The sequence below is a fragment of the Canis aureus genome, chromosome 8 (assembly GCF_053574225.1).
Source record: "Canis aureus isolate CA01 chromosome 8, VMU_Caureus_v.1.0, whole genome shotgun sequence".
NCBI classification, from domain to species: Eukaryota; Metazoa; Chordata; class Mammalia; order Carnivora; family Canidae; genus Canis; species Canis aureus.
In genome coordinates, this window is record NC_135618.1 from 49,305,960 (window position 1) to 49,417,146 (window position 111,187).

Genomic DNA, 111,187 nt, shown 5'->3' on the forward strand with positions numbered 1-111,187 from the left:
AACTTCCAAAAATAGAAGTTCTTTTATATTTCTTCCCCATTTCCATCCTATGCTTCCATATTTCTGTATTTAGAATTTTTTTAAAAATTGGCTCAGGGGCACCTGGATGGTTCAGTGGTTGAGCATCTGCCTTTGACTAGGCATGATCCCAGGGTCCTGGGCTGAGTCTCACTGCAGGAAGCCTGCTTCTCCCTCTGCCTATGTCTTTGCCTCTTTCTCTGTGTCTCTCATAATAAATGGGTAAAATCTTAAAAACAATAAAAATAAAATAAAAATTAAAAAATTAGCTCAGAGTGGAAGACTATATGCATTGCAGCTATTTGGAACAAAGGATAATAGAAGAACATTGCGCTAAGTGAAGTAAGCCAGTCACAGCCAGACAAATACTGTATGGTTCCACTTATACGACATTTCTCATATGACAAAATCAAATTCCTAGAGGCAGAAAGTAGAGGGATGGCTGCCAGGGGCCGAGGCTGGGGGTGGGAATGGAGAGTTGTATAATGGGTATAGAGTTTCCAGTGAGGTACGACTGGGTGGCTAAATGGTTGAGCATCTGCCTTTGGCTCAGGGAGTGATCCCAGAGTCCCAGGATGCAGTCCCACATCAGGCTCCCTGAGGGGAGCCTGCTGACCCACCCACCCCTGCCCCCTCCCCCGCCTATGTCTCTGCTTCTATCTTAGGTCTTTCATGAATAAATAAAATCTTTAAGAAACAAAACCAAAAATAAGTTTCCAATGGAAGTTGTTCTGGAGATTGGTTGCACAACAGCACGAATGTACTTAACACCATACATTTAACCATACATTTAAAAACAGTCAAGATAGTATATTATGTGTATTTTACCACAATAAAAAAAAATGGATTAAACCGGCAGTTTATAAACCATCTGACATTTATAAATTTCTTTTTAGTGATACATATATGCAACAGTTGAGTTTTTATATATAAGATGCACCAGGCAAGCACAGTTATTTTAATATCTCAGGAAGCACAGTTAGGAAATTAGAGAAAAATCACTTTTAATGTACTACAGAACAAAGGACTAGATAATGTAGAGGGGGTGTGAGTGCAAGTGCACACATGCTCACAGAAGTCCACAGAAAATCTTTTTTTTTTTTTTTTTTTTTTTTTCAGAAAATCTTTAATACGACTGGACTTTGTCTTTGGTAAATAGAGGCAGTTCTTAAGAATTGTGATTTGTGGACCTCAGGAGCTACCACAGTGTCTAGGGGTGATGGTCGCCTTGAAAGAAAACTAGAAATGGTTTTTATTTTAAAAACACCAAACTCGGGGATCCCTGGGTGGCTCAGCAGTTTGGCGCTTGCCTTTGGCCCAGGGCGCGATCCTGAAGTCCTAGGATTGAGTCCCACATCGGGCTTCTGGCGTGGAGCCTGCTTCTCCCTCCTCCTGTGTCTCTGCCTCTCTGTGTGTGTGTGTGTGTGTGTCTATCATAAATAAATAAATAAATAGATAAATAAATAAATAAATAAATAATCTTTAAAATAAAAACACCAAACTCTCCTGGTTATTTCCCCTATTTTAAGATTTTATTTTTTAGTAATTTCTACACCCAATGTGGGGCTCCAAATAACCTAAGATCAAGAGTCACGTGCTCCACCAACTGAGTCAGCCAAGTCTCCCCTTTACCTACATTTTAAAAGAAATGTTCTGAGTGGCTCAGTCAGTTGAGCATTGGACTCTTGGTTTTGGCTCAGGTCATGATCCTGGGGCCCTGAGATGAAGGCCCATGTTGGGTTACCTGCCCAGCAAGAAGTCTGCTTGTCTTCCTCTCCCTCGGCCTCTCCCCTCACTCGTGCTCTCTCTCTCTCGAAAATAAATGAATAAATCTTTTAAAAAAATTTTTAGAAATGTTCTTACAGGATGAATGGATTTTTAAAATTTAAATCTTGACTATATATCATATAAAATTCAAAAAGCATAAAATGGTATATGGTGAAGTCTCCCTACAACCCTCAGCACAGTGCTACTGACAGACATTAAAGATGTTATTAACTGTAGGGGTGCCTGGTGGCTCAGTCAGTTGAACGTCCATCTCTTGATTTTGGCTCAGGCCGTGATCTCAGGGTCGTGAGGTCCAGCCCCATATGGGGGTCCATGCTGAGCATGGAGCCTGCTTAAGACTCTCTCTCTCTCTCTCTCTCTGCCTCTCTGCCCCCTCCCTGCTAATGCTCTTTCTCTTAAAAAATGTTATTGGGATGCCTGGGTGGCTCAGCGGTTGAGTGTCTGCCTTCAGCTCAGGGTGTGACCCTGGAATCCCGGGATCCAGTCCCACATCGAGCTCCCTGTGTGGAATCTGCTTCTCCCTCTGCCTGTGTCTCTGCCTCTCTCTCTCTGTCTCTGTCTCTGTCTCTCTCTCTCTGTGTCTCATTAATAAATAAAATCTTTTAAAAAGTTATTAGTTTCTTGTAAATCCTTTCTTTTAAATGTTGTATGTAGGGCAGCTCCGGTGGCCCAGCGGTTTAGTGCCGCCTTCAGCCCAGGGCCTGATCTTGGAGACCTGGGATCAAGTCCCGCGTTGGGCTCCCTGCATGGAGCCTGCTTCTCCCTCTGCCTGTGTCTATGCCTTTCTCTCTCTCTCTGTCATGAATAAATAAATAAAATCTTTAAATAAATAAGTAAATGTATATAAAGTGTTTACATATTCTAGTGTTTCTCTACATACTGTTCAGCACCTAACCTTTTTAACTTAATATACATCTTGAAGATCCTTCCAGTTATTCTTTTTATGAACAAACTATTTCAGTTAGTGGATATATCACAATTAAGTCATTTCCTACTTACAGACATTTTGGTTGTTTCTAGTCTAATGAATGCTTTTAAGTAATACAAAATTTGGACCTAATAAATAGATAGGGACCCATCTAATCTAGAGATTAATGTTTGACCACTGACTTTAAGAATCCCAAAGGCCATTTAGTGTGCTCCCTCCCATCTCCCCCCATGAAACATACACACAAATAGAAATTATAAAGAAAAATAAGTGACCTCCCTAAGATTTTGTAGGTAGTTTGTGGCAGAGTCTGGGCTAAAATCTGACAACCCTCAGTTTGCGTCCTCTTTCCAACAAATCCATATAACCAGCATTTTATTGCACTGATAATAGTCTCCTTTAAAAATTATATCATCTCGGGATCCCTCAGTGGCTCAGCGGTTTAGCACCTGCCTTTGGCCCAGGGCGTGATCCTGGGGTCCTGGGATCAAGTCCCACATCAGGCTCCCTGCTTGGAGCCTTCTTCTCCCTCTGCCTGTGTCTCTGCCTCTCTCTCTCCATGTCTCATGAATAAATAAAATCTTAAAAAATAAAAATAAAATAAAAATTATATCATCTCAGTGGTTTGAACATGAGTTCAAAAAGAATAATGAGGCATTTTACTTCACTGATCCCTCACCACCAGAACATTTTAAGAACATGGTTTAAAAAAGAAAAAGTGAGGGGCACCTGGATAGCTCAGTCGGTTGAGCATCTCACTCTTTATTTCAGCTCAGGTCATGATCTCGGGGTTAGCACTGCTCAGGCTCCTTACTCAACGGGGAGTCTGCTTGAGATTCTCTCCCTCACCCTTTGCCCCTCTGCTCATGTACATGCATGCAGGTATGTGCTCTCTCTCACTCTCTCTCGAAAGTAAATCTTTAAAATAGAAAAAGTGAAATTGTCTAAATAGCACTGAAGGCTCTATGTTGACAAGAAACTGTTCCTCCAACCCCTGGCCCCACAGTTGTCCATGGCCCTTGTCCAGAAACCATCACTATTATTAGTGTCTGGTGTCTGGTATACCTATTCAGAGAGTCTGTGCAAAACCCCACATGTGCACGTGTGTGTAACAAATAGGACACTATAGATCTTGTTCTATACCTTTCCTTTTTGGCCTCTTTGAATGTTTCTCTAAAGTTGTTAATAATGCAAGTTAAATCTGATTTTATAGGTTTATAAGTATTTTTTATAAGTTTTTTTTAAAGATTTTATTTATTTACTCATGAGAGACACACAGAGAGAGGCAGAGACACAGGCAGAGGGAGAAGGTGGCTCCATGCAGGGAGCCCGATGTGGGACTCCATCCCGGGTATCCAGAATCAGGCCCTGGAGTGAAGGTGGTGCTAAACCGCTGAGCCACCCAGGGATCCCCTAAATAAAATATTTTAAAAAATAATAATAAAGTCGTATTGACATCATTCTGCATAAGAATCAGAATCAGGGCTCAGCAGTTAAGTGCCTGCCTTTGGCTCAGGGTGTGATCCTGGATACCCTTGGATCGAGTCCCACGTCGTGTTCCCTACGTGGAGCCCGCCTCTCTCTCTGCCTGTGTCTCTGTCTCTGTCTCTGTCTCTCATGAATAAATAAATAAAATCTTAAAAAGAAAGAATCAGAATCAAAGTCCTATTCAACACTATTTGAATTTCAAACACTATTCCCAGTATTTGATGTAATGTCTCTGGCATAGTCAGAGCTCAGTTGTGAAAATCTCTGGCTAGAGATAGTGACAGTGAAAAATAAAATAACAGAGTTCAAAGAGTCTCATTTTTACCTTTTACCCAAGATTTCTAAAACTGGAGTTAGTAAAAAGTGATTAAATTGTTTGTTTTTTATTTAGTACCTACTAAGTGCTAGGTACCACATGGGACACAGAGATGATTCAGTCTCCACAGAAATAATTTCCTTTGTCTCCATTTGTACTATTGAGGGGCTGACTGGTCTAGAACTAGATAATCAGACTCAAAGTAATCAGGCATTGGCTGCAGTTTTCAAAATAGTTTAAAAAGCCATGGGAAACTATATTCTAAGTCATAAAATACAAAATATACAAGATATTACTACAGGGCAATTTATGAGTTATTTTCTTCTCCCCAATAATAAATCATCTATCTCATAGGTTAGTTTTCACCTGATTGTAACTATATAAAGAATCTCAATACATTTCATATTTACAGGAAAATAAGTGGGCCAATACTATTATTCACTAAGAACCTACCCTGTTCTGCTTCACTGTGCCATGTTTTGTGGTCTGTGCTTTATGTGCTCCAACATAATCCTTATACTAGCTCTAAAATAGCTCAAAAAGGGGCGCCTGGGTAGCTCAGTCAGCATCTACCTTCTGCTCCGGTCATGATTGTGGGGTCCTGGGATCAAGCCCCATGTTGAGCTCCCTGCTCAGCAGGGAGTCTGCTTCTCCCTCTTCCTCTGCCCCTTCCCCTGCTCATACTCTCTTGCTCAAATAAATAAATAAAATCTTTTTAAAATAGCTCAAAAAATTGTTATCCCCATCTTATAGACAAGGCAACTGGTGTTCTGAGAACATAAGTCAGTTGTCCAAAGTAATAGAGTAAATGACAAAGCTGTGCTTTTATTTATTTTTATTTTTTAAAGATTTTATTTATTTATTCATGAGAGACACACAGAGAGAGGCAGAGATACAGGCAGAGGGATAAGCAGGCTTCCTGTGGAGAAGCAAAATATATATATATATACATACACACACACATATATATATATATATACTATATAGTATATATTTATCATGCTATTTTAATCAATAGGAAAATGGATCATACAGCTAAACATGGTCCTAAGGCTTTCTTTATCCTCTATTATAGAAGTAAATTTTTAGATAATATACACTAGTATATATATACTAAAGATATACACAGCTGAGCCTTTGCATTAGTAGAAGGAGTTTTTAGAAAGATAATTGATTCATGAAATAATTGCTGACTCTTTCTGGAAAGGGGAAAGAAACAAATGGGATACATACTATTGGTTTTGCTAGTTAGAAATTGTTGATCTGGATCTTCCCTACCATTCAGCCATTTGGAAAACTTAAAAAAATATATTTGTTGAGCATTAATATTGACTCTCATCCACTGCAAATATTCATTGGAAGCCATTTGGTACGATATGACCTCACCTGTCTAGATTAAGTTAGAGAAGGGCACTTGACTCAGACTTGACCAACGAAAAATTCTATTCTTTGTTGCCTTAAGGTATCTTTGTATCCTTAGAAACAAATTCCCCTTCTGTGCTTAAGCTAGCTCCAGATAGTTTCTGTTACTTTCAAGCCAAGAAGTTTTAACCAACAGAATTACTCTGGGGATGATTGTAAAATTTATCTCTAGGGGAAGACTGCTCTTTTGAAAAACAGTTTAATGGGTCTTCTGGGTATATGAAAGTAAAGCAAAAATTCATTCTTAAATGAAGCAGCTCAGAACAATTATGAACAATTGCAATGCACAGTGATGTAAAAGAATGACTACATTGTGGGCAAGGCTGTCTTTGCAGGCTGTTGTGTTAATGTTTGTTTGCCTTTCTGTTATTTTTGGAGGAGAAGTCTTTCTTTTCCTTTTTTTTTTTTTTTGTACCTATGCTGCCAAAGCAAGCACTCCTCCCTCCTTTTAAAAAAATAATCTCTATGCCTAACATGGGGTTTGAACTCATGAGCCTGAGATCAACAGTCATAGGCTCTACTGATTGAGCCAGCCACGTGCCCCAGTCTTCACTTTCTTTGGTCAGAGCTGGCGACAAAAAGAGATGGGATTCTAGGGAAGGCAAGAGTGGATAAAGGAGGCTTTTATCCTGGCAAGATCAGTTGGCCCATGGAAGATAACCAAAGAACTCTAACAGTGAATTGTGCCATTTAGCTTTAAGATTTTCCTTGTATTATGCTAAGTCTTCCATTGAAAACAATTTTTAACATGGAAGCCTAGTCTTAACAGTGCTTTGGGAAAATAAGGAAGGAGCTGTGCTCAAGCTTAAGGAGAAGATATGTTGTATATATCTTCATGAGAAGTGTACATTGGCACAACCACTTTTGAAAACTCTTTCAACCATGACTTGTATACCCTCCAAGCCAACACTGCACCCTAGAAAAATGTTCACATACATGATTCAGGAGACTATACAAGCATATTCACAGCAATGTAAATAATAGTGGGGGTTTGAGGAGCCAAAAATAATATAAATGTTGGTGATAGGAAAATAGATATATAAATCATGGTATACTAATATAGTGGAATGCTTCATGGCAGAGAAACATAATTATATAGAGCAGGGATGGATTGAAAAGAGCAGAAGTATATTTTTTTATTTTATTATTATTTTTTGAGGTAGGGAGAGAACTTGGGAGGGTGGGTGGGGGGACAGAGGGAGAGAGAGAATCTTAAGCAGGCTCCACTCCCAGTGTGGGGCCTGACATGGGGCTTGATCTCACGACCCTGAGATCATGATCTAAGTGGAAATGGAAAGTCAGATACTTAACTTACTGAGCCACTCAGGTACCTGAAATCAGCAGAAGTATAATGCAGCCTGGAAACAGTTCTATCATGGAAAGATAAGCATAATTATACACATCGTTTAGGAATGTATACAGTAATTAATTATATAAAGAAAAATGGAAATGTTCTTATTTTTTAAGAGTTATTTATTTATTCATGAGAGACACACACAGAGAGAGGCAGAGACACAGGCAGAGGGAGAAGCAGGCTCCACGCAGTGAGCTTGATGTGGGACTCGATCCCAGATTCCGGGATCACGCCCTGAGCCGGAGGCAGACACTCAACCACTGAGCCACCCAGGTGTCCCAAGAAAAGCTGAAATGCTTTTAAAAAGTTAGGACAGCAATTACCTTTCAGAAGAAGCAGGGAGAAGGTGGGACTTGGGAGGAGCACACAGGAAGCCTCAAAAGGACAGGTTAACATTCTGTTTCATAAATTGGGTTGTATAATCATTTTATTATGTTGTATGACTTACATTAACATATTCTTTTGCACATGTGCTTTCCTTGCACACTCTTAACAATGAAAGAATAAATTAATTGTCAAATTGCTCCATGGCACAGAGTTAAATTTCTACTGATGGTGTATGAGAGTGCCGATGAATGTAGATTTAATTTTTTTCCCTCTGGTTTGGGGATAGAGACTCCTAACTCTGGGAAACGAACTAGGAGAAGAAATGTGTGTGGGAAATATCAGAAAGGGAGACAGAACATAGAGACTCCTAACTCTGGGAAACAAACGGAGGTGGGCGGGGGGTGGGGGTGAATGGGTGACGGGCACTGAGGGGGGCACTTGACGGGATGAGCACGGGGTGTTATCTGTATGTTGGTAAATTGAACACCAATAAAAAATAAATTTATTATATATATATAATAGAAATGCGTCCCTATGGCCTTGGCAGAAAGACAGTTACTGATGATACACTGTTGCAAAATAGAGCAGTGTTTTATTTCACAAGCTGCTGCAGCTGGTTCAATGTCCTTTTGATGGTTCTATACAGTTTCCAAAGGTTGCAACATGTTGCATTCCTAGAAACCAAGGGGCGGGTCACTCCCCCCTGCCCTCCTCCGCTTCCTACCCTCCCATCAGGCCTGGGCACCTGCCGTTCCCCATTCTGGAAGACCTTTCACTGCTTTGTTGGCCTGGCCGACTCCTGGACCTCCCTTCAATATTTAAGTCCGGGCATCCCGGGTGGCTCAGCGGTTGAGCATCTGCCTTCAGCCCAGGGAGTGATCCTGGGGTCCTGGGATCGAGTCCTGCGTCGGGCTCCCTGCATGGAGCCTGATTCTCTCTCTACCTGTGTCTCTGCCTCTCTCTCTGTGTCTCTCATGAATAAATAAAATCTTAAAAAAAAAAAATTTAAGTCCAAGGGCTAATGCCTCTTGCAAACTGCCCTCTCGCTCTTTGATGTCTCATCCCAGATCACCACCGCACCTGGGTGGTGATCGCTGGGTAAGTCGCTCCGTCACACCTCAGTTTCTGCAAAGATGCGATCAGCGGGGATGTCTGCGAGGGTGGTGCCAGAGGGCACAGAGCCCAGGATGCTGGGTGGTGGAGCGGCGCGGAGTTCGAATCCCCCGCCCCTCTCTCTGCGGGCTTGACGCTCAGTTTCTTTAGTGTGACTAAGGGATGCTCTGACTCCGTAAAGTTACTACTCGAGGAACCCGGCCACCGCTTAGCACCTCCGGGGGGGGCCCGCCCTTCCTTCAGGACCCCCGGGGCTGGTCCGGAGACTCCAAGGACCTCTCCTCTCCCAGTGCTGCATCCACTGCAAGCGCGGCCCGGCGTGCGGCGGGGAAAGTCCTCCACGTGGGAGGAGGGGCCTTGACGCAGGGCGCGGAGGAGACGACTCAGGAGGCGCTCTAGGCCGCCGGGCTCTCTGCGCTCACACGCGGGGCTCCTGATTGGCTGGAGGCCGCCGCGCGCGCGCGCGTCTTCCGGTCCAGAGGGCGGCCCCAAAGAGCACGACTTCCGGCAGGAGCTGCAGTCGTCGCTCGCGTCGGGCCCAATGGCGGCCCCGTTGCTCCACGCGCGGTTTCCCGGAGATGGGGCTGCCTCGAGCTCTGCAGTCAAGACTCTGGGCGCGTCGAGGACCGGGTGAGGAGACCCCGGGACGCTTCGCTCTGCGCCGTCTGGGACAGAATCCCAGGACCGGGGGTTAGGGCGGCGGATGTGAAAGGGCCTGGGGGCAGAGCTGATGGAGTCGGGGGAGCAACGGCTAGAGAGGGTCATCTCGGGTCCTCAGGAGTGAGCCCATGTCCCCGAAGCGGGTCGTAAAGATGGGAGAGGGGGCTGGGAGGGCGACTCTGTCCCCCGCACGGGCCTCCCCCACCGCCCCCCCGGGCCTGGGTACTAGCCTCTCCTTAACTCCTCCCTCCGGCGTCTTCGTCCAGACTTGGAAGGAGTTCCCTGGGCTCTTTGATTTATGGCGGGGGGTGTGGGGGGGGTGCTGTCCTTCATGGCACACGGTGTCGTAATTTTTTGTTTGAAATTTGTTAACGTGCACTTTTTTAAAGTATGTCTCAACTTTTTTTTTTTAAGATTTATTTATTTATTTGAGAGAGGGGGGGGGGACGCAAGCTGCGGGAGGGGCAGAGGGAGGCAGGGAGAATCTCACGCCGACTCCGCGTTGAGCTAGGGACTGCAGGTGGGGCTCCCATCTAAGACTCTGAGATCATGACCTCAGCCAAAACCAAGAGTCCCATGCTTAACAGACCGAGCCGCCCAGGCGCCCCTGTAGTCCTCAACCCTTAAAGCTCGTAACCCCCATGAAACATTTCAGGGTTTAACTTTTGAGAGTCATTATTAGTAGGATGCTGTTTTTCCGCCCTCCGTGTAGAGGAAGAAAACTTTGTGACACTTGGCAATTTTGTCATTCATAGTATTTAAGTGCCTATGCTTTCTTGTTTATTTATTTATTTTTAAAAAAGATTTTTATTTATTCATTCATGAGAGACACAGAGAGCAAGAGAGGCCGAGACACAGGCAGAGGGAGAAGCAGGGAGCCCGATGTGGGACTCGATCCCGGGACTCCAGGATCAGGCTCTGGGCTGAAGGCTGCGCTTAAACCGCTGAGCCACCCGGGCTGCCCTTCTTTCTTGTTTAGATGCTGAAGACAGGAGTTTATCAAAAGACAGTATTTCTGCTCTTAACAGAGCTTAGAGTCTAAGGAGGGAAAGGCAGTGGCCAGGCCAATAAATGAAGGAACAGTGTGGTTTCAGGTAGAGATAACCTGAAGAAATAAAACTGGGTGATGATGGGGGGAGAGGGAGAGGATGAGTACTTGAAGATCTCAGTCCCTCTAACATTTGACCTTCAGCTTGAATGAAGAGCAGAACCCAGTGAGTGAAGATCTGGAGCATGAGTGTTTCTGATAGAGGGAACAGCAAGAGAAATGGGAATCAGCTTGGCAAGTTTGAAGAATAGAAACCAACTGGCTACAGTACGTTAGGTTGGAGATGAGGTCAGAGAGGTAGGCCAGGGCCAGATTAATGTAGGACGTTGAAGATAAGCGACAGAGTTTGGGTTTGTATTCTAAGTGAGGTGGGAAACCTTTGGAGAACTTGACAGGAGAGTAGAGTAGCATGATCTGTCTTAAATTTTGGAAAGATCATTAGATCACTGAATGAAGAATGTTGGGAGGTTAGAGTGGAAGCAGGGAGGCCAGTTAGGCTTTAGCGGTAGTCCCAGTGAATGATGTTGGCTCAATAAATGTTGACTGTTACAATTTTCAACCTTCTCTGTTCTGCACTCAATAGTGTGGTAATCTCGGTTCTACAGGCTTTCAGATATGCTCACGTTAGAGAATGATTTCTTCAATTCTCCCCCAAGAAAAACTGTTCGGTTTGGTGGAACTGTGACAGAAGTCTTGCTGAAGTACAAAAAGGTAAGAGGAGATAATGTGATGTTTGGTGTCCTTTCCCCACCATGCTTTATTGAGATATAATTGATATGTGAAGATTTGGTTTTTGTTGGCTAGGATATAATTGTAGCCTTTATACTAAACACCAGTAGACATAGTAAAATGAATTTTAGACATCAATCTTGAAGTCAGTTATTTAATAACAACAGTATGATGCTATCAGCTGAAAATTAGTAATAGCCTCTTTGCTGAAGTTGTAGACCTTCAAATGCTTTATTTGCATAATATCTTTAAAAAACTATCAAATGCTAGGATAAAAAATCATTAGATCAGAGCATTTTCTTTCCCTTTTTAAAGACATTTTTTAGAGAGCAAGCACATGGGGGAGGGGCGAAGGGAGAGGGAGACAGACTCCCTACTGAGTGCAGACTCCATCTCACAACCTGGAAATGATGACCTGAGCTGAAACCAGGAGTCGAACTCTCAACTGTCTGAGCCACCCACGCACCCCAAGAGCATTTTATTTCTTTTTTTTTTTTTTAATTTTTTTAAACTTTTATTTATTTATGATAGGCACACAGTGAGAGAGAGAGAGAGGCAGAGACACAGGCAGAGGGAGAAGCAGGCTCCATGCACCGGGAGCCCGACGTGGGATTCGATCCCGAGTCTCCAGGACCGCGCCCTGGGCCAAAGGCAGGCGCCAAACCGCTGCGCCACCCAGGGATCCCGAGCATTTTATTTCTTAAGGAATTACCTAAGCATTGTTTTGGGACAATAAACCAACTCTATCAGTAGGGATTTGTTTTGTTTTTTGGTTAGGTTTTGTGTTAGTTTAGAAGTGATTCTACTAAATCTCAGTGATGGAAGAAAAATATGAATGTCTTTTTGTATGTATAAGCATTTTAAATCCATATATGTGAAAGGATGGTCTCTTCTGTCATCAGCTGTTGTATTCAGGTGTCAATAGGCACGTATACCTAGATGTGAACAACCTGTTCGTATTCATTTTCTTTTTTTCCAAGCCTCCTAGCTCCACTCACATGAGTTTTTAAATTTTTGTAGTTAGAATTTTACAATCCACTGATCTGTGAAAGTTATTTTATTTTATTTTTTAAAATTTTTATTTATTTATGATAGTCACACACACAGAGAGAGAGAGAGGTAGAGACATAGGCATAGGGAGAAGCAGGCTCCATGCACCGGGAGCCCGACGTGGGATTCGATCCCGGGTTTCTAGGATCGCGCCCTGGGCCAAAGGCAGGCGCCAAACCGCTGCGCCACCCAGGGTTCCCTGATCTGTGAAAGTTATGATGTTCCGTTTGTAATAGTAAAAAGTCCTGCTATTTGTTTTTTAACAGGAAATTGAAGCAAACTACTTTTTTCCCCCCCATTCTTGTTTAGGGTGAAACAAATGACTTTGAGTTGTTGAAGAACCAGCTATCAGATCCAGACATAAAGGTAACTAATTTACATTTGATCATGAGCAAAGTTGTTGCCACAGATTGAGTTTGCAATTTTGGCCCTATTCTGTTCTCAAGAACTTGCTCTCAGTATGATCCCCCACTTTAATGCGGTGGCTCTCAATCAGGGACACTTTTGCCCCCAGGACACATGCGGTGATGAACTGAAGACATTTTTGGTTGTCACATCTTGGGGAGGGAGGGCTTCTACTAGCATCTAGTGAGTGGATGATGGGTGCTGCTAAATGTCCAGCAAAGTACAGGGCAGCCCTCCATAGCAAAGAAGCATCAAGTCCAAGATGTGCTCAGGAGAATCCCTCCTTCATCTTTCCTTTTGGAACCTCTTTGGTCTGTGTTGCATGCAGCTCTCATGTCTTTCCACTGCTAAAACAAAAACACAAATTGACTTGTGTTTCAAGCTGCTACTACTACTACTACTCTTTTCAGCATTTTTGAAAATGTTTCAAGAGAAGTAGCTTTTAAGATATATACCTGTCACATAGTCATGACTCAGTAAATTTTGTTTCCCTTTTTTCTCCCAATTCCCAGTTTTGGAAAAAATAGTCTATTACCATGGTAATGGTAGATTGCCTGAGATCAAATCCTTACTCTGTTTCCCAGTGTGTGATCTTGGGCAACTTGTTTAACCTCTCTGCTTTTGTTTTTGTCTTTGTAAAACCTGAAAAACAAGAGTGGGCTTTTAAATTAGAGGTTTTAGAGGATCCAGTGAGTTAACATATGAGAGGTGCTAGGACAGTTCCTGACACAAGGGGCTTTGTAGTTTTTATCTGTTGTTTCTGCTGACAGTGCGTATTTTCTCATTTCCTGTACATGTTTAAATCCACTGTGAGTGGATGCTATGATAACTATGATAGAGATCTTTTATCTTTTTACATGTGCCTTTTGTGACTGCAAGAGGTCCTCTGCATCTACTTTATTTGCTACCTATTTGAGCATGGGCTCTGGCTACATGGGTTCCCTCCCTTACTGGCTTTGTTACTGGGTAAATATACTGCACTTCTAAGCCTCACTACCCCCCGCTATAAAATGGAAACCAGTGGTAGCACCTACCTCATGGGGTGGTTGTAAGGATTAAATGAGTTATTGTGTGTTAAAATTTTAGAACAGTGCCTGGCATGGTAATTACTATATTAGTGTTTACTATTATTATTACTTTACTGACAAAACTCCTGCTGTTTGAGATCCAGCTGAAGTATCTTTTTAAAATTTATTTTATATTTTAAAGGATTTTATTTATTAGAAAGTGGTTGTGAGAGAGAGCATGAGCAGGGAGAGCGGGAGAGGGGCAGAGGAGAGGGAGAAGCAGATTCCTGCTAAGCAGGAAGCCTGATGTGGGGCTTGATCCCAGGACCCCGGGATCATGACCTAAGCAGAAGGCAGACACTTAACTGACTGAGCCACTCAGGCCCCTCCGAAGTGGCCTCTTTATTTTTATTTTTTATTTTTTAAAAATATTTTATGTATGTATTCATGAGAGACACAGACAGAAGCAGAGACACAGGCAGAGGGAGAAGCAGCTCCATGCAGGGAGCCAGATGTGGAACTTGATCCGGGTCTCCAGGATCACACCCTGGGCCAAAGGGAGGCGCTCAACCACTGAACCACCCAGGCGTCCCGTGAAGTGTCCTCTTTAATTGAATATTCCTTGGTTCTCTATAAGTACATGGTGTTCATTCACTCTATTCTCCACCCTTCCAGCGGATCTTCCTAATCACAAATCTGTCCTACAAGGACTTCGGTAATTTATCTCTGCCCCTCTTTGATTCCCTGATTTATCAGTTGACCTGCTTCCCACATAGTCTAGCCATAACTGAACTACTTTTGATTTTCTGAATACATGCTTGTTACTCAGTGAGGGATGTAGCCCCCAGAGAACACCCAGTCTGTTTACAGACAGCAGAAGTGTAACTTCCTGTTTAAAACTTTCCTTGGCCCTCCAGCCCTCCAGTTCTTCTGTGAGTACAAAGAACCATTTTCCGTTATTGTTGTTTTTAAGTTTTTTTTGTTTTTTTTTTTGTTTTTTTTTTTTAAGTAATCTCTACAACCCAGCGTGGGGCTCAGACTCAACGACCCTGAGATCAAGGGTCATATGCCCCACTGACTGAGCCAGCCAGGCACCCCACTGTATTTTTTATCAGCACTTCTTGGTGGTGTCTTGACATACCCCGGCAGTTGCAGCAGTTGTGTCTGTGTTAGTTCAGAAAGTGTTGCAAGTGATTTGCTAATAATGGTTCAGTACTAAAGCATCAGCATTTGCGACTAGTTCACTTTAAAAAATGGAGCAGTTTACATGGTAGCCTTATAATTTTGTTGCACTGTTTTTTTTTTTTTTTTTTTTTTTTTTTTTTTTTTTTTTTTTTTTTTTTTTTTTTTTTTTTTTTTTTTTTTTTTTTTTTTTTTTGTTGCACTGTTTTTTAGTGGAAAAGGGACAGGATAGAGTTAATTCCGTTTTATTTGCACATAACTTAGCTTGTTTTCTCTGCTTCAGGCCTTGGTGAGACACCAGTAAAGCTACCTTTACTGATTGTGGACATTATGAAATTGCACCATAGTGCAAATGAGTTGTGATTTACTTGGTTTTACTGCCTGCTTACTTGGGGTTTTATCAGGAAAGAGTTGATCTCATTGAAATTTGTCACAGCACATGGCAAGCAGTCATGGTTGAATGAAGTTGAGAAAAAGGCAGTGGGCTCCTTCTCTGTGTGGAGCATGGCATTGTGGAAGAGTTGCAAGAACACAGGCTTTGACTCAGACAGGTTTGAACCTGGTTCTTTATTAGCTTCTCAAATGGGCAGGTTGAGCCATTCAGGTTCTTACCCTCAGTTTCCTCAGCTGTAAAATGGGAATAACAGCTCCATCGTCAACATGTTAGGATTAGTAAGAGATGCATATGCGTGGTATTGAGCATCATACTTGGTACCTGCTGTGTTCTCACTAAATAATACTCCCTATCAGTAGTCCATACCTGCAGGTACAAGGCTGGCTGGTAGTAGTCTCTCACGTAGGTACAATACTGTCTGTAATAATCTATCACTGGAAGCACACCACTGTTAATAGTCCCTTGTTATAGGTACAACATTGTATTGCTTTTATTTATATATGCCTTTCCCCTACGGAGTCTTAATTAGCATTAACCATTTCTTTCCAAATTGAGGGGGGGTTAGTTTGTTCTTACATACGTGGTACATGTGAGTTATTACAAACAGTATATATTTACCTGATAGCATATTTTATACATGACTTCTTTTAGTAGTTTTTCCGATGTCACTAAAAGTTATTAATTATGAACAGTAATTTTATTGCCTGAAAAATATTTCATGGAGTACTGGAGCCAAGATTTATATATTAAACCTTTTTTTTTTTTTTTGAGAGAGAGGGGGAGAGAGCATGGCATGAGCAGAGAGAAAGGGCAGAGAGAGGGAGAATCTTTAGCAGCCTCCACGCTCAGCATAGAGTCTGACGTAGGGCTCGATCTCAACAACCCTGAGATCATGACCTGAGCCAGAATTAAGAGTCAGACACTAAACTAACTGAGCCACCCAGGCACCCCTGTATATATAACACATCTTAATACATTTAGATCTAGTTACAGGTTGATTTGAGAAAAAGTTGTATGTATTGATGTCCCTAATTAATTAGCTTAGATTGAATGTTATCAACATGTTTCAACATCAGCATGAATAGAGAGGAAATAGAGGTAACTCTAGTCCTTGTGGTCTTTTTTTTTTTTTTTTTAAGGTTTTTTTATTTACTTATTCATGAGAGACAGAGAGAGAGAGAGAGAGAGAGAGAGAGAGGCAGAGACACAGGCAGAGGGAGAAGCAGGCTCCATGCAGGGAGCCTGACGTGGGACTCGATCCCAGGACTCCAGGATCACGCCCCGGGCCAAAGAAAGGCGTTAAACCGCTGCGCCACCCAGGGATCCCCTAGTCCTTGTGGTCTTATAGGGATTTGAATCTGCCATCCTGCGTTTGAAAAAGTGTCACATGTCAACATTTGAGATATTTCCACTTACTTAGGGCAAAGGAAGTGATCAGAATGAAGTATTCCATTTAATTCTTTTTTCTGTATGTCTGAATTACTAGTTGTAATGTAACATTATAACATCCTTCTGTTTTAATACAAACTAAGAAATTTTCATTCCAGTTTGGCTTCAGTGTAAGTTTGTAAGTTTTTTCTCCTAATTTAAGTATTACTGGTAGGTGCTTGGTGCACTATAGGTATCACCTTTTCAGTTAATGTAGAGGATTTGTGATTTTGAAAGCACTTTTCTTTGTTTGTCTTAAGGATGACCAGATGATAAACTGGCTGTTAGAATTCCGTTCTTCCATCATGTACTTAACTAAGGACTTTGAGCAGCTTATTAGTATTTTATTGGTAAGTTTACCATTTATTTCACTGGTATGTGCTTCAGTACTCTGAAAACAGAACATATTGTATCAGTAAAATGTTTCTTTTATGTTTCTCTTCCTCCCACCTCTAGAGATTGCAGTGGTTGAATAGAAGTCAGACAGTGGTGGAGGAGTATTTGGCTTTTCTTGGTAATCTTGTATCAGCACAGACTGTCTTCCTTAGACCATGTCTCAGCATGATTGTTTCTTATTTTGTACCTCGTAAGTGGTTCTTTGCTTTTTTTGCTTTTTCATTTTTAAAATCTCTGTATTTTATTTTTATTTTTTAAAAAGATTTTATTTATTCATGAGATACACAGAGAAAGAGGCAGAGACACAGGGAGAGGGAGAAGGAGGCTCCCTGTGGGGAGCCTGATGTGGGACTTGATCCCAGGACCCTGGGATCACAACCTCAGCCCAAGACAGACGCTCAACCACTGAGCCACCCAGGTGTTGCTTTAAATACCTCTTAATTGGGCAGCTGGTGGCTCAGCGGTTTAGCGCTGCCTTCAGCCCAGAGCCTGATTCTGGAAACCTGGGGTCGAGTCCCACGTCGGGTTCCCTGTATGGAGTCTGCTTCTCCCTCTGCCTATGTCTCTGTATCTGTCTCTTTCTCTGTGTCTCTCATGAGTAAAAAAATAAAATCTTTTAAAAAAGGAATACCTCTTTATTAAAATAAAGCGTACTTTCTAGGAACAGTGAGGGGATTGTGCCAACAAGGAAAATTCTGAGATGCATATTGGCAACAGTTTAGGTACATATCTATTCCTTATAATTTCTGTGGAAGCATCTAGATTTGTTACTGTGATTTTTTTTTTTTTAGGGTTATAATTCGCTTTAGTGAGATTTTCATGAAATGTTAAAATCAGTGATTTTTATCTTTAAAGTTATTTGAGTTTTTTTTTTTTTTTTTTTTTTAACCTGCACATTCAGTCATTGTACTATGTTTGGACAATGGAAAATCTCTTTTTTGTGTAGCAGTCGATTGTTTAGATTGGTGACAAAAAGAATAACATATCTTGTTTTTCCCTCAAAAGCCCGGGTGGTAATTAAGGAAGGTGACGTAGATGTTTCCGACTCTGATGATGAAGATGATAGTAAGTATAAAGAGAAATAGAAGAAAGTGCAAGGGATGCTTCCTGTGTCTGAGAGAATGCATATTGAATGATAAAATATAGGGCAATGCCAGGGTTTATTCTTATAGGTAGACTGTGACAGATGGCAACCTTTGATGGAATCTTTTTGTTACATTTAGCATTAACATGTAATCAGCTGCCTTTGATACATTACTTATGTAATTGATCATTTAGTCTCCTTTGATAGTTGGCTCTGGAGAAAAATGTTAAGTTTAATTTGTTGCTAATAAATGATTCAGTTATGTTTAGTGGGTGTTTTTAGCTTAAAATACATAATTCTTCAGTTTCCAATTTTATTTTTATGCTCATACTTAGTTTTCTCATTGTAGATCTTCCTGCCAATTTTGACACATGTCACAGAGCCTTGCAAATAATAGCAAGATATGTCCCATCGTGAGTATCCTTTTGTTGCTTATTTTGAATCATGGTCTTTAAGTCTCAAGAAAATTATAATCAATTAGTAGGAAATTATTATGTTCACAGCATCAAAACTCAAGTTGTATTCTACATGTTGGTTTTTATTTTTCCTTTTTTAAAGATTTTATTTATTCATGAGAGACAGAGAGAGAAAAAGAAAGAGAACGAGACATAGGCAGGGGGAGAAGCCTGCTCCACGCAGGGAGCCTGATGTGGGACTTGATCCTGGGACTCCAGGATCATGCCCTGTTCCAAAGGCAGACGCTTAACCTCTGAGCCACCCAGACGTCCCATATTCTACATGTTTTTGTAACTTGTAGATAGAACAACCACATTCTACATGATGGCGTTTTAGTTCTCTCCGTTGTCTTTTATTTAAAAATTAGGACGCCTGGGTGGCTAAGCGGTTTAGCTCCCTGTATGGTCTCTGCCTCTCTCTCTCTCTCTCTGTGTCTCTCATGAATAAATAAATAAATTTTTTTAAAAATTTAAAAATTTAAGAATTAATAACTTGATTAAAATTATTTAAATTGTTGCTTAAAGCTTGTGTGCAAATTTTCTTCCACATTTTGTATTGTGGTTAGAATTTTGCTTTGGCCTTCTACAAGATATGATATCCAAAAATTTTCATTTAACCTTGTGTCATGCCATATAAATAAAAACTGCAGTTCAAATACTGTATGTGGATTACATTTGAATTTTTTTTCTTAAAGATTTATTTTAGGGACGCCTGGGTGGCTTAGAGGTTGAGCATCTGCCTTTGGCTCAGGGTGTGAGCCCAGTCCCAAGATTGGGTCTCACATCGGGCTCCCTGCATGGAGCCTGCTTCTCCATGTCTGTGTCTCTACCTCTCTCTCTGTGTGTCTCTCCTGAATGAATAAGTAAAATCTTAAAAAAAAAAAAAAAAAAAAAAAAAAGGATTTATTTTGGGGGGCCACTTGAGTGGCTCAGTGGTCGAGCCTCTGCCTTTCACTCAGATCAGGGTCCTGGGATCCAGTCCCATTGTCAGGCTCTCCACAGGAAGCCTGCTTCTCCCTCTGCCTATGTCTCTGTCTCTCATGAATTAAATAAATAAAATATTTATATTAAAAAAAAGATTTATTTTATATACTCCCCCTGAGTAGGGGGAGAGAAAGAATCTCATGCAGCCTGCCGGCTGCGTGAGGAGCCTGATGTGGGACTCCATCCCATGACCCTGAGATTGTGACCTGAGCTGAAATCAAGAATCAGTTGCTTAACCAACTGAGCACCCAGGCGCCCCATATTTGAATTTTTAAAAAGATACAGAAAAGCATAGATTTTTAAGAAAAGCATGGATTTCTTTTGGAGGGGTGAACTTGAAGTTCCTTCTCTAAGTTTATTTGCTAACGTAAAAAAATACCAAATTGTTACTTTTTTCTCCTTTTTAAAATAATATATGTGCACGACATTGGAAAACATTTAGATTTTAAACTGAAGTTTTGTCACTTAAGTAGAAAAAAGAATTGCCCTTTAATTTGCTATTGATAATAAGGTTAATAGGGGGTTAGGTCTCCCCAAGTTATTGTAGATTTTCTCTGAAGCCATGTGTTTAAGTTCCGGTTATTTGAAGTAGTTAGTTACTATTTGTCTCTTACATCCGTATTTGCTCTTAAAATGGAAATGTCACTTTCCAAGAAACTCCAATTAACATGGATTAGTTGATTTTATTTATTTATTTATTTTTAAATAGGACACCATGGTTTCTTATGCCAATACTGGTGGAAAAATTTCCGTTTGTTCGAAAATCAGAGAGAACATTGGTAAGAAATCTTTTCATGGGGAAAATAATGGAAATTTTGGTTTAGTTTTAGGTGATGTTACATCTATCTTTGCAATTGTTTTCTAGATTAAACTCAAGAGAAAGAATTTGACTCAGATTCCTTTCTTAGAAACTCACTAAGGATGTGAGTGCCTTTGCCTCACTAAGGATGTCAGTGCCTTTTTCCATTATACAAATCAAGGGCAGAATCCATTTCAGAAATATCTGAATAGGCTTAATGAATATACAGATAAAAATTACAAGAAGGTAATAGTGTATGTATTACCAATTGTAAACATGCCCTACTTGAATATAACGTATGGATGAATTCTTAAGTTTTTGTATAATATTTGGATGATCTGTGGTTTTCAGTAATGAGTAGTGGTTTCTTTTTAAGCATAGCTTATTTTTTTCCTAAATAAGGTCTTGTAAGTGTTAAATACAGAGTTAGTAAGATTTTGCTAATGCTTGTGATAGTCTGCTTCACATGGGATATTATAAATCTTGTCTCTCTTATAGATATAAAAATCAACAACCCACTAGAAAACTGCATTTAGCAACATGAAAAGAGTTGCGTGCCATGACGAAGTGAGATTTATTCTAGGAATACATAGATACATTTAATACCTGTTAAAATCAGTTGATACAACACAACACATCAGTACAATAGATGACAGAAACCACACAATCATTTCAACAGATGCAGAAAAACATTTGACAAACACTAAAACCCTTTCATGACAAACATAAGGGAACTTTTTCAACCTGATAGAGGGCACCTATGAAAAACTCAACAGGTAACATACTACTCAATGGTGAATGACTAAGGGCTTTCCTCTAAGATAAGGAATAGAACAAGGATGTCTACTTTTGCCGCTTTTATTCAGTGTTGTCCTAGAGGTTCTAGCAAGGGCAGGCAGGAAGAGGAAAAGGCATCCAGATTGGAAAGGAAGAAGTAAAAATGCCTGTATTTACATTTAGAAAAATCCTGAGGAATCCTCAAAAACACTATTAGAACTAAAATGAGTTCACCGTGGTTATAGACTATAAGATTCAGTATACAAATGCCAGTTGTACAAGATAATCTATTGGGGACAGTGAACAGTCTTTCCATAAATGGTTGTGGGACAAATGGAAATCTACATGTAAAGAATGAAGCAGTTCCCGCTTCCCCAAACAAAAATGAACTCAAAAGTGGATGGAAGACCTAAATGTAAGCTGAAAAGAAGCTCTTTGAAGAACACATGGGTGAGCATTTTTTGACCTGGGATTAATCAATAATTTCCAGATAGGATGCCTGAAGCACAGGAGCCACAGAAAACCAGACAAGTTCAACTTCTTTAAAATTAAACAGCTCAGCTTTATTGGACACCTTTGAGAGAATGAAAAGACAACCCAAACAGTGGGAGAAGATACTTGTAAGACATGCATTGGAAGGAGCATATCTAGAATATGTGAAGCACTCTTTAACATCTTGATAATAAAAAGGCAAATAACCCAATGTAAAAATGGGCAAATGATCTGAAAGGTTTTTTTCCAAAAGTGATACATATATGGTCAGTGAGCACATGACAAAGCTCAACATCACTAGCCATTGAGGGAACACAAGACAAAACCATAAGATCCCACTTCATACCAACTTGGATGGCTGTGCTCAGATAGTAACAAGTAGGGTTGAGAAGTAGAGAAGTCAGAACCCTCGTTGTATTACTGGTGAGAATGTATATAGTAGGTGGTGGAACTGCTTCGGAAAGCCTTCTTGACATTTCTTCAGAAAGATTAAACATAGAATTGCCATATGACTTAGCATTTCCACTGCTAGGTGTCTATCCAGCAGAAAATGTATGTCTACACAATACTTTACACAAATATTCAGAAGCAGCATTATTCGTGACAGCCAAAATATAGGAACAAACAAATGTTTATGGGCCAGTGAATAAACAACATGTGGTATCCACACATACACACACACACACAATGGATATTACATGGTTATAAAACGGGATAGTTTACTTGCTACAAACAGTGAACCTTGAAAACATGCTAAAACGCCACGTAGTATAAGATTCCATTTACATGACAAGTCTAGAATAGGCAAATCCTTAGAAAGTAGATCAGTGGTTACTTAGGGCTAGGGGGAGGTACGTTACTAAAATATACAAAATTCCTTTTTAGGGTGATGAAAGTGTTATAAAGTTGGTTATGGTGAGGTTGCACAACTCTGAATGTAATAAAAACCGTTGAACTGGTACACTTTAGATGGATGAATTGTATATGAGGGTTTTGAGTTCAAGCTCCATATTCAATGTAGAAATTACTTAAAAATAAAATCTTAAAAAAAACCAACCCTACCCCCCAGCAAATTTAATTTACTGGGGTAATTAGATTAATTATACTGAATGTTGTATTGGAGAAATAGTATAGTTTCTGTGTTCCTGGATAGTCGATTTTTTTCTCTTTATTTTGAACTAAAGAGTGTATGATGTTTTCTGTACATCATTATGAAACGTTCATCCGTTGTTAAAATGTTTTGTCTCTGTTTTAGGAATGTTATGTTCATAACTTACTAAGGATTAGTGTATATTTTCCAAACTTAAGGCATGAAATTTTGGAGCTTGTGATCGAGAAGCTACTCAAGTTGGATGTAAGTATTTGATAATTTGTTTTTCTCATTGATTTCCATTTATAAAATACATAGTATGTGAAACAGTAGTAGCAGTAATGGAGAAGAATCCACATATCTACCTTTGATTGATTTCTTTGAACATTTCTTGAATTTGATGGATGTCCTGGTAGTTCTAGACAGTCTGATGTCTCATGGTTGGGGAACAAGACATTGATTAATTAGATGGTCACATAAATGTAAAAATACTTTTGTGTATGTAAATGCTATGAATGGAACTCATGCATAGTTATGTGCTGGAAAACATGTCTTGTGAAGAGGTCAAGAAGGCAACTAAGGAAGTGATGTTGAATTCTTTATACACTTTTTAAAGAGGCCTGCAGTGGGAATGAAGGAAAGTGGTAGATTCTAGTGACATGGGGGAAGAAAGGCGAATGGTCCTTTTGACTGGATTGGAAGTGGAGTAGTAGAGGGTAAGAGAGAGGTACTTCCTGGGGAATAGAGTTGGTGTCGGCCATAGGGAGAAAAGTCAGGAGGAGGCTGAGAGAGGAAGAGTTCTGTTTTGGATTGATTGGGGTGCAGGTGGGGAGCCAGATGGAAAATCCTCAGCAAGCAATGGTAGCTTCAGGTAGGCAGATGCTCAACCACTGAGCCACCCAGGCGTCCTATATGGAACAGTTTAGAATGCATTTAGAAAGAAGGGTTACATATAAGTAGGAAAAAAGGCATGATTTTTTCTTTTGTGTTGTTTTAAAGATTTTCTTTGGGCAGCCCCGGTGGCGCAGCGGTTTAGCGCCGCCTGCAGCCTGGGGTGTGATCCTGGAGACCCGGGATCGAGTCCCACGTCGAGCTCCCTGCATGGAGCCTGCTTCTCTCTCTGCCTGTGTCTCTGCCTCTCTTTCGCTCTCTCTGAATAAATAAATAAATAAATCTTTAAAAAAAATTTTTTTCTTTATTTATTCATGAGACACAGGGAGAAGGAGAAGGCTAGGCAGAGGGAGAAGCAGGCTCCATGCAGGGAGCTTGATGTGGGACTCGATCCCGGGACTCGAGGATTACACCCTCAGCCAAGGGCAGATGCTCAACCACTGAGCCACCCAGGCGTCCCCAAAAAGGCATGATTTGAATGTGTGTTAACTGAGATATCTGAAGGGTTATATACCAAAATGAATATTCAGTATTTGAAATTTGACTTGCATCTTGTCATTTTCCTGCTGGGTGGATTGATGATATGCTTCTTACAACATGTATGTGAGTGCTGTGCATGGTGAGAGTTAGAATGAACACTGAATTTGTTGAAGCTGATTTTGACCAGCATACTGCATTTCATAATGATTTTATGGAAGTATGTAGTGAAAGGGGTTTGATTTGTAGTCTCAGAAATTCTTTCATGATCCAGACCAGTTTGTAAGTCTGCACCATAGTTGTATATTGAGTTATGGTGCCAGAAAGGGTACTTCTGTGGACTCCTTTCAAGTAAGTATATCAGATAAATTTCCAGTCCCTGAATAGGATAGTTGTATTTTTTTTAAAGGGAGAGCAAGCGAGCAAGCGAGCAAGCAGGTAGGGGTGTGGGCAGAGGGAGAGAATCTCAAGCAGGTTCCATGCCCATTGCAGAGCCCAGTGTGGGTTTGATCTCATGACCCTGAGATGACTTCAGCCAGAATCAGGAGTCAGCTGCTAGACTGAGCCACCCAGGTACCCCAAAATAGTTGTATTTTCAAAGCTTTTATTCTTTTTTTTTTCCCCTTTTGTTATAATGTAGGTGAATGCATCCCGGCAAGATATTGAGGATGCTGAAGAAGCAGCCATTCAGACTGGTAGTGGGCCAGATGCCACAGAAGGACTCTTCAATATGGTCAGCATTTAATAATGAGCACCCATGCACAGTTCGTAATTCCAGAGGGTGGGAGAGGGTGGCTAACTTCGAGGCTTTAGATTAAAACAGTAGTACAGCAGACTTGAAAGTGATGTTTAAATGAGCAGCTGCTGTCACGATGCTTACTGTCCAGTAGAGTTCATTTATTTCCAGGGCTGTAAGTGTGGGTTGTGGTGAAGTAGGTTTCATTTTTATTCCTCTGTTTGTGCTTGCTTTTTTGTTTTTGTTTTTGTTTGGTAAACCACATACTGCTTATGAAGGAGTGATAAATGGGAAGGCCATGTGATTTCTTTGCCATAATGCAGTACTACTCTGCCTGGGGCGGGAGGGCCTGAGAAGGCGTGAAGAAGCAGGAAAGGGCAGAAGAAGGAACTAAGCAAGAGTTTGCCCTCAGTTGGAAAACAGCTGCAGCACGATGACCCTAGGTCCCAGTTTGAAGCCAGAGAGACAGCCTCCTGTGACCCCTTGCCACCTCGTCCTTTCAGCTGGGGAGGGCAAGAAGGGAGTACAAGGGCGGTTCTCTGGAGAACCAGTGCTCACAGCACCTGGTGCAAGGGTGCCCTGTCCTGGGAAGAGACCTGGCAGTAGCAGCACCCTGCACAATGAGTTCCAGGAGCTGGGGAAAGCTATGATGTTGTTGTGGCCTTGCTTCAGGTGGGCCTTCTACAGGAGAATCTGGCTGGGTTCGGAATCTGCTTTTATTTTGAGTAAAATTGGTTCCGAGTCACACCTCTGGTGGGGAGCCCCTCCCTAGAGGGGTTCTGTGTCTTCTTTGTTTTATCTTTCCTTTTTTAATTAAGATTTTTTAAATCTTTTTTTTAAACGATTTTATTTATTTATTCATGAGAGACACAGCATGAGAGAGAGAGGCAGAGACAACAGGCAGAGGGAGAAGCAGGCTCCATGCAGGGAGCCAGACGTGGGACTTGATCCCGGGTCTCCAGGATCACAACCTGGGCTGAAGGTGGCGCTAAACTGCTGAGCCACCCGGGCTGCCGTTTTTATTAAGATTTTTTTAAAAAATTTATTTACTCATGAGAAACACACAGAGAGAGGCAGAGACATAGGCATCGGGAGAAGCAGGCTCCATGCAGGGAACCTGATGTGGGACTCGGTCCCAGGATCCCCGGATCATGACCTGTACCAAAGGCAGATGCTCAATCAGGCACCCCCTGTTTTATAATCACCTCTGAGAATTTCCCACTTACCTGGTTTTACTACAGAGTTTAACGTCAGTTTTTCCTTTATTTTCAAAGGATGAGGATGAAGACACTGAACGTGACACAAAGGCTGACCAACAAAGGCTCGATCACATGGTACATCCTGTAGCCGAGCGCCTGGATATCTTGCTGTCTTTGCTTCTGTCCTACATTAAGGATGTCTGCTACGTAGATGGTAATGACCCATAATCGTCACAGTAGCTACTGTTGAAAACAGCAACGCCCCTGGCTGTGTGAGGGATGTTTTTCATATGTTACTTGTTCATATGTTTTCATGTTACCTGTACTCCTAGAAATCGCATAAAAATCACTGTTTTGAGTATGAGGGTTTCGAGAGGTCAGGTTACTTGCCAGTGTGACACAGCTTTAGAGTGTGGGACTGGATTCAGGCTCAGCTGTATTTGTCTTCAAAGCCCCTAATCGTTTCACTGTCATAGGCAAGAATTATGTATGGAGTTTGGTTATTTTTAGGTGGAGATCAAATCACACTTGAGTTGTTTAAGACATCTCAGAGTGCACTGCACTTTGGTACATGGTGCCTGGTGCTAGGGATTGGGTGTGAAGGTCTTGTGCTATGTTGTGCCAGGTGTCAGTACCAGCATGAACACATCAGGGTGCTTCTTGCTATCCTGGAACTTTTTGTCTAGAGGATTTGCCATGCAAACAGGATTCTCCATTCATGTGGCGAAGATTTAAGAATGATAGCCACTCGGAATAATAGGAGTTGAATCTGAGTTGGCTGTATTATTTTAATTTTTTTTGTTATAAAAATAGTACAGTTGGTGGGAGAAAATTTGGGAACTACAGGAAAGGATTAAAAAAGACAATTTAAATATATTTAAATGCATTTGTACTGTTCAGAGAACCATCGTTAGTATCTTGATAGAGGTTTTTCTCTTCTATTAACGTGTATATTTGGGAGTGTGTTTTTCTAGTAATGTGTATTTTGGGTGAGTGCATTTGGAGGGCATGCTGTACACAGTGATTCATCACTGCCCTTTCCATCTGCTGTGAACATTTTCTCAGACCATTCGCTGTCCTTCTAGGTGGTTATTGACTGTGTGGATTTAACTGGTCTCTTTTATCCGTCCCCGCCCCCCCCCCTTTTTGCCATTATAAATGTGTAGTGAACATCCTTGTATATCTGTGTCCAGTTATCTCAATGTGATAAATCCCTAGCAGTAGAATTAGTGGATCAAAGGGCTTCTGGCACACAAATAGTAAAATTGCCCTTTATAAGGGTTTCCTTTTTATGGCATCACAGCAGTGTGAGATGAGAGCCTGCCTCATCGTCAGTGCTGGATTATTATAGTTAGAAAGGAAAACTCTGTGCAAAATAAAAATGGCATTTTGTTAGAATCACAGCCTAATGGAAAATGTTTCTGAGTGGTACTTTATTTTTTGAAATTTGGTAATGAAAGTGGCAGCTTAAAAGAATTGTGTGAAGCTGAAATGCCAAAACTTCTCTCTAGGCAAGGTAGATAACAACAAAACGAAGGATTTATATCGAGATCTCATAACCATCTTCGACAAACTCCTATTGCCCACCCACGCCTCCTGCCATGTCCAGTTTTTCATGTTTTACCTCTGCAGCTTTAAATTGGTGAGTACTATGTCAGCATTGTCTTGCTTATTTTATTCTTGCCTATGATTTTGCCTTAAAAACTGAGGGCAAGAGGGAAAAGGGAAGGGAGACACGAGATGAATATATCTTTTTTTCTTGAGCTCGTTTTATTGGTGTCTGTAATAAGATAGCATGTTCTAGGCCAAGTGCTCCTAGAGTGCCATTCTGCATTTGGCCCACTAGGTGGTGCCTTAGCCTTTCGTTGGAGCCTTCACTGTTAAAATCCCAGGAGGTATTTATGTTTATGTCCTTCATTCTCTCTCAGTTGATCCTAACTGGCCTAAAACATCTTCTCAATCCAGAATTTTAAAACCTTAGCCTTTGACTTTTTGTTTTGGGGGAAAAAAAAGAGGAAATACGGAAGACTTCCTTTGCCACTGTTTATAGTTTCCTGGAATAGTCAGGAGGGTATTCATCTTTTGCTCTCAAGTATGTTTTTGTAGCTCTTGCAAAGAGCTACTTGGGAGAAGTGGAGATTGTGCCCATTGTGAAAGAGAAGCATTAATTAGTCTTTTTTCCATGATTGACATAATTAGTAAAACACCCCACTTTAATCTGTGTCTCTCTTTCTGGGGAAGTTCAGCATGTGCAGTCAGAAACTGCGAGAGTACTTGGCACTCTTGACAGTACTGCTGCAAGGTTCCCATGTGAGTATGGGTTATCCCTGGTTTCCATTTTGGGCTAATTGTCGGAATCACCTGTGGAGCTTTTAAAACAGGTGGATTCCAAAGCCCTGTCACTGACCCTACGAAATCTGTAGGGTTGAATCTGAAGTCCACCTCATTTTAGGAACTTATTTAAGGCTGGGGAACACTTTATTTTTAATACTAGTATCTTACAGTGTTGTAAAATGGAAGAACTGTGAGAACTGCATATATTCTTTATCTAGCACTTTTCCCTATTGCTGAGTTACAATCTTAGAATTCTGATAGCCAGAGATTTCTTCAACATTAAAAAAGATTGGAGCAGTACCTTTTCTTTTTATAGGGATTTGCAGAAGCATTTTTGGAACATCTCTGGAAAAAATTGCAGGATCCAAATAATCCTGCCATCATCAGGCAAGCTGCTGGAAATTATATTGGAAGCTTTTTGGCAAGAGCTAAATTTATTCCTCTTATGTAAGTAACCTAATTTTCCAAGTGCTTTTTCATGTCATGCTTTAAAAAGATTATGGCATTGTCTTAAGTCAGAGAAATACCTGCTTTAATTTTTTTTTTTTGGTCTACCTTTAAAGTGAAAAAATCTGTTCCCCCACTCTAGGCAAGATGTTTACATTTCCACAAGGCAATTTCAGAATAAAATGTCTCCTTTAGATATAAAACCTTAGCTAGAAAGCTTGTGTCATCTGTTTTGGATGGTTACACTTAAATGTGAAGACTCATTTGTCTTCATGGATTATTTTACAGTGCTGTATACTGTTTTGATTCTTCTTATAGGTTTGTCATTTTTCACTTGCATTACAAATCAGTTGTATCTGTTAACGCTGAAGAAAAAACCGTTTTAAAGGTAATAGATCTATTTAGGAGGCCAGCTCTGGGCCTACTTCTTCCAGTGATCTGTGAAGATGTGTTTGGACAAGGATGCTGTTACACACCCTTCCCCAACAACTAAAAGCCATCTGTCCATGCTGCCCTAACTTATGGCCACAGAACTTCATCAGAATCCCGTAGAGAATGATGAACTCAATTGGACTATCTCTTCCTTGTGAGATATTGCTAAATGTGCCTTTTTCTGTGGCCCTATTCCTCTGAGAGGTCAGGGAGCCTGTTGGAGAAGTCCTTCTGAGTTGATAAGGAGGCACTTGTCCATCCCTTGGGACCTCAGGCATCCTTAGGGGCCTGTTTTTCTTAGAAGGTCTGTGCACTCTACCTTACAATTGAAAAGCTGTCTTCCCTTCTGCCCATACTTTTCCTTCCTTTGATTGCTTCTCTGTGCTCATGGGTAATAAATAGATCAAGAATCTTACAGACTGACTTTGTAGTGAGAGGCAATTGGTGTGCTTTTACGTCACTGTTGTTTTTTTATGAAGCAAGTGAAGTTGACTTGAATTTTTTTTTCCCCTAGTACTGTAAAATCATGCCTAGATCTTTTGGTTAACTGGCTGCACATCTACCTTAACAACCAGGATTCAGGAGCAAAGGCATTTTGTGACGTTGCGCTCCATGGACCCTTTTACTCAGCTTGCCAGGCTGTGTTCTACACTTTTGTTTTCAGACACAAGCAGCTATTAAGTGGAAACCTGAAAGAAGGTCAGTGATGTGGGATTGACAGATGTGAACTGGATTTTCCTGGGATGCCAGTCACTCTTTAGAAGGGAGAGTTGTTACTTTTTTGAGAATTTCGTGAAAACTCTGGAGTCAGAATAATGTCCATGCACTCAGACTTTGACCCTTATTTTCCAGCAGCCCTTGAGCTCCTAAAGCCCTTTGTAGCCCCTCTGGAGCAGAGGATGGACTTGAGGTTGAGCACTCCATTTTAGAGGGTGGCATCTAGAGTACTTGTGAACCGTGAAGATGTTGTTCGTAGAGGCGAGGCCTGGCACAGTGCTCCCTGCTGTCCTCGGGATGGCCCCTGAAGAGTAGGCATCATTCCCCCTTGTGGGGACTAGGCACACACAGGATATTGATTGGCAGGATTAGAGAATAAAACCAGATGGGTATGATTCTAAAGCTTGGGGTCCTAACAGTTACTCTGCTTTATCTAAGGACTTAAGCATTAATCTTCAGTTTTGCTAATTTCTGAGGGTTGTGTATATAATTTAAATCTACCAGATGAAGCTTGTTTATCAGGTTAGTGTGACAAGAATAGCATTAAGTCAACTTAAATGGTTTTATTTATTTGCATGAATAATTCAAGTGGTTTAATAAGCTGTTTCCTCTAAACCAAATGTTCTCAAGCTCTGACATTTGGGGCTGGTTCTCTAGTTGTGGGCTCCGTCCTGGGCATTCTATGATGGTTGGCACTCTACCCGCTAAATGCTGGTAGCATTAGGCCCCCCTCCCCCCACCAACTCTGTTGTGACAACTCAAATTCTCAGACACTGCCACATGTCCTCCTCGAGGGCACAGCTGCCTTAAGAGGTGAGAACCACAGCTCTGAAATTGAACTGTATGTGTTGATTGTATGTATTTACTTATATCCTGTTACTTCTAAAAAGATTAGGACTAGTTGTATAAATCAGGAGAAGGACAAGGTTTTAGCACAACGTAAGCAAAGTATTTTTTTTGTGTGTGTAAATAAATGGTAAGATAGGTTGACAAATTGAATTTAAATTTTAAAAAATGGTAAGAGTCTTGGTTAAAGAGGATGTAGTTCTTGAAAGCCATGACATTTTTAGTTATTTTTATCAGAATATACATCAAAGATGGGGTGTCTGGCTGGCTTAGAAGAACACGGGACTCTGGATCTCTGGGTCGTGAATTCAAACCCCACGTTGGGTGTAGAAATTACTTAAATAAAACTTAAAATACATTAAAGAATCTCCTAAGAAAAATGTACTTAAGCATAGATTGGCTTGCTTGCCTTTAAAAATAAGTGTGCTTTCTTTTACTAATATAGGAGAGAACTATATTTACTTGTTCCAGGAGAGTGGTAGCTCTACCTCTGTAGTTTCCTTGTGAAAAAAAAAACACATCTGGTAAATGAACAGCTATTGCACACTTGAATAATTTGCTCAACTTCACTAATAATTTCAGACATTCAGGTCTTGCTGTTTGTTTGCTCTTGTCGGATTGGCATATTTATCTGTTTGTGGAAGTAAGGAAGGAGAAACTCCAAATTGTATAGTCACTACCTCTTGGGAATGGACACTGAGTGTTGCCTCAGCTTCGTATTGATTTCATGATTAACTGAAATCAAATCACGTGGGTTTCCCCCCCACCCTCTAAACTCAGGATATGCTGAGCTTACAAGTACCCAACTTCCAAATTGTCACAGAAGTTCATTGCTCACTACAGATGTGTGCTTACTTCCTGTGTCTTTGAAAGAATATGCTGTTTTCTTTAGAAAAGTTGACTTCGTCATAAGGAGGTGTGTGATTAAGCCTGGTGACATTCTGTGGGGCTCTGCATTGTGTGACTACATGGACCTCAGTTATTTAAAGCATTTCTGCAAATAACTGTGAGAATTTTTTTTGATGTGTGAGATAATCTGTGCTGCTTAAAGATACTTAGACTGTTATGTTTGTACTTTTAATAAAGTGTTTTGTTTTTTAATCAAAGGTTTGAGATACCTTCAAAGTCTAAATTTTGAACGTATAGTGATGAGTCAGCTGAATCCCCTGAAGATTTGTCTGCCTTCGGTAGTTAACTTTTTTGCTGCAATCACAAGGTAAGTAAGTTATTTTTACCTTACGGGGGGGAAACTATTTAAAAATATATTTATGGGGCAGCCCTGGTGGTGCAGCGGTTTAGCGCTGCCTGCAGCCCAGGGCGTGATCCTGGAGACCCGGGATCGAGTCCCACGTCGGGCTCCCTGCACGGAGCCTGCTTCTTCTCTGCCTGTGTCTCTGCCTCTCTGTCTCCTACTCTGTGTCTCTCATGAATAAATAAAATAAAATCTTTAAAAAATATATGTATATATATATTTATGTTAGTGTCAGTATTGTACAATTCCCCTAAATTTCTATGAAATTATTCAGTAAAATTAATAACCATAAAACATGTAAAAACCAGTAAGCGTGTACTTGCAGGAAACATTGCAGTTAAGCTTTTGTTTTTTTATGATTTTTACAAAGATATTCATTAGGATGATAAACAGACGGGATGTGAGAGGGTTATGCCAGTAGGAGACAGGCTCTTACAGGGGCCGTCCAGTCAGGCCCATGACTCCAGGCCGTGCAGAGTAGGTGCTGTGTCCCTGCACACCTGGACGGGTATCACACTCAGCTCACTGTCCTCACCGTGTGAGGACTGTAGTGGTAAGCCCTGCTTAAAACGAGGAAAGTAGGGACACCTGGGTGGCTCAGTGGTTAGGTGCATCTGCCTTTGGCTCAGGGCCTGATCCTGGAGTCCTGGGATCAAGTCCTGCATCAGGCTCAGCATGGAGCCTGCTTCTCCCTCTGTCTATGTCTCTGCCTCTCTCTGTGTGTCTCTCGTGAATAAATAAATAAAATCTTAAAAAAAAAAAAAAAGAAGGTGGAGACCCAGAGAGACAGGATGACTAATGAGAAGGGGCTCCCTGGTGGCAGAGCCAGCATGTGAACACAGGCAGTCTCTGGTCCTCTCCGAATTCTTCTGCCTAAAGTACAAAGTGAGATGGAGACTCTGAGCCCTTGATCAGAATATTCAGGCTAGGATCATGGCTTAAAATCTATAACAGCTAGGAGTCTCTTCTGGTACAAGACAAAGATAATTCTTTCATCATTTAATCCCCTTTAGATCACTTGCTGCTCTTACTTAGGGCCCTTATTTTTCTTTTGTTAGGCTTGTAGTTCAAGGTGTTCTGTCTCCTGAGGACTAGTTCTGGGGCCCGTCCTGAGATCTCAAAAATGATAACAGAATTGAGGAAAGGAATGAGCAAGCAAGAAGGTCTGGGGTGTGAAAGGCCCAGCACATGGCGGGAAGGTGGGAAGCAGCAGATGAAGAAAAGCTGAGACAGGAGCTCCTAGAATATTTGTGGGCTGGGAGCAGAGGGCCTCAGGTAGGGTGCAAGCTGTCTGAGAGGCTGTAGGTATGGGGTCGGGTGGACAGTGGAATTCTGGGATGAGACGTGAGGCCAAGAGCCAGGAACAGTGGTGTGTGTCAAGCCGATGTACTGTTCTGTGGCTCCTGCTTTTGCTTCCTTAATGATTTTGGGATTCCTGTTGACCCATACAGTTGCACTTGATTCTGACTATTGTGTTATGTCCTGTTAATTTTTTTTAAATCAGTCCTTTGTTGGGATGAAGTTGTTTTTTCAGGATTGGGAACAGCAGCTTAGGGGCATCATTACAGGCATGTCCAGTACCGTCCTCACTACAACAGCCAAGTCTCTCCCTCAGCAACCATGATCCTGTCAGTAAATCCTGAACCCCCTTTTCACCAATCTTCTAATTTTCTTACAAATAGTGAAAGTAAATTAGACAGCTTATATAGTTTTGCCAGCTAAGAGATTCGTACCTTGAACACATTCATTTTTAGTGAGTCATGCCTGTTAATCTAAGCCACTCTCGTTCTGAAAGCAGTAGCCACACTTTCTCTCTCCTTGTCAGGCTTGTAAACAGTACGCCTGGAAAGCTGTACCCTAAAAGCATTGCTTCTTGTTTTATGTTATTTTTTCTTGTACTTGTTATGTTTGATAATATCTGTGTGGTCAGAATAGTTGTCACACACGAACAAGCATGTCAGCGCAGAGTAATTCCACCCTATTAACGCCTTCCGTCTACGTCTGGCTTTGTTGTTCCAAGTAAATACCAGCTGGTCTTCTGCTACACTATAATTGAGAGGAACAATCGCCAGATGCTGCCAGTTATTAGAAATACAGCTGGAGGGGACTCGGTGCAAACCTGCACAAACCCACTTGACACCTTCTTCCCCTTCGATCCTTGTGTGCTTAAGAGGTAGGTACAATTAGACCACTGACCTGGCAGTGGGGACTTTACATGGGATGTGTATTTGCTTTTCTCAGGATTAGGGCTCCTTTGTCCTAGGTGGCTGTTCATATCTGTTTATCAGCAGCTCGAGGTCCCCTTGCATGTATGTCATGGGCCCAAGGCAGACGATCCCTGTCAGAGGCGGCAGGTGCCCAGAGCACTCCGGGGTGTGCATACCTGCAATTCAGGAAGAACCCCGGATTGATGCCAAAGGTTTTTTCATTCATCTTTTGTTTTTCTGTAAACCTGTTGGTTTCAACATGAAAGGGGCTGGATATAGAGGTGTCTGGATAGAGAGGATGCTGCCTTTTTCGTGGCTCAGAATTTTCTGCCAAGCGACTTGTTCCTTCCTCTGGAGACCACAGTCCGTGCTGTTGCAAAGGATAAACAGCAGCTACATCTAGATGGGTAGTTGTGAAAAACTACCAGGCCAGTCTTCAACTGTGCATCTGTGTAAGGAAGCAGGAGTTCTGCTTATTGTGCACTTACTAGCAACACCATAACTGAGGAGTATCTGGTCCCCCAAGTCTTGGTTGACTGAAACCACATTGATTTTTCTCCCCAGACTAATTTTTAGTAGATTTACTATAAGAAGATAAAAAATGAAATTCCAGAGTAATATAATTTTGTTTTTCTTTGGATATATTCTAACTCATTATGAGTTCTTGCAGAGTTGAGAGAGAATTTCACTTGAAAATAAAAGTTGAGAAGCAGTTGCTTCATACGCTGAGTAGATGAAGCTTTACAAACAAGGAGCCATGTTATTTACAGTACTGTGACATAGCAGTATTTTTTGGCACAATGATTATTTGAGCCATAGTGTTTATTTTGGGTAATGGATCCTGTGGGAAAAGAGCCAGACAAGTCTGACCTTCAGTATAGCATCGAACTTGACTTTGACATGTGATCACTGTCGATAGGTCGAAGAAATTCATCGATCCTGTTTATCAGATATGGGAAGACATGAATGCAGAAGAGCTTCAGGAGTTTAAGAAACCCATTAAAAAGGTAAATTCATGACTCGGCACTCTTGGGATTTCCGGTGTGGTCACAGACACAAATAGTAAATAGCAATGTTACACTTAAAAAACACTACATTTTATTCATTCCGCCTTCACAAAAATCCAAGCTCAGGTTATGTTCTTTTTATGAAGAGAATTTTTGTTTTTTTTGGTGAACTAGACCTTTTTTTTTTTTTTTTTCCTTAAGATTTTATTTATTTATTCATGAGAGACACAGGCAGAGGGAGAAGCAGGCTCCATGCAGGGAGCCCGATGTGGGACTCAATCCCAGGTCTCTAGGATCATGCCCTGGGCTGAAGGCAGTGCTAAACCTCTGAGCCACCCGAGCTGCCCTAAACTAGACCTTTTATAAGTGGACTTTGGGTAGTGAAGGTTAATTAAAAATCAGCTCCATAAATTAAGATCTTTACCACATGATCATCACTACCAAGTAACAATCTCGAATTTACTTAAGTATCATTTTTCATAAGTAATCATTGGAAAGCTCTTTTTTTTCTTTATAGTTTTTTGGCAGGGGTCGTTCATTCACTCATTCACATTGTGTTAGATACAAGGGTGATGATGCTGAGTGAGAATGTCGTGTCATGCTGCCTGCCCTTTCTGAGCTTAAAATCTGTTTTAAAAAAAATCACACTTTACACATGTAAATAGTTATGACATGTGACCAGCAATCATGTAGGTGGTTGGTAATATTGAAGTGGGTGTCTGAGGAAGTTTCTGAAATTAAGATACTTTTCTTTATGTTCATCTTTCTAGAAGTGGCACATTCCTCAAAGGAATTCTTGAAATTTCACACTGCCACTGGGGATCCTACTGATAATCTCTGTTCTTTATATAGGAGGTGGTGGAAGACGAAGATGATGATTTTTTAAAGGGTGAAGTTGGGATCACTCCGAGCTCCTTTGACACGCATTTCCGAAGCCCTGCGAGTAGTGTGGGCTCCCCTCCCGCGTTATACCTGCCAGACCAGTCCCCTCTGATCACAAGGGTTTGTGATTGAAACGAGCATTCCTCCCTGTTGGGCCCTTGAGTGCCAGGGCTCATGCTATTTGAACTGGAGCGAGTACATGCCTCAGGCATCTTACTTTCAAGGTAGACTTTAGTGTCTGGACTTTTTTTTTCCTGTTTGCTTCCCTACAGACAGAAGGAAAAGACTGGATATCATGTGCAATATTTTGGAATGGAGTTGATGATAAATTTTGAAGGCTTGTGTTGTCTAATGTATATTTTATTTCATTTCAGCTTTACGACATCATTGTGAAATTTCTAATATTGGCAACAGCCTGTTTTAACCGATTGCATTTTTCCACATAGGTTTTTGTCTGAGCCGTAGTCACAGGACTGTGTTGATCTGATTTCTTTTCAGTGGAAAAAAATCCTCTATGTAGACACTATTCAGTGTCTTTAAAATGATTTTACTTTGGACATATTGTTGACCCTCAGCTGGAACTATATGTCTGTTTTGGGTTGTCAGTGGGGTGCGGAGAGGACGGGAGGAATGTGGAGAGGTGGCCAGAGCTGGTCCCTGACTCTGGAAGCTGGAGCTGGCACGGAAAATCTCCAGGGACTTTGGAGACCAATGAAATCCTGGAGGGAAGAGATGGAGTGTTTAGGGAAATAGAAGCAGACAAATCATACACTTGTGAGTTTAAAAATGAATTTAAAAGAAACACGGAGTTCGGGGTAAATGTAATTCCCATGTGCTGAGAGTGAGGTTGGACTTTTATAAAACATAGCACGTTGGCATTTTACCCTGAGGCTCCCAGGAGCTGTTAGAACTGGAACTGCTTGTTTGTAGTGGAATGTTACTTGGGTTTTCCTCTTTTTTAAAAAACTAGAATCAGTTGGTCATTTTGAGAATTTCTTTGTGCTAACGGGCGGGGAAAAAGGGGGCTTGGGTTATTCGGTGGAATGGTTTTGCCAGCCACAACAGACCAAGGTTACATACAGCTCCAGCCTTGGTCTATTGGCTGCTGGTATCATGGATTTCGCTTAGTGAGATCTCTGGTGAGGCTCTTTTTGTACTTTTATAACTAAACACTGAGAGAGAGGAGTCTAAACAACCTCACTTTATAACACGTGTGCAAACACTGCTAGGCTCATTTTGTAGCTCATGCATATTTTAGCTTCATTCCTTATTTGTGTACTTTTTTTGTTACTTGTGAAAATGGACATCTCTAAACATATTTATTTTTCTGCCACTTTTCCTATTATTTAAAAGCAAGCAATATTTTCTTGATCACAAATATTTTGTAATGAAATACTTTCTCTTTCCTAGGGCTTTGTATGCTCTTGTATAATTATATTGATGGCAATGTAGAGTAAATATGTTTTTGGAAAATAGAAATTTTTATTGGTTTAAAATGTTTTGGATATTGCAGATTTTCTTTTGGTGACTTGGTGGAAAGTCATTTGAGAACGTTTAGGTTCTCTCTCTCTTTTTTTTTAACTGGCAAAAAGGTGGGATTTTTGTAAGCTGGGTAAATGAGTACATGAAAATGTGTCTGTAGAAGTTAACGGTAAGTGGGCCTTTGTGGGTTTGAAGTTTTAATGTAGAAGGGTCTTTATAAATAAGTCTGTTTAATTTCAAAGAAGTTGAGGGGGAAAACATTGTAAAAATAAAACAATGGCACAGTTACTCTGGACCTTTTGTTCTTATACCAGTAAAGGAGTCAAGGGAGGTACCCCAATAAAGAGGCTTCTCACACTGATGCCATGATTTCTGTGGTTTTTACTGATCTCTCTTAAAGCTCCATGAGAAACTGCAGTTGAACACTTTCTCTGTTTAAGAGGCAGAAGTACCACTAGACCGGCTGCAGGTGGTGCTGGGAAACAAAGTACACACTGGTGAGGAGCGACGATTCTAGGGGCAGCCAAGGTGTCAAGGACTCTGCGCACATCCAGCCACAAGAGCCACCCAGGCTTGAACTGATTCCAGGAAAACAAACACTTCTTTGAAAAATGCACATGCTTTAAAAGAACATCTATGGGGGGGGGGGGGGAATTGGGGGATTTCCTTGGGAATTCTAGAAAAAGGATCTTCTATTCCTCTTATTGAAAAGCAGGCTTTCATTTGGGGTAGGAGTTCCAGGGTCCACCCTGTTGTCTGTTTGGTATGGTCGGCTCTTAAAGAGAAGTGGTGAATTTATACAAGTGTGAAAAGGACCAGGGACTTCTCAGGTGTCACGGGTTGTTACTGTCTGTCTAGCCAGCTGTGTGACGTTGAGCAAGTCTGAACTCCCTTGTGAGCTGTAAGATGGAGATAACTATTACGTACTTTAGGGTTGTGATGATTCATTGGGAATGCATGGAAAGGCAGTGGCTGTTCTGCCTTGTGAGAAAGTGAAGCAAGAAGCACTTCCATGGAGAGGTCTTTCCAAGGCAGAGGCGACGTTTGTTTCAGCCACACTGATTGGCTCCTTGGTACCAGCTGAAGAGGTGCCACCTGGAGAGGAAGGGCCAGTGTTTGTGGCCCCCCGCACCGCCCCCGCCCCAATCCCCTTGGGAGCTTTGAAAAACTAAGGCGGGGGAATACAGATGCCATTCCAACGTGCTTGCTCTGTGAGGTGGCTCCTCATCTCCTCGCTAATTTGTAAAGTTACCTTTTAGTTAACCTAGTGTGGAGTTGGGTCTACTTAAGGAATATTTCCAAATTCAGAACAGAGAGCCCCTAGGTAGGAAGCTTCACCCCGAGATAGCTATTCTCAGTAGGGACGGAAGGTATCTTGTTGATCTTCAGTCCCAGGGTTCATCACTAAGTGCCTACTGGACGCCAGGTAGCAAGTGTTAGGACGATTTCTAAATGTGTGCGGTTAGCAAAGTTTCGGCTCTATTTTCGCAGTTTAGCGTTTACTATTGATTGAACATAATGCTATGGAGCAGTGTAGGTTCCTCACTCAGATAAATAATCTCAAGGTCACGATGGAGTAGTAGAGCCGTGATGTTGACGGCAGGCCGTCGGACCCCAAAGCCCACACTCCGGCCAGGCTGGCTGGTCACTGAGCCCGAGCGCGGGCTCTCGCTGTCAGCCCGGCTCCGCGCCCTCCCGGGGCGCCCACGCTTTCGGGACTACATTTCCCAGGGCCCCCTGCGGGGGGGGGGGAGAAACCTGGCCGCCGACCGCTCCCTCGCGCTTGGACTACATCTCCCACAGGGCCGCGCGGGCCCGCCTCCGGTTTCCTGGCCGCCGCGCTGCGCCGTGCCGTGCCGCGCCCCTCCCCCCGGTGGGACTCCACTTCCCGGCGGCGCCCGCGGGGGGCGGGGCGCGGCGCGGCGGGGCGGCCCCGGGCGGGGGCGGGGGCGGGGGCGGGGCGGGGGCCGCGGGCGGCCCGGGGCTGGGGAGGCCGCCGCCTCCCTGGGCCTGCCGGGGCGGCCGCCTCCGCGATGCCGCTGCTCGTCGAGGGGCGGCGGGTGCGGCTGCCGCAGTCGGCCGGGGACCTCGTGCGAGCCCACCCGCGGCTGGAGGTGAGCGGGGCCCGGGCCGGGCCGGGGCGGGGCGGGGCGGGGCGGGGGCTCGGAGGCCGCCGGGGGCCGCTGCCCGCGGGCCCACCCTGCTCGCCCCGCCGCCCCCCGAGGCGGAGCTCCAACTTGGCGGAGCGGCTCGGGGCGCCTGTGCCCCCGGGACCTCCGAGGGCTCCGCCGCGGCCTCTGCGGGAGCGGGGCCGGCGGCCCAGAGAGGTTGGGCGGCTTGCCCGACGCCGCACAGCAGCGCGGCGCGCGGCCCGACCCCGGGCAGCCCCCACCCCCCTCCACCCCCCGGCCGGGCCGGACCCTGGAGGCCGCCCTGCCGGCGCCCCGGCGGGGGGGGGGGGGGGGGGGGGGCGGGGGTCCGCGGGGTGCGGGGAGCGGGGGGAGGCTCGTCCCGCGGCTCCCCGGGCAGCGCCGCCACCGGGCCCGGCACCCTGGCCGCGGGGAGGGGCGGGGGTCCCGGCGGCCCCCTGCCCCCCCCGCCCCCACTACCCTCGCCCCGCCCCCGCCCCCGCCCCCGCCCCCGCCCCCGGGTATTTTTAGCGAGAGGAGAGGGCCCTGCCTCCCGCAGCCGCGCCGCGCCGGGGGCCACGCCCTGACGGAAGGCTCGGGTCTGGTGCGTCCCTCCTGCCTTTGTCCCGCGCTGCGGCCCCCGCCCCGGCCCCCGCCCCCGCCCCCGCAGACGCCCTCAGGAGGGGCCTCCCCCGAGCCGCAGCTCCGGTGAGGGGGCGCCCGCGGCCGGGCTGGAGGGCGCGCGTCGTCGCCCCGGGTCCCGCCCGGCAGGAGCCGGCCCGGCCCGCTGACCCCGCTGACCCCGCTGACCCCCGCTGACCCCCGCCGTCCTCGCGGGCCTGTGCCCTCCCCGGGCGGGCCCTGGGGGAGGGGGTGCTGGGGGCGCCCGGGGGGTCTCGGCCTGCAGGAAACCGCACCTGCGGGCGCTCCGCGTGGGCCGCGCCCCCGCCCCCCGCCCCCCTGCCCCCCGGCCCCGGCCCCGGCCCCGGGTAGGACCGGCCAGGGCGGAGACCCTTCCGCCGCCTAAAGAATCTAGCGGATGCGGTTCTTTTACATCCCTGAGGATTTCTGTGCTGAAAAGTTAGGAAGACGGGCTTCGAGGCGCGTGCTCAGTGCGCAGGCAGGAGGGCTGGGGCGGGCGGGGCGGGGCGGGGGAAACCCCCGGGAGGGCGTCACACCCAGACTCGAGGGGTTTCACTGGACCTTTCCGTGAATGAGCACTGGGGCCAGATGAAAGTTTTCATTAGGTTTTAGATTTTTATTTTTTTAAGATTTTATTTATTTATTCCTGAGAGACACAGAGAGAGGCAGAGACGCAGGCAGAGGGAGAAGCAGGCTCCACGCAGGGAGCCCGATGGGGGGCTCGATCCCGGGACCCCGGGGTCACGCCTCGAGTGAGAGGCAGGCGTCCCCAGGCGTCCCTGCCTAGTTTAGCGTGTCCCCTGTCTGTAAGCAGCAGCATATAAACGCCAAGAAGACCCCCGCAGCCCCTCTTGCGCCCGGGTAAATGCCTTTACAGAGGTTTCCCTCGACGCATGAGTGACGCGCCTCCGAGCGAGAGCACACTGCGAGCTCTGCTGGGCGATGGGTCTTCTTCACGGGACGCTGTGGCCTCTGCGGCACCAGCAGCCGGAAGCCTGTCCCCAGCCCTGCCCAGCACAGAGGGCACCAGCGACAGCGACACGGGGGGCCGTGCAGGCCTGCGGAAGCAGGTGCTCTTGCTCCGCCCATTTTATGGATGGGCGCTCTGAGGCCGGGGGCAGGAGTGTCCCGAGGTCCCGGGCCTGTGGGTGCTGCGGCCGTGGGTGGTGCAGCCCACACGGGGACCCTGGCCACCGGCCCGGAGAACCCAGCCCCTCGGTCCTACACATGAACCGTGTCAGGCGCTCAGGGCACGTGGCTCGTGGCCACCGCATGACAAGGCAGGTCTAGGTCGCAGCCAGCACCGCAGAATGTTCCTTGGGGCTCTGTCCTCAAGCCTTCGCTCTTTCCCAGTCACCGGGGCCCAGAAGCCAGGCCCGCAGCACCTTGCTAAGTGTAGGTCCAGAGAACTGCACCAGATGATGGCCCGGAGCAGAACAGGCGTGGGGGGCGCCGCGGGGTCAGGGAAACAGGTGCCGCGGGGTCTGCATCCTTGCACGGGCTAAGGAGCCCACGGCATCCGGGAAAGGGGGCAGGAGCGTCTGCGGGGACACTTGCGAATATCCAGCAGCAGGGGGAAGGGACCCGTGGCCCTACTAAGCGGCTGGCCACGCGAGGGGTCCAGCTAACCCCTGCCCCGGGGCCCGACGATGTCTGGACCACCCATGAGCCACTGACGGTTTTCACCTTTTTAAACCGAAGTAGCAAATCAAAGTAGAAAGTCAAGTAGAAAATCAAAAGAGTAGCATTTCGCGATGTGTGAAATTACGTGAAATTGAGATTTCGGTGTCACCCATAAATAAAACCTTTTGGGGACACAGCGCCATCCGTTTTGTTTACGTGTTGTCCCTGCTGCTTTCAGGCTACACAGCAGAGCCTAGTGGCTGCAACAGGAGACCGCACCCCAGCAGAGCCCAAAATAGTTCCTATCTGGCTCTTTTCAGAGAAAAGTTCGCCGAGCCCTGGCTTGGGCGAGCGACGCTTCTGGAAGAGGGATTGGGAGGCGAGAGACTGGCGCAGAGGGGGTTCTGCATGAACGGGGGCCCCGAGAACGGCAGACGTGCAGAAGACTGGGCACCTCTATTTCAGGAAGGGGCGTGAGTTTCTAAAGTAGCTCTCGGTGTTTTTCCACGGAGGAGGAGGTTAGCTCAGCTTTTTTTTTCCTCCATAAAGTGGAAAACCAAAACGACACATTCTTTTTCGCTCTGTGGCATCATCTCTTCTGATAATTTACGCTCCTGTCTGGGGAAACAGGAGCCCGGCTGGGGCGGCAGGGGTGGGGCGTCGTGAGTTCTGGTCTTGGGTATGCAGGTGGCAGTTCATGCTCACACGTGGCTTTGCTTCTGGGTGGTGACACTTTGCCTCTGCCCTCCTCGCCCCACCCCCACCCCCAAAAGAATAAAGCAGGTACGTGGTAAAGGAATTAGGGTCAAGGGAAAGCTGCATCCCCCTGTTCCTTATTTTGAATGAAGGCGAGAAGCAGATTGCGCTGAAAGGCACTGGCGACACGCGGTGCTCCGAGTGTCAGACGGTGAGGCACACCGGTACCTCCTTGCCTGGTGCAGCCCCTGCCCGGCTGATTGACAGGCCAGTTCCTGTCCTTCTGGTTGGTTCTGTGGAGCTGCTGACCCACCACTTGTTGCCTCGCTTCCGATTAATGAAAGTTTATGAAAAGAAACAGACCCTATAACTAATGAAGCTGATCACGATTGATTTCTTTTACATCTGGTGCTTTATGACGTCAGCAAGCACCAAGCTAAGCGAGCAGCAGTCAGGGGACAGGGAGCAGCCCATGGGGACCATAAAGCTCAGCTGCAGTCCAGACCCAACACACCTCCTCTGCCTTTGCGGTTTGGAGGAATTTGTTGTGGGAGGAACTTGCTTGTTGCAAGTTAGGAAAAAATGATACATCTTATGTATCCCTTACTGATATAAATTGTATCAATCTGATGTCTTTGAAAAAAAAAAAGTTTCCGTTTTCATTAAAAAGTTTAACCTGGGCAGCCCCGGTGGCTCAGCAGTTTAGCGCCTGCCTTCAGCCCAGGGCCTGATCCTGGGAACCCGGGATCGAGTCCCACGTCAGGCTCCCTGCATGGAGCCTGCTTCTCCCTCCGCCTCTCTCTCTGTCTCTCATGAATAAATAAATGAAATCTTAAAAAAAAAAAAAAAAAGTTTAACCACCTGAGTTTGATTATTATTGAAAAAAATTTTTTTCCTAGGCTTACTGCCTAAGATTTTCTTAAACCTGAGTTCCAGCCTCATTTCCCTCCCGTGACACGTTAGGTTCAGGTGCCCAGGCTAGTGATGTGGGACTTGCACGCACGACTCACGCTCCCCGGGACCCGCGGAGGCACTGATGCCAGGGCTAGAGGAGAGGAGGTTTGGACACCGACACTCACACAGCCTGCCTTCCACGGATCCGGATCCGTCCCGGCTTTCTGGGCCCGTCCGTGGGGCCCCGTCAGGGAGCATTTGCAGAAAGCTCAGTGCCTGAGCCCTGCTGTGGGAAGGGCGTAGCTCTAGCTCTTTAGGTGGTTTTCTGTTTGTTTGGTTTTGGTTTTTTCCACTTTCGTATCTTTTCAGTTTGCATTTCCACCCATCTGCCCACGTAGCCTTCCGCCTCCCTGGCCACGCCACCCCCTCCCGAGCCATGGCCGTTCTGAGCAGCGCAGGGGAGCGCACAGGTTCGGGGGGCATCCTCAGGGCAGTGCCCTGAAGTGGGGGGACTAGACAGGGGGCAGGGACGGGCCTAGCCTCTCCTCCACGAGGGCTGCAGCTTCGGAGCCCACTGGGGTGCTCGCCCAGACGCCCCGATTCCCTTCCCTGTTGCAGAGCTGTGCGGGGAGTGCCTCTTGCTCCCAGCAATACCATTTCATGGGTTCCACAAAGAATAGCACCTCACTGTTCCCCTGCCTTGTCCCCCACCATAGTGCCTGCCATGCCCCTGCCTCAGCCCCCCATCCCGCGCGCATACACGCCGGGCTCTGTGAGCACGTCTCCGGCCTAGGTGCCCTCTGGCCCCCCGCCACCTCCTTGGGGACTCCATCCTCACTAATTTCCATCATTATTTTTTTTTTTTTTAATTAAACAGGAAAGAGCCAGACTTCTCAGAGGTCAGTCTGTTCAACAAGTGGGACCCCAGGGCCTTCTGTATGTTCAGCAAAGAGAGCTTGCAGTGACCTCCCCAAAGGATGGTAGGTTAGGAAGCAGTGATTTGGGCGCTACCCCCCAAGGCTCCTGGATATTTTATTTTCTTTCTCTTTCAAACAGGCTCCATCTCCATTCTGGGTTCTGACGATGCCACCACTTGTCACATTGTGGTCCTGAGGCACACAGGTAGGCGCGAGCCGTGAAGGAAACCAATCCCTAAAGCGGCCCCCGTGAGGGACTGTCAGGAGTCCGCACCCGAGTCCCCCAGTGTCCCGTGTGTGGCCTGGCCCCGCTCCCCTCCTCTCTAGCCGCCTGGGTGTCCCCCCAGAGCCCGGGTCAGAAGGCTTGACGGGGCAGCACAGGAGTTTTGATCTCTTCTTCCACATGAGGGGGTCTGAAGGGCCAGGAGTGGATGTGCCTGTGCGCTGCGTTCTCACTGGGAGTGACCGCAGTCATTCTGCCCTTTCCTGCAGGTAATGGGGCGACCTGCTTGACCCACTGTGATGGAACCGACACCAAAGCGGAGGTCCCCTTGATCATGAGCTCCATCAAATCCTTCTCCGACCACGCTCAGGGTGGAAGGTGAGTCCCACGCTAGTCTGTCTCGTGCCGTCGGAACCAAGCGCCTTAGGGGAGGAGGGGGTGGCCATGACCGGGGCGGTGGTGGCTGGTTCCGTGGGAGACCAACAGGCACAGCGCCGGCCCCGCGTCAGGGGTTGCGGGGCGGACACAGGGGTTATGACTTTGAACCTCACCTGCTTTTAGATGTTCCACCCAGAGGTGGGCTCCCTGTGTTCGTTCATTTGTTCTTCCGGCAGCTCCTTGTCCCGGGGGGGGCCTCCTCCCAGCCAGACTCTGTCACAGGCGCCCAGGCCACAGCCGCAGACAGAGTAGATGGAATCTGCCCCGGATGCCCCTACTCTAAAGCCGGGGGCCTTGGGAAGCGCAGTAGATGGGGCCTGGACGGAAGGGCTGCTGGGCGGAGCTGGACACCAAGCCCGGGGCTCTCTGAGTGTCACTGGTGTCACCAGGCTGGGCCAGCTTCAGGAGCATGTGACCCGCACAGGCGACACCTGGGGAGTTTACTTTGCACCAGGTGTGCTCATTACCGGGGCGTAGGCCCTGCTGCCCGCCGCTGGGGACACGGTGGGCGGTGTTCCTGCTCTGTTCTGGGCCGAACGTTGTGGCTCTGGGGGGTCCGCCGCAGGATGACTGGGTGGACCGACCCGTGGCCCCTTGCCGGTCCGCGTTTGTGGGGGCTGCTTGATCTGGTGCTTGTGCTGGTCATGTGGCCGATTTGGGGACCTTCCTGAGGTTTTGTCTACCATAGAAGGTGCCGTCCTGGGCTGTCACAGGCTGCGGACAAGGGGGTTCATGGAGGAGGGCAGGGGGAACACGGGCTCCAGGAAGGGAGTTGGGGGTTCCCAGCCACGAGACTTCCCAGGGCTGTGGCACAGTGACTGTCCCCGGGGGGGGGGGGGGTCGCCCCGAGGGAGTGGCAAGGCTTCCCCAGCTTGCAGGTGCTGGCGCACCGGGGACGCCTGGCTTTAGGAACAGAACCCGTTTCCTCCTCGGGAACGGAGGTTAGGTGGAGGGGGACAGCGCGGGGGGCGCACCGCAGTCCCCACCCGAAGACCCCACACCCCAATCCCCCCTGGGCTGAGCCGTGTAAGAGCTTCTGGAAGCGCCCTGCGGTGGGTGGGTGACCGACGGGGCGTCCCGTGCTTCCAAAGCGGAGCGTGACCCCTGGCTCCCCTTGGCACTCAGGGCCCCTGGGCGGGGTCCCCAGAGGCTCGCGCAGCCCTGGCAGCCTGCCCCGTTTCCCCCAGTGCCGCCCAGACGCGTCCTCCCTGCGCCACGGCTCGGACGAGGCCCGAAGGCGGCGCCGCCGTAGAGCGAGGCTTCACGAAGCGGAGCTGAAATCCAGGCAAACGCAGGGCCCGTGGCTGCTGTGCGGGCCTCTGACCACCGTCCCGTCTCTTTGCCAGGCTGGAGGTGCACCTCGTGGGAGGCTTCAGTGACGACAGGCAGTTGTCACAAAAACTTACTCACCAGCTTCTTAGTAAGTGCACTGCTTTTTCGACCCTGATAAAAATTTGCAGCCACCGTCGCTGGGATCAAAATCCCCGTATGTGCAAACGGTCAGAGGGGCCCGGCCCGGCCTGGCCTCGTGCAGGGGCCGGGGGTGGGCGCAAGGGTGTCCGGGAAGCAGCGCTCGGTGGCCTGGGACAGCCAGCCCTCTGGGCGGTGGAAGGAGCGCCCGGGCGTCTGCAGAAAGCTCGAGCCCCGCGGGGCCGTGCTTCCCCGTGTTAGAGCAGCCGCAGGAAAGGGGACGGCTGCGGGAGCTGGCGGAGGGCATCTGTACCCCCGGGACAGACGCAGGGACACCGGGGACAGCCTGTGGGCGGAGCAGGCCACGTCTGACCCGGCAGCTCCCAGCTGGGAGTCTGAGAACATCATCCGCAGCTTCAGGGATTCATGGCCAAAGGTGGCAGGAGGAACATTCTGCACGTTAGGAAGGGCGCTAAAGTCCCTCAGCAAAGAAGCAGAGAAGTAGCCAGTCAGCAGGACTTGGGGATAGGGAGGGGTGTGGCGTGTGTGTGCGGGTGGGCTGCCCAGGGACACGGGCTCTGCAGGGACACGGGCTCTGCAGGGACACGGCTCTGCAGGGACACGGCTCCGCAGGGACACGGGCTCAGCAGGGATACGGGCTCCCCAGGGACACGGGCTCAGCAGGGACATGTGCTCCCCAGGGACATTGGCTCCACATGGACACGGGCTCCGCAAGGACATGGGCTCAGCAGGGACATGGGCTCAGCAGGGACACAGCTCAGCACAGACGTGGGCTCAGCAGGGACACGGGCTCCTCAGGGGTACGGGCTCAGCAGGGACACGGGCTCCCCAGGGACACAGGCTCCGCAGGGACACGGGCTCCTCAGGGATACAGGCTTAGCAGGGACACGGGCTCAGCAGGGACACGGGTTCCCCAGGAACAGGGGCTCAGCAGGGACACGGGCTCCCCAGGGACATGGGCTCCTCAGAGATACGGGCTCAGCAGGGACACAGCTCAGCAGGGACGCGTGTGCTCTTCACCGCCGCAGTCGTGGGCGTTAAAAGCCCACGTGCTTGGACCATTGAAGACTCATATGCTTCTTACACTTGCGTGTGTTTTCCATATGTTTTTACAGTAATCAAGTTGTTTATGACTGATGATCGTGGAAAAAGTTACTTAAACAGCTTGAGTCAGCTGCCCCCCTCGAAGCCCCAGAAGGGAGAGAAGAGGCCCCAGTCCGTTTCCTCTGGGCCCGAGGCCAGGGACAGGCCTGTCACTTGGCAGGCGGGGCGCCGTGGCATCGGTCCGCGGGAACCTGGCCTCCGTGGACGGCTCGGCCGCCTGCCCACCGCTAATGAAAAATTCTCATTGTAGGTGAATTTGACAGACAAGAGGAGGACATTCACCTAGTGACATTGTGTGTGACAGGTGAGCTCTGGCGTCCGTCCCCAAAGCTGGTGCCCTCACCCCTAAAGCAGGACCTCGCGTGAGGACCTCGGTGGCAGGAGATGAAGGCCAGTGCTGCTGACACGTGTCCCCCTTGTGCCCGCCCCTCCCTCACGCCCAGAGACCCAGCTGCTGGGGATTTTCAGAGGCCTCCTCGGCTCCTGGGAAGGAGGGAGGATGTGCCCCCCCCCCACCCCAAGCGTGGTGGCCGCTGCGCTCTGCTGACTATAAACCCGGCTGCTCTGGCACTTGGCAGGGACGCAGGGTCACAGTCCCTTACGTGTTCTGATTTTTCCCCCTTTTGCAGTGTGGGCTCCTTATTGGCTTTAGTTATAGAATATGAAAGCAATTGTGGAACATGTTTTAGAAATTAGATCCTAAAAATAACTTTTTCTTCTTTTTGGTCAGAATTAAACGACCGGGAAGAAAATGAAAACCATTTTCCAATAATTTATGGCATTGGTAAGTAGCACGTTTCTTTGAGGGTCGGAGGCCAGTCCCATGCTCACAGGGCAGGCTCAGGTTCCAGGCTGACCGGACCTAGTTGTGAACCCCCTTGTGGTCACTGTCCCCTCCTGGCTCCTCTGCATGCCCCCCCCCCGGGGGGCCCCAGGAAGCAGCCCAGCTTCTCTGACCTCTGTCTATAAAACAGAGGATGCCCACACCCTAAGACCGCGACGGGTAGCGGACATGAGGCAGAGCCAGCAGTGCTGGGCGACAGGGCTGCCCGTGGTCGGCGCTCTCCTCCAGCCTGCTCCGGCGGGAGCGGCCTGTGCGTCTCCCCACACGTCAGCTGCCCAGTAAGGTTTGGTTGAGAACAAAGCTCCTCCTAAAGGAAAGCATAAAGCTCTTCCAGCTCAAGAAAACCCAGAACCCTTTCCCGCGAGGTGTCCCGATTTCAGAGTTGGGGGGATACTAGCTGTGCGTGCAGAGGACTGCCGCCCCGTTGCAGCTTACTGGCCGGGTGCACAGGTGATCGTGATTTCAGCCCCTAGAACTTTTGTTAAAGGCACCAGCCTTGGCCACGATCCCAGGCCACCCTTCGGCCTGAGCTGTCCAGAGCTCCTCTCCGTCACAGGGCTGAGCAGGGAGGCGTGCCACAGGCAGGCCTGGAGGGGTGGCGGGCGGGCTGCTCGGGGGCCGGAGGGGCCGCCCCGCGTTCCGCAGCGGTCTGACGGGGTCTGGTGCGGGCCCCAGCTGTGTGCACGAAGGGCTTGGCTCCAGGGCCGCGGCTGCCCTTCCTCCACGGGGGGGGGAAGCTAGACGCCTCACGGTGGAACCTGAACCAGATGACTCTCCTCCTTGTCCCTCTGTCTCTCTCGGGGGGAGACTCGCCAAGTTCCGTTGCACGCGGTGGTAGAGGTGTAAGACCGTGCAAACTTGCCATTCGTGTCTTTAGTCCAAGAAAACACTGTGTGCCCTCCACAGCGGTCAACATCAAGACTGCGGAGATTTACAGAGCGTCCTTCCCAGATCGGGGCCCAGAGGAGGAGCTGCGTGCCGCCCGAGCTTTAACAGGAGGACCAGTGAGTCATCTTTGTGTTGAGGGTTGAAGGGGAACAGAAGGGCATCACGCTCCAAAGCCTCCAGTTTTATAGACCTTAGAAAGGAAGAGCGCGTCTCCTTAAAGCGCTCAAGTGGTCGGGGATCACCTGGCACACACGGGAAGGATTTTTAAGTTATAAGCTCACGTCCCCAGTTCTAGGCCTTGAGGGCGCAGAAGGAGGTAATGTGTGTCCCCACCATCCAATCCGAGGACAAGGAGCCCCCTTTACTTTGTGCACCTTTACCTAGAAGTTTCCCACGAGGAAAGGCGAGCTGGGCCGGGGGAAGGCGAGGCCTCTCCGCGCCAACCTGGCAGCATATGCTCTCCCCCAAATCCTGGGAGAGCAAGCCGCTGGAGCAAAGGGAGAACTCCCAGAGCAGGCTCAGATCAGTTTTTAAAAGTCCAATTGCCCGGGATGCTTTTTAATACTAAGAGCTTAATTTTGAAAGAAAAATAAAAACCTGAGAGTCACAGGCCATTGAATGATGCTTAAGGGGTCCTGTCATTCGCGCTCCAGTAAGCGAGACTAGAAAGCGCCCCCGCAGGCCCCTGAAGAGCGCTCACTGAGGAAATGTGGACATTTTCCTTGGAAAATATAAGAGCGCTAGTGCCCTTCACCAGCGGCACCACAGCCTTGCCCCAGCTGACGTTCAGAGCCTTGTTTGGCCTCGGGAACCAACCCCGCACACTGCTGGTGAGGAACCCTCAGCGGCGGACCTGCCTCCAGGAGTGCGTTGCTCGGCACATGGGCGTGTCTACAAGTGGTTTTTGCTTGCTCTCGATTGGCGCAGGCCACAGGGTTGCTTGGGCACAGATGACGAGGCAGGGTTTTCCGGAGCAGCGAGTCCCGCCACTGTGGACTTCAGTCAGGCGCACCCCCGGGGCTGCGGCCCAGCTCGGATACTTCCTGGAAATGCGGCTGCCAGCACAGTGGTGTCCCTCTGAGCCTCAGGTTTTCACCCAAAGGGGAAGAATGCTGTCTTCCGAGCGGACTGTTGTCAGGACTGAAATACCGCACGTTACGCAGTGCGGTAGTGGCTTTAGTTACTAGGAGACATTTTCGAGCAGCTTTATTATCGGACTACACTGGGGCTGGCATTGCCGGTGGGGTTTGAGCGGCTGAGAACATGCCTTACCTTCTGCCCTTGAAATGTTCTCTTTTAGATGATTAGTATTTACGACGCAGAGACAGAACAGCTTCGTATAGGACCGTATTCCTGGATGCCATTTCCACACGTGGATTTCTGGCTGCAGCAAGATGATCAGCAAATACTAGAGGTGAGAATGGACAGGTTGGGTAAATCTTGTATCTCTGCACCCTGGTTTCTTCACTTGTAAGAGACAAAATATTTAGAGTGGAGCCGCTTTGCTTTTAGTGGGTAGTAATTTTTAGGATGCCATCCGCAGACCCTAAGTTCTGGATCAGCCGAGAAGTCAGGTCCCAGCCAGGCATTCGCCTGGGTTGAAGGAATATGCAGACAACTGCTTTTTTCTCATTAGTGCAGGACCCCTTATGTCTTAGATAATTCTATAAGTTATATATACTGTGTGATCTGAGAACATCCAGATCCATGTTTAACACGGAGATACTTCGACAGCTCTGTCAGGGAAGGTAACAGCCAGGTTGTTCCTCTTATGCCCAGAATCTTGTCTTTCCAGAATCTTTCCACTTCACCTCTGGCTGAGCCGCCCCACTTTGTGCAACATATTAGATCTACCTTGATGTTTTTAAAAAAACACCCATCTCCAACCAGTGCACTGTTTCCTGGAAACAAAGCTCTGCTCTACAAGAAGAATGAAGGTGGCTTATGGGAAAAGATCTCTTGTCCAGGAAGCTGAACACGGGATCACCAAAGAAAGCAACTTGTTGGCCTGACAAAGACCACAGTGGGGGCTGCAAAGAATGTGCATCAGAATCTACATCCGCTGAGTCTTAGGTCTCCTTCCTTCCTGTCCTTCAAATGACTTTCAAAATAAAATCTTATTTTGGCAAAGGCATTTGTTTAGGTTTACTTTCTGCTTCGCTGAAGCTGACATCCAGCCTTTGCTCTTTGGTACTAAGGGCACTGGAGGAGCCGCCCGCCTCGTGATTCTACAAGCAGCCATTGCAGATACAATGGTAAGTATTTCTAATTCTGCTAAGTTAGAGGATAAAGGGAAAAAATGATGTTCTTTAAACACAATAAACTGCACTAAAATTCTGTGAAGATTTACACATCTCACAGAGGGGTTTTTTGGTTCCAAAATGTTTTAGAAGCATCAATTCCAAAACTGATATTAGACTTCTAGATGAATGAAAGGTTCAGAGGGAAAAACAGAATAATCTCCTAGGAAACTACATTTAATGTGAGAATTACACAAAGCCACCAAGAAACCTGTTCTTTTTAGGTGTAAGGTCATTAAAATGCTCCAATTGTGATACATACAAGTTATACTTGTAGAGACCTTTATTTTTCTGGTCGCTATGCCTGATTAATTACCATGTACAAACTGAGCTCACTGGTAACAATTTCAAGAACCTTTATTGAAACCAACATTCAAATAGTGTTTTAAGGGTGAAAGTCTGTTTCAGCAAAACCAATTTAACAATTCAAATATATATAAAAACATTTAAAAATTAATCTTGTTAAAGGTGATAATTTCCCTTTCCCCATTTTATCTGCTATACTTCATTGCACCAAATAAACAGGGAAGACTTGAATCATCTGCACCCCAAAAAAAATTACATTTCGACAAGTGCCAAATGTCAGAAATCACATCCAATCAGAGTCTAATTATAGGCTTAATATGGTGTAACTAAGGCTTCCAACACAACAGTCCACAAACCCAGTGTGAATCCCCACCATCCTGAGGGGTCCCGTAGCTTGACTTTGCTGGGCTAAAGGCACAGAGGCCATTACCTAGGACAAATGAGGAGATGCAGTACTGCTGGAGAAGTAGAAACAGGCAGAATTAAGGGCTTACTTCCAGTTATTTCTGCAGTGGTCTGGCTTGACCAGCCTGAGTGAGATTAGTTTTCTGGTTCTGGTTTCTGAGTTGGGCCCAAAGGGGTGAGAAGCTCCCATGTGAAACGGGTCGAAGGTATACTTATCATAGAATCGAAACTTAACTGGGTGCTACACAGCATAGTTAATGTTAGTCTAAGAGTAGCATCTCTATCGGATTTTCAGATATTAAACATAGAAATGAGCACAGTCTGTACCCGTGTGCCAATTTAAAAGCTTTACCAATATTTAAAAATATACATATATATGGTCAAGAGTTTTACAGTTACTCAATAGATAGTCCTTTAGTTTGTTTACAAATAGTACATAAAGGGAGAAATGGATTTGTGGCCGAGGGACGTCACAGCCAGAAGCGCTGCCCGGCTCACGGGCCCTCACTCCGCGTCCCGGGAGAGCGGCGGGGCTGGCCAGTGTGGCGCCGGCTCTCTCCTTCACAATCCCATTGAATCCTTTCTCCTTCAAGCCAAATCCAAGCCCGCTGTACACTGCAACCTGACCGGACCGCACACCATGAAAACTGAGGGCAAAAACTGCTCTCACCCCTGGGCAGAACAGCAGAGAGCCCAGAGAATTCTAAAGACAATGGTCTTAACGAAAAGTTACATGGAACCTCCTATGTGGTCTTACACTGATGTTTAGAAAGGTCAGCGGAAGTGTTTCAAGTGGCGAGCACTTGAAATTCCAGGTGTTCTTCATGAACCCGAGTGTTTATGGTGACCTGGGGGGGGGGTGGAACGGTGTTAACTACAGCTGGGTAGACAGACGTAGGAGTTGTTCTACATACCACGGAAGGAGACAAGTCAGTTGCCCTTCTAAAAAGCCTGGCCTTCAGGCATGTATTTGTGCAAAAGTCCCAGGTAAGCACAAACACCAGGAACCTCTCTTGCATTCGCGTGTGGCACGGCTCACATTCTCAGTCTAATGTCCTCTCCCCTGAAACAATACTCGGTATGGTCTCAAAGCAAAACACTGAATTTTATCTCAAGCTCTCCGCATCTTCTACCTGTGGACGGTCATCTTCTGGGCGCTGCACCCTGCTCTGGGGGGCTCCCAGTGGCTCGGCTTCCTGCGGGCTGGGAGCCCCGGGAGGGGGCTCGGGGCTGGTGGTCTCCAGGGCATCTTGCTCTGGCCCGCTGGACAGATGCTCCATCTTCTCTAAGTCTTCCACATGGCTGACCGAACTGGTCTCGCTTAGAGCATCAGAGCCTCTTAGGGATCTCTTAAAAGGCTTCTGGCCTAGAGAAAGATCCACGGACACTGCTGAAAGCTCTCTGTGCGACAAGCGACTGCTTCATTTAACCACAAGTGCTTCCAGAAACCCCTGCGATCCCCAGCTCTGAAGCACCGAGGGGAGGAAGTGAGGAACAAGAACTGGCTGGCAGGACGTCAGCGCGGCTCCCGAGGCTGGGAACACCCAGACCACGATCGGGAAAAGCTCAGGCGAGTCAACACCAGGTCAAACAGATGCCAGCTCCCAAGACCCTAACTTCCCAACCCCGAGGTGCTACAGAGAGATTTCTCCAAGGCTAAAGCCCAAGGCGACTGACATGCTTAAAAGGACAGCTGGTCTTAAGAGAAACAGGACTTTGGATGCAGGTGACACCAAACAGGAAAAGCCTCCCACGACGCAAAGATCTCTGTTCCCAAGGGAACCACCAGATCTCTTCAGCGTCAAAGTCAAACCTGAAGATGAAATGTACCTGGAAGTCTCTGCTTTGTGCGAGTGCCTGAAGGCGTCTGAGGCGGGGTGACTCCCGTGCCTTGCACTTTGTAGACGTAGGTGTGTTCTGTGGACTCTAGGGAGCCTGCCGAGGAAAGAGAGGGGTGTGCAGGAGCCCCGGGCACAGGCCGCCCTGGGCTCGCCCGAACTGGAAGAGCCTTCGGCCGTCCAGACACACGCTGGGGAGGGGACAAGGGCACCTTGCGGCAGTACTCACGAGGCCCAGCCATGCCGGGGCGTCCACCCGTACCTCCCCAGGGATCCTGCGTCCATGTGAAAAGAGCCAAAAGGGTGGCCCCAGCGTGCCTGGGGGCCCATGGCCAAGTGGGAAACGTCCTTGAGCAGCAAGGAACACAGGCCACTGCGCTGAAGGCTGAGGCCTGGCGCATTACAAATCCACCAGGGTCCCAGGCTGCTGTCCCAGGCTAGGCAGCGCAGCCACCGCTTCTAGGGAGCGGCCCCGGGGGAGGGAGCTTCCTCCAGCAGAAGAGGAAGGAGGAGCCGAGAGCCGACACCATCTTCCCCAGATGCTCTGGCCCTCAGGGATTCCAGGGAGGGGGTCTGCTCCTGCACTACCGCGCCTACTGGCGCTCTCGTTTCCACGGGGCTGTGTGAGCTCCCAGGCCCCCCGGTCAGTGAGGCCGGGGGCGACGTCAGTCCGTCCTACCTGCTGTTAAGTTAAAAGTCCTTCCCTTCTGTGAAGCTTGTACCGGAGAAAACCAGTTCAGTACGGACCCCACGACGGGGATCTGCCGCAACACCCCCTGCAAAACAACCGTGGCTTGTGACCACACTGCCCGCCGGGGCTCCGGGGCACCAGCTGGGACCTGCTGCGCTCAGCCTCACCTCTTCCAGAAGCCGCTCCTCATTTGCCTTCTGTAGCTGAACCTGAGCTTCCTGAATCCCTTTCCGAACCACCTCTGTCATGTTTTCCAGGAGCTGCGTTAGGGCCAAGAAAGACAGTATTTTGTCCAAGCTTTTGCTTTTCTTAAGATTTTATTTTTATTTATCTAAAGAGAGAACGTGTGCAAGAGAGGGGAGGAGGAGAGGGAGGAAGGGAATCCCACGCCGACTTTGTGCTGAGCGCTGCGCCTGAGGCGGGGCTCGAACTCACGACGACCCTGAGATCGTGACCGAGGTCAAAATCAAGAGTCGGACACCCAACTGACTGAGCCACCCGGGGGCCCAGTCACCTAAGCTTCTTGCCCGGGACCTAGGACTATTACCACAGCACTGGTGACATTTTTCAAAAGTATGTCAGTAAATGGGATTCCACACTTTTAAACATCAGGATACGAAGATAGGAAATCAAGCAGAAGCGGGTAAGACACCTTGGGGCCCGGCCTCGTCTTCAGGGAAAGGAGGAGAGACTGCTCTCCCTGCGACCTGAATGTCTTCCCAACAGGTAATAGGTACACTGCTCAACGTTCGTGGAAATGGAAGTGAGAGTGAGTCTGGAAGAACCTTCAGGAAGCCCACCCGAGAATGAACGAAGCCGGCTCCTCGGGCTCACGGCTAACTTCTCTCGCCCTCCCACCAGGACGGGGCTGCGCACACACCTCGGTCTTCTCAGACCCGTCCGGCTTTGGTCCCTTTTCTCAGCTTCTGAGGGATTTCTAATGACTCAAGTACCTGGTTTGCAGAACGACCCAGGAAAGCTTATGGCCTGGCCTCCACGCCAACGGGCAGAGGGAAGTTCTGCTGTCAGAAATACCTGCCTCACGCAGCCCCAGGACCAGCCACGCTCAGGAAGTCACCCCTCGCCCTGTCAGGCAGAGGCAACTGCGTCTTTCCAAACGCTCAGCCCCCCTCCCCTTCTCCCCCATGGCACTGACTGCCTCACCCGCAACACGGGTCTCTGCCCACCCCACGCCCCGCCCCACACACGCCTGTGAGCCCACTGAGGGCAGGGCTCCTGGATTCCTGGCCCAAGGTTTAGCTCACAGGAAGCATTCACACACTTTTTGGGAGCAGATTCGTTCGGAGGGGAGCATCTTCCCTCAGAACCTCAGCTAGCTGCCCGGAGAAAACCCAGAAAGGAATGAGACACATATTACTCTTACGCACCCGTGAGTTCTCCTCAATTTCTCGGGCCGTGACTGCAATTGTCTCCACTAGCTCAGAAATATCCACATCATCACTCGCCATGCCAACGTAAATACAGCTCTTCATGCTTTTATACTCCGGGCCTGTGGGAGGAAACCAGCGAGCGACTTGGTGGCTGAGTCCTCAGTCACGGGGCCACCCAGGACCCACTCTCCTATCCAACAGCATGACCACGCACAGTGGAGCCTCCCTCAGGGGGCAAGGAAAGCGTGCTAACTCGGGACGCCTACAGAGGCTGTGGAGGGGAAGGGAGATAGCTCATTCTAGAAAGAACTAAACCTGCATTTCTTCCGAGGACATAGAGCCCACTGTCCTTGAACCAGTTAGAAAATGGCCTTCTGAAGTTCATAGTCGACTTAGAAAAGTAGTAGTTACCCATTTTAAATGTAAGGTCAGATTCCAGCTCATTTAACTTTTTCAGGAGTCCAGCATGGATTTTTTCCCCTTCTGGATCTAATTTCAAACTGCTCTTATCATCATTAGCATGTTCATACCTACAAACAATATCAAATGACAGTGTTTCAATGTAAAAGACTGAACGCCTCTTCAGACCCAGGCCTGCAGGTGGAGTATAAGCTCCTGGCGGTTTCCCAGAATGTGAGACAAGTGGGCCAAGGAGCCACTCGGAGCATCTCAAGGTCAAACACTGTCAGGGACGTGGCAAGGAAGGCCCAAGTCTCCAGTCCATGAAACTGGGAGAGGCCAGGTCTGGAAGCCTCAGCATTTGTAACAGAAGTAGGAAGTCTCCCCCGCTGCCCTGGAAGAAGATGGAAAACAGCCACAGGGATAATGGCGCACTGAACCACGGAGGGCAGAGGCCTGTGCTTGGCCAGCAAGCTGGTCCTCAGCCTTAGTGAGCCGTGACTCTCCGCACCCTGTGGTAGTAACCACCTGTCAGCCATGCACTTGAATGTGTCCCCCCCTGACCCCCAGTCACAGAAAGTACAGTGATAGCTATTTCACTAAGAGCAAGGGTGCCCACACATCACTGCGCTGTGCTTTCTTCTAGGTGCCCAAAACATCTTGCGGAATTTCCATAAGACACACACACCGAGACCGTATGTATTCACCTTCCTCTTCCAAGCTGTTCTACGAAATGACCCCGCCATGGTCTCTATATGGCAGAGTGGAATGAACTCCAGCCGGGAGGCCAAACCCGTACCTGACGACCCCTATTCCGGGCCAGTTAGGGTCATCGACGTGCAAGAGACCTGCTGCAGCCGTCACCTCCTGCTTGAACTCCTCCCGCAGCTGCAGCGTGCAGGTCAGGATGGGCAGCTGGCTCTGGATGCAGGCTACAAGCTGATCCACATCCTCTCCCCGGGTGCCTAAAACTGAGCACATCCCCAGAGTGTTAGAGAAATATGTAAGGAGTGGTGAAAAGCAAGAGGGCAGGCTCCCCTTCCACTGTCAGGGAGGTCAGCAGCTCCAGAGACATCCGATTAGTGGGAGCTAAGGTTTAAAAAAAAAAAAAAAACAAAACCCACGCACTAAGCCCATGTGAAGAAGTCAGGTGTTAAAAATTGATACAGCCAGCTCCTGCAGGTGTAGACACAGTTCTCTCTTACACAGAAGACAGAATTACCCCCCTGACATAACACACGATGAAACACTAACAGAGAAATCAGATTCTTCTCACAGGACTCTACTCAAGTTATACATGTTGCATCGCAGGCTAAAGACAATGAAGCAAGCACATGGCTCTCTGTCCACATTAATGGCATGGGGAGAGTGTGAGGAGGGGGCAGGAGGGTGCGCTGATGACAGCCCCCCAGGGCTGCAGGGACCCAACATCACTACCTTGCGCCGGTGAGTCAAATGTGGCAAAGGATTGCACTAAGCCTCAGTACGCGCTGCCCAGGGGTGCCCTCAGCTTGCTTTGCCAGGTTTACAGACTAAGCCTCTGGCCCGCTTAGCAGGTGCAGAAATTACTGGAAGATCGGGAGGCTACCAGTCATCTTCCTGACGGGCTTTCCTTTGCTGAACAAATGCCTGCATCAACCTATTCTGAGGTCTTTGAGTGAGTATATTTCCAAAAGTATTAAAAATATCTTGTGGGGGAAAAAAACCTCAAACATCTTCTGAAAATCTTTAAATCATCTCAGAAAAAAAGCATAATCAGTTTTTAAATACATCTTGTCAGCTAATTTCTCAGTCGCACCCTGCTGAGACCAGCACTACGTAGGGCCCTCCACATACGTGACCTCGCATTGCCCTGCACAGCAGTGCATACAGATCTGCAGGTGCCTGCAGGTGCCTACAGGTGCCGCAGCTCGCGCTCGCTCTCGCTCCCACACGGCGCGCACCCAGGACGTGGTCGTAGAAGCCCATGGACTTGCAGCCCTGCTGCTTCTGAAAACATCTAAAATGGTGGCCCTCAACCTATGTGGGTTGGTTCAAACTGCCAGGGTAGCTTTAAACACTAAGGACACACAGGCTCTGTGTCCTGGGGCCCTGCCGCTGGGAGTTTCAAAGCTCCATGGGTGATTCTCAGTGTGGACGGAGCACCATGGAAGAGAAAACAAAGGGTCACAAGACCCCAAAACATAGGGAGACTCAAGTGGCTTCAAAAGTCTGAGAAGTTACTCTGGAGAGCTCATCTACCTAAATGCAGCCCACAGGCAAAGACAGAGAGCACAGCATTCCAAGGAAAAGCAAATCAAGCTTTCAGGGACATCATTGTCGCTCCCACAAGTGAGGGCAGTCCACGGGGGCCGGCTGTTACCTGCTGCTGTCATCAAAGGGCTGAAGCGAATGCACACACCCTCCACTTCCAGATCCATGACAGTGAGGCCGCTCGCAGGCACCAGCTGTTTGAGCTGCTCTCCCAGCTGCAGGGACAAGGGTGGAGTGAAGAGGTGCCCACGGGCAGGGCCTCACGAGTCCTCCCACGTCCCCTCACCCACTCAGCGCCAGGCCCAGGAGGCTCCCGTGAACAAATGTCCCTGAGTCTCGATTCTCTTTGAATACTTATGGCCCCTTCTTTTTCAATGGACTAAGAGTTTTACACTTTTTGTTATTGAAAACTATAACTTCAGTGTAGAAAAATCTAGGAAATACAGGTAAACCAAAAGAATAAAATAAAAATTACCCACAACACACTACTGAGAAGCGCCCACTGTTGACGTGTGATAGGCCCATCCTGGGTCTCTGTATTTTCTATTGCCATAAAACGTGATACCCTCCATGCTGGGTAGTGACCTGTAGCTTTTCACAGAATTTATGATGACCATTTCCTTTCTGCCATAAACATCCAGCAACAGGGTTTATCCTGGCTGTTTTGAATGTCATTGTATGAATGGATCATAACTCATTCACCAAAGCCCCTAACAGGAGCATGACCCATTCTATGCTAGGATGGATGCTGCTATGGTGGACACCCTGACACTGTTCAGAACATTCTTTACATGAAAATCCCAGAGGCACAATTTCAGTGTCAAAAGGCAGCCGAAGTGCAGTGTCTTGGGTCCATACTGACTTCCAGGTGCTTGGGGGACTCTGGCTCCTGCACCTCTGACACTGTGACAGACGCTCACCAGAACTCCAAGGCGGCCACACCGCACTCCCTGTCTGGCAGGGAGTTTTGCAGCCATACTCAGCAGCCAGGAAATGGTCACCCAAGGGAATGACATTGGAAGGCCCTGCCAGAAGTTACGTAGCCTGTGGAGCGGTGATCTAAGAGCCCTGGAAGGAAGCCCAGCACCTTCACGGAGCATCCCTCCCGAGGGTCTGATTTCCTAGACCTGACCATGTATTACTCCATCTGGGACGAAGAAGAAAGAGCACACGACCGCCATTCTTACCCAGCGATTCAGGGCATCACAGGAGTGTCTCTCCCGGCCGACTGCTGACGGTGCCATGCTGGGCACTGGGATGGCTTTAAGCACTGGATCTGATGACACCAAAACAAAGAAAGGGGATTCACCTTCTGGTAACACAAATCCATACGCACCCTTCAAACCTGATTTCATGAGCTCCCAACATTAACCCAAAAGAGAAGTCTTAAATATTACAGAAATAAAATCTGTAAACGGTAAACAAAATGTGGTATATACATACAGCATAGTGTTACTCATCTTTAAAAAGGAAGGAATTTCTCTCACATGCTCAATATGGATGAACCTTCAGGACATTACACTAAGTGAAATAAGCCAGTTACAAAAAGACTCATGCTGTAGGACTCCACTCACATGAGGTACCTAAGGAGTCAAACTCAGAGACACAAGGTAGATGGTAGTTGCCAGGGGCTGGGAGGGAGCAGGGGATGGGGAGTTGGTGTGTAACGAGTATGGAGTTTCAGTTTTGCAAGATGTAACGTTCTGGAGAGCTGTTGACAACAACGTGAATGTAATAACTGAACTAAACTATACACGTATGATGGTAAACTTTTTTTTACCACAACTTAAAATTTTTGAAAATGTGTATCTTACAGAGGGGTTTTTAATAAGCTTCCGTATTGTTTTTCCTCATGAAAAATATAACACCTGAATATAATCCCACAAATAGAATTCTTACTTTCATTTAAGAAGTCTTTTTTCAAGGAACTTTGAGAGGAAATGAAAGGGTAACATTTTAAGTTATCAGCTAGTCTATCAACCACCGTGCAATGTAAATCAGAGAACTCAAGAGCACCCAGAGTGGGCCTCACAACAGAATTATCCTCCTTTTGTTCAAATGGTCTGGGTGCCTGCTTGTGCTGTGCTGGGCATGAGGGATATAAGGTGGACAAGGTTTCTGTTATCCTGCTGTTTATAGTCCATCAAAGAAACATCATAAAGGAAAGAAATGAAATCACCGTATACTGTTGTAGTGCCATGAAAGAAGGTGGGGCCTGATATCCTATGATGGAGTTGCCTCAGGACAGATGGGGAAGGCCTCCCTGAGGACGGACATTATAGAGACCTGAATGTTGACAGGGAGCCAGCCAGAAGAATGAAGGGAAACATGCTCAAGGCAAAGGAACAGCAAGTGCAAAGGTCTTGCTCTGGACAGAGCAAAATGTTCTAGAAACTCGGAGGCCAGTCAGACTAAAACAAAGTGATCGGCCTAAAAGGAAGTCGGAGAAGATGGCAAAGGCCGCACCCCACAGGCCTTGTGAGCTACAGACCTTGGGCCTAATTCAACAGAAACCGTAAGATACTGAAGGCTCTGGGCAGCGACAGGGCACGAGGGCACGACGAGACTCCATGTACATGCTTGGACTGCATGCAGAGAATGGTCCAGAATAGGGTGTGTGAAGTTCACGAAGAATCAGTTCAGTAGGGACAGTGGCTGTCCAGGTGAGAAATAACCATGCTCTGGACTAGCTGGGTGGTGCTTGGGCCATCCTTTAAAAGTAGCCTCATGTTATTCCCAAACTCAACTGCCACGTCTTCAACGTATGTTTACATTGTATTTTAAATTACTTTACTTTCTTTTAAAGATTTTATTTATTTATTCATGAGACACACAGAAAGAGAGAGAAGCAGAGACACAGGCAGAGGGAGAAGCAGGCTCCATGCAGGGAGCCGGATGTGGGACTCGATCCCGGGTCTCCAGGATCACGCCCTGGGCTGAAGGTAGCGCTAAACCGCTGAGCCACCTGGGCTGCCTTTTTAAATTACTTTAAATATAAACTATGATAAGCATAGAAAAATAAAATAGAGATTTGGGGGCCCTATTTCACATACTTTGATTCACTCAAGTTGTATGTACATGTGTATCCAGATCTCTATTTTCAAGGGACTCTTACCCATTCATTCTAGCACTAGTCCAGGGACTGGCATATGGAAACTACTGGTTTGATCATAGGAAACTATAAGTAATATGCTACGGCATTTAGGTCTGGAGTTCTTACGAAAATTATTATTATAACTTTTTTTTTTTTTTTTAAGAGAGAGCAAGCATGTGCAAGAGCGAGGGTGGAGAGGGATAGGAGAGGGAGAGAATCTTAAGCAGGCCCTACACCCAGGGCAGAGCCCAATGGAGGCTCAGTCTCATGACCAGAGATCATGACATGTGCTAAAATAAAAACCTGGATGCTTAACACACTGAGCACAATGAGGGTCTCTTAAAAAATTAACATCTTCTGAAACAACGACTGAAGATTTTAGCAGTCAAAATATTTGGACTATCTATATAAGCTGAAATAAAACAGAAAGCTCTTGAACATAAATACAAAAATAACCCTTTTTAGAATCACCTACCTGAGCCTGGTAATTCCTGGAAAAACCTGAACACCACTACTGGAGAACTGAGCTCATCTTCCACCTGAAAAATCAATCTGATATTACCAAGTAACATTAAATCCCAACACCTGCAAAATAAAACAGTGAGTTTGAAAACAGTGAGTTTGAAAAACAGGCTAGAGATAGCATGTTTTCTTAATAAACACATAAAATTCAAAGGTTAATTTCAGTTGCTACAGAAACAACAATCAGGGGCTTAGTAAAATTCCTAGAAATAATTCTAAGCCAGTTCTGAGAATACATTGCTGAATTATAACATCTGACACTGGTAAGCTGAAATTAAAGCAGGAGAAAACTATAATAATAACAAACATAAGCCTGCCATTATAGATCAAAGGTGGCAAGGTACAAGTAGAACCAGAATCAGCATGGGGAGAGTTGAAGCTTTCAGGAATCCAGAAATCACACTAACTCTAACTCAAGCAGGACTGACTGTAACTTTTTTTTAAGATTTTATTTTTGAGAGAGAAAGAATGGGGCAGAGGGAGAGAGAGAATCCCAAGCAGGCTCCACGCCCAGCGCAGAGACCGACATGGGGCTCGATCCCACAACCCTGAGTTGAAATCAGATCATGACCTGAGCTGAAATCAAGTCAGATGCTCAACTGACTGAGCCACCCAGGCACCCCTGACTGCAACTTTTTATATTCACAGACAAAAGGGGGATAAGTACATTCTTCTCATTTTGAAAAACTCTCAGACCACGATGTAAATCCTGCTGGTAATGAAGATACAGTCTAGAGCTAAATCTACATATTTTCTAAGTCACTGAGGTGGTACTTCTAATCGGGACAGGTGTCAGATGACTATTAATGGATTTCATTAGACAAAAACATTCACCGCATTAAGATCACTTAATGATAAGATATCACTTAATATCACTGTTAAGATTAGCCAAATGAAGTTCAAGCTCACCACTGAGCAAACATACAGCTGGCCATCAACTCTACCACAGCACGAGGATACAAAGGGAAGGGCAATGCCTTTGACAGAATATGGCACACAGGGACAGTAGATCTTCAACAATTCTAGTCATAAGACCTATTTTCCAGGGCACCTGAGTGGCTCAGTCAGTTGGGCATCTGCTTTGGCTCTGGGCAAGATCTCAGGGTCCTGGGATCAAGCCCCACATGGGACTCCCTGCTCAGCAGGGAGCCTGCTCCTCCCTTTCCCTCTGCCCCTCCCTTTGCTTATATTCTCTCTCTCAAATAAATAAAATCTTTAAAAACAACAACAACAAAAACAAACCTATCTTCCAAGGCACTGCATGTGAGGTCTCCATGGCAGAAATGCTAATGTGCACAGCCAGGAAGTAGCTGGCCTTGGGGCTTCTCTACTAACCTCTCAAAGGACCACACGGATGTGGTTCAGGTCAAGCAAGATATGTATCAAATCTGCCAACTTACTGAGCTGATTCCTGTGCTCACCTGTCTATCATCTCCTTTGACCTTCATATTAACAAATCTATTAATATCTTTAAAGCTAGAGGGGCTTAATATCTGAAGAGAATGTAGTAAACCCAAGGAGACAGAAACAAAAGCAACAAACTTCTACACCCATTCCCCCATCCTCAGTTAGGATAAGGCAGGATGATGTGAATGCTGAGACTTCTATATTTAGTTTAATACAGTCTTTGGTTTCTTATTTCTTTGAGCTTGGTGGTCTCAAATGTCAGTGCATGAGAAATACTGTCCAGGGTTATGTAGACAGAATTCTGGTTCTAGCAACACAGCAGACTGAAACGCTAGATTAAATATCCTGATAACCAAAAAAAACCTGATAACTACTGCTAGGCTTACAAAAACAGTGACTCTAAAAAAAAAAAAAAAAAAGAAGAAGAGAAAGCAAAGAATACTGTCAGCTGAGCAGGGGCTGTTGGGAAGGGAGTAGGTAGGAGAACCTGGCTTTAACATCTAGAGTCTTCAAGCCCATGTGCAGATGGGGGGAAAGGGCATATAAAGCCAGGATCCTTTGAAGGATGCTCCTTTGAAAAGACAGAGAGAAAAAACTCTACCCACTGACCAGCAAGAGGGCCTACCTGAGGCTCTGTCTACCCAGGGAGAAAAAAATTCTCTCTTGAGAGATCAAAACATTAGGTGTGCACTGCACCAGGCTTGACGTCCCATGTGGCACAGGAGTCCTAAAGCTGTGGAACTGATGGACAGACGGACCTGAGCCAGTCATACAAGTATCTAGTTCATGATGACAAATTATGACACACACACACTCAGGGAGCAGGAGTCAGCAGACACAATCCAGGGGACGATCTGTGCTCCAAGAATTCAAATACTAAAGCAATAGAAATAGACCATAACAACCAGGCTTAAATAGAGAAATGAAGACCAAGAACCATTAAAAAAAAATAATAAGAAAAAGAAAAAAAGAAAAGAAAGATGACCAAAAAGGAGGCACCAACTTGAACAAGAACTAAAGAGAATTTGCTGGAAGGAAGAAGTTGTCACCAAAATAAAAACCCAGTGAATGGCTGACACGGGTGAGCGGCAGCTCAGGACCAAAGTAAGGCCTGGAGAAACTCATGCGGCAGCAGCCGAGAGGCAGACACGGGATGTGTCCAAGGGACAGATGGAACATGGAGCGACAAGGTTCACTACACTACCAACTCAAGGTCCAGAGGTAAGACTGGAGAAGGCGGTCATGTTTGAAAAAACAAACTTGACAGGATTAGGAAAAAAAAAAAAAAAAAAAAGAACCCCAGGTTAAAGAAGCACAAGTCTCAGGCAGGAGTCTTAGAAAATCTTCACTCAGACACACCATGGTCAAAGAAGCAGAACCCTAAGGGCAGAGACAATCTTAAAAGCCAGCTGAGATGTCAACCGCGCACAGGGGCATTCTGAGGTTTTCAGGGGTCAGGGGATGTATTAGATTTCCCCCTAAATGCTGAAGGTCAAGACGCAGCCCATGTGCCCAGCAAAGCCAGTCAAACAGCAGTCCATGATGCAGCTGCTGAGGAGACCAGCACCGAGCCGAGGACAAACAGCTGCCTAAGGCCTATGGGCACCCGGGAAGCACACCTGTGCTCCAGGACCAAGAGGCTTCTCCAGGGCTGGCTGTCTAGATGGGCAAGAAGACCCCAAGGAGCTTGGAGAAGGAGCTACGATGCTGTAGATACAGCTTGTCTTCCACAGGTTCAAGTCCTGGCTCTGCCACCTACTACGATGGGAGTCGGGACATGTAACCACAGCAAACAACAGAGGTGAAAGGAGCACTGCTCCACCACAGGGACGTCTCCTGAGGACTCAATGACTGGGGATCTATGGGAGCACCACAAAAATACTGTGGCAAGAGAAAAAGATATTTAATAGGGACCAGTATTTTATGATGCCTTACAGCCTTCACTTTGCTTTCTCATACATTATCTGATCTGCCCTTTGTAACAAGCCACTGAAGTGGGACAAATACTAACTTTTCCTATAAACTGACCAGGGATAGAAGGGCCCACTGGTTACACACAGGCCTTGCAGTATGAATCCCAGCTCCACCACGTCCTAGTTGTGTGGCCTGAGCATGTCACTGAACTGCTCTGTGCCTATTTCCTCACCAGGAAGGAGGGATAGCCATTGCAACCAACTCACAGATTAATTTATTTGCACTTAAATACCTACTGTAGGCTGAATACTAAGCACAGTAAGAAAAAAACAAATAAGACAAAAGTCCCTGCCTTTATAAAGCATTTACAAAGAAACAGACAAGGAACACACACATGGTCTCAGGTAGTAAGAACTGCAAAGAGGGACAACACCCAGGGGACAGAATGATGGATGGTGGCTGGGCTGGTTTACACAGAACAACGAGGAAAGGCCTCTCTGAAGACATGATACTTTTTTTTTTTTAAGATTTGAGAGAGAGAGAGAGAGAGACAGAGACAGAGAGACAGAGAACACGAGAGTGAGCACAAGCACAAGCAGGGGCAGTGCAGAGGGAGAGGGAGAAAGAATCTTCAAGCAGGCCCCGCACTGAATGCAGAGCCTGACCTAGGGCTCGATCCCAGGACCCTGAGATCATGACCCGAGTCAAAATCTTTTTTTTTTTTTAATTAACTTATGATAGTCACAGAGAGAGAGAGAGAGAGAGAGGGGCAGAGACACAGGCAGAGGGAGAAGCAGGCTCCACGCACCGGGAGCCCGGGACGTGGGATTCGAACCCGGGTCTCCAGGATCGCGCCCTGGGCCAAAGGCAGGCGCCACACCAATGCGCCACCCAGGGTTCCCCCGAGTCAAAATCTAAAGTTAGATGCTCAGCTGACTGAGCCACACAGGTGCCCCTGAAGACGTGATATTTGAACTAAGATCTAAAGGATAAGAAACCAGTCATGAAAAGAACTAAAAGGAACAGTGTTTCTAGCTAAAGGGAAGAGCAAACACAAAGAAGACTATGGTGAGGGGTAATGAAAGACCGCACATGCTCAGTACTGTGCATGGCATGCAGCACGCATCCCATACACAGCAGCCGTGATGATGACAGTTACCGAAGCCACAGTGCTTCACGGTGTTTGCCATTATTGCACATCTACTGAGAAAAGCATCCACTGGAGGGAGAGATGGAACAGGGTTCCATGGCCTTACAAAGGCAATCTAAACCCACTAGCACCAGCAGAGTCTCTCAGCTTGGGGGAGGAGGAGGGACAGGGAGAGAGGACATGAGGAGCCCAGTGGGCTCAGCGAGGGAGAGACAGAAAGTCCACTGGCCTAGCGCTGCCTGATTCCTGCCATCTTGCTCATGCTAGTCCATAGTTTGGGCTTCTCTGTTTACTAAAGGATCCAACCAACATACCTTCACTGACAACTGAGCTCACAGGCTTAGGCAGTTAAGAGAATGACTCAATGTCACAGGGCCTCAGTGGTATGGCTGAAATTAGAACCCAAGTCTCCTGACTTACATTCATCCCACTGCTTCTCCAATGGGCCACTCTCCTCTTCCAAGCTAGAACTTGGGTCATCTCAGGTCAACTGAAAAGGCTCCAAGCTCCTACTCTGACGGCAATGCAGAGCAGCCCCCCTCTCAGGCACTGAAAGCAAACCGTGTACTAAAATGGATATCATCTCTATTATCTTGAACCCCAAATTAATTCAAATATTAGTTTTACACTTAACTGTGTCCTGCAGAACTGTCAAAGAAGCACTGATTCTGTTTAAATTAGAATCTGACCTTTATTTTCTGAAATTCTAAAATCCTATGAAGCAAAACATGAAAACATTCAAATCCGAACTGATACTTGATTATCAGCCCTAAATCCTCATCTCCTTGTCTAGTAACCACCCCTAGGCGGCAATCTCGATAGAGTTTGGCATCTTTTAGGGAGATACCAGGAGACCAGAGTAAGGCCACACGCCTATCTCTTCCTTACTCCCTGCTTTGTGCAAATGAAAACTGGTGTCAGAAGGATTCAGAAAAAGTAGTCCGAAACACTGTGAGAGACAAAAATGACTTTTCACATCAGTAAGATGGGTGTTTTAAAATCACTGGGCAGGTGAAGACAATAGTGTTTGTTAGATCTTTGTGCATTTCTATATTTAAACAGAATAAAACTACAAATGATTATATGAAAAGCACCACAGGGGTTCAGCATATGGTACAAATTGCTAGGGCTTCATGCTTTCTGTAGTTAGGTCATCAGGATGCGCATGATTCTCTTCCAAAAAGAGCTGTCACAATTATACTGAGATGCATCAAATCTGGAGAAGATCATTCTAACTTGAACTTAAGCTATTTACTAAAAACAGATCAAAACATATACCGTACCAAGATTTTGATGTGGTTCACTTTTTTCAAACTTTCTTGTAACCTCTGACTCTGCAAAACACAAAGAGCAGCAATTATTATATTTTCAATTAAATTCTATACTTAATAATTACTGATTTTAATTTCATTAGATCAGGGCAACATATTAAGAAATGGTTTTCAGGAGTGTCTTTGCAGGCCTGCACACAAGGACCTCAGCAGGCACATAATGCCATCTGTCACTTGGCGGCTCCTGAGTTAGGCCTCCCAATTCTTGCTTTACAACAACTGCAAACATTCCCAATCTTTCAGTTGCAAGTTACATGTGGCGCTTCCAGAAAAGCTTTTTCTAATAAGACATACATAAATTTGTCGTATTTGCAAAATCAGTCATCCATTCTTTCAAAAACCACTCAGTACCTGGCAACAAATGCAAAAACAAACCAGTGGGCCCACATCAAACTAAACAGCTTCTGCACAGCAAAGGAAGCCACCATCAAAATGAAAAGGCAGCCTACCGAATGGGAGGAAGTATTTGCAAATAATTTATCTGATAAGGAGTTAATGTCCAAGATATATACAACTCCTACAACTCAAGAGCAAAAAACCCCCAACATCTGATTAAACAATAGGAAGATCTGAATAGAGATTTTTCCAAAGAAGATCTGCAGATGGCCAAGAGGTACATAAAAGGTGCTCAGTATCACCCATCCTCAGGGAAATGCAAATCAACACCTCAATGAAGTAATGCGCTAAACCTGTCAGAATGGCTAGTATCAAAAAGAAAAGAAATAACAAATGTTGGCAAGAATGTGGAGAAAAGGGAACCCCAGGGCACTACTGGTTAAGAATGTAAACTGGCATAGCCCTTATGGAAAATAGTATAGAGTTTCCTCAAAAATTTAAAAATAGAACTACCATATGATTCAGCAATTCCACTTCTGGGTATTTATCCAAAGAAAGCAAAAATACCAATTTGAAAAGATATCTGCACCCCCATGTTCACTGCAGCATTATTTACAATAGCCAAGATATAGAAACAACCTGAATGTCCAGCAATGGATGGATGAATAAGGAAATATGGTATATAATGTACATACACAGTGAAGTGTCATTCACCATAAAAAAGAATGAAATCTTGCAATTTGTGACAACATGAATGGACCTTCAGGATATTATGCTAAGTGAAATAATTTAGAAAGAGAAAAACAAATAGCATACGATCTCACTTATATGTGGAATCTAAACAAAACAAAAAACCCCACAAACTTATCAATATAGAGAAGAGACTGGTGATTGCAAGAGGCAGGGGGTGGAAGGTGGCAGAAATGGGCAAAGGTGGTTTAAGGATACAAATTTCCAGTTGTAAAATAAGTCAGTCACAGGGATGTCATGTCAGCATGGTGACTATAGTTCCTAACACTATACTGCATATTTGAAAATTGTTAGAATTCTTAAAAGTCTTCATCACAAGAAAAAATAATTCTGTAACAATGTATGGTGACACGTGTTACTTAGACTTGTATCTGTGGTGATTGTTTCCCAATACACACAAATATTGACTCATTATGTGGTATACCTGAAACTAATACAATGTTATATGTCAATTATAGCTCAAAAACCCTCCCAAAGTAACAAGTAAACAGTAGGAAGATCTGAATATTCCTACCGAGTGCCGATGTGCACAAGGCGCAAAACTTAATACTGGGGAAGGAAGAGGAAAGACACAGGAGGAAGAGCTGTTCAGACACAGGGTCTGGAATAAGCACCCCTGAGTTCAGAATCTCACCTGCAGGATGAGTAAGTCCATCTGCCACTTACTAGCTATGAGCGTGGACACTATTCAGCCTCTCTGTACTCCAAGTCCCTAATGATAAAATGGGGAAACAGGGCTGTTGTGTCAGATGCATGGAAACGGTCGCCAGAACACGGTGTGCATCATATGTGTGATGACTTTCACCCTCATCATCCTATTATTATCTCCATCCCAGGTCTTTCATCACTGATGTGGGGATAAAACAGCATCTACTTCATGCAATTGGGGCTCACGCATTCTGCATTTACTGAATGGAAATGTGGAAAACCCTCATGAAAACTATTTGTTAGTACGCTGTATACCTGTGGACTTCATATTCTAGGGAAGGTCAAATGAGACTGGGTGGTCAGTGCACTGCATAGGGCTTCGCACAGAATAAATGCCCACTAACTGCTTCCCAGGAAGACGAGGATGATGATGATGACGATAATGATGAGAGGAAGCAACGGAGGAAGATACAGATTTCTGCCCCCACGGATGCACTAAAACCACATGTGCTACATTTCCCTGCAGGTTCACATGCGCTCGGAACAGCAGGGAGTCAGCGACAGGCTATGAGAAGTCCTATGACCAGCTACAGCATTTGCCTGCAGGCAGACAGAGCTGCAGTGACCTCAAGGGCTTGGTAGCTAACGTCTCATTATTTTCCTGTGCTCCATAAGCTAGAGGGAATTGAAGAGCCCTCCCCTGATCCCCAGACCTTCCCTGAAGTGACTAAGTTACCAAAGCAATAAAGGTCTCTCCTTCTGAGCAACCAAATCTCAAGACTTGAGTGGAGAGCCTGGTGAGACAATTTTTTCAAAAAATGTGCTTTTGTAAAAATAATGAACATAAATCTTAAAGTTATCTCATGTAAAAATCAAACTGCTTCATTTACAGTATCTCTGTTGCATCAGAAACTAGGGTTAGAATGAACTATCCTGACATCAGGAACCCAAAGACAGCTGCTATGGTGATACAAAGATAGTAAATTTCCCTAAACATGACACTTGAGAAGTGCTGATTCCACAGAATACATTTAAAACATAGATTTTTAAATCCATCTACATGTGATCAGGCGCTACTGTAAAAGCCTCACACATATGAGCTCATTAAGTCCACCTAACAATCTCTTATTACCTCACCCCTGTCTCCCACGTAAGCAAACAGACTTAGGTGACGTCCAGCTTTCAGACTCAGCTCTCACACTGCATTAATGTGACTTTTTTTGCTTTCTAAACTATGGCATAATTATGCATTTTCATAATCAGAACACCTCATACAGAAGGAGAATTACAGAACTGTCCCTAGAGCCTTGCCACTTGGGAGGCCAAGCCAGCTGGTATTAAAAATATGCAGCCCATGGATTCACCAACCCCTAGTGGCCCTATTTCCTTCCCTCTCAAAAGACAGCCAGTCAAGTGCCACATTTACCCTCCCCCACCCCCCACCCAACACTCCTCTTTTGTTTCTTCCTCCACTCCTTGGCTCTCATCCTGTGACTTCTTTTCTCATCCTATGATGACACGGGCATTCATCTTATCTGATTTTGTGTGGATACAAATGCTGGGACACCGCAGCAGTCCCTCCCAGAGCTTTGGACAGGAAGCATATGCCTGCAGTCTGCTGCTCATGAGATGCCAAATCCAGCCAACAAAGTAATGGAGAGCGGGTGAGGCAATGGGGCAGTTTTCAGTCACTGCTCTTGCCACGGGGTACTGGTGGCTCAGCTGAACTTGAGACTTCTACTCACCAGTTGGCATGCATGCTTAATCCTCTCCACAATCCCATCAAGCCCCAAGTACTGTAAAGACAACCACAGCGGTAGGGCACGGAGCTTGTCTGCTGGCTTGTTTGATGTAAGACCGGCAACTAAAGTCTAAAAAAAGCGAATATGGTTTTAGTGATCAAAGCCAACGAAGACACAAGCAGAATTACCTAGTTTCCTCTGCATTTATTAGTACATGTTAGATGCTATGCTAGGCATTTGGTTTGTCTTATTCATCCGATCAGCTACAGTTTCATGAGGGCAGTATTCTAGGCAACCTGGATCAGAGAACTTGCTTTCAAGGGTGCATGGCTCAGGTGCGGCAAAGCCAGGATGAGAATCCAGAGGGGTCACGTCCCACAGCCAGATCTCTCAGGCACTCAAGAGGTAGTCCTATCCAAGGCTGAGTGTCCTCAAACACCTGGCCATTATCAACTGAGCAAGACATGAACTGTCTTATTAGTAAGAATCAGTGAAGCTTATTTCGCATATGCCTATCACTAACTGATCCACTACTAGCAAGAACCACTTCTTTTTTTTTTTTTTAAGATCTTTTTTCTTTTTTTTTTAATTTATTTTTTATTGGTGTTCAATTTACCAACATATAGAATAACCCCCAGTGCCCATTCACTCCCACCCCCTGCCCTCCTCCCCTTCTACCACCCCTAGTTCGTTTCCCAGAGTTTGCAGTCTTTACAGAACCACTTCTTAAAAAAAAGAATTACAACCTTGTAGACAACAGGAATTAGGAACTTTACTCTTAATGTCACTTTTGGGAACCTATTCTAAGGAAGTAATTCGAAATACAAAAAGATGCTCTTTACTTTAGTAACAAAAAATTGAAAACATCTTAAAAGTTGACAAAGAGAATGATTAAATTGTGGTATTTAAGTGATTGAATATTACAGAGTCATAAAATGCCATAAAAAGTTCTTCGTACACATGGGGGCCTATGGGGAGGATAAATAGAAAAAAAATGCACACAGTACTGTTTCATTTATGCTAGAAACATTCTTTTGATTAAAAAAATCTCAGGTGGCATTAAGAAAATTTTTCACTTTTTCCATACTTTGCTCCTAGACTCAATAATGATTATTAGCACCACATCCTAGTCCCCCCCAGTGAGAGTGAGCTTACCAAGGCAGGATCGTCGTGTTTATAAAGGGTGACTGCAGGGACAGCCGGCAAACCCAGCCATGGACCTGGAGTCAATGTCATGCTGTCACATTTGGTTGCAGCCTACCAAAGAGAAAACAACTTTTTGTTATAGACTATCAGAACACACTAAACCACATACTCTTCCATTCATAAAAAGCATGAAAAGTCATCAGGGATTAAGAGATTTTTTTTTTTTAAAGTAAGCTCCATGTCCAACATGGAGCTCAGTACAGGGCTTGAACCCACAACCTTGAGATCAAGACTGGACTGAAAATCAAGAGCTGGACTGACAGAGCCACCAGGTGCTCCAGGATTAAGTGATTTTAAATTCCTTCTTAAAATCACAATATTTAGTAAATCAATCACATACCAGCACTGATGAGGAGACATAACCTAAAGCCAAGGTTGCCAGATTCACACTGGAAAAAAAAAACAAATTATTTATTGCTGCTTATTAAGTTTATATTAAAAACAAACAAACAAAAAAACCAAAAATGGCTGTGTTGTTTTATGCTGACATTTCAATGTCATTCAGCTGGGTTAAAAGCATTTATAACAGAAAATGAGGTATATGCAAATTTCAGCAAAACCTTGAAAATGTGCTTTAATCCAAAGTGTTTTAGGGGATGTCACCTACTTACATAGTGTAATGGGTATCTCATTTTTTATCTTTCATACCTATTATTTTCCAGTCATCACTCTCTTCCCAAAGGGATAAAATAAGAACCCAGCTCATATGGTGGGCTGGGTATGGATTCCCATAGCTGCCCTGTATCCTCCCCTAAGATCTTCTGGGAAACCACCCCAATCTCCTCCATCAGACCACAGCTTTGGGTGGAGGAGACACCACCACCTGCTCCAGGGGTGCACAAATAACCTCAACTACCAAAGTGTTAGACTTCCCTGGCCACAGTGATGGGTTTAGTAGGAGACTTTTGCTGGGACTTCTGACCCTCAGGACACAAGCTGGAAAACAAGTTGGAGCCACTGCAACTAGTTTGTACCAAAACAGAAAAATCTATCTATAGATGGAGGCAACATAAAGGAAATGAGGCCAAGTGACTGGGGGAGAGGGTGGAGGGGAGAGGAAGATGCTGAGCCCCGGCTGACACTATGCCTAAATATAATCCTAACACCATTTTTTTTAGTGTGAGCCAATAAAATCTCTTCTCACCCAGACTACTTTGAGTTATTTTGTTACCTTTACTATGCAACCGAAAGAGCCCTTAGTGATAAACGTTACAACAAAATAAGAACCGGGATGCCCACTCTTCATGAACACTGCCTGCAGGCCTACCACCGAGCCAATCTTGCCCTCTACTCACCCCTCCACGTGAAGCCATATGCCGTACTGCTCACAGAGTTCTTTCAAACGCCCAATCTTATCTGTGTGCCCTACTGCTGCAGTTCCTAGGGTGAAACACACAAAAAAGGATACTAAATACTTTGAGTCTTTACAGCATGATAAAAGCTTTTAACTACATTATCTCTAAGCAGGAAGTAACATTCTATGTCTCATTGAGATTTTCTCTGTGAACTGGCTTAAAATCAACTTGTAAAAGTTGATTCAAGTTCTGAAGTGTGCATATTCTTTTTATGTAACTATAGAAGCAAGCTTGTTAATACTGTTACTTAAAACCTCTAGATGCTTTTTTTTTTCTTTAGCTACTTGATGTTCTTTCAGGAGAAGTATATTCAAGTCTCTCACCAAGACTGTGGGTTTGTGAATTCATATTTGTATTCTATCAATTTTTCCTTTGGCTTTCCTTTATATATCTCAGTTACATTTGTCAGCATTCTTAACTATTGTGTCTTATGGAGTACATGAATTATAATTAGTGTGTAGTCTACTGTATCTCACACTAACATGGCTGTCACTACTTACCCAAGATACTCTTTTCCATGCTGCTTTTTGTCCCTTTCTGGGTTATTTTTATTTAGGTGTGTCCATTATAAATGTACATTGATAAATTTGTGGGGTTTTTTTTTTAGCCCCACATATATGAGAGGTTCTTTGTTTTCAATCCAGATTATGCATTCTAAAGTTAAACATACTGAATGCTTTAACCCGTCTCCTTAATAAATCTGTTTACACTACAGGTTGGGTAGGCGGGTCCCTCTTCATACAGCATGAGTGAAACTGGACTTGCACATTCTCCCGACCGTCCTAACCTTCGCATTAACAGAATCCCACCTAACAAGGCTGCAAACCCCCACCAACCACCTCAACAAACACAACTAATGCAAGTGGTTCTTTTGCACAGTTTAGGTCTATAAACCCTCTATCACTGATTTTTGTATACAGAGGTATGGGTTAAGATTCATTTTTTTTCCCACGTGGATATCCGCTTTCAAGGCCACTGGTGGAAAAGACCCACCCTTTTTCCCTTGAAATACCTTGGCATCATTGTAACAAGTCAAATGACCATATACATGTGAGTCTATTTCTAAACTCTATTCTTTGCAATTAATCCCACACTGTCCTGATTTCTGTAGCTTTATATTAAAGCTAAAAACCAGATAAGCCTAAGTCCTTTTTATTTTTTTAAAGATTTTATTTATTCATTCATGAGAGATGCAGAGAGAGAAGCAGAGACACAACACAGGCAGAGGGAGAAGCAAGCTCCATGCAGGACTCCAATGCGGGACTCGACCCCAGGACCCTGGGATCACACCCTGAGCCAAAGGCAGGTGCTCAACCACTGAGCCACCCAGGCGTCCCAAACTTAAGTCTTTGAATTCTGTTCTTTTTCAAAATTATTTTGGTTATCTTCACAGCCTCTATATTTCCATATACAATTCAGAATCAGCTTATCAACTTCTGTAAGAAATTGTAGCCTGCTGAAATCATAATAGGGACTGATCTGTAGAATCTGTAATTTGGGGAAATTAGACTTTGTAATATTGAGTCTTCCAACAGGTGTATATGACCTATCACTCCATTTATTTGGGTGGGTCTTCTTGAATATCTCTCAGCAACATTTTGTAGTTTTCAGTGTACAGATCTGGCATATATTTTTGTTAAATTTATCCATAAAGTTTTTATTTTTTGATGCTATTATGAATGGCATTTTTAATTCAATTTCAATGGTTCATTGCTGATATACAGAAATCCTACAACCTTGATCAGTCTACTTAATAGTTCCAATGGCTTCTCTGTAGTTTCCTTAGGATTTTCTATTTACATAGTCATGCCATCTGCAAGTCAAGATAGTTTATTCTAATATGTGTGTCACTTCATTATTTTTCTTGCCTTATGCACTGTCTATAATTTCAAGTACAATGCTGAATATGAGGTGGAAAGCACAGCAGAAAGTGGTAGAGGAACTGTTATATACAAGGTGGACATTTTAAGTGTTACATTTTAATTTTTTAATAGATTTTATTTATTTGACAGAAAGGGACCAGGAGAGTGCACAAGCAGGGGAAAGAGCAAGGGAGAGGGGAGAAGCAGGCTCTTTAATCAACAGGGAGCCAGGAGACACAGGGCTTGACCCTAGAATCACGACCCGAGCCAAAGGCAGATAGATGCTTAACTGAATGAGCCACCCAAGTGCCACTAAGTGTGACATTTTAAAATTCAATTTAGAAAGGAAGCACACAAGAGAAGGAAGTACTTACAACTTAAATGAAGAAGTATACAAACCAACAAAGTAACTCCCTAAACAAACCAATAATTAAAAGGGAATCTAAGGAGGCAAATGTAGTATTGTAATCCTCACCACGATGCTAATACAAACTACCTTAAACATGTGGCACATAAACATTTCTTTAGACTCTATTTTTGGGTTAGTACCCAGTCATTCTCTCATATGTCTAAAATGGGAGATTCAGTTCGTAGTACCTACCAGCATTTGCTACAAGCAAAAGGGGCAGTTTTCCTCGTTCTATATCATCTTTAATCAGTTTCTCCAGGAAAGCAACATCCTAGATGAAAAGGCAAACCACAAAAACATGAAGCAACTAGGATAAAAGTTGTTATACAATAAAAAATTCTAATAAATAAATAAATAAATAAATAAATAAATAATTCTAATTTTCAAAAGAAGCAGATGGTTCTGAATCACACAAATCAATTCTTACTCTTTTATTCTTTAAGTAGGTTCCACACCCTGCTGGAGTCCAACATGGGGCTTGAATGCATGACCCTAAGATTAAGCCTCGAGTTGAGATCAAAAGTCAGATACTTAACCAGCTGAACCATCCAGATATTCAAGTCTCATTTTTCTATTTTCTCTAATCATAGAAACAAAAATTAAAGTTTCCCTTGAAGATTAACTACAAAAATTAGTTAAATGAGATCAAAGTTAAAAACTGCACAAAGGATGAGTATTTCTATAATTTTAAACATGTTTAAAGAAAATAGTCTCTTAATCCCCCAAAATAGCTAAAAATATATCTCTAATATTACTCATTGATGTATCTGAACCAGAAGAGCAAACGACCTTGGAAAAAGAAACACAGAACCCTAAACCTATTCCCTTTTTTCTGGCTTCAGCTAGAAAGGCTTAACACTTGAATGTTTAAAAATAAGCAGAAGAGGAGAAGGGAGGGAAAAATAAAACAAGATGAAATCAGAGGGAGACAAATCATAAGAGACTCTGAATCACAGGAAACAAACTGAGGGTTGCTGGAGGGGAGGGAGGTGGGGGGATGGTAACTGGGGGATGGACATTAAGAAGGGCATGGGATATAATGAGCACTGGGTATTATATAAGACTGATGAATCACTGAACTTTACCTCTGAAACTAATACTACATTATATGTATATGTTAACAAGCTGAATTTAAATTTTAAAAACTTAAAAATTAAAAAAAAAAGGAGAACCCAATTTTTTTTAAAGACTTTATTTATTCATGAGAGACACAGAGAGAGAGGCAGAGACGCAGACAGAAGTAGAAGCAGGCTTCTTGTGGGGAGCCTGATGTGGGACTTGATCCCAGGACCCCAGGATCATGACCTGAGCTGAAGGCAGACGCTCAACCACTGAGCCACCCAAGCATCCCAGAGAATCCAATTTTGATCCCACATTACAATAAAGAACCCCATTTTCAAAATCTGCCATTCACAAATCCAGACAACAATGATAACCTTTCTAAGGATGAGCTTAAGAAGAAGTTTCTGGTGCTTAACTGGATTCCCATGTTTCTACTTAAAGCAGGTGATATAGTAATGACAAGACTGCTTAAGAGGCAAGTGCTCCTGACCTATATGCCAGCCAACCTTCATGGACATGCAAACCCGGAAACACGTATTATGCAATAAATACAAGCAATAAATGAAAAAGCTAAAATTACCTGGAGGCCAGCAAACAGAACTTCATTTGAAAGGAAGATAGTTTCAAAACACAATTCTGTATTATTTTACAAACCAAAAAGAGAACTCACCATCTGATGCTGGGATCCAAACATAGTGTTACACGGCACACGACACAAACATGGGAAGGGCAACCCAAGCTGCAAGAGGAAACATACAATTTCGTAAGAAAGAGCTTTGTCACCATTCACTTATGCCCCTAAAAGACTGTGGCTCTGAGAAAAGTCACAATTACTCTTTTTAAACAATTCTTCTCCTTATGAACTCTTAATACTATAAACAGATGCTATAGTACATCTAGAAAGTCAAGTTTAAAAGAAAGGTCAATTTCCACAAGCTGAGATTCTAATTTTTTTATTTGAGAGAGTGCACGTGCATGGGAGAGCACAGGCAGGGGATGGACGGAGGGAGAGGGAGAAGCAGGCTCCCAGCTGGGCAGGGAGCCCTATATGGGACTCAATCCCAGGACCCTGGGATGACCTGAGCTACAGGCAGATGCTTAACCAACTGAGCCATCCAGGTTCCCCCTAGGAGCTGAGATTCTTTTTTTTTTTTTTTTTTAAGATTTTATTTATTTATGAGAGAGAAAGAGAGAGAGAGAGAGAGGCAGAGACACAGGCAGAGGGAGAAGCAGGCTCCACGCAGGGAGCCCGACATGGGACTTGATCCTGGGACCCCAGGATCACGCCCCGGGCTAAAGGCGGTGCTAAACCGCTGAGCCATCTGGACTGCCTAGAGCTGAGATTCTTAAGAAAATACAGACAATATAATATTCTCTGTGTTAATGAAATGAATAATTATCAATTTATGCTCTGAATGAGTAACTATCTTTTTTATACTCTAGAATATACCAAAAAACAAAAACACGTTTCCAAACCAAGAAACAATCAAGCTCTAAGCATTTTGGGAGATAATTTAGGATCCTTCCTCCAAGCATTAGTGATAAATAACACAGCAAAAGGCATTCAAAGAAGAGTATCTCATTTATGGATCCACCCACTCCTAAAAAGGAATAAATATGGATTAGCAGATGTACATTTCTTAAAGAAATGAAGTCAGTGTTATGAATGAAGAGAGTAATCATCAAATAAATTCTATATTCTTTATTTTTAGCTTCCAAATCCTTGAAGAATTTATAGTTTTGGAAACTTTTAAACAGTTACAGCATATTGTTCTGTGTAACTAAGACTTGGTAGCACCATTTTGAGACCAAAAACTTAATGAGCACTGTATGCACACTTTATTTCCCTTGAAGGATTTTCTTTTTAAATTATGAAATAAAACCCAAGACACACAATAAAAAATACAGAAGATAAAGGTGAAAATGCCCTACCATCCCATACACCATCACTCCACCACTCTTAGCAGGTTAGTATAAAACCTTCTAAATATTTTCTAAGTATTTATATAAATTTTTTTTTAGGTATGAAAAACATACACATATGCACTTTCTTTTTTAAAAGTAAGCTCTGCGCCCAATGTGGGGCCTTAAACTCATGGCTCCAAGATCAAGAGCTGCGTGCTCCTCTGACTGAGCCAGTCAGGCGCCCTACACAAATAAACATTTTCAAAAACATGAATATGACCATCTTATATATACTATCCTGCCATCTGCCTTTCTCACTTAACAAAATACCCTCATACAGTAAAAGCTCTACACCCAGGGTGAGGCCGGCACTCAGGACTCGAGATCAAGAGTTGCATACTCTTGCGACTGAGCCAGCCAGGCACACCCCCACCCCCACACATCTTTTAAAGATTGGACTCTTGCCTCAAGACAGCTATACGTCCGTAAGAACCTGGCTTACAGTAGGTACTTAATAAGTAACTTGTTCCAGCTTTCTGTAAGTATATTATAAATCTCATTCTGTACACACTCAAAAAGAGGGCATAAGGGGAACTGTGTGGCTCAATCGGTTATGCGTCTGACTCCTGGTTTCGGCTCAGGTCATAATCTCAGGGTCCTGAAATTGAGACCCGTGTCAGATTCTGCAGTCTGCTAGTCTCTCCTCGTCTCATAACTAAATAAAATCTTAAAAAAAAAAAAGACATAATTTCTTGTCATCAGTGATCATAGCTCATAATCAACTTAAGTCCCTGAGTTTAAAAAAAAAAAAAAAAAAAAAAAGTCCCTGAGTTTCCCCCATGTATCTCCCCAGGACTCCTCCATCCTATGGGTTTTGCCTTAAAACAGTCTTGGCCAAGAGGCTGAACATTTTTTTTGTAGCCCTTTAGTTGGGCTACATGTACCATGAACTTCAAAAATGGTAATGCTCTTTGATCCTGTAATTCTAGATAGACTCTGAAAATCCATCTAACTAATATAATCTAGAAAATAATTTCTAAATATAAACAAAGTTTGGAGAAAAAAAAATGTTGACTCTCTCTCTACACACACACACACACACACACACACACACACACACACACACTTAAGGGGTGCCTGGGAGGCTCAGCTGGTTAAGCATCCAACTCTTGATTTTTGCTCAGGGCATGATCTCAGGGGTGTGAAATTGAGCCCTGCATTATACTACACACTGAGCATGGAGCCTGCTTAAGATTCTCTCTCTGGGGCACCTGGGTGGCTTAGTGGTTGAGCACCCACCTTTGGTTCAGGTAATGATCCTGAGGTCCTAGGATTGAGTCCCACCATCAGGCTCCCCGCAGGGACCCTGCTTCTCCCTCTGCCTATGTCTCTGCCTCTGTGTCTCTCATGAATAAATAAAATCTTAAAAAAAAAAATTCTCTCTCCCTCTCCCCTTAATCCTGTTTGTGTGTGCACTAACATATATATATATATATATATATATATATATATATATATACAGTGAATATATATATTCACATAGATGTATATATACATCTGAAAATTCATTAATATACATTTATATATTTTCTGGTAATGACCAAACATATTGTTTCTTTTCATTTGAAAAGAACTGCAGCTAAAGACACAGGTCTACATATTTTATAAAGTTTCAGGACAGACAAAACACAAGTACTTTAAAATATCCACTATATACCACATTACCTGATTACAAAGGTACTGGCCCAGGCCAGGCCTAGCAGCAGCACTAAGATATATAACAGGTTTCTTGTTATATAACACATTGAATCCATCCACTACAAAGTCTTCATAACGAGAATGAATAGCAAGCCTACAGATCTTTGCAAGTCCTTCTCTTTCTTCTTCGTGGAAATAAGCACAGCCATTTTCATACCTGTTAAGAGACAGCCATATATCAATATGGTCTTATCTTATGTTAACTCTCATTTTACAATCCTGGAAGTAATTCTTTTCTTAACCTAGAAACTGTCATCTAGAATAGTCAAAAAAGCTAGGGATCACCCTCAGTCTCTTAGACGGCTGACTTTACCCTAGAGCTGGAGGTTATAAAGAATAGAGCCTGGGTGGCTCAGTCTGTTGAGTGTCCAACTCTTGATTTTGACTCAGGTCATGATCTTAGAATCCTGAGATCAAGCCATTCATTGAGCTATCTGCCCAGCAAGGAGTAAAGTTGTCTCCCTTTCTCTCTACCCCTCACCCTGTTTGCTTGCTCTCTTTCAAATAAACAAACCTTAAAAAAAAAAAACAAAAAACAAACAAACAAAAAAAACAGAACAGAGGCAATGATCCTTCATCCATACTCAACTCCACAGAGAGCAGAAACCATAAGAAACAGTAGAGGACAGGAGTCCTTCAGATATAAAAAGGCTGAAATCATGGTTCTGGCTTATTCTACAAGAAGGCCAGTACTAGATAACACAATTGAGGTTCTTAGTTTCAGCCCTAAAACATCCAAAGTAAATAAAATTGTCAAAAATGCTAATCAGCCTAACTTCTGCTTTCACTATTATCTGCCTGGGCCAAATTACTCTTCTCAGTCTGCTAGAGAAATAAGGAGAGAGAATTTCAATTTCAGGTGGTAGACTTTTATTAAAATAGAAGAAAATTTCTCCTTTGCAATACAGTTAGGCAAACTTAGACTCTCGCCAAGCCAACCTCGTTCCCAACTTCTGAAAGTGAGTCTCTCAAGATAAATCTTCCAGGACTAGGCAGACATTCCTTTTCTTTAAAAGTAACAGCATAAACACAAAAATATCCCTGGTCCTCTGTCTTCTACTGAATCCCTACCTGCTATAATTATAATAATGCCAACATTATCACAGCATAAAGCAAATTTCAATTTCATAACACACATCCAACTTTCTTATAGCAGCATTTCCTTTCCACTAAAGCACAAGCTAATACTTTGATTAAAAATACTTGAAGCATTTTCCTGCTCTATATCTTCTATCAACATATGCCAAGCAGGAATCCTAAAAATAAGTAACTCTGACATTATCCAAACTACACGTGCTTATGTTCTTGTCTCTTGGCATATGCTAATTCTTTCACTCATTTAATCTTCGCAACAATACCATGACATAGATATTCTTGTTATCCCCACTTAACAGATGAGGAAACTGAGACATTCAGAGATTAAGCAACCCTTCAAGAGGAAACGGAAGAGGCAGACATTAACTTAGTAGCACAGTTCCAGAAAGCAGTGTACCCAACTCATAAATGTCCTTACCTGAAAATTCTGCATAGCCATAAGGTAGTGTCTGAAAGTATCCTGGTCGTAAGTTTTCTAAGCTTCTCTTTGTCCAGAGTTGAAATATAAGCTCCCAGACTATGCCCCAGCAAAGCTATATGACCTTGTTCTCCAATATTCTGGATTCTGTTAATCAAAATCAGTTATATTAAAAGAGTATTCAAAATATGAATAAAGCAATAAAACAAAACCTAGAGACACAGTATTTCCACAGAGATCTGTCAGACTTGAAATCCATTTAATGGCCTAGAAGGTAAAAACGCAAATAAATCTAGAAAATTCATGTAATAAAGTACTGACAATCTGGGCAAGAAAAATATTTTAAAAATTCTGGTCCTAGGAGGTATTTATGTTTTTTATTGAATATCTACTAAATATACAAACTGTGAATAATTTTCTCCCCCCCATTTTTAAAAATTAAATGCCAGCTGTAAAAGCCATGGAGTGTAGAGCTGAGATACATTGGGCAGAAAATATTTTTTTCAAAAAAATCATTAGATGAAGATCAATTCCCTGCATCGAACAGCTGTTTATAACAATACAGCAAATTCAAGGGGAACCAAGTATCATTTTATGCATAATTAAAATAGAAGGACTAATTTCTCTTATAAGAGAAAGTACAAATCGGTAAGAGTAAGACCAAAAAATTGGATAGGATACAGGGCAAGGGATACATTTCACAGAAAAGGAAATATAAATGGGCCTTAAAACACATAAAAAAAGACACTTAACCTGATTCATAAGAAAAATGCAGTCTAAAATTGTGCTGAAATATAATTTCTAACCTTGCAGACTGGCAACAGTCCTTAAGTCAGCTAAGAGCCTTGCAGGGAAAGGTATGGGGAAAGAGACTCTCTCATGCACTGTTGGTGGAGCTGTAAACTGGCAAAATTCCACGGTGGGAAATTTGGCAGTATCTATCAAAATTACAAATACACAAACTATCTAGCCCAGAAACCCCACTTTTAGGACTTTAATCTCCAGAAACACTTGCTTGTGTGATAAATGACACATGTACATAGTTACTGGCTGTAGCAATGTTTGCAACAGTAAACATGAACAGGAGACTATTAAATAAAATATGGTTCATTCATCCAAAGTGAAACTGTCTCTTACAGAAGAAAGGCCCTTGTGTACTGATAAGTGATGAACTTTAAGACCTAAATGAAAAAAGCAAGGTAGAGAAAAACACAGTATTTACATAATAGAGGGAATGTAGACATTTTGCTTGTGTATACATATACATAAAGTATCTCTGAAGAATATACAAGAACAAGCTAGCAGGGAGGAATATGAAAGAAATTCCGCTTTTCATCCAAGGCCTCTGTAATTTTAGAATTTACATCAACTTTAGGTTTAGGTAACACATAGCATCACATCACTGACTGAAAATTGCCATTGTATACTCTTTTTTATTTTTTGAAATTTGAAAAGGGGAGAAAAAGTATTACTTAGTCCAAAAAGAAAATTAAATTTGGGTTGCCTGGTTGGCTCAGTGATTGAGCTTCTGTCTTTGACTCAGGGCACGATCCTGAAGTCCCACACTGGGCTTCCTGCATGGATCCTGCTTCTCCGTCTGCCTGTGCCTCTGCCTCTCTCTCTGTGTCTCTCATGAATAAATAAAATCTTTAAAGAAAATTAAATTTAAGACAATTAACCATGAAACTAAAGAAATAGCTGAATTAAAGGAATAAAAATAAATGGATGATTCACAGACATGGACTGCCACCAAAAGATTCAGCTGTGGCAATTCCTAGCAGTTCGAACCAGAAGCATGAAGCAGAAGCCACCACCAGCAGCATAGCACACAGCAGTTATTCTCTGGTCCTTTTGCCAGCCTCTCTCTAAGACACAAAGCCAAGAGATTACAGGGTTGAGTTTTGGTGAGTGCCTTCCTTCTGTGAAATATGTTACCTAAAATCTATTAAATGTCTCTCTGAAAAGGAAAAATGAACACTTTTAATACCACATATAACTCTGAATGAAATGTAGCTCTCTGTTTTGGCAACCTGTAAGAATGCAATCACTATCAAAATTAAGAACACATATACTTTCAAAGAGAAGCTGCCAACCGTCCCTCATTACCGGGTACTCTGGGGCTCCTCATCTTCATCTCCATGCATCAGATTCTGAACTAACTGGAGGATGCTCACCATGTCTTGTCCACTGCAGAATAAAAAGAGAGCTGACGGACAGGTGGAAATAGCACACATCCCTTACCACTCTATTTCCTTCATTTAAACTAGCTTTGATCAGTTTTTTTAATTGAGAAAGAATGTGCTTGAGATACACGAGACATCTTTTAAAAGCAAACCTCAAATTAATTCTCATTATAACTATGTAAGTATTAAATCTTCTACTTAAACACGAGATTGATTTCTGAAAATTTCACTAATATTACTTCAGCACCGTTTCTCTACCTGTTCATTTGAATCCAAGCAGAATGTTAAATAAGCATATTTAAAAAAAAACAAAATAGTCTTTTTAAGATCCTAGAAGGTCAAAGCAGCAGCAAGAATACTCCAATGCCACTGGCATGACTAGTCTCCTTTCACATAGGAGTCTTGTCTGGTTGTTCTAAGGAGACTTAAAGGTGTAATGCAAGCATCCTTTATCACCATGTCTTCCCCAAGCAGGGAAACTGGAGATCTGCTTAGACTGCAAACAGATTTTCCTCTATCCAAGATACATTATTAAATGCTAATTACATGAGGAGCTGAAAACTTATAAGAATGTGAACAGCTAAAGTAGTAAGCAATGGCAAGGCAACTTGTAATAACGTAATGTAAAAATATTATCACTTCATTTAAGGGGAATGTGACAAAAAGTTCTTTTGAAAAAGCAGCACTGTCAAAACAATGCCCCAATACCCAATCTTCTCAAGGTACTGACCTCCATGTGAGAAGGGCTATGGCCCTTGGACTTTGTGAAGAGAGTCGGTGCTAGTGACGTGACCTTGAGCAAGCTGCTGAAACTCACTAAGCCCTCACACCACAGAATTGTGAGGACACAAGGAGTGCACGAAAAATGTTTAATACTGTGCCTGGCAAAGCACCATTTCTGAGATGTTGGCGGTCAGCTTTATTAAGTGTGACTACTCCTGACATGTGGCTTTAATTCCCTCCCATGTTCCTGTTAGTATCTCTTCTAGGGAAACTTCCGTGGGATTAGTAGAACCCCTTTCTTCCTCTCCAGAGGTCTGGGAAGAAAGGACTGATAGGATTTGATTCATGCTCTTAGCTTGGAACCTGCTTCACATTTAGAGGGCTTCAAATCAGCACCATTCAGGCTAAAAGCAGGAGTGTCTATCTTAAGATATCAGTATCTGGGTGTGTTAGATAGGACACTTATATTGACACAGTGTGATCCTTCCTCCACACTTCTCTTTTGCAACATTGTATTATATTCATATTCAGGTCAAAGGACAATTTAAGGGAGTTGTACTATTTACCTATGTGCAGTTTCCTGGTTATAAAGGAAGAAAGAAGAAGAAAGAAAAGAAAAGAAAGAAAAGAAAGAAAGGAAGGAAGGAAGGAAAAGAAAGAAAAGAAAGAAAAGAAAAGAAAAGAAAAGAAAAGAAAAGAAAAGAAAAGAAAAGAAAAGAAAAGAAAAGAAAAGAAGAAAAGAAAGAGCTTGAGGGAAGCTGGGCTAGGACTTTAATTCCAGACTGAGTGCTAACATCCTGTAAACATTTTAGTTACACACCTACTTATTTTTCTGATATTTTCCCTGCTAGCTTAAACCACACACTTGACAGATTTGCTTTAGTTGCCAAAAATAAATAAATAAATCACTCTGCTACAAATGATCAAAGTTGTCATTTTCATCCTACTGTATTATAAAAATGTTCAATCTTATCAAATTATTATATCTCTCACTATAAAACATAGTCTACTGAATAGATTATAGGTTTCAGGGATGAACTAAATATAATAGTTGAGATATAATTATAAGTTTGCGCATTGCTTTGAGTCATGAGTTTGCTAAATTCTGAATGGGAAATTAAATTCTGAAGAGGAAAGGGGTAGCAGTATTGTAGATTCAGAATTATCACCAACTAGCCAATGGCATTCCAGTTTTCTGATGTTACACTGCACAGAGCTCTCAATTTGCTTTATGCTTATCATAACTAAAATCATCAATCAACAATGGTTTGAAAATCTTGATTTAAAAAAAACACATACCCTAACTAAAAGTATGTATCTTCATTGCCACTTACCTGCCTTGGAGTGGCCCTGGAATATCTCCTGATACCAGCTTCTTTCCATTTTCCTCCTCTGTTCTTCTAATTTAAAGAAAATAAAAAAACTATTTGTTCTATCTTATCAAATTTCTAATATTTGAACATGCAAGCATGTGACAATGTTGCCTCAAACCTCTTAGTAATGTAGTGATGTAGGATTTGAAACACATTCATCACATATTTTCCCCCACCCCTGTCGCCCTAACCCCTAGCTTTGTTCGGGATAGTTTGAATTTCAGGAAAAGAACACGAAAAAAAATAACACTTTAAACCATTTCTTGGTTAGCTGATGCTCTATAATGACCTAAACATACAGTAAGAAGTACTTATAGAATTCAAATCAATATATTAAGTTAAATAAAACTCTTCATAGGCAGAACTGAAAATTTTAAGTTCAGCTCCTCGATTTCAAAATCTTTTAATTACAAAGTACCTTCTACCTAAAACAAACACCATCTTTAAAGTCAGACGAAACTAAGCTAAGCGTGACATTGTGAAACCAAGAGGTGTTTTTACCAGCAGGAAACCAGTGCCACCAGCTTCACAACAGGCTGAACACGTTTAATAGGGTCACTTCTGTTCCAGGCTCACCTCTGACTGTCCTCTAGCATCTTCATGGCCTCCTTTAAGTTTTTTCCCATCTCAGCTAATGTAGGGTCTGCTATCTGGGAAACAAATTGAAAAAGGTTAAATTGTAATAACCCTGTACTATTTCTGCAACATAATTCATCGAGAAAAATTAAACTCAAGTCCATTTTCTTCTGGATTCATTATAAAACACATGGATTTATTATAAAGTACATGTTTTAAAGGTTCTCTATTTTCGTTATATTTTTTAAAAAGATTTTTATTTATTTATTTTAGAAGGAGGGAGAGACAGCGCATGCATGTGTGCATACAAATGGGGTGAGGGGCAGAGAGAGAAAGAATCCCAAACAGACTCCACACTGAGCATAGAGCCCAACTCAGGGCTCTATCTCATGACCCTGAGATCATGACTTCAGCTGAAACCAAGAGTCAGACACCTAACCAACTGACCCACCCAGGCGCCCCTCAAGTACATCTGATTTTGAAACTCTAAAGTACAAACATGCAATGTAAAAGAAGTCCACCAGTCCCACTCCCCAGGGAAAGCTGCTCAAGATTGACATGTTTCTTTCCAAATTCGCACCTTACTCCTGCATGCCCTGCAACTTGCTTTTTTCTACTTTATAGTGAATATGGCTCCATGTCAGTATACATGCACTTCATTTGTAGTGTTAACACCAGATTCCACTCTACGGATGTAACATTATTTACAGACTTCAATGAATGCTAGATTATTCCCATTTTACATTCTTAGAAGCAAGGTTCAGAAAAGTAGGTATGCTATTTGTTTTACTGCTGTAGTAGGCTGAAAAATGGCCTCTCCAAAGATATTCACTTCATAATGCCCTGGAACTTGTGAATGTTACCTTATACAGCAAAGTCTTTGCAGATGTGATTAAAGATCCTGAGATGTAAGATTACTCTGAATTGTGCAGGTGAGCTCTAAACATAGCCACGTGTATCCAGGTAAGAGAGAAGCAGGAGACTACTCTTGCATGTGCACGCACGCACACATAGACACACAGAAGGCTACATGAGGACAGAGCGAAAAGAGGTCTGAAGGTGGTGCTGGCCTCAAAAATCAGTGATGGGGCCATGAACTCAGGAATGTGTGTGGACAGGCAATATAAATTGGCATAAGAAAGGAAAGACTCTCCTCTCCCCTGGAACCTCTGCAGGGAGTTTAGCCTGGCCAACACCTCGACTGCAGCTCAGTGATACAGATTTCAAACTTCTAGCCTCCAGAAGTGTGGGAAAATCACTTCCATATTTTCAGTTTGTGCTAATTTGTCACAGTCGCCCCAGAAAACTAATACCCTCATAAATCTGGAAGTAAGGGGCGCCTGGGTAGCTCAGTGGTTGAGCATCTGCCTTTGGCTCTGGTCATGATCCCGGGTCCTGGGAACGATTACCGCATTGGGCTTCCTGCAGGGAGCCTGCTTCTCCCTCTGCCTATGTCTCTGCCTCTCTTGGTGTCTCTCATGAATAAATAAATCTTAAAAACAAACAAACAAACCTGGAAGTGATTCCATACACTCTGGAAGCTTACACAGCTGGTCACAGTGACTGACACGAGAGAAGGGAACTGGAAGGATGGGCATCAGATCAAATCTGTTTCAGCTCACATCTTTTTGTTCTTTTCGGATTTTGGTACCAAGTATACTTCTATCTCCCATTCAAAAAAAGAAATGCTTAAAAATCTTACAAAATTCAACACACAAACTCTTTTCCCTTTCTTTATTAACCTCGTTAGCAATCTTAAGGCAGACAATCTGGTCATCCTGAACTTCTTTACGAGTTGGGTTATAAATAGTTCTAAAGGCTTTCTTATGTTCCCTTCTAACTCTTCAAGTGTACTTCAAGTGTATTTAATGCTCTTTTTCCTTCAGACTGCTTATTACACCTCATCATAATTATATGGAGTAAGTGTACAATAGGTTATATTACAGTTGGTATTGCAGTATCTCTTCAAAATTGTTTTTTTAAGAGAAGGAGAAGGGAGAGAATCTTAAGTAGGCTCCATGCCCAATGCAGGGCTTGATCTCACAACCCTGAGATTGTGAGCTGAGCCAAAATCAAGAGTCGGATGCTTGCTGAACTGACAGAGCCACCCAGTTACGCCTCTCCTCAATTTTTTTTAAGAAATGCTACTCAGTTTATCAATTTTATATGGAAAAATGTTAATTCTGGAAGGGACCTTAGGGACTAATCCAGGGATTTTCCACTTGTGTTCTTCTGAGTCTTAAGACTCCTGGGAAGAACTTTGGGAAAGTACGGTTAGGTAGGCAATTGGGGCTTTTAGCTCTCTGCCCCTCATGAAGGAGAGCAGATCTGTTCTGTAACAGTAGTAAGAGTTTTAACTTTCACTTGTAGAAGCAATCATTGAACGGAAGAAGAGTAAGTATAGGACGTAAACCTCCGGCCTACCATTTGAGAACTGAAGAAACTAAGATTCAGAGAGGTAAAGTGACTGGCCTAACGTCACAGAGCTAACAGGTCACATAGCAGTGCCAGAACTCTCTGGCTTCCTGACTCCGGTTTCTGACTTTTCTATTACATCACACTGACTCCCAAAAGGGATTACAAAATAACCATGTAGCCACATCCAATACGATTTACACAAGACAGAAAAATCATTTTAAAACTGGTGTTTCCAATAAAATTCAAAATTTAAATGTAATCATGAGATGGGTTAGTAAGTAATCTCGAATGGTCTCTGTGTTCTCAGCTAATGAGTATGAGCAGAATGAGTAACAGATAATGGACAAAGAATGTGTCTGAACTCCTCAGTCTACTGGTCATGTTCCTCATTATCCTCATCCCTGTGACCCTCCAGGGTGTTCCCAATCATCTGGCCAAATGAAAAGATAAACACTTCTGCTTGATCAACCACACTTCCACATTTCATGCTTTTAACACTTGCCCTGAGATATCCTTCTGCTGTTTCTCTCTCTAGCTATTAAATCACAATTCAATACTTTCAAGAAACTTTGGTGGATAAAACTACTTCACTCTGTTCTATTCTCTTTAAAGATATCAATATCGGGACACCTGGGTGGCTCAGTGGTTGAGCATCTGCCTTTGGCCCAGGGTGTGATCCTGGAGTCCCAGGATTGAGTCCCACATAGGGCTCCCTCCATGGAGCCTGCTTCTCCCTCTGCCTATGTCTCTGCCTCTCTGTCTCTCATGAATAAATAAATAAATTCTTCAAAAAAAATTAAAAACGAATTTATTTTAAAGAAAGATACCATTATCATTCTTGCTAACCCAAAGAATCTGGACCTGTTGCCTGACAAAAAGGATTGTATTTATGGGGACAATGGAACAGAATACATGAAACTGGGGTCATTCTAATATGCAATTGCCCTTTATCCTTACGATTCTTTACATCCTTTACTGCAAGTGGTTTTAGAGATGATCTTTCCAATATTCTCTCCAATTAGATTATAAGCTTCTTGAAGGCAGTAATTCAGACTCCTACTAATTTTGACTGCTTTTGTAGGACTAGGAGTCTCAAGTCAGCTTGATTCTTGCTTGAGCTGTCATGTTACCTCTGAAACCCCTTAGGAAAGCACAGCATAATGGGCATCAACATAGTGACTCTAAGTGCAACACAGCTGACGTTTCCTATAGGACTCAACACACTTTTTCAGCTAAGAGTAGACAAAAACAGTTGACTTAGTTTAGAACTCACTTCTTATGAACAATACTAATTTTTAAACACCAGAATTCATATGTGATGGTGAGATGCTCACATTGCGAAAGGCAGGAGGAAAATGCAGCTTTGAATTCCCCCATTTGAGTCTCTCTACAGAGCACATGCTCATTGAGAAGAACGGCTTATATTTAAATTGTTCTGGCTCCTCCTCTCTTTTAGGAAGTGAAGTTGAGGGTGGAGCAGGTGGCACAAAGTGGGTGGCTAGGGAAAATAACATTTATAGTTAACTTCCAGTAAATTAAATGTGAATATAATGGGACTGGCAATGCAACAGATCCTCAAGGGGTTGTGTTAAATGGATAAATCCAAAATACAAAATGTTATCCAGCTGCAGGATACTACTACACTCTGTCAAGGAACGCTCTAAGAAAAATGTATAATTTGTTAATCAGTTCCCTAAAACTAAAAACCATGCCTCCAGAGGCTTCAAGTGAGGGCAGCCGTGATTATCTTATTCACATTTCATATCCTCCATAACCGTTACAGTGCCAGACAAGGCAGTTGTGTGGTAAATGTTAATAAACAACAGCAGGGTAACAGCCAGATACAAACCTAAATGAGTAAAAGGTTAAGCTTGTATAAAGACATCTATTATTCAGTATTTAGATAGAGATTGTCTCAGGATTTTGAGGGGAAAAAATAGTACCTGTGTTAGGTTCCTAGGGAATGTCCTTTTTTTTTCTTTTTTTAAATTCCTTAGCACCAATATAGGGTCGAGCACAGGAAAAGGGCTCAATGAGATTTGTGATCCCTAATAATTACTAACAGTTACCGGACTGCTTACTATATACCAGCCATTACGCTAATACTTTTATATGTATTACTTCCTGACTAACCCAAAGGCAGTTAGTATGCTTTAGGGCCAGAATTTATTTTTTTATTTAAATTCAATTAATTAACATACAGTGTATTAGACTCAGAGGTAGAGTTCAGTGATTCATCAGTTGCATATAACACTCAGTGCTCGTCATATCCCGTTCCCTCCTTAATGCCCATCACCCAGTTACCCCATCCCTCACCTCCCTCCCTGATTCCATCAATTCTCACTTTGTTTCCTGTGATTAAGAGTGTCTTATGGTTTGTCTCCCTCTCTGATTTTGTCTTGTTTTATTTTTCTCTCCATTCCCCATGATCCTGTTTTGTTTCTTAAATTCCGCATGAGTGAGATCATATAATTGCCTTTTTCTGATTTACCGTTTAGAATACCCTCTAATTTCATCTACATCATTGCAAATGGTAAGATTTCATTTTTGATGGTTGAGTAGTATTCCACTGTGTGTGTGTGTGCGCGCGCGCGCACCACATCTTGTTTATCCATTCATCTGTCAAGGGACATTTGGGCTCTTTCCATAGTTTAGCTATTGTGGACATTGCTGCCAAAAACATCAGGGTGCAAATGTAGGGTCAGAATTTAAAACAAAGCCTGTACTACCCTAGAACCAGTGCTCTTAACCACTAGGCAATATTGCTTTTCAATTTTATCAAATAAGTAAATAAAGCAATTCACACTTTGAAAAAGTCCTTTACTCAAAAGTCATAATTAGAGCTAAGGCCTCCCCCTGCCCCCCCTTTTAAAGTAGGCTTCAGGGATCCCTGGGTGGCGCAGCGGTTTGGCGCCTGCCTTTGGCCCAGGGCGCGATCCTGGAGACCCGGGATCGAATCCCACGTCGGGGTCCCGGTGCGTGGAGCCTGCTTCTCCCTCTGCCTATGTCTCTGCCTCTCTCTCTCTCTCTGTGACTATCATAAATAAATAAAAATGAAAAAAAAAGATTTAAAAAAAAAATAAAGTAGGCTTCACGTCCAGCAGGGAGCCCAAGGTGGAACTTGAACTTACAACCCAGAGATCAAGACCTGAGCTGAGATCAAGAGTTGACTGAAACACCCAGGTGCCCCAGGCCTCACTTTAAAGATGATCCTTGCTTAATGTTTTCACCCAGATAAAAAGTATATCAGAATGCTCTCCCTATTGGTAAAATTTCACAGTGTCAACTAGATGACCAAAAACATACCATTTAACCCAGGGCATTTGCAAGAGTGAAAGGAAGCACCATTAACAATTAGGTCACGACAACAGTTATAAACTGAGACAGTTCTGGGCCAACCAGGATGTGCAGTTATCCTGGCCTCAACTAAAATGTTCACTCCAGAGCTCACGCCCTCATTCCACCTAGTAGAGCCCATGCAAATGTCTATGGTCCTGGCTGTCTGAGTTAAAAGGTAAAATCAGAGGCAACATATAATTTGCAAGTAGTGCATCTGAAGACTTCTAAGACTTCTTTTCCTACCAATGAACACATCTGAATACATTTTGAAATACATTTTGAAATCTTGAGTAAAGTGACCTGACTCAAAATCTGGAGCCTACCAGGAACAAATTCTGGAAAAAAGGTCCTTCTGTTAACAAAATGATCAACAGATTCCAACCATCCCTTTTGAGGCCAGCAGTCTTTAGTTATGTCTTTCCTACTGACCTTAAGCGAGCCAGTCCAGGTTGCGAAGTATGTGAATGTGGGGGTTTTCAGGTGCTTTTCTAGGAAAGAGAGCAGGTGCCCAACTCAGACTTCTGAGCTGGACACCTATGGGCTCTGCTCACCCTTGGTCGCTAAGCCTTAAAAAGGTTGCAGCAATCATACTGTCAAAAAAAAAAAAAAAAAAAAAAAAAAAAAAACAAACCAAAACAGCGCAACAAAGCATTTATAGAGTGTGTATACCTAATCACAACACCACTTTATGCTCATTACTGAGGATTCAGAGACAGCTATTACACTGTTAGTTATCAGACTGCAAATTTATAAATTACATTTCAGTTGTGGTTGATTCTGCTGTGTAATGAAATGGATTCAGTATTTTTGCTTCAATTATATTTAACAAAGATGCATGGTATGGCTTAATGCAATTTCAAAGCTAAGAAAAACCATTTGTGTGGTAATTGTCACAGAACTGAAATAGCTAATTTTGTAAAACAAGCCCCACTATTTGTCATTTTATAAATTTTTTTAAAGATTTATTTATTCATGAGAGAGACACACAGAGAGAGTGAGTCAGAGACACAGGCAGAGGGAGAAGCAGGCTTCATGCTGGGAGCCCAACGTGGGACTCGATCCTGGGTCTCCAGGATCACACCCTGGGCTGAAGGCGACACTAAACTGCTGAGCCACCTGGACTGCCCCCCCCCCTTTTTAAAAGATTTTATTTATTTATTCATGAAAGACACACACACACACACAGAGCATTTTATAAATATTTTTTAAGAGCCATGTTTACACTAGTTGATTTTCATCACTTTCAGTCAGTGCAGAATATTAAAATATCCTGCCACTATCAAAAGAAGAAATATTACACTTATGTTAAAATACCAATTAAAGTTCTCACAATTTAAAAAAAAAAATAAAGTTCTCACAATTTAAATGTTAGAGGAGAAAACTCAAGAGTCAAATCCGAGGTAAAAACAGTAGAAGTAGTCAGGGAGTAATTCTCAAAAGTTTTCTAAAAGCTGGTAGGAAGTTCTAAATTTATCTGGAATAGGGCTGCATGGATTAGTGAAAAAAAAAAAAAAAAACACTTATTTTTGCTCTTGGCTAGAATTGTATCAACTCAGTATAAAGTAACACCAGTATTATTCCTACCCTTATTTGGAATACAACCTATTTATTATTTTGTTCTATTTAATTTTTTTAAAAACTGCTGGTAGTGACCTGCTAAATTGATCTGACATCCCATATACAGGATGTAACTTGTAGTACAGATGTTGGCAGTTATTAACAACCAAATAAACACTCATTTGTTAATAAAGTTCATTTACTAAGAAGTTGTTTATAACAACCTTTCAAAAATGGTAAGCTGTAGTAGAAAAACAACCATCTTAAGGCATAAAATTTGGGAACTATTGCTCTACAGTCATTTTTAAAATGTTCTCAGCTCTCAAGCATGCTTGAGCTCTTGTATATATTTTTTTCAGTTGAACCAAATATGAAAACAAAAATCATATATTTACTTTCACATGAATTAGGGGACATCTCAAACCCTGAATTCATGGATACCACTGTTTAGCAAAATCTAAATTAAAAAGGGGAGGGGAGAGAAAGGAAGAGAAAACATATCTGGAAAGAGGCTCAAGGGAACTTTGTAAGGAGATGCAAATATTCCACATCTTGATCATGCTGGTGGTCATATGTTTGTATATAACTGCCCAAATTCAAACTGTATCATTAGAGTGGGTATTTTTATTGTGCATAAATTGTCCCTCAATTTTATTTTTTTAAAGATTTTATTTATTCATGAGAGAGAGAGAGAGAGAGAGGCAGAAGGAGAAGCAGACTCCATGCAGGGAGCCCAATGTGGGACTCGATCCCTGGACCCCAGGATCATGTGCTGGGCGGAAGGCAGGCACTAAACCACTGAGCCACCCAGGGATCCCTGTCCCTCAATTTTAAAAAGGCGAGCGAATTAATTTAAAGTCAATTTACAAGAAATATTAAGCAAATAATAGTGCAAATGGCAAACATGGCAAGATTCAAAGATGATTTATGAATAACTGCTGCTTGGGAAATATAGAGCTAACCCTTTAAAGAGAAGCAGCTCCCTGTAGAGAGGGAAGAAGAAGTCTAAAAATCTAATTTTATTTATTTTTTAAAGATTTATTTATTTATTTAAAGAGAGAGAGAAAGCACAAGCACAAGAGGGAGGCGCAGGAGAGAGGAGAACGAATCTCAAGCAGACTCCGTGCTGAGCATGGAGCCCACTGTGGGGCTCAATCTCACAACCTTGAGATCATGACGTGAGCCGAAACCAAGAGTTACACACTAAACTGACCAGGCCACCCAGGTGCCCCTAAAATGTAATTTTAAGACATATAAATCACAACATTCATCAACAGAAGTAAATGATACTGTATTTTCTTTTTTGTTTGTTTTTGTTCTTTTTTTTGTTTTTTGTTTTTGTTTGTGTTTTTTGAACGATACTGTATTTTTGATAAACTTTTTCAGAGGAGGAATGTTCACAATTGGGGAATTTTAGGACTATTAACAAAGAAAAACTAAAGCATGTGAGAATACCAGCTGCTCATATTGGACAGAAGACCGTGGTGTCATCAAATGCTAGTTTACCACGTACACATTAGATATATTAAGAAAAAAAATTACCACCTTTCTTCAATTGATCAAAGCAATCAGAAAAAAACTCCAAAATCCTGTGATTCTAACATACCTACTATTGTGGCCTTCCCTGTCTTTCTAAACGAGGTGAATCCTGGAGAGTGATAACCATGCAATTATCATCAACTCTCTCAAAATCACTTATTTTCCTCCACAGCAAAAACATAAATCGTGCCTGCTATCCAGCACTAGTTCAACAAGTACCCCAAATACTACCCATCTCTGAGAAGCACGAACACAGCAGCACAGCTGTTTCTTTCAGGTCAAGGACAAGAGGAAATTTTTGACAGGGATTCTCTGGGACATTGATATAGCGGCAAACCTGGCTTGCCTTTTTGGAATCTCAATTTCTACATTTATAAATACTTTTGCCTGATTTCAACAGAAAAGTTTTCCATTAAAAACTAGGTACTATTGTCTGTGTCTTCTAAGAACTGGATACTCTTGGAAAATCTTTTTTAACTCTCATGGACTCTGTGTGTCTGTGACAACAAGAAGACTACTGTCATCACTGGCTCATTAAGTAGCTTAATATTCCTAGTTGAAGAGGGATATTCAAATATTGCATAGGGTATTAGTATTTAATCATACCAATTCATCAAGAAGAGAAGCAAAAAAGAATATATGGGGAAAAGGGGCAAAAATAGATGGTAGAGAATAATCTGGTAGAGATAAATAGGCAGCAGTTAGTAACATCAGATCAAACCTGTCACAGAAACATGCGGAGGGTTAAAAAAAAAAACAACAACATTCAAATCACTCGCCTTAAGATATCTGTTGGGAATGCTAGGGATCCAAGTCTAAGTTTCAACAAATGTATTGCTAGAGACCACTCCTCTGGAGATCAATTCACTCAGGCTTAAATATATCATGAATAAGTGCTTCCCAACAACCACACAGATGGAAAAGTACCACATATCAAGCAAACTATTTCTAAGACGTCTACTAGTTCATCTGGAATCACACATTTATCTTGGAACACAAAAAAATTGCCTACAGAAAAGCATGCTATAGTCACTGGAAAATAGAAGTCTTTCATTCCAGTGTTTCCTAGGACTTGGGGATGGAATCAGAAAGAGAAAGATATCCATTATCCTCACCAATATCACTCTGTCCCACACTGAATTGGAACTTTGTAGGATTAACGCTGCTAGATTTAATCTTTCTGAGGAAAGGAACCCATCGATTGTGAAGCCTTCATGTGGATCTATGCATCTTCAGACCTTTAAGGCTGAACTGTGTGGGGACCCTTTGGTGGCTCAGTGGTTAAGCATCTGCCCTGGGCTCAGGTTGTGATCCTGGGGTCCTGGGATAGAGCCCCCCATCAGACTCCCCAGAGGGAGCCTGTTTCTCCCTCTGCTTATGTCTCTAGTGAATAAATATATAAAATATTTTTTTTTAAAGGCTGAAAGTGAAACTGCTTACATTCAACTGTTTTTAAAACACAAAACCCACAACTTCATAGGATTCCACCTAATACAATGTCTAGTCTAATAAGTAATTCAGTCTCACTAGGATCCTAAGATCACTGTAGCTAAATGTTCAATGTCACGGAGTTCGCGTTTTATTTTTTAAGTAGGCTCCACACTGAGCATGGAGTCCAACATGAGGCTAAAATTCACAACCCTGGGATCGAAAACTGAGCTGAAAGTGAGAGTCAGACACTCAACTCAACTGAGCCTCCCAGGCATCCCCCAGAGCTGCACTTTAAAATGAGGGCTTTATTTTGCTGTTTCTGCTTTTCTGCACATAGGAAGAAGGTTCTATTAGAAAAGTGTACTCTTCCCTCAGTCATTTGAAACTCAGAATGCATTTTCCACAGAAATAAAAAGTGGACAGGGTCCCAGGCTAGATCTCAAGGACCATCCAGCTTTTTTTTTTTTTTTAAAGATTTATTTATCCATTCATGAGAAACACAGAGAGAGACAGACAGACAGACAGACATAGGCAGAGGGAGAAGCAGACTCCCTGAAGAGAGCCCGATATGGGACTCCATCCTAGATCCTGAGATCATGCCCTGAGCTGAAGGCACACGCCCAACCGCTGAGCCACCCAGGCGTTCCCAAGGACCATCCAGTTTTAAGGCAACTAAATACTGGGCATTTAATAAAGCAAAAATTATTAAAAATAATATTTTTTGCATTAATAAAGCAAAAAATATTAAAAATAATATTTTCATTTTGAATATTGCTTGGAAAAATAGATGTAAGCTAAGTTTGGGACATTTTCAAAGTGTTTGGAAGCATATTTTTAATAATTTTTTATAACTGATTTAACTTCAAAATATGAAACTGGTTTCCTTTCCCTTAATTTACATTCTACCAGCAATATGATATGGGGCACAATCATTATAAAGTAAACATTTACATTTCAATTACATCTTTAACAAACTCTAGAAAAGCCATGGTTCTGAACTGAATATTCTACCTAAAGAATCTCCCTCCCCACCCCCCAAAAAAAATCTCTCCCACAAAAAATCTTTCCTGGGCACTCAACTCCATGCAGTCCCCATTTTTTCTTTAATATTTTTTACTCCTCCTTGCTATATACAAGGATTTGTCTAAACATGTATGCCCCTATCAGAACATAACCTCCTGCAAGGATCAGGTCTTATTCACCTCATGTTTCTCTCAGGAATGGCCTCTGAACAAAGCCAGCCTTCAATAAAAATTCTAAATCAGGGGCAGCCCGGGTAGCTCAGCAGTTTAGCGCCGCCTTCAGCTCAGGGCGTGATCCTGGAGACCGGGGATCGAGTCCCACGTCGGGTTCACCGCGTGGAGCCTGCTTCTCCCTCTGCCTGTGTCTCTGCCTCTCTCTGTGTCTCTATGAATAAATAAAAATTTTTTTAAAAAAAATTCTAAATCAAAGCAGGCTACTGCTTTAGGTGAAAACAGCTAACATTAAACTCAGGCAATTTCTACCTATAATCATAACTCAATCTTAGGTATGGGGGAACACACTGGGGACTATAGACAGCTCTGTCACTGACTGCCTCTGCAATCTCGAATAAGTAAAAAATCATGAAGGTCATAAATTTTAAGGATCAGGAACTTTGTACCATGTTTTCCCGGACACCCAGCATTTGATAATCATTTACCACTTCAGCCACCATGCACCTGTATGCAAAACACTTACATTATGATGATACAGGGATCAGCTTTAAGTGAATGCTAAAATTACAGCCTATCATTTCCCGTCATCTTTTCTACAAGGTCTAAAAGGTCAGACCACAGAAAATCGTTATTTCAAACATGGCCAATAGGGGTTCCTTTTGTGAACTTTTCAAATAAAAACCAGGAATAGAAATTCTGGTAGTCTGTATCAGTAATAATCAGGATGTTCCGGTCATGCTCCTATTGCTCCTTATAAACTTACAGTGAGACGAAAGAATTTTCCAATATCAGGTCCAAAGGCGGGGGGAAAACTTTGCTCAGAATGAGTACAAGAAAAAATAATAGATTGGTATGCAATTATTTCGATCAGAAACAGGGTCAAAGTTGCCTCTTTTAGAGATAAGAATTAGATACAACAAATAAATGAGCCCCACTCTACAGTGCTGCCCAACAGAAGTCTGTGATCATGGAAATGTCCTACATCTATGCTCTCTGGTAGTGCAGCCACAAGCTGCACTGTCTGTTGAGCACTTGAAATGTGCCGACCGAGGAACTGTGTTTTAGATTTTACTTAATTTTAATTAACATAAATTTAAGTAGCCAAACCATACCCAACAGCACAGCTCCAGATTCTCTAAATCAGTGGTTCTCAACTAGAGGCAATCTCCCCAACCCCAGGAACAACAATTGCTTCATTTGGAGACTCTGGTTCTTCCACCGTGAGAAATGCTCCTGGTAGAGGACAGGGATGCCACTAAACATTCTACAATGCACAGCACACCCTCTCACAACAGAGAATTATCCAACCCAGAATGCCAGTAGGGCTGCATTTAAGTTGATTCAAGGTTAGAGTTAAAGTCAATGCAAACAAACTGCAATACACTTTATCCAAACATAACACCCAGGAAGAATGAGCTTTTCCAAACAACAGGAAAAGGTCTGGGCTGTTGCACAAGTTTAAAGTAGTAGGATTTTATTTAAAAAGTGTATGTAGGTGTGTTCACTTATTAAGATATAAAGCATCAGAGTAATTACTTCCTGCAGCATTTTTTTAAAACTTGACTATTAACATAAGTAAACACTGTGAGACTATGTGACAGGGCCTTGTTCCTTAGGAGGTGGACACACAGTACTGGGGCGCTGAGGCTCCTACACCTACTCTTCTGGTTTGAATGCCCTGCCCCTTCAACTGACCTGTCTTGTTTCTTGAGACTTCACTAATTTCAGATACAACGGATACTACTGTGAAAGAAAAGCAAGCAAGACAAGAAAAGGGTTCTGTCATTGCAGGTCTCTTTTCTATATAGATTAAAGAAAAAGCAAGACTACAAAATTATATTTGGACCAAAGGAAATGTACTGACTGATTCTACTAAATGATGATGGACTACTACATTTTAGAAAGTGCAATTACTTGAAATTAGAGGATGGGAATCAAATAACATTGTGGTTTCTGTAGCCAGTATAAATTATGCAAGAATCAGTTTGAATGCGTTCAGAACTGCTCAAATAGCTCTTGAATTTATATTTGCGATGTAGAATTTAGCCCAGAATAGCCTCAAAGAAACAGGAATATGGACACAATTCAATGTTTTCACTTTGATTCAAACGGTCTTTCAGAACATGAAACCCCTAACATTCATATTATAGCAATTCTTTTTCTTTTCTGCCCACTTAGCACCAACAGAAATTGTTCATTACATGTGAGGCCCTCTATTGCTACAGGGAATACAAAAATAAGACACAGTCTTAGCTTTCAAAAACTTACATTCAGAATTTCCACATTGGCCTAAGGCAGAAACTTTCAGCCCACATTCTGAATTCCTCAAAGATCACTGCCATCTTTGCGAATGCTCCAGCCTTAAGTTCTCTGGAGTTTCAGTACTTCTTCAGATCTTCATTTGGAGAGTTTACAATCTTTATTTATTTATTTATTTATTTTTAAATTTTTTTATTTTTAAAATTAAAAAAATTTTTTTAGAGTTTACAATCTTTCATCGATTAACATTTACAGGGAGAAACCAGTGTCATCGACTAGTTAAATGCCAGAAAAGTAATATTTATTTATTTATTTATTTTTTAATTTTTATTTATTTATGATAGAGAGAGAGAGAGAGAGAGAGAGAGAGGCAGAGACACAGGCAGAGGGAGAAGCAGGCTTCATGCACCGGGAGCTCGACGTGGGACTGGATCCCGGGTCTCCAGGATCGCGCCCTGGGCCAAAGGCAGGCGCCAAACCGCTGCGCCACCCAGGGATCCCAGAAAAGTAATATTTAAAGTGAGATTCAAACCCATTCTGTTTTTCAGATTTGCCTATAAAAAAGTATTTGTGGAGGAAAGATCACACCAGTTCTTTAGGTTCCTAAATGAAAAGACACAAAGCCCATTCTGTCCTATGAAATTGGGACAGGAAACAACACTGGAGAGGCAATCTTAGCATCATTTTATGTTCCAACTACTGACATCACACATATGATCCAGACCAGGAATGCTCAGCTCAGCCATGACTAACATTTTAAGCAGATAATTCTCTGGTACCGAGGCTGTCCTGTGCAAGGTGGGAGGTTTAGCAGCATCCTTGGCCTCTCTACCCCACTCTGTGCCAGCAGCACTCCCTACCCCTCTAGTGTGACCATCAGAAAGGTCTCCAGACAAGCTGCCAAATGTCCCCTGGGTAATAAAACTGCACATGGCCGAGAATCACTGACCTAACCTGTAACTCCAAGTACCGCAGGGTAGACATTGTACTTAATCACACGCCTGGAAAGACTTTATTCCTAGCCGGCAGAACATGCAACACTAAAAACATCATCTTATTTTTCTTTTTCTTGACTGCCTTCCGCCCAGTTTATGAGAAACCTGAGGCGTAGGCTATACCACTGACTGGAGGCACCTGAACACATCTGGCTGAACTGCTACAATTACTCCCTTCAACTTGCCAGGGACAAGGGAGTGAATCTACAGCAGCTGCCACACTGGAAAAAGAAAAAGAAAAAGAAAAAAAAGAAGAAAAGAAAGAAAAGAAAAGAAAAGAAAAGAAAAGAAAAGAAAAGAAAAGAAAAGGAAAGAAAAGAAAAGAAAGACAAACTATGTCATTTCTGCCCGTTCAAAACCAACATATAGCCACCTTAAAACGCTAGCCCTGGGCAGCCCGGGTGGCTCAGCGGTTTAGCGCCGCCTTCAGCCCGGGGCGTGACCCTGGAGATCCGGGATCGGATCTGATCCCACGTCGGGCTCCCTGCGCGGAGCCTGCTTCTCCCTCTGCCTGTGCCTCTGCTTCTCTCTCTCCGCGCGGTCTCTCATGAGTAAATAAATAAAATCTTAAACAAACAAACAAACAAACAAAAAAGCTAGCATTGCTCCGGAATTCTACATGCATTAAAAGAAACCCCCGGGTCTGCACAAGCAGACTCCCCAAACTTGAAGAGGGAGAAGGGCCTGAAGGGAAGGCCGAACGCCAGGTTCCGAAGACAGGTCTCCGTAAAGGGATGCAAGCCCTGGTTCTCTCTCATCTACGGGCCCTAAGCATCCAGGACGACTAGGAGGATCCGCCTCCGCTTTGCCCAAAGCGGTCAGCCAGGTACAGACATCACGCTGCTGCTTCCCCACGGCGAACCACAGGAAATCGTGGCTATCTGTGGATTTCGGAGAGGGCCGGGCCGGGGGTGGGGGGTGGGGGGTGGGGTGCGCCACGAGCTGCTGGAGTAGCAGCAAAACCCCGCCAAACGCAATTCCCCATCTACAGAAGACGCACCCCTCCGTGACCCCGCGGAAGCGGGTGGGGGGGGGCTCCCAGCTGTTCCCAAACCGCGGCGTCAGAATCACGTGGGGGAGGGGAGGGGAGGGGACCAGGGGGGCGAGAGAATCTGCAAAACCGTCCCGCCCCCACGGGTTCCGACCCTAGGGGCGAAGATCTGGGGCCCCGGGTGAGGATTCCTGGTCACGCTGAAGTTCAGTCTCCACCATCCCCCCCCCGCCCCTGCAAATTGGGAGACCACTGAAAACCTACAAGCTTGCAGCTGGCTCCGAGACAACCGGGGCTCCTGTGCAGGCTCTCCCGGGGCCGCGAGCTGTTGGGGCTGCTCGCGCAGGCCCCAAGGTCGGCCCCGGGGCAGAAGCGGCCGCGCTTCCCCCCGCCCACGGGGACCGTGACGTGCCCGGGCCTCCGCCGCCAGGCCGCCCCCGGCACGGCCGGTGAGCGCCCCCCTCCCCGGTCACAATGGCAGCTCGCGACCGGGAAACAGTCGCCCCCGAGGCGGGTGCAGGGGGGAGGCGGGGGGGGGCTCCCGGGCCCCAGCGCGACCCCCCAGCCCGAGTACGGACCTTCTCCAGGGACGCGTCCATGGCTGAGGCGGCGGCAGAGCCCAGTGGAGGCCCCCGCGGCCCGAGCGTTACTTCCGCCTCCCGCGGCCAGCCGCGGTTTCCACGCTGGCAGCGCTGACGTCCCCCCGCGGCCGCGGCCGGCGGGGCGGAGACGAGGAGGAGCCGCCTGGCGTCGCCGCGCGGTGGGAAATCTGCGGGTCGCGGGGAGGCGGGGGGCGGGGCCTCTCTGGGGGGGCCCTCCGGGCTTCCGTACGCGGCCGTCACTCCGGCCAGTCCTAACGTTTCCAGGTGGAGGGGGGGGACGCACGGTGGGGCCGCCCCAAATTTTCAGAAACCCGGCGCAAGCGTCGGGGCAGACACATAATAACCACAAGTGAGCACTCCCGTACTGAGAGGCTGGAAAATGCCAGTGAGCGCACCTGTGCTTCAGGCCCAGGCTTCCAAGGGCTCCCCACTGTCAACCTCCCTCGGGAATGGAACAGGCCATGCGCCACAGAGGGGCGGGGCCGGCGAGCACCGCAGCGCATGCGCAGGATCTGCACTTTGCAAGGTGCCGAGGGGTTTGCGGAGGGGGGGGGGTACGGTTCAGGGATGAGGTTCCCCAGGGATGCGCGCACCGAAAGAGGTGCTTGTGCAAGGCGGGGTAGTTGTCTCCGATCTTTTACCGCAGAATTCCAGGCGGAAGAGGCGTTGAGACAACTGGTGCAGCTTCTTCCATTATGTTAAGCCGTACTTAGGGCTTGTCAGGTGATGATGATGATTGATGATGATGATAGTTGCTCCTGTTCCCCTTTAGAGTGCAACAGCCCTGTGATGGAGAGATCGTTATCCATTTCCCGGTGCTCGTCTAGGGGGGCGTCCAGACCCAGGCACCCTGACTGCGGCACCTGTCCACTACCCACACTGCCTCCGTGACCGCCTCCACCTCTGCGGTATGATCGTGATGTGTGTCTGACGAATGGGAGAGGCCATGCATTTGCTTAATATATTGCGCTAATGAGGAAAGCTGCAACAGACGAGCCTACCACGTTTGCAGTCAGTAAAACACTTCACCAGAGGGGCGCCTAGGGGGCTCACAGTGGCTGAGCGTCTGCCTTCAGCTCAGGGCGTGACCCCGGGGTCCCGGGATCGAGTCCCGCATCAGGTCCCCTGCAGGGAGCCTGCTTCCCCCTCTGCCTCTCTCTGTGTCTCTCATGAACAAGCAAATAAAATCTTAACAAAACACCACTTCCCCCAAAGACTGATGACATTACAGCCGCAAAACCATCCCCTTTCCCCTCCTCTGTTGTGCACATCTCTTCTGAAATTTGTGTAAACAGCTGGGGTTTCAGTATAGTAATTAATATGTTTCGCGCTAACTCGTATTTGGTAAACTGCCCAGCTACGTTAATAAAATTGTTTTCTACCAAAGGAAGCCTTGAGTGCGGCTGGCTCAGAGCGAACCAAGGGAACTAACTATTCAGATTCTGAGTTCTGCCAACAGAAGGAAAGATAGATTTATGATGTCTTCCAAGGTCTCACGTTGAATGTACCTCTGCTTGAGCAAAACACATCACTATTTCCAAGTTATTATGAAAATGTTCAGACATTTGGGAAAAACAACCGTACAGTGAACAACCACATGTCCACTTTTTAGATTCTACAATGAGCATTTCCCCATATTTGCTTTCTTACGTAAGCATCTATCTATCCATCAGTATATCTTCTGTTCTGATAGACTTAAAAGTTGTAGACATCAATATGTTTCACCCCTGAGCATCTCACCATGAATCATTAAAAATTCATCATTTCGGGGATACCTGGGTGGCTCAGTGGTTGAGCATCTGCATTCAGCTCAGGTTGTGATCCCCCCCAGGGTCCTGGGATCAAGTCCTGCATCAGGTCCTTTGCAGGGAGTCTGCTTCTCCCTCTGCCTATGTCTCTGCTTCTCTGTGTCTCTCATGAATAAATAAATTTTAAAAAATTCATAATTTCTAAAGCCACCTCCAAGTATCTGCCCATTACATTATAAAGTAGATTATATGGCATGGAAACTAGAGAGATGAAACTAACCTGTTCTATCCTAAAAGTAAACTTTAAAACATGAAAATTATTCCCATGTGAAAAAGTGGGCATAATTCATTTAGTATTTACCCAAATAATGCTGGCTTCAGCAACACATACTAATATTTACCCAAATAGGTTTGTTAGCTGCCATCTTGAACAGTTAGGTGCTGGGAATACAAAAATAAGACACTATCTCTGCCTTTAAAGAAACTCTGTTTAGAGCAGAGGTTTTTACTTTGGGACCCAGAGGAAGGCCTGTGAAACTCCTGAAACTATACACCAAATTTTGTATTTGAGTGCATTTGTCTGGGGGAAAAATATCCAAAGCTTTCCTTTTATAAAGTCTGTCTGTGACACCACACAGCAAAATAAGTTAAAACTATTTGCCTTGTGGTTGGACAGATATGTACGCTGATAAATTATTATGCAGTGTTCTTTGAGCTAGTACAGACATATGAGAAAAAAAATACTGTAGGAAGCCAAAGCATGAAATCACTCATTGTGAGAACATTTGGCTTATACATGCTGATACAGACCTTTTCCTGATTCATAGGCAAAAAAAAAAAAAAAAAAAAAAAAAAGGTCTGATACAGATCTTTTCCTGATTCATAAGCAAAAAAATGTAAAAAAAAAATGTGGTTATTTTTCCCTTTGAGTCCATTCACAGGATTTTTGTTGCACCCTGATTGACATTTAAATAACCATATTGTAGATGTTGCTTTTAACCTCTAACTTTTTGAATCAACCAAGCGACACCTATGGACAATGTATTTACTATTCACCACGGCAATATAAAATTAATAAATTACAAAAAAGTGGGAGGGAAGAGGCAAGGTGAGTAGGAATAAAAATGGAATTACTAATGTCTTCAACTTCATTTCAGAGTATGAGTAAATACTCGCTAAAAGGTCTAAATCAAGATTCAAAGTTTGCAATGTGATCTTTAAGGGTATAAAGGGTATTCACTTTTATCTCTAGAAGAAATAAAATTAACAAAAATCAGAAGGTGGAGAGGATAGGCGAGCCAGCCAGACGGCAATGAATTTCCCACTTTTAGAGTAAGGGAACAATAGATTCTTTCTAAATTAAGAAACAGATACAAAGATATTTTTTACAAAGTAAAAGGTGAAAGCTTCTATGGAATGGGAGTAGGGGTTTTGAGATAAGGAAAAAGAAATTGGCAATATCCCATTTTATATTCTTCTATACTATCTGAATTTTTGCCTTTTGTATGCATTCCTCTTATGAATTAAAAAAAAGTTAAGTAAATTGCCTGTAAAAAATAGGTTTCAATAATTTTTAAAACCTTACCTTTACCGGGCAATTTTGGAAAGAAGTCTGCAGTTCCTAAAGACGACTTGAGGTGGCAACGCTGAGACCTTGCTTGGTTAGTTTGGCAGAATTCATAAGCAGAGTTAGAAGGGGGGGGTGGGAAAGGGGATAGGGTAACTAGGTGACCGGCGTTAAGGAGGGCACAGGATGAGATGAGCACTGGGTATTAGAATATATCCTGGCAAGCTGAACTTAAATAAATTAATAAATATTTTAAAACCCAAGTTTTATTGTTAAAATATAGGAAACAGCTTAAAAGAAATGAATTGTTCTTGACTAACATCAGTAAGCACAGTCCCCTCTATGAGAGAAAGCTTCTCAGACATCCCATAAATCCTCTAGGAGCCCCTGCCTGAAACAATCCCAGCTTCCCTGACCCCAAGAAAAAAATAACCACTTTCTGACCTTTACAGCAATATATACCCAATTTCTTTATACATAGTCTCTCCATATACATATATATGCATATGTATATGTATGTATAGTCTCTTTTAATCTGTAGGTTTTCCAAATCTTTTTTTTTTCCTTTTATATTTGATTTGTTGAAGACATCAGGCCACTGTTCTAGAATTTTCCTTAGTCTGGATTTTCTTCTGGTCTCTGTATTTCCTGCAAATTGGTAATTGAATCTAAAGCTTAATCAGGTTCAGGTTTGAAGTTCTGGGGGACCTGTTCAGAGATGGCTGTGGTTCTCCTCATCAGGAGGCATGCGGTACCTGTTTTCTTTTTTTGTGTTATCAGGCATTAACATTCTTTACATTAATTCTGACCTAAATGAGAAAACCTGTGAATTTTCTTATGTCACCTATATTTTGGTATCCAAGGAAGTTTGCCAAGATACGATTTCTCATCACCCTTTCATTTTTCATTTTGTTTTGACATAATTTCAGACTTGTAGGAAAGTTGCAAGGAGAGTACAAAGAATTCTCTTAAACCCTTTACTCAAATCTCCCAAATGTTAACATGTCACCACATTTGCTATAATGTTCTCTCTAAATGAATACATAAATATGAATAAACACGTATTTTTCCCTCTGAATCATTTCCTAGTTGGTTGCAGATGATGTCCTTTCATCTCTAAATAACTTAATGATATTACTTCCTAATCAATGGACTCTATTCACATTTTGACAATTTTCCCAGTAAAGTCCTTAATAGAAGGCCTAGAATAGCATGCTCTCTTTTAAAAAAAATTTTTTTTAATTTTATTTATTCATGAGAGACACACAGAGAGAGAGGGGGGCAGAGACATGAGCAGAAGGAGAAACAGGTTCCCCACGAGTAGCCCAATGTGGGACTTGATCCCAGGACCCCAGGATCAGGACCTGAGCCAAAGGCAGGCGCTCAACCACTGAGCCACCCAGGTGTCCCTGGAATAGCATGCTCTTGAATAGTTCTTCAGTCTTTGTGTGTCTCACAACAAATACAGGACAAAAACCTTGTAAACTGTTCATCAATGTGGGGTTTCCATCTAGTTTTAAAAGATCCTAATGTTGATTTTTTGAAGCTTTGTGATTTTCCTCTATAAGCAGATTGTATGGAGCAGAGACCCATCTGATGTAGGCGAGTTTCTTATTATTCACAAATCTAAGATAATGAATAATCATGTTTTCCTCCCAAAAAGCCTTCAAAAGGCTATAAAGCTATTTTTTTTTGACTGTAGACTTCTAAATCAAAAGTATAAGTATTGGATTACACATAGGCCAGCTTTTTCCTGGTTCATAGACTAGCACAGTGTGAGCTCAGATTCTAGATCCAAAAAAACCTGAGCTCTTTACACTGAAAAGCTACTTGGGCCAGTTGCTTAACTTTGTGCTGTTTTAGTTTACTGATCTGAAAATTCAGGTTATACTTGTCTTTTAGTGTTCTTTAAACATTCTTGTGGTTTTTACATCAAAAAACAAGCAAACAAAAAACTCCCTCGTAAGCACATCCACATCCTCCTCCAGTTACATTTATGGTCTCAAGTTTCATCACATGTGTACCACCAACTCATCTCAATCTGGCTTCAGCTGCTTCATTCCACCTAACCCTCAGTAACATCGTCCCAATCCATTTTACACAATATGTCTTAGCTGCATTAGATCCAGTTAATCACCTACTTTTCTTTTCTTTTCTTTCTTTTTTTTTTAAGATTTTTAAAATGCTCCCCTGTGGGGAGCATGATGCGGGATTCGATCCCAGGACCCTGGGATCAAACCTGAGCCAAAGGCAGAGGCTCAGCCACTGAGCCACTCAGGTGCCCCAAATCACCTCCTTCTCAAAACCGAGACTTCCTTGGCTTCCCAAGATGAAACTCTCCATTGTGCTCTCCTCTGCCTGCCTCTTCTCCACCCTTCTTCCTCTTGTGCTCTCCTCTGCCTGCCTCTTCTCCACCCTTCTTCCTCTGTCCAACATTTATTTAATTTACTGGATTTTCTCAGCCTTCAGCTCTAACAGTATTCTCTCCCTCTACCTTGTATTCTCCACTCTTTACTTTAACATCTAGAAAGCAGTATTGTTTTCATACTGACAGTCAACTAATCCAGAAGTTGTGAAATCAATTTACTGTGTCCTGACTCGCAATTTGGAAAAACTGAATTGGACTAGGAAACATCATGGCATTATATGGAGTAAGGATAATTAGGAAACAATCCACATGTCCCTCAATAGCAAAAAGAAAAATATTTGTTGCCTATCCATACTACACAGCCATAAAAAGGAACTACAGACACGTGGAGTGCCATAAAAGTCAGTATTTTCTGTAAAGGTCCAGGTGGAAAGCGGTACATATTTCAGGCTTTGGGGACCATTCAGTCTCTGGCACAACACTGTATAGCATGAAAGTAGTTACAGACAATATGTAAGCAAAGGAGTCAATGCTATCTCCCAATAAAACTTTATTGATGGGGTAGCCCGGGTGGCTCAGCGGTTTAGCGCCACCTTCAGCCCAGGGTGTGATCCTGGAGACCTGGGATCCTGTCCCACATTGGGCTCCCTGTGTGGAGCCTGCTTCTCCCTCTGCCTGTGTCCCTGTCTCTCTCTCTCTCTCTCTCTCTCTCTGTGTGTGTGTTTCTCATTAATAAATCAAATGTTTAAAAAAATAAACACAAGCTTTAAAAAAATAAAACTTTATTGATGGACACTAAATTTCGAATTCCATACAATTTTCACATCATGAAATATTCTTCTGGTCCCCTGACCCAACCATTTGGAAATAGAAAGCCATTCTTAGCTCTCAGATTTTTTTTTTAAGCTCTTGGACTTTTATATAAATAGTCAGTTGGCCATATTTGGCCTATAGACTGTAGTTCGCAGACTCTTGTTATAGATGAACCTCAGAAATATTATGCCGAGAGAAGCCAAATATAAAGAATACATACATGGTGTAATTCCAATTACATGAAATTCTAGGCAGTGCAGACTCATCTATAATGATTGAAAGCCTGGGGCCCCTGATGGAGGGGAGTTAACAGCGCACATGGGAAATGGAATTTTTGGAGGTGATAGGAATTTTAATTTTAGTTGTGGTGGTGTACAGAGGTATATGCATTTGTCACAACTCCTTGTGTATGTAATATGGATATATTTTATTATATGTAAAACATACTTCAATAAAGTTGATTAAAAAAATCAGATTGCATCCCATATAG

At 44.0% G+C, this 111,187-nt stretch overlaps 3 protein-coding genes, 2 long non-coding RNA genes and 1 other non-coding gene across 12 annotated transcripts; 3 read left to right on the forward strand and 3 right to left on the reverse strand.

Moving 5' to 3' along the window:
- Positions 1 to 9,226: 9,226 nt before the first annotated feature.
- RRN3 (RNA polymerase I transcription factor RRN3) lies at positions 9,227 to 38,004 on the forward strand. The gene is made up of 18 exons (XM_077906704.1): positions 9,227 to 9,384; positions 11,068 to 11,173; positions 12,551 to 12,607; positions 16,918 to 17,007; positions 17,114 to 17,243; positions 18,059 to 18,118; positions 18,487 to 18,550; positions 20,286 to 20,355; positions 22,900 to 22,998; positions 24,743 to 24,835; positions 26,113 to 26,251; positions 27,549 to 27,679; positions 28,688 to 28,818; positions 29,765 to 29,949; positions 31,921 to 32,029; positions 34,086 to 34,238; positions 35,192 to 35,279; positions 36,132 to 38,004. The coding sequence occupies exons 1-18, from the start codon at positions 9,296 to 9,298 to the stop codon at positions 36,291 to 36,293; spliced, it is 1,956 nt and encodes a 651-aa protein (XP_077762830.1). The 5' UTR covers positions 9,227 to 9,295; the 3' UTR covers positions 36,294 to 38,004.
- Positions 36,174 to 39,532, reverse strand: LOC144319030 (uncharacterized). The gene is made up of 3 exons (XR_013384954.1): positions 39,402 to 39,532; positions 38,571 to 38,738; positions 36,174 to 36,880 (listed from the first exon to the last, which is right to left on the reverse strand). It is a non-coding gene; the product is annotated as an uncharacterized LOC144319030 (long non-coding RNA).
- Positions 39,533 to 39,607: 75 nt separating this feature from the next.
- On the forward strand, positions 39,608 to 51,606 carry NTAN1 (N-terminal asparagine amidase). 3 transcript variants are annotated; one of them, XM_077906712.1, is made up of 11 exons: positions 39,652 to 39,757; positions 43,997 to 44,097; positions 44,505 to 44,607; positions 44,684 to 44,749; positions 45,037 to 45,145; positions 46,552 to 46,625; positions 47,991 to 48,044; positions 48,471 to 48,524; positions 49,491 to 49,588; positions 50,773 to 50,886; positions 51,268 to 51,606. In XM_077906712.1, the coding sequence occupies exons 5-11, from the start codon at positions 45,102 to 45,104 to the stop codon at positions 51,445 to 51,447; spliced, it is 618 nt and encodes a 205-aa protein (XP_077762838.1). In that variant the 5' UTR covers positions 39,652 to 39,757; positions 43,997 to 44,097; positions 44,505 to 44,607; positions 44,684 to 44,749; positions 45,037 to 45,101; the 3' UTR covers positions 51,448 to 51,606. The 3 variants fall into 3 exon arrangements, with proteins under 3 accessions (XP_077762837.1, XP_077762839.1, XP_077762838.1); XM_077906711.1 differs by lacking the exon at positions 43,997 to 44,097 and having other exon boundaries at positions 39,608 to 39,757; XM_077906713.1 differs by lacking the exons at positions 43,997 to 44,097; positions 44,505 to 44,607 and having other exon boundaries at positions 39,643 to 39,757.
- Positions 51,607 to 52,111: 505 nt separating this feature from the next.
- On the reverse strand, positions 52,112 to 104,364 carry PDXDC1 (pyridoxal dependent decarboxylase domain containing 1). Of its 5 annotated transcripts, none has more exons than XM_077906708.1 (24): positions 104,178 to 104,364; positions 94,061 to 94,119; positions 87,875 to 87,948; positions 87,260 to 87,325; positions 85,126 to 85,206; positions 83,020 to 83,166; positions 81,474 to 81,663; positions 78,514 to 78,582; positions 76,974 to 77,052; positions 74,451 to 74,535; positions 73,496 to 73,544; positions 73,105 to 73,206; positions 71,953 to 72,078; positions 68,426 to 68,476; positions 62,625 to 62,688; positions 60,243 to 60,331; positions 59,165 to 59,270; positions 57,602 to 57,773; positions 56,815 to 56,933; positions 56,401 to 56,522; positions 55,180 to 55,272; positions 55,001 to 55,097; positions 54,314 to 54,418; positions 52,112 to 53,849 (listed from the first exon to the last, which is right to left on the reverse strand). In XM_077906708.1, exons 3-24 carry the CDS (start codon positions 87,922 to 87,924, stop codon positions 53,590 to 53,592), a joined length of 2,322 nt encoding a protein of 773 aa, XP_077762834.1. In that variant the 5' UTR covers positions 87,925 to 87,948; positions 94,061 to 94,119; positions 104,178 to 104,364; the 3' UTR covers positions 52,112 to 53,589. The 5 variants fall into 5 exon arrangements, with proteins under 5 accessions (XP_077762834.1, XP_077762833.1, XP_077762832.1 ...); XM_077906707.1 differs by lacking the exon at positions 94,061 to 94,119 and adding an exon at positions 99,361 to 99,565 and having other exon boundaries at positions 104,178 to 104,303; XM_077906706.1 differs by lacking the exon at positions 94,061 to 94,119 and having other exon boundaries at positions 104,178 to 104,338.
- Positions 84,358 to 84,427, reverse strand: LOC144319831 (small nucleolar RNA SNORD45). The gene has a single exon (XR_013385540.1). It is a non-coding gene; the product is annotated as a small nucleolar RNA SNORD45 (small nucleolar RNA).
- Positions 103,694 to 105,591, forward strand: LOC144319033 (uncharacterized). The gene is made up of 2 exons (XR_013384955.1): positions 103,694 to 104,359; positions 104,976 to 105,591. It is a non-coding gene; the product is annotated as an uncharacterized LOC144319033 (long non-coding RNA).
- The last annotated feature ends 5,596 nt before the right edge of the window (positions 105,592 to 111,187 follow it).

Coding starts and splice junctions, on each gene's coding strand:
- RRN3 (XM_077906704.1), top strand. CDS start 9,296: ATGGCGGCCCCGTTGCTCCACGCGCGGTTTCCCGGAGATGGGGCTGCC. Junction 17,008..17,113: donor AGCTTATTAGTATTTTATTG/GTAAGTTTACCA, acceptor TCCCACCTCTAG/AGATTGCAGTGGTTGAATAG. Junction 26,252..27,548: donor GGATGTCTGCTACGTAGATG/GTAATGACCCAT, acceptor ACTTCTCTCTAG/GCAAGGTAGATAACAACAAA.
- NTAN1 (XM_077906711.1), top strand. CDS start 39,677: ATGCCGCTGCTCGTCGAGGGGCGGCGGGTGCGGCTGCCGCAGTCGGCC. Junction 48,045..48,470: donor AGTGACATTGTGTGTGACAG/GTGAGCTCTGGC, acceptor CTTTTTGGTCAG/AATTAAACGACCGGGAAGAA. Junction 49,589..50,772: donor GAGCTTTAACAGGAGGACCA/GTGAGTCATCTT, acceptor GTTCTCTTTTAG/ATGATTAGTATTTACGACGC.
- PDXDC1 (XM_077906706.1), bottom strand. CDS start 104,198: ATGGACGCGTCCCTGGAGAAG. Junction 87,949..104,177: donor TGGACGCGTCCCTGGAGAAG/GTCCGTACTCGG, acceptor TTTGTTTCCCAG/ATAGCAGACCCTACATTAGC. Junction 55,273..56,400: donor AAATTGAGGAGAACTCACGG/GTGCGTAAGAGT, acceptor GCCCTAACGCAG/CTCCTGGAAAACATGACAGA.